Source organism: Amborella trichopoda, chromosome 2 (genome assembly GCF_054954075.1).
Source record: "Amborella trichopoda isolate Santa Cruz 75 chromosome 2, AtrichopodaSantaCruz75HAP2 v2.0, whole genome shotgun sequence".
Taxonomy (NCBI): Eukaryota; Viridiplantae; Streptophyta; class Magnoliopsida; order Amborellales; family Amborellaceae; genus Amborella; species Amborella trichopoda.
In genome coordinates, this window is record NC_142337.1 from 60670828 (window position 1) to 60799115 (window position 128288).

General features: G+C 35.1%; 7 protein-coding genes and 1 long non-coding RNA gene across 25 annotated transcripts; 6 read left to right on the forward strand and 2 right to left on the reverse strand.

Annotated features, from left to right (window-relative positions):
• The first annotated feature begins 14743 nt into the window (after positions 1–14743).
• On the forward strand, positions 14744–22873 carry LOC18445147 (two-component response regulator ARR2). 4 transcript variants are annotated; one of them, XM_020674184.2, is made up of 6 exons: positions 14744–15106; positions 16469–16621; positions 16792–17178; positions 17880–17956; positions 20044–21261; positions 22150–22873. In XM_020674184.2, exons 1-6 carry the CDS (start codon positions 14980–14982, stop codon positions 22210–22212), a joined length of 2025 nt encoding a protein of 674 aa, XP_020529843.1. In that variant the 5' UTR covers positions 14744–14979; the 3' UTR covers positions 22213–22873. The 4 variants fall into 4 exon arrangements, with proteins under 4 accessions (XP_020529843.1, XP_020529844.1, XP_020529845.1 ...); XM_020674185.2 differs by having other exon boundaries at positions 22153–22873; XM_020674186.2 differs by having other exon boundaries at positions 14744–14804.
• Positions 22874–24849: 1976 nt separating this feature from the next.
• DPD1 (Polynucleotidyl transferase, ribonuclease H-like superfamily protein) lies at positions 24850–31257 on the forward strand. 14 transcript variants are annotated; one of them, XM_088859100.1, is made up of 6 exons: positions 25029–25238; positions 25480–25537; positions 25948–26024; positions 27283–27973; positions 29742–29947; positions 30914–31257. In XM_088859100.1, exons 4-6 carry the CDS (start codon positions 27354–27356, stop codon positions 31105–31107), a joined length of 1020 nt encoding a protein of 339 aa, XP_088715226.1. In that variant the 5' UTR covers positions 25029–25238; positions 25480–25537; positions 25948–26024; positions 27283–27353; the 3' UTR covers positions 31108–31257. The 14 variants fall into 14 exon arrangements, with proteins under 14 accessions (XP_006855354.3, XP_088715226.1, XP_020529746.2 ...); XM_088859098.1 differs by having other exon boundaries at positions 25038–25238; positions 25423–25537; XM_020674082.2 differs by lacking the exon at positions 25480–25537 and adding an exon at positions 25423–25479 and having other exon boundaries at positions 25038–25238.
• A 599-nt stretch (positions 31258–31856) lies between these two features.
• Positions 31857–42972, reverse strand: SYP41 (syntaxin of plants 41). The gene is made up of 8 exons (XM_006855293.4): positions 42582–42972; positions 34838–35114; positions 34122–34211; positions 33852–33929; positions 33314–33391; positions 33163–33228; positions 32976–33056; positions 31857–32395 (listed from the first exon to the last, which is right to left on the reverse strand). The coding sequence occupies exons 1-8, from the start codon at positions 42755–42757 to the stop codon at positions 32288–32290; spliced, it is 954 nt and encodes a 317-aa protein (XP_006855355.1). The 5' UTR covers positions 42758–42972; the 3' UTR covers positions 31857–32287.
• Positions 42973–47082: 4110 nt separating this feature from the next.
• LOC148783398 (uncharacterized) lies at positions 47083–51104 on the forward strand. The gene is made up of 2 exons (XR_016049886.1): positions 47083–49124; positions 50871–51104. It is a non-coding gene; the product is annotated as an uncharacterized LOC148783398 (long non-coding RNA).
• A 4835-nt stretch (positions 51105–55939) lies between these two features.
• LOC18445151 (protein DEHYDRATION-INDUCED 19 homolog 3) lies at positions 55940–65628 on the forward strand. Of its 2 annotated transcripts, XM_006855294.4 has the most exons (5): positions 55940–56401; positions 56537–56679; positions 58075–58152; positions 60120–60385; positions 65125–65628. In XM_006855294.4, the coding sequence occupies exons 1-5, from the start codon at positions 56329–56331 to the stop codon at positions 65231–65233; spliced, it is 669 nt and encodes a 222-aa protein (XP_006855356.2). In that variant the 5' UTR covers positions 55940–56328; the 3' UTR covers positions 65234–65628. The 2 variants fall into 2 exon arrangements, with proteins under 2 accessions (XP_006855356.2, XP_020529783.1); XM_020674124.2 differs by lacking the exon at positions 58075–58152 and having other exon boundaries at positions 60126–60385.
• Positions 65629–68189: 2561 nt separating this feature from the next.
• Positions 68190–72014, forward strand: LOC18445152 (COBRA-like protein 7). The gene is made up of 2 exons (XM_006855295.4): positions 68190–69423; positions 70296–72014. The coding sequence occupies exons 1-2, from the start codon at positions 68886–68888 to the stop codon at positions 71699–71701; spliced, it is 1944 nt and encodes a 647-aa protein (XP_006855357.1). The 5' UTR covers positions 68190–68885; the 3' UTR covers positions 71702–72014.
• Positions 72015–84244: 12230 nt separating this feature from the next.
• Positions 84245–86401, forward strand: LOC18445153 (histone H1-II). The gene is made up of 2 exons (XM_006855296.4): positions 84245–84467; positions 85825–86401. The coding sequence occupies exons 1-2, from the start codon at positions 84345–84347 to the stop codon at positions 86272–86274; spliced, it is 573 nt and encodes a 190-aa protein (XP_006855358.2). The 5' UTR covers positions 84245–84344; the 3' UTR covers positions 86275–86401.
• Positions 86402–107847: 21446 nt separating this feature from the next.
• LOC18445154 (uncharacterized) lies at positions 107848–108802 on the reverse strand. Its single transcript, XM_011629080.3, has one exon. The coding sequence runs from the start codon at positions 108522–108524 to the stop codon at positions 108123–108125; it is 402 nt and encodes a 133-aa protein (XP_011627382.1). The 5' UTR covers positions 108525–108802; the 3' UTR covers positions 107848–108122.
• Between the last annotated feature and the right edge of the window lie 19486 nt (positions 108803–128288).

Here is a 128288-nt window from a genome sequence, read left to right on the forward strand (position 1 = left end):
TGGGCGTCATAATATGACGTCGAGTTTTATTCCTACTACTTAATAAAAAAAGAAAAGAAAACGAGTGTCATACTTTTATGTTCAAAAAATAAATCATAGTTTTGGGAAATAATGATTTATTGCATGGTTTGCCATCATATGTAATTGATATATTTTTATTTTATGAAAGTATAGCATACACATGATACTTACGTAAGTACCTCTTTGGATCATGTGTGAGCCGCCAATCTGGCTAGGTGCTAAAAAATTCTATCCTCATTTGGGTGAATAATTATTCGTAGTGCTATTTACTATTGCCAACGGTTGGTGGAATTTCGTTTTATGGAAAATATAGCATATAAATGATATTATGTAAGCACCCCTTCGGATTGGGTGTAAGTCGCCAATCAAGCCAATTGTCCAACTTATGCGCTCGGACCATTCTTTCAAGTGAATACTGATTGGTTGTATTGTTTCCTATTTTAAACGATAAGTATATTTTCGTTTTATGGAAAGTATAGCATGCACACAATATTTACACAAATGCCTCTTTGGATCATGTGTAAGTTACCGATCAAGCCAACTTCTGTGTTCAGACCATTCCGTTTGGCTTTTGGTGCAGAGCCGATAGCTACAACAAATCAATTAGCCTTAACATAAGACAAGGATATTTTGGTTTAAGACCATCCCAAACAAGCACATTGTAACTACAACTCATGTGTTGCATCCAAACTAGCCCAAATTCAATATGAAATTACCACCAATTTCAAAGATGCATGGTGAAGAAGAATTATAGCATATACCTAGAGCCTTTTATCCACCATCCATTTCAAGGATAGCGGTCAGATACGTACCTACACATGGTGCATAGCATATATATTATGTGTTTTTTAGATGTTCTCAACTCAATTAAGTTGACACTTAGAGAGGTGTGCCCGAGGGGCTGGCGCATTAATTAAGATTTAAGAGCCTTAAACCAAAAAGCCAAAGAATCGGAGGTCCATTGTCTTTTCAAATGACAGCATGAGCATATACTAAATTGAGAGATCTCATTAAAGTATTAATTTACCCTAAATAATAAGAGATCTTTCAACCATTAACATTCATCGAATCTATGAAAACATTAATGTACCCCAAAATAATAGAAGATCTTTTAAACACAAACATTCAATGAATCACCTCTAGCGGTTGGGAAAGGAAGGTTCACAATTGATAATGAATAGAGCGATGAGATGTACAACAAAATTTCAAAATTTTCTTCTAGTAGATTTCAATGTGAAGTAAAATCAAATATTAGCATTAGGGATTTGTGTATATGTCATTTTAAAGAAAACTTTGGGGCAGTTTTGTTTGTCACTCGAAAGAAAAAACCATCCAAACGGGATCATAACTTTTAAAACAAAATTTTCCAACCGTGGACCTATGCACGTAGCCCCACTAGTGTATTCATTTGGGATAAAACCCGTACTTTTCTTCATGGGCTTGTATACTATGAGACCATTTATCTTTGGTATAAAGATGTCACAATTGGTACTAATCATTAGATATCATATTGGATAGCTTGGGGTGTGTCACAAAATTCGAGAAATTTATTTTTGAACTTTGAGTTTATTCAATAACATATAACCATTCGATTTGAACTATGATGGACAAAAATGATTATGATCTCATTGTATTAAAAATATATAGTCTCTTCGGATACTTTTCCTCTTCTCATAGAAACTATAATATAACATGAGGTTAATGCTTCAACATAATATCCCACCCTTCGTTCCTACCATTAACCTATCGAAATTATATGATAATACATACTTTCTGACAACTACTAAGAAAAAAAAAAATTCTAGACAATTTTTCCAATATCCAAACGGCCCCTAAAGGAACAGTGAAGCGTAACAACAGTGAAACCTCTACTAGTATTAGTGCACACATGCGTCAACTACGAGACAAGTCCATGAAACTCAGAGCTCTTTAAATGTATTATGACACTAGTTAATTTTTTGTTTTTTTTTCAAAAAAATTCCTATCATCGTCGTTATTATCATTATTTGAGCTTTATTTTAATTATTTGGGATCGGCTATAATGCAATTATAGGTGAAAGTTATTTGTTTTGAGTCCAAAATTTGTATGAACTTTTTGTGTTGTTCAATCTAAAGAAATTTGAATTGGCGCCTAAAAGTAATCCATTTGAACTCTACCTTCATGTCAGTTTGATAGACACAAAGATCAACAATTCCAAGAACTTAGAATCATTTTCTTGTAATGCTTTGGAAAAATCAAGTCGTAGAAAAGCTAGTTGTCTTGGAATTTCAGCTTATACTATAGCTTTATGATTCTTAGCATACAGTATCTTTTTATTTTTAAAAAAATTGCAGCATCTACCATCATGGACGGTGGAAATAGATTGTAGTTTTGATTAAAGCCTGGGCAGTCTGGGTGGGTAGTGGGGTACCACAATGTGATGTCTAGAGTTTCCTTCTTATCACTTAATTATAAAATAAAAAGTCTTTGCATTTCTATGTTAAAAATATAAATCATAGTTTTGGGAGACAAGGGTTTGTTGCACTATTTTCCATTAGAAACGATTTGTTAATTTTCATTCTATTATAAGCATTGCATATAAAAGATATCTATGTAAGTGCCTCTTCGGATTGTGTGTATGTCGCCAATCAAAGTGATTTATACGCTTGGGAAATTCTATTCGGCCTTTGGGTGATAATGGTTTATAGTGACATATATCAGTGCAAGCAGTTGGTGGAATTTCATTTTATGGAAAGTATAACATATACATGATATTTATGTAAAGCACATCTTCAGATCAAGTGTAAGCCGTGAACCAAGCCGATTTATCCACTTAGGTCGTTCTATTAACTTTTTTGGGTGAATGATGATTGCTTGTACCGTTAACTATTTCGAACCATTAGTACATTTACGTTTTATGAAAAGTATATCATGCACACGATATTTACGTAAGTGCCTCTTTGAATCATGTGTAAGTTACCGATCAGGCCAACTTCTACATTTGGGCCATTCTATTCAGCCTTTGGTGCAGAGCCGAAAACCCCAACAAATCAATTAGGCTTAACATAAGACCTGTATATTCAGGCTTAAGAACATATTTTACTTACACACCAAACAGGTTAGGTTGTAATTGCAACTCATGTGATGCATCCAAACTGGCCCTAATCTATAAACAAGTAAGAAAGCGCTACCGGTTTTCAAGATTGAATGGTGGAGGTGAATCATAGTACACACAATAAGACCTTCCATTTCGAGGATCCAAAGGTCAGGTGTCACCTGCACATGGTGCATAGCATTTAGCCATGCACATTATGTGTTTTTTTAGAAGCTCTCAACTCAAGTAAGTTGCCCTTAAACTTTGGGGGCAATAATAATTAAGGTTTAAGAGCCTTAATTCAAAAGACCAAGGAATCAGAGCTCTAATTTTGTCTTAGAAATGACAGCATGCGTATATATTAAATTGAGACATATCTCATTACAGCATTAATTTTTCCCTAATAGAGATCTTTCAAACAGTAACATTCATCGAATCTATTCAAACATTAGTTTACCCCAAAAATAATCGAAGCTCTTTTAAGCATTAACATTCTTCTAATCTCCTCTAGAAGTTGGGAAAGGAAGGCTCACAATTGATAATGAATAGAAAGAGGAGATGTACCACAAAATTTCCAAATTTTCTCCTTTTAGATTTCAATGTGAAGGAAAATTAACAATTAGCATTAGGGATATTTGTTTTTGTCATCTTAAAGAAAATATAAATGGTTAACGAAAGGGTCTCTCTCATCCCTCGTGTATAATTTGACTTTGTTATTTTTCTTGAATTAAATTTAATATAATTTGGATTTTGGATACTAACAGTAAAGTATGATTATTTATCCTAGCAAAACAGCGGTATTGGATTAAAATTTCCATTTTTGTCATTGTTTCCTAATCTCACTTTCTCTCTTCAAACTTTTTTGAAAAAGACTAGAAGTTTGAAATATTTTTTTGAAGATGGAATAAAAATTTTGGAAAGTTTTATCTCGTAACTCTGTAGTCTCTTCTCTAAGTTGCACTCATGAATAGTTTGAAGGGATAGAATTCAAAAAGATATAGGGACTGATAGCTGTACTGATGGTATGGTATGGTCCTCAATAGATTAGAATGACATACTAGGATTTTTGTAGCGACCCCAATTAGTTGGAGAAAGACTTCGACAATGATAATGATAACTCACGAATAGTTTGAAATAATTTTTTGAAAATTAAGATTCACACTCGTGAATAATGCAAGCCCCCCATTCTAGAAGACTAGCACAACACTAGGGCAATTTTATTTTTAATTCGAAAGAAAAGACCATGTGTCTACCCTGGACTGATGCATGTTGACTCAACGTAGCCTACTAGTGTATCAATTTAGGATAAAACCAGGACTTTTTTATCATAGAAACTATAATATAACATGGAGGCTGATGCTTCAACATAATGTCCTCCATTCCTACTGTTAATCTATTGAAATTACAATATAATACATACTAGCTGACAAATACTAAGAAACAAATTTTTTTGGATAATTTTTCTAGGATTCAAACAGCCCCTAAAGGAATAATCATACCAACTGGAGTTAAATTCACTCTAACAACAATGGTGCCTCCACCATTATCAGAAAATGCCGGCGTCAAATAAGAGACATGTCTACAAAAAAAACTCTAAGCTCCTTAAATGTATACCTGCGGCGTCAACTAAGAGATATGTCCATGAAAATACTCTATGCCCCTTAATGTATACCTACAACAGTTAAACTTTGAAATTATATGTGAAAGTTAGTTGTTTGACTCAAAAGTTTGCAGAAAAGCTTTTATCCATTGTTAAATCTAAGGAAATTTGAATTCGCACCCAAAAAGTGATCCATTTGAAGTTTAGAACTCCATCTACATGCCAATTTTAAAGATGCAAAGATCAATATTTCTGAGAACTTAGAATCATTTTTATGTTAAATTGATCACAAGGTGAATCAGACCTGCTTTGGAAAAATTCAAGTTGTAGTTGTTTTCTAAGAATGTAGATTCTACCATAAGCAAGCAAGAGATTCCAAAGATGAACGGTGAAAATAGATCGTAGTTTTGAGTAAGGCCTTCAGACTTACGTGGTCAGGGTGGTGAATGCCATAGCGTGACATCTAGAGTTTCCCTCTTACCACTTCATTGTAAGAGGGAAAAAAAAAACAAACAATTCCTTCACACTTTTATGTTTAAAATACAAATTTCGTAGTTTTGGGAGAGTAATGGTTTGTTGCGCGGTTTACCATTGTAAATGATTGGTAAACTTTCATTTTATGTATAGCATAGTACATACATGATATCTATGTAAGTGCTTCTTTGGATCATGTGTATGATGCCGATCATGCCAATGTATCCAGTTGGGAAATTCTATTTGGCCTTTTGAGTGATAATGGTCGACTGGTGCAAGCGGTTGGTCGAATTTCAAGTATAGCATATACGTGATATTTATGTAAGCACCTCTTCGGATTTGAGTGTAAGCCGTCAACCAAGCTGACTTATCTGCTCGGGTCATTCTATTCACGTTTTGGGTGAATAATGATTGCTTGTGCCGTTAACTATTTCGAACCATTAGTATATTTATGTTTTATGGAAAGTATAGCATGCACATGATGTTTACATAAGTGCCTCTTTGAATCATGTGTAAGTTATCGATCAAGCTGACTTCTACGTTTGGCCCATTCTACTCGGCCTTCGGTGCGGAGCTGAAAGCTACAAAACCACCTGGATATTCGAGCTTAAGAACCTCTTTTACACCCACCCAAAAAATGTTAACTTGTAATTGCAACTCATATGATCCATCCAAACTAGCCTAATTCTCTACACAAAAAGAAAGTGCCACTGGATATCATAGTACATATAATAAGACCTATCCCCCGTCCATTCCAAGGATCAAAAGGTCTGATGTCACCTGAAACTGGTGCATAGCATATAGCTCTGCACACTATGATAGCATACAGACCTTCTCTACAAAGTATTTTGAAAAAAAAATTAGAAGTTCGAAATATTTTTCTCAAGTTGAAACGAAAATTTTGGAAAGTTTTATTGCGTAACCCCTTAAGTCTCTTATCGAAGTTGCACTCATGAATAGTTTGAGATAATTTTTTGAAAATTAAAACTTGCACTCGTGAATAGTGGCATGCCACCCATTCCAGTGCAACTCTAGGCCAATTTTGTTTCTAAGTCGAAAGAAATGACCATCCACATAGTATCATAACTTTTATAAAAATATTTCCCAACGGTCTAGCATGGTCCTATGCAGGTTGACTCAACGTAGCCCCAGTACTATCAATTTAGGATAAAATCCGAACTTTTTTTTCATGGGATTATAGACTATGAGTCTATTTAGCTTTGATATAAGGAAGTCACAGTTGGTACGAGTCATTAGATGTCAAATTGGATACTTGGAGTGCATCAAAAAGTTAGAAAAATTTAAATTTATTTTTTAAACTTTGAGTCTAGTCAACGACACAAGAATAATTGTGACCTCGTTGTATTAGAAGTATATAACCTCTTTGTGTACTTTTCTTCTTCTCATAAAAACTATAATATAACACGAGGCTAATGCTTCAAGATAATGTCACACACTCCATTCCTACCGTTAACCTATCAAAATTATAATATATAGAAAATTATAGATACCCCCCCCCCCCTCCTCAAACTTTCTACAAATCCTACTCCCAATATTTTTTGTATGGTACCTAAACCCCAATATTATTTATTCTTATATATATCTCCCAATCAAATGGTCAAACCATTTTTTTGACCAAATGCCCCTTTTTCCTCTCTCTTCCCTTTTTAACTTATTATTTTATATTCTCTCAAACACACACTCTCTCTCTACTTACCCACAAGCTAAAACAAACTTCTTCTATCTATACTTATCCAAAAGCCAAAGCAAACTCTTTCATCGGTATTCTCTCTCTACTTACCCAACTAAAACAACTCTCTCTCCCTCTCTAGTTTCCCCCAAAACTATCGATCTCTCTATTTTCCTCTCTCCCAAATTTTTTTTGCGGTATAGCACATTTTGTGTCGGACGACCTTTTTTAGCCATAATTCTTTTAGAAAGTTACCGGTCTTGCACACTTTGTGCCGGACCGAAATATTTTTTGCGGTCTCGCACATTTTGGCCAGACTGCATTATTAGCCATAAAACTTCTGAAAGTTACTGGTCCTGAACACATTGTGTCGGATCGAATTTTTTTTTTTTTGTCCAGCACATTTTGTGTTGGACCACATTTTTAGCCATAAAACTTTTGGAAAGTTACCGGCCCTGCACACTTTGTGCCAGATCGAATTTTTTTTTTAGCGGTCTAGCACATTTTGTGTTGGACCACATTTTTTAGCCATAAAACTTTTGGAAAGTTACCACACTTTGTGCCAGACCGAATTTTATTTTTTATAATTTAGCACATTTTGTGCGGGAGGGAAAAAAATTTTGCGGTCCGGTACGTTTTTGCGTCAGACAACAAAAAAAATTTCAATCCAACAACAATTGTCTAGGACCATATTTTTGAACCTTGTATGATTTGGTGTAGAGAGAGATTGGGACTGATAGTGGGTAGAGAGAGAAAGAGAGTTTGGATAGAGAAAATGTGAGAGAGTGGGTGGGTAAAGGAGAGAATGGGAGAGATGGTGGAGAGAGACATAGAGAGAGAAACTGCTTTGAGACAAATTGGTAGCTCGTGATTAAATTTTTCAAAAGGGAAAGAGAGAGAGAACAAAGTGCATTTTGGTCTTAAAACTTATTGACTATTTGACTGGGGGGTAGATGTAAGAAAAAGTAGTATTGGGATTTAAGGTATAATGTAAAAAGTAAAAAAGGTTAGGATGTGTGGAAAGTTGAAATTAGAGGGTATCTATAATTTTCCCTATAATATAATACATTCTATCTGACAAATAGTGAGAAATTTTTTTTTCCGAACAATGTTTCTAAGATCCAAACGGCTCTAAAGGAATATTTATACCAAGCAGAATTCAATTCACCGCAACAACAATGAAGCCTCCACTGCTATTAGAGCACACAGGCTTCAACTAAGAGACATGTGCAGGAAAAAACATTTAAGCTCCTTAAATGTATACCTACACTAGTTAAATTTAAAAAACAAAAAGAAAAAAAAGCCCATGTCATCGTTGTCGTCATCGTCATCCAAGCTTTATTTTAACTATTTGAAGTTGGCTACAAATATCAAGAAAGTCGTCAAATTTTAAAATATGAAATTATAATTCAAAGAAGTCGTCAGTATGTTATGCATTAACTATCTTTTTCTTATCTACTTATCAAGGCCTAAGACTAACAAGTACTTCCGAGTTGACCCAAGTTGTCATTTGTATTGGAAAATGATGATATTGGCCAAGGGCTTGCAGTGCAAGTATAGGTGAAAGTCATTTGTTTGAGTCCAAAATTTGTAGATAACTTTTAATCTATTGTTCAATCTGAAGACATTTGAATTCCCACCTAAAAGTGCTCCATTTGAACTCCACCTACATGTCAGTTTGGTAGATGCAAAGCACACCAATTCCAAGAACTTAGAATCATTTTCATGTTAAATTGATCCTAAAGTGAACTAGACATGCTTTGGAAAAATTCAAGTTGTAGAAAAGCTAGGTGTCTTGGAATTTCAGCCTATACTGTAGCTTTATGATGCTTAGCATACAATATCTTTTTTTTACTTGTTTTTAGGAATGTAGCTTCTACGATGATGGACAGTGGAAATAGATTGTAGTTTTGAGGAAGGCTTTTAGGCTTGGGCAATCTTGGTGGTGGGTTGTCACAATATGATTTCTAGACTTTCCCTAGTACCGTTTAACTATATAAAACAAAAAAAGAAAAAAATCTTTCACACTTCTATATTTAAAATACAAACCATAGTTTCGGGAGAAAAATGGTTTACCAGTGTAAACAATTTGTGAATTTTCATTTTATGTAAAGCATGGCATATTTATGTAAGTGCCTCGTCGGATCATGTGTATGTCATCAATCAGGGAAATTTACACACTCGGGAAATTGTATTCGGTCTTTTGGGTGACAATGGTTTATAATGACATTCACTGGTGCAAGCACCTCTTCGGATCGAGTGTAAGCAGTGAACCAAGCCAACTTATATTTAATTTTTGGGTGACTAATGACTGCTTGTACAATTCACTATTTCGAACCATTAGTAGATTTACGTTTTATAGAAAGTACAACATGCTCACATAAGTGCCTCTTTGAACCATGTGTACGTTACCGATCAGGCCCACTTCTACATTAGAGCCATTTCTATTTGGCCTTTCATGCAGAGCCGGAAAGCGACAACAAATCAATTAGGCTTATCATAGGACCCGGATATTCGGGCTTAGTAACTTGTTTTACCCCCACCCCAAACATGTTAGCTTGTAACTGCAACTCTTGGGTTACATCCAAACTGGCCCTAATCTATAAACAATCAAGAAAGCAACACCCATAATACTAGGACAATTAATTAAGATTTAATTGCTTTAATTCAAAAGACCAAGGAATCAGAGCTCCATTTTTGTCTCTCAAATGAGAGCATGCGCATATACTAAATTGAGATATATCTCATTAAGTCATTAATTTGTCCCTAATATAAATCTTTCAAGCAGTAACTCATCGAACATAATTTTGATTTTGGGCACTAACAATAAAGTATATGATTATTTAGCCTAAGCAAAACAGCAATGTGGGATTAAAATTTCCATTTTTATCATTGTTTCCTAATCTCACTGTTTCTCTTCAAACTCTTTTGAAAAAGATGAGAAGTTTGAAATAAATTTTTGAGGATGAAGTAAAATTTTTGGAAAGTTTTACTACATAACCCCTAAGGCTCTTATCTAAGTTACAGTCGTGAATAGGTTGAAAGTTAAAACTCACACTCATGAATGGTTCCATGCCACCCATTCTAGCAGACTAGCTCAACTCTAGGGAGATTTTATTTTAATTGGAAAGACCAAATAGGATCATAAGATTTATATCAAAATTCCCAAAGGTCTACCCCGGATTGATGCATGTTGACTCATCGTAGCCTACTGGTGTATCAATTTAGGATAAAACCTGGACCTTTTTCTCATAGAAACATAATATAACACGGATGCTGATGCTTCAACTTAATGTCTCACCCTCCATTCCTATTGTTAATCTATCAAAATTATAATATAATACATACTACCAGACAAATACTAAGATTTTTCCAGACAATATTTCTAGGATCAAAATGGCCACCAAACGGAGTTCAATCCTCCACCGGTATTAGAAATGCAGGCATCAACTAAGAGACATGTCCCTAAAAAAACTCTAAGCTCCTTAAATGTATACCTACACTATTTAAACTTCGAAATTATAAGTGAAAGTTAGTTGTTTGACTCCAAAAGTTGCAAAATACTTTTTATCCATTGTTGAATCTAAAGAAATTTGAATTGGCACCCTAAAACTGATTCATTTGAAGTTTTGAACTCTATCTGCATGCCAATTTGAAAGTTGCAAATATCAACAGTTATGAGAACTTGGAATCATTTTCCTTTTAAATTGATCACAAGTTGAATCAGATATTCTTCGGAAAAATTCAAGTTGTAGTTGTTTTTAAGAATGTAGATTCTACCATACGAAAGCAAGAGATTCCAAAGATGGACAGTGGAAATATATCGTAGTTTTGAGGAAGTCCTTAATGCTTGGGTGGTCAAGGTGGTGGGTGCCGTAATGTGACGTCTATAGTTTCCCTCTTACCACTTAACTCTGAGATGAAAAAAAAAACAAAGAAAGAACAAACAATTCTTCCACACTTCTATGTTTAAAATACAAATCATAGTTTTGGAAGAATAATGGTTTGTTGTGCGGTTTACCATTGTAAATGATTTATAATTTTTCATTTTATCTATAGCATAGAGTACGCATGATAGTTATGTAAGTGCCTCTTCGAATCATGTATATATCACCGATCATGCTGATTTATCCAATTGGAAAATTCTATTAGGCCTTTTGGGGGATAATGGTTTATAGTGACATTTATTGGTGCCAGCAGTTGGTTGAAATTTGTTTTATAGAAAGTATAACGTATACGTGATATTCATTTAAGCACGTCTTCGGATCGAGTGTAAGTCGTCAACCAAGCCGACTTATTCGCTCGGGTCATTCTATTAACTTTTTGGGTGAATAATGATTGCTTGTGCCGTTAACTATTTCAAACCATAACTAGATTTGCATTTTATGGAAAGTATAGCATGTACATGATATTTACATAAGTGCCTCTTTGAATCATGTGGTAAGTTACCGAACATGCCAACTTCTACATCGGCCCATTCTGTTCAGCCTTTGGTTCAGAGCCGAAATCTACCACAAGTCAATTAGGCTTAACATAAGACCTGGATATTCAGGGTTAAGAACCTGTTTTACCTTCACCCCAAACATGTTAGCCTGTAACTGTAATTCATGTGATGCATCCAAACTGGCCTAATTCTCTACACAAAACTAGGCACCACCAGTTTTAAAGATGAATGGTGGAGGTGAATCATAGTACACACAATAAGACCTATCTGCCATCCATTCCAAAGATCAAAAGATCTGATGTCACCAAGATGGTGCATAGCATATAGCCTTGCACATTATGTGTTTTTTAGAAGCTCTAAATTTAGTTAAGTTGACACTTAGAGAGGCACCCCTAAACTTTAGGGTTAATAAATTAATATTAAAGAGCGTTAATTCAAAAGCCCAAGGAATCAAAGCTTCATTTCTGTCTTTTGAAATGAGAGCATGCGCATATACTAAATTAATATATATCTCATTAAGTCATTAATTTATCCCTAATAGAAATCATTCAAGCAGTAACATTCATCGAACATAATTTGGATTTTGGACACTAACAAAAAAAGTATGAATATTTAGCTTAAGCAAAACAGCCGAGTGGGATTAAAATTTCCATTTTTTCCATGGTTTCTTAACTCACTTTTTCTTTTCAAACTCTTTTGAAAAAGATTAGAAGTTTGAAATAATTTTTTTAAAATGAAATAAAATTTTTGGAAAGTTTTACTACGTAACCCCTTACGCTCTTATCGAAGTTACAGTCGTGAATAGTTTGAGATAATTTTTTGAAAGCTAAAACTCACACTCACGAGTAGTGCCATGCCATCCATTCTAGCATACCAGTACAACTCTAGGGCGATCTTATTTTTAATCAGAAAGAAAAGGCCAATCAAACGGGATCATAAGATTTATATCAAAATTGCCCAAGGTCTACCCTAGACTGATGCATGTTAACTCACCGTAGCCTACTAGTGTATCAATTTAGGACAAAACCCGAACCTTTTTCTCATAGAAACATAATATAATGCGGAGATTGATGCTTCAACATAATGTCCCACCCTCCATTCCTACTGTTAAACTATCAAAATTATAATATAATACAAATACTAAGAAAAAGATTTTTCCAAACAATTTTTCTAGGATCCAAGTGGCCCTTAAAAGAATAGTCATACCAACCGGAGTTCAATCCTCCACCGATATTCGAAAATACAGGCATCAACTAAGCGACATGTCCATGAAAAAAACTTCAAGCTCCTTAAATGTGTACCTATACTAGTTAAACTTTGAAATTATAAGTGGAAGTTACTTGTTTGATTCTAAAATTTGCAGAGAACTTTTGATCCATTGTTGAATCTAAGGAAATTTGAATGGGCACCCTGACCCATTTGAAGTTTTGACCTCTATCTACATGCCATTTTGAAATATGAAAAGATTAACAATTCTAAGAATTCGGAATTGTTTTCTTTTTAAATTGATCACAAGTTGAGTTATTCAAGTTGTAGTTGTTTTTAAGAATATAGATTTTACCATAAGAAAGCGAGATATTCCAAAGAAGGATGGTGGAAATACTTGTAGTTTTGAGGAAGGCCTTTAGGCTTGGGTGGTCAAGGTGGTGGGTGCCATAGTATGACGTCTAGAGAATAACGGTTTGTTGCGTGGTTTATCATTGTAAATGATTTGTAATATTTCATTTTATGTATAGCATAAAATACACATGATATGTGCCTCTTTGGATCATGTATGTATCTTATGTAAGTGCCTCTTCGGATCACGGATCATGTATGTATTGCCTATCATGCCGATTTATCCGGTTGAGAAATTCTATTTGGCCATTTGGGTGATAATGGTTTATAGTGCCATTTACTGGTGCAAGCGGTTGGTCGAATTTTGTTTATGGAAAGTGTAACGTATACATGATATTCATGTAAGCACCTCTTCGGATTCAGTGTAAGTCATCAACCAAGCCGACTTATTTGCTCGGGTCATTCTATTAACTCTTTGGGTGAATAATGATTGCTTGTGCCATTAACTATTTCGAACCATGATGGAAAGATAGCATGCACACGATATTTACGTGAGTGCCTCCTCGAATCATGTGTAAGTTACCGATCAGGCCGACTTCTACGTCGCCCCATTCTGTTCGACCTTCGATATGGAGCCGAAAGCTACAACAAATCAATTAGACTTAACATAAGACCTGGATGTTCGGGCTTAAGAACCTGGTTTACCCCTACCCCAAACAGGTTAGCTTGTAACTACAACTCATGGGATGCACCCAAACTACCCTAATTCTCTACACAAAACAGTAGGCACCACCGGTTTTCAAGATGAATGGTGGAGATGAATCATAATACACACAGTAAGACCTATCTGCCGTCCATTCCAAAGAAGGACAGATATGATGTCACATGATGTCACCAAGATGATGCATATCATATAGGCCTGCACATTTTGGGTTTTCTAGAAGCTCTAAACTTAGTTGACACTAAGAGAGGCACCCCTAAATTTTGGGTTAATAAATAAGATTTAAGAGCCTTAATTCAAAAGCCCAAGGAATCGTTGTGTCTTTCGAAATGTGAGCATGCGCATATACTAAATTGATACGTCTCATTAAAACATTAATTTACCCCCAAAAATGACAAGGTACCCTTTAAGGCCATAGCATGCATCGAATCATCTTCAACAATTGGAAAAAAAAGCAAGATTCACAATTGACAACTAGGAGAGATAAAGAGATGCACACAAAATCATGAAATTATCCCTCTCTAAATTTCAGCGTGGAGTAAAATTAGAGCCCCCATTTTTTTAAAAGAAAATGGAAATTTGTGTTACGGGTTGTACCTTCGAATAAAGTCTTTTTTTTTTTTTTTTTTCTTTTTAAGGAATTTGTTAATTTTTTCAAAATCATTTAAATATTAAAATTTGAAATAATTTTGAAAAAGCTTTGACCCTAAACTCTCTCTCGTCTTAGGATTCCCCCAAATTTAGATTTGGAGATGATTTAGGAGACCGTTGTCGAAAATTTGGACTCATTTTAGCTTTCAGTTTGGAGGAAAAAAAAACTAATTTCAATAATCCAGAATTAATGGGTCCTTTAGAGAGAGAGAAAGGTGGTAGGTAGAGAGAGAGAGAGAGAGAGAGAGACTCCGGTCTCCCGGGGGGGGGGGGGGGGAGGAGAAGAAGATAGGGACGAACAGTGACTCATTTACTCTTTCTTTGTAGAGAGAGAGAGAGAGAGAGAGAGAGAGAGAGAGAGTAGGGGAATCCGTGGTTTAGAGAGAGAAAGGGGTGTGGGGTTCATGCACTACTTAGCTGGCGTGCTTTGTCAGCGCACGTGTGATTGTACGCGTGTGCTTGCTGCGCTGTATATCCCCTTCTCTTTCGGGGGGTGGCCTTCGAATTCTCCATACTTAGGCACCAGCGCTCACTCTAAAATGGGGCCTCCGGCTACTCCACCACCACCACTGGTAACCCTAACCCTTCATTCTCTCTCCTCCGCTTTCTCGCTCTTCTTCCTCTCCTCTTTTCCATATCCCTAGCTACTGAATTTCTCGCCGGGAAGTGTTTTTCCGGCGACTGGATTCTCGGTTTCTAGTTCTTTCCTGGCTTCTTAGACAGTCCTTTTACTGGTTTTTGGGAATCATGAGTGCTTTGAAAATTGAGGGAGTTCCTCCAAAGTTTCCTATTGGACTTAGAGTTTTGGTTGTGGACGATGATTCCACATGTCTCAAGATTCTTGACAAGATGCTTCAGAAATGTGCCTATGAAGGTGAATTCGTTTGCTGATTCACTTTTGGGGTCTCTTTTTGAGTATTCGTTCTTTCGTTACAGTGAATTATTCTTGGGATTGGGGGTGTTTGAATTTTGCTTGGGTTTTGGTTTTACTTTTGTTTTGGATTATTCTTTCTTTATTTCGTCTTCTACGGTGTTTTGTTTTGATTTTTAGTTTGTTTTTTATTGGAATTTGGATAAATGTGGTACAACTGTTCCTTTTGGAAATTGGGATATTTCTTTATTGAATTTTTATTTATTTTTTTAGTGATTTTCAACTGCTTTTCAATTGGAAATGAGAGATACTCTTGGTGGCATTAAAAAAAAAAAAAAAACTATATTATTACTACTACAGGTGAATCGAATTCATACTTGTAGAGGTTCAAAGTTAAAGTATTTCCAAAGCAAGACTTTTTCTTTTTCCAAATCTTTTCTTAAGTAGTTCTTTCTGACTTTGTTGCGGTCTACATTTATATCTATTTTGGGAAATGCTGTTCGGTCTTGTATGGAGTTAGTTCTTACTTTTGGAAATGGGTCTGGTCTCTATATCAAGTTAGTTAGTTGTTATTTTGGGAGTCTCTATAGTCTTCATCAAGTTAGTGTCTTTATTGTTCAATTATTTAATGGTTTTACATAATACTGATGTTCTTCTGTCGGCAGAGTCTTTCTGATATCTATCCGTAATACATTGATCCTTGAATTTTTTGGATTTTCCGAGACTACATGCTGGACTTCTATTCCTCCCAGTTGCATTCGACAGTTTCTTACCTTTTGATGCTTCTCTCATTGTTTGGTAATTGGAAGTCAGCAGTTTTTAAATGAGGGTCTTTTGATTTTTTCGTTGCTTTTTCTTTTAATATCTGGTGACTGGTCGAAGTCGTATGTTACTATCTTTGGAAAACCATCGGTTAAGGAATCTTTCAGTTCAAACAAATTTGATCAAGAGTGTCGTTATTGATATTTTATTATTATGAGATTCGGCTCCTTTGTATCCGCTGTGTTTTTTATATAGTGAGAATCTGAATTTGAGACCTCTATAAAAAATTTCATGCAATTTTTGATACTTAAGTTTGCTGCTTTCATCTCCCTTTAAGTTCTTCTGTTTCTGAGACTGATGGATCTTCACTAATATTTCTTTGAGAACATGCAAGGTGTGATAGTTTTGGCAAAGTGAGTTCTTTTTGGAACTTGGAGTTGTAGGGTAATGTCTACTTATTGTATGAATTGTATATTGGTTTTCTGTCCTCTCGTTTTTTCTCTTATTTCTTTTTAGTACTATGGCTATTTCTTTTGCTAAGATAATGAAGCTTGCATACTTTTACTTTTCAAAGAAGAAAGACTGATTGCTTTTAACCTGCAGTATGGACGTGCTCGCGGGCTTCAGACGCCTTGAATCTTCTTAGGGAGAGAAAAGGTGGTTTCGATATTGTCCTAAGTGATGTCTACATGCCTGATATGGATGGATTTAAGCTCCTTGAGCACATTGGGTTGGAAATGGATCTTCCGGTTATAAGTAAGCACTTTTTCTTTTCTCAGTAAGAAATTATTTCAGACTCTTCATGCTTTGATTATATGAGTTGGTCATTTCTTTTATGATAGGTGATTATATAATTGGGATTTTGGTTTCATATTCTCTGGTCTATTAATTAAAAGAAAAATAAATAATTTGGTTCTTGAATCCAGTGATGTCTGCTGATGATAATCCGACAGTTGTGATGAATGGGGTGGTACATGGGGCTTGTGATTATCTCATTAAGCCTGTGCGCATGGAAGCTATAAAGAATATATGGCAGCATGTGATAAGAAAGAAGAGAAATGGATTGAAGGAACAGTCAGGGAGCGTAGAAGAAATTGATAAAAATAAGAAGGGGTCTGATGACGTTGATAATGCATCATCTGTGAACGATGGTAATAATTGGAAGAATACAAAGAGGAAGAAGGATTCAAAGGACGAGGAGGATGAGGGTGATGAGCGTGATGATTCCTCCACTTTGAAGAAACCTAGAGTGGTTTGGACCATCGAGTTACATCAACAGTTTGTGACTGCGGTGAAGCAGTTAGGCCTTGAAAGTAAGAATCCTTGCATTCTGATTACTCTTTTTTCATTTGGTTTCTTTCTACCTTGGAATTAAGGCTCAAACCTATTACAATATTTTCCCTATCTTTTCTTGACAATCCATGTCGATTGTGAGGTTTTCCTATATTTATTAGAATACTCATTATTTCTTGAGCTGAGGAAGACAAATATTGGTTTCTATCTTGACTTTAAGTTGGTGCTATTAAAGGTCACTAAATCCCCATGAAAGGCTATCAGCAAATTTACAGTGTTAAAACTGCCTCTTCTTTTACATCTGGCAAAATTTTCGCCATAGTCATTGTGTATAAATTTCGGGTACCTTACTCATCAATCACTAACTTTGGTTTGGATAGTTCCTGTGTTTTGACTGTTTTTCTATATTATATTAAGTATTAATTATATCTCTTCCGTACATTAACCACATGCTAGGAACAGATTTCAACTGGTGACATGAGGATTTTCAGTCCTCGGCTCTACCAGCTGAGTTATCCCGACCATATGATCCATCAAATATTGCAGAGCCCTAGTATTTATTACGGTTCAGAATTGGACCATAACAATGGACCACTGTTTTTGTAATCCCTTTGTAAAACTAATTTATTTTTGTCATTTTGCACAGAGTTCAGCGTAGTCTACCTTTGTGACTTTTATAGAGTACCGTACTGTGCTATCTGACTGTGCTGCATTATTGCAGAGGCTGTTCCCAAGAAAATATTGGAAATAATGAATGTGCCCGGACTCACTAGAGAAAACGTTGCGAGCCACCTACAGGTATAATGTCAATTAGTTTGAAAGTTCTCATCAGTTTTTCTGTATTGATATTTGCTATCTTCTCGAGACACATTTCGGCAAAAATTCATATGGTTACATGGAATTTGACTTGCCTCCAGTCCAGATTTTCTCTGTTGCCAAACAATATTATGTGTTACTTCATCATAACCATGTGGTTCATATTTTCTTATGGAACCTATATTTTCTGGAAATTGCCTTCCCTTTGTTTCTTACTGTAACCAATGCTTATACTTGGATATGCATGTCCAACACTTTGGGTCATTGAGTTTGGTATTTACCGGATGTGTGAGTGACTTTATTTATTATTTCTTGAGTCGAGCATTGTGTATTTCTTGCCATATTTGGGTATGCATGGGGGTTGTGGATCTATTAGGTCTTATTCAATGTAGAGTAGATCTAACTACATAGGCTCCCTTCCCAAACTATTTGCTTTCAAAATCATCATTTCTTCCTGGTGTTTCCGAGAATAATAAACTTAATTTTTTGAAATCAGAGAATAATAAACTTAATTTGACAGCGCCTCTCTCTCTCTCCCTCTCTCTCTCCATGATTGTAAACATGGATTTAAAAGGCTTGATTTCCATGCTAAGTCATGGAGGGCCTTCATAGGCTTAAACCTTCTCATATATGTATATACAAAGAAACCATTTATTATTAATACAAGGAGGTTACAATCATCTTGTCCATCAGATTGCAAATCAGGTGGTTGTGAGTGTGTTATTGACTAGACTCAAAGTTCGAAAAAAAAAATTTCAAACTTTGTGCACAGTCCAAGCCCCCGAATTTTTCATCTAATGGCTTGGAGCAATTGTCAGTATAGTAAAACACAAATTGTTATTGTTAGAAATTAGAATTGTTCAATGTATTGTTTATAGCAAGCATTATTATACCCTCAAACTGACCAAGATTGTGTCACTGTTTGCATATGGCAGCTCAAGGGTTTGAAACTTTGAAATTTGTGTTTCCTATTATAGTATATAGTTACTTTACATCTATAGAACAATTCTTTGGTTAGGTTACACAGTTCGAAAATTATTATTGATGCAAAAAAAAACAGATAAGAAAATGAAAATATTAGTTGATGCATGAATATGGTTTCCAATCTTAACTTAGCAAAGTGACTTTGTCATTAATTGCAGCTTCTATGATGTGATAAAGTGCCACCGTCAAAACCAAATTTTCCTTATATGGATGAAAACTGATTGACTCTTGTACATATATATGTTTTTTATTAGCTGCTTCTTGTATCATTTTAATCTTGCGTCTGTTGTTATGGACTGATATATAAGGGAATTATCTCAGCAATATTTCTAAATGAGTCTTGATTGGGACTTGAGAAGAAGTTTTAATCCTTGGGTATGAGGAGAGCTATCTCTTGGGATCTCGAATCTCCGCAGATAAACTGTCATGCACACACCCGTTATCCAAACATAAGTATGTATTATAAATGAGGGAGGGAGCTAGTGAAGGAGAGAATTATGTACACATGTACTATAAATATGTATTACTAAGGTTGATGGTGCATGAGCTCTTAGATTCTGTTGGATGCTTCTCCTGCTACTGTACGTACATCTGATTCCTTTCTCACCTTTGCTCTAATTCATATCTTCTGTTTAAATTGTTGCATCGAATGTTTGGGTTGTTGAATCAAGAGTTTGTTGTTTAAATTTATGAGGGTTGATATACATCTACTTTTCTTCTCCTTCCATCATTAGGATGCCATTTAAGTTGCTCTATATGTAGATTCAGTTTCTTCTTTTACCTGGGCTGTCGCGATTACAAGGACATATGTGTGGGATCTGTGTGCAAGATCCAATCTTTCTAGACTGATAGATAAGTTCGTGGGTGAGAGATCCTACTCTCATGACTGAAAGATCTTACTCTCATGACTGATCTCCCGAAAAATATTTTTGAATTGCTTCTAGGTTCGCTTTCCCTTTCTCTACTTCACCAAGAATCCCAAAAGTCAATGAATTTAATGGAATTTTACTCATCCAAAGAATTATAAATGAACTTTTATTTGCCATGTTTTTCTGTCTGTCACAATGTGCATATATATTATGCAGAAGTACCGCCTGTACCTTCGTAGGATTTCTGCTGGATCACAACAGGGAAACATCAACCCGTCCATCCTTGCTTCCTCAGATCCGAGTTTTGCAGCAATGGCTTCTCTCGATAGGTATGAGTTCCAAGCTATGGTAACTTCTGGTCGAATTCCTCAGCAAAATTTCATGGCCATGCAAGCTGCTCTCGGCAGATCAAACTCAAACACTACTGTTGCCATGGCCCACGTAGACCCAAGAAATCTTTTCAAAATGGAAATGCAAAATCCAAATTCTTCCAATATGCTAAGGTATGGCCAAACTCAACATCTGAGCAATAGTCAAGCAAACATGCTCCAAGGGTTCCCATCACCCTTGGACTCTAAAAATATCAGTCATTTGCACCAACCATTTCAACAATTTGGAAACATGGATCTCCAAGCCGACAATTTGTCGAAGCTGCAGTCTCATTTGCGACCGATCTCTTCACCCCAAGGAGATCCCAGCTTTAATCCTAGCTCAAGAGCTATGCATTCAGAAAACTTCCCTCTAATGAGGCCGATGAGCCAGCAACCACCACAACAACTCTCGCTTTCTCTTCAGCAATATCAAATGCAGGCCAACTCGTTACACCATCAGCAATCAAAGGGGCAGTTCTTAACTGAAATGGGGCATATGTCGAAGCTTCCGTCTTCTTCCTTCGGGAAGCAAATGGTCTCGAATGACTTGAGTGGTCACATACTGGGAAGAAATGGAGCTAGTGCCATTGCATCATCCCAAAATGACTTCTTGGGGGGTTCCAATTATGGTGTATTTGGCCAGACACCATCTCTTTCTTACCAGGCAAATCACCAGTTGGACATTCTGAATAGTCTGTCTCTGCCTATTACTGGAGGCTTCGATGGGCTTGGTTCTAGGGGTTTTGCTCCGAATTTCAATTCCTTCAATGATGGCAGCTTTGTGCAAAATGGAGGTGACCATTTCGGTTTTGGGAGTCATGGTTTAAGTGTTTGTGACCAGAAAAATGGTCAGCTTCAAGATGCTTCCTCTGTTGGAAAGGGAATATTTTTTGTGGAAGGCGAAGAAGAACACAGGAGACCTGGAATCAACAATATTCAAGTGCATAACAACGTTCTTCCTGGCAATCAACCTAAAGTCAAGGATGAGAGTTCGGATGTTGATAGTGTTCTACTTAACGAGCACTTTGGTCAAGATTATCTCTTGAGTGGGATTTTTAAACAGGTTAGTCTTTTCTTTTCTTTTACTTGCATTTTAAATTTTGAGCAAATAGAAACAAATATATGCAGGGGTTATATCTGCATTTTAAATAGTGTCCCGTTTTGTATTTGTATTTTATTCATTTGCTATGAATATCTCTGGAATAATTGTCCTCTTCTCCTTCATATTCCATTTCTCTTTTTTTGGGATTATTTTTTTTGGGTCAGTCAATTTTTTGGGATTAAAATAGGAATAATAGTATACAAATAGCATATTATATGGTCTTAACTGTCAATTCTCAACTACACATGGTTAAGATGAACTAACCTGTCATTGTCTGCTCAAACGGAGCAGCCATTCATCAAGCAGGCAGTTGAATTTGTATACCCTTTTTGCGAATGTATACTCTCTCTCTCTCTCTCTCTCTCTATATATATATATATATATACATATATATATATATACCATAGCTAAAATATGACACACATTATCTCTACCATGCATACTCAAACAGAAGTAGAAGAATCTCTCATTTCCACATCCCCCTTTTCTATGTGGGGATTGTAGACCATATACATTTGGTATAAGAAGATCACAATCAACCCTAGTCATCAAATGTAAGATCCAACAGCTCAGGTCACAAAAGAGAAATTTTTTGCAAATTTTGAATGTAGTAAAAGGTACACTCCCAGCTGCTCGATTTCATTTCTAACTGTTGAGGATGATTGTGATTTCCTTGTACCAAAAATGAATGGTCTTATTGCATACTTTCTCTTTTGTGTGAATGGTGGACACGAATGGAGCATACTCATTGTGGGATTGCAGTATTTTTCCCTTTGCTGTTTATATTCTTAGGATTCGCTTTGAATTGCTTTTATTGACTCTCTCTCTCTCACCTTTTATATTCTTAAGCAGCCTGAAGACGATAACATTTTTAACATTGATGGTTGCAACATGGGTGACGGTTGTCAGTAATAGATGTCTGTGAGCACATGTTGTTGGTGAAGTTAGATTAGGCTCATTCTCAGGTGAAGTTAGATTAAACTCATTGTAAGTGGGGCAACAATTCCTGGTACTTCCACCAGTGGAGAACCACATAGTTGGGGCTTTCTCTCTCTCTCTCTCTCTCTCTCTCTCTCTCTCACCAAGTTTTTGTTTTTCCTATAACTACTGGAGAGGTGCTGCAATTGGATTCGAGAATCTGGGTTTCATGGGAGGGACAGCATGGATACTGCATGGAAATGGTCATTCCTACATATGAGGAGAAGGCTGGTTTCTCACTCCAAATGATGCAAGAGAACTCTCTTTCTCTAATGGTGTACCATACATAGCGGCCAAAAAGTTCCTGCAAATTTTTTTATTGCATGTTGCTGAGTCTAACCCAGATTCAAAATAGGGATTAAGAAGTCATTGAGGTGAATGGGTAGTTTGGGTTTTACAGAGTTCTTCGGAATTAGAGGTTGGTTGGTTAACCATATTCATTTAACCACAATAATGCCCAGGCTGTTGGCTGATAGCATGTACAGATCTCATTTTGAATACAAGAAATGTGGATCCTATGTTGCTTCATGAATACAAGAAATGGAAATCTTTGTTGCTTCATTCACAATCAATGAATTTTGTTTCTTAATGCAAACAAGGATCAAAATGTGGGTAGGTTTTACTTTGTGTATTTTGGCAGGTTAAGGCTGCAAGTAGCAATATATATATATATATATATATATATATATATATATATATATATACACACCATACTGTGGTATTATACAATATAAATGCAGTGTATATATACTATCCATAAGTGATAGATGGTACGTGGACCACCATGTGGAGCATCGATATACTGTAGTTCCTGAAGAAGGAAATGCCCTTAAATCTTCACCGTTCGTCGTCAGATCCTAGGATGGGTAATAACATGGTATGCGATTTATGATATGCACTGATGTATAGTATGGTTCCTGAATACAATATTAGAGGCACACGCCTCCATGATGCAGATGCACACTTAATACCCTAACAGTTTTTCCCTCTCTCTTATGGAAAAAGGCAGCTTCTAAGTTTATTGTAATGGCGAAATAATTCTTTTCATTCATAAAATTGTGTAAAAGATAAATATCCTAGTTTCATACTATGCAAATTTACACCCATAGTCCCATAATTGATATCCAACCATCCGTCATGTGGATACATATGATGGATATAGTTTTAGAACACCATACACCATAGTTGGGCTTCCCCGTCTCTATCACTCTCTCTCGCTGTCTATCTCCATGCACCACAGTTGGGCTTCCTCTCTCTCTCTCTCTCTCTCTCTCTCTCTCTCTGAAAAGCTGAGGTTTTAGCCACCTTCTCTATTTCTCTTTGAACTTTGGACACAAAAGCTAAAGTTCTAGCACCTTATCTCTCTCTCTCTCTCTCTCTCTGAACTATGGCATATCTGACATAAAAAAAAAAAAAGACTTATCTTCTTGATGGAGGAAGCTAATCAACTATTCAATACCTTTCGTTCCCCTTACGAAAAGTAAAAGAGAGAAACTTTTGATAAAGATATTTAATGAGGTGAGCTAAAATTTTGCCAATTAAACTGTTGTAGTTAAAGGTTATTTCACTCACAATTTTACTAGAGGAAATTGTTGGTTCCATAATTTCGCACACAAAATTGAGTAAATTTTGCTATAATAATCGATGCACTAAATTTAAATCGACTTGTTATGAAATATGGAAAAATCCTGAAATTTCCAAAAATTCAGCACAAAATGGTACACCACTATTTTACCTGTGCAAGATGCCACAGGCATCCACCATCCATTCCTAACAAAGGGTGGCCTTAGTAATCATCCCAGGTGAGCCAACGTATTTTATGGTAAAAGGTTTTATACTCTCACCGGAGTATATAGGAGTAATTTAAGGACTAGGGGATGTAACCTTTTCAACCCATATCCCACAGAGTAACCTCACTAAACAAAACTAAATAATGGGAATTGACATCTCTATGTGTTAGAAAAAATAATGTCTCAAGATTAAACAAAGAGTATCCAATTTTTAAGGGGCAAGATCTAAGTATCAAAAAAACTCAAAATACAAAAATTTGTTTCTTTTAAAAATAATCATCTCTTAATTCTTAGGTGGTTATGAAAAATTTTAGATCCAAAAAAATCCTCCCAGGTAGGTCTTTTGCGTGGAGGAGTAAATGTGCAATACGGTCCCGTGGGAGCATCATATCAGTAAGCCGCAGCATTGGATGGTGTGGTTTGTATAAGGCTTGAGGCCCTAGATAATCGAAGGAAGGCACACCTTCAAATGGTAATCAAAGTAAGGCACACTTTCAAATGGTGGCCAAATATATTGTTTCAGTATCAAAAATCTTTGTGATGGTTTAAAAATTTGTCTTCATCTCTAATTATATAATTTAAATATTAAAAAATCAATATAAATAGAGTAAAACTATAAACAATTAAAAAAATTTTAAAAATTGATGGTTTAGATCACACATTACAAGATCCACAATTTCTAAAACTTGAAATTTGTTTTTCTCATGTCCATGCATCTTGAACGGGAAATAATCGAATTGACAGTTTTTCAGCATCAAAACAAAGTCTTTTAGTGAATTTTTGAGGTGAGGTTGTTTAGGGCGTTACCCTTGTATAAACTTTTTCCTGTGTATAATTTACGGTTATAAGATGTTAGAGTATTTTTAGCCCCACAAAAAAATTAAAACGACTAATTAATATGTGCGATTAATCACGACCGTCCATCCCACTTAACAGCGAAAACGCGCCTACTATTTTTTTTATAGATATTAGAGAGAGACAAGAGTATTTTGCGGTAACTATATAGCTGAGCGGTTCCTTCTCTCATTTCCGGCCCTTTTCTCAGGGATCTGAGACTCTCTCTCTCCTCTTCTCTCTCTCTCTCTCTTATTCATATTTCACCTTTTTCTATTCTCTCTCAGTTTAATCTGGGCGCAAGCCTTATTCTCACTCTAGGCGTTGATCCATCAGGTACCCACCTGGCCTTTACTTCGCATCTATATGCATTTAGCTTGAATTGGGCGATCATGGTTTCTTTTATTCTTTTCTCAAATTTCAGGTTTTTGAGATACTTTGGTTGAATTTTTCTGATACATTTGCACTGTAGGCTAATTGTTTGTAAATTTTCCCATTAGTGGTTATTTTGGTTTTGTAGAAAGTTATATACGATGTACACATTCAAATGGAATCATTTGTAGCTTGGGTTGTGAAGGTATGATGGTTATCAATTTTAAGGGATTTTGATGAGCACCATTCGTTTTTGTTGTGAGGTGAGCAAGTTTCAGAGTCTCTAATGGCGAACTCGCTCCAGTTTGAATATATATAGGCCCATTGACCCACATTGAGGAGATGAATGAGTTTGAACTTGACCATTTTATTTCTTCTTTGATTAGTACATTTATCATTTCAATTTACAGGTTTCCTTTTTTTATTATTAAAAAACAAAAAATCATGGATTTTCCTTTTCTTCTCTTGTCCAGGCTTACAATTTTGGTAAGTTAGCCAGTATAACCCTAGGGGATGTGGCCTTCGAAGGAAAAGGAAGCTTGAAAAGTGTGTGAATTCCAATTTTTCGAAGTCATAACTTGAACTTTGTACCCGCTTTTTTTTTTTTTTTTAGAAATTCTTTGTACCCTCTTTTTTCTTCTTTCTGATGAGTTTGCATCCTCTATTTTGACAGGGTGCATGTGATTCGTAGTGAGAGAAATAATGAATACTTCCAGTTATTGGGGAAATGCTCGTCATGTGTGTGACATGGTGCTTGAACCACCTTTTGTCCAGTTACTTGTTATTGCTTAGCTCTATGACTATTTGAAAGGAATCTCCATCTCATTGCATCAGATGATACTCCTTTTGGATCTATGGATAACACATGTAACAAGAAGGGGAGAAGATACAATGTCTTTGATGGAATTGTTTTTTATCTAGAGGGTAGTGAAGCGTTGAGTATAGTATAGGAGTAGTGTTGGTGTTCTTCTAGGCGAGAAATCTTGAAGATTATTTTAGAATGGTAACTCCGTTATGTGAGTGGTTGGCTCCTACCTCTTATAGTTGGATGGAAAATAGTATTCTCTCTTGTATCATAAGAAAATTAGGTATAACATGATTTCTAGACATTAGTGAAGATGTGCAGACTTTGATAAATTACATCAACAGTCTTTGTACTGAACACACATTTACACAATTTTTAATATGTCGATATCCGGGTTTTTCTGGCCATGACTACAGGACTCAGTAATTATAAAGAAGTTTCGTAAGGTAGGGCAAATATGAAAATCTACCAGCATGTTAGAAAATGCAGGCTAGATCTTAAAGAACTTGGAACTGACTATTCTAGGACTCATATGGATGGTTTGTGTATAGACTTTTTGAGGGGCAGGATGGCTTTAATTATTATTTATCTAATGCCCATCAACCAAGATGACCACTTTTCCAGGTGTTTCAAACTTTTGCATCTCAGATTATCAAGTTGGGTATGCTCCATGTAGTTGATTATACTCTTCTTTTATAATAATAGTTAGGAGAATGACCTTGCATAATAATATATCATACTTGAACAGTTGATAATTGAACAAATTGTTAGTGGAGAATTGCATGAGACAATAGTGAAGTAAAGTCTGTTTACTAGGAACTCAACTGGATCATCTGGATAAAGCAGTAGATCTATTTTAGCAGGCCTATCGGCGAAACTTCAGCAACCTTTTGTTTACAATTTTGTGCATGTCCAATGTGCATGTCCAATCAAACTTGAAATATTTTGTTGATGTCAATTTTTTTTTTCTTCTCTATTTGAATGTTTTGAAATTAAGCAAAAATAACAAATGATTGAAATTGCTGTAGTTGCAAGCTCAGATATTTGAGAGTATAATACTTATTGATCCATGCTTAATATCATTTCTTTTCCTTTTAATCTGGCTTTATGGACAATATTCATCGAGTTCATTTAATGATGCTATTAGGAATGATCAATCTTCATCCATAATTTTGCCTAACCTAGTGGAATCTTTGTGTGCAGATACAATGGCAGACTATTTGTTATTATGTCTATGCATTTGAGGATCCTTTTCTCTTTATATATACATCTAAATGAGGGCTAAATTTTTGCTATTCCAAGATCCTAAGCTCAGTATCCCGTTTGTACAGAAAGCAAAACTTTTGCTGCAAACAATGCCATTAGTAGGTGTTTGGTCAGAAAACCTCCATCACTTAAGGACTTCCCTTGGAATCACTTGCAGCTTTCAACTGTTAAAGTACAGTACCTGTAGTTCAGTGGGGAGAACACTCAGTACAGGGAGATGCAAGCTTCATTCTATAGGAGCAAAAGTAGAAGGAAACCAACCACAATCACAGAGTGAAAAATCTTGCAATATAAGGTTGGAACTCCTCGATGGAAAGTATACAAGAACCACAAACATAGGTGTGACTAAAAAACATGTGGATGAGTTAAAAGCATATCAATATTATGATATTCAAAAGAAACATGTTGAGAAGAAAGATTCACTACGGCTTGCGACAATCTTTGTTTTTGATATTGAAACTACGGGTTTCAGCAAGAATACTCATAGAATAATTGAGTTTGCACTTCAGGATCTTGGCGGGGGCAAAAATAGCACATTTCAGACCCTGGTGAATCCTGAACGCTATGTGCCAAATGCAGAAATTCATGGTATCAGTAATCATATGGTCAATAGGCCAGGAATTCCAAGGTAATATTCTTGTATATTTTACTTGTTGCTTGTAAACTGACGGTTAGCATGTGGTACACAGCTGTTGAAAATGAATCAGGGCAAAAATTGTTCCAATTTTGGGGGGTTGGAGAGCGAGACTTTTGAATAACAAGTGTTAGTTATCTTTATGGATTAATGTTTTTCTCTTGAGCCTTCCAACCTAAGAAGACTTCCCTGCTTTGCCTTAAGAAGACAAGTTGCTTTTCAGCTTTTAAGCAAGAGAAATCTAAAAACAACAAACAGGAAAAATATATGCTAACTTACCTTCCCCTAAAGGGTAACATGATTGTCTATCCTTGTCCCCCATGCCATTTGAGCTATATCCTCCAAAACAGACAATGTTGCAATAGGTATACAATATGAGCTTCCTCCAAAAAACTATAAAACATTGTCCCACATTTATGTATTCATACATACACACATAATATTAGGTATAAACATAGATACACACAAATAATATTAGGTATAAACATAGATACACAAATAATATTAGGTATAAACATAGATACACACAAATAATATTAGGTATAAACATAGATACACACAAAAAGTCAACAAAAGAAATGAGAAGAGGGGAGGAACATATCACATTGAAGCATTCATCATCAGTAGCACTTACTAAGCACTCCAACTCTGCCTTGTCTGCAGTCACATTTCTACAATTTCCATCTTCATGGATACACCTTGAGAGGTTTACTTGTTGCTTGTAAACTGACTGTTTTAGCATGTGGTACACACCTGTTGAAAATGAATCAGGGCAAAAATTGTGCCAATTTTGGGGGGGATTGTGAGAGACTAAGGAGTGTTAGTTATTTTTATGGATTAATGTTTAAATGAGAGACAGAGTAGTTAGAGGAGGGAGGGAGATGTGTGAGAGACTCTGTTAGGAAGGATACATCCTCTCCTGAAATCTCTCCTACATCCCTCTTCTTCTCATTATTCCACCACGTCCTAAAATCTCAACCCATCCCCTCTCTCTCTCATCTCCCCTTTATCCACTCTTCATTTAACTTTCCTATATGCCTCTATGAAGCTCCCCTTTAATTTTTGCTATATGCACATACACCCGCCATAATCAGTATATAGGGTGATAATCAATTAATCATCTATATGATCAAGAAACTCACCAAGTAAATGGGCCGTTTTGTTTATTGCTTTTTTTTTGTTTTTTTGGGTTCAACATTGTATTATTGGATGCATATTTTTCACTTAGAAGACAAGACAAGACAATGAAACTCATAGCAGGCATACCTTGGCAGAATCAACCATTTGTGCGATTGGAGTTCTAACTAACAATCAGGAATTCATTGTGACCTTCCTCTTATGAATCAAAACTTAACGGATCACCTCTACTCTTATTGAATACTTTTATTTTCAGTTTAGTCGTCTCTGAACATTTTCTTAATAAAATTTCTAATTAATTTTTTGGGATGGAGCCAACATAGAATTGCATTTATTTGGTTGGAATGATATTTGTGAGACAAATGCTCGGGTTTAGTTTCAGCATTCCATTACTTATGGATTTGTCATTGAGGAATCATTCTGCAAACTAAAACTTGATAAACTGTTGCTTTAAGACTTAGCTCATACCTTTAATTGGTGAAGGGCACATGTTGCAACTTGCAAGCCATTATAATTCATGTTCTATCATCTCTAGCCAGTGTTCCACACATACTAAGTCATCTAAATCAGGTTCAATATCTTGCTCGAATTAAAAAATCATTCTTTGTGGTTGTGTTTTGTGTAGGTGGAGGGACTTAGTTCCCATGTTGCTCCAATATGTAAGAAGTCGCCAGCAAGATGGAACACCAGTTTTGTGGATTGCTCATAATGGTCGTCGTTTTGATGTGCCCTTTATCATCAAGGAATTCAGCCGCTGTTTCGTGGAGATTCCTTCAGATTGGCTTTTCTTAGACACACTTCCTCTTGCCCGCCAAATAGTGAAGCCAGATGGTTGGTTTTCGTTGGGATATTCAATTGAAATTGTGTTTCTGTACCCTATGCATGGTTTTCTTTCTTGATTTTTTCCACAGGCTTGTCTTAACTTCTATTTTTTTAGTTATCTTTTGAATCTCTCCTTTCATAACAAGCATTGGATATAGAAACTTTTGAACATGTTTATTTAGATTTATTGCACTTTCGCCACGTTACTCAGTGTGCGTGTACCATGTCTTGTAAACTTTTCCAAGAGCCCATGTTTCACATTGACTGCTTACGGAACACTCCAAGCTTCTAAAATTTTGTAAAGAATGGCACCCTTAAGAACTTACTTAGGTATTTTATAATTTATGAGTGCCTTTAGGAATATAATACTTTTTACCTGTCCCTTGCATGGCTACAGATTTTCTATCTTTAAAGATGCTTAGAAAATATTCTGCTCATATCTGGAGAGAGAATAGAAATACTTATGTTTGTTAGGACATATATAAATATAAGTAAAGAATATCCGCAATCATAGGAAATATTTTTGATATATTAGCCATTTATGTCATGTAAAATGACCGGTATCATTATGTTTTACCGTTTCGTTTTTTTTTTTCCAATGACATTGATTAACTTATATCAGCCGTATTTAGCAAGAGTTTGGAGACCATTTACCCTTCTCAACTTAACTTCACCTTATATTTTGCTTATGTTTGAACAACGGTGCGTCATACATTGACAAATACAAGGTTACATTCACCTGGTAAATTAATAAATTATTATATGAAATTAATTATATTTTTCATACTTTTTCATTGAAAGTTTATCATTCCTTTCCCGATTGTACTTAAGTACTTTTAAAACTAAGACTCACTTATTTCGCTTTAGGGTTCATCTCCATCAACTTCAGCTTCTTATCTGGCATGACCGGTATTTCTTTTGTTATGGATTGTGCATGCCAAGAATTGATGAGATTTTTCTGTTCTGTCTCCATAGGATCAAAACTTGCTTCTTCGTCATTGGGGGCACTTAGAGAGTATTATGGAATTCCATTATCAGGTTCAGCTCACAGAGCCATGTCAGATGTGAACACATTGTCTCTGGTTTTGCAGAGAATGACATTTGATCTGAAACTTCCAGTCTCAGGTCTTTTAGAAAGATCTTTCAAAGCTTCAGATATTCCAGAATGATGCCCCCCCCCTAATTTTGATTGAATTATATATATTTGCAAGCCCCATCATGCTTGCTCTTGGACTAATTTATTGTTGTAACTAATGCTTGAAATTCTTTTCAGAGGAATCTCTGCTCGATTTTTGCTAGCAGAGTAGGAGTTTCGAGCAGTGATGTTGACCTCTCTCTCTCTCTCTCTCTCTCTCTCTCACATCAGATCTTAACACTTACCCCGAAGATCAACAATCAAAATGAAGCACTCTGTGTCTCTCACAACACATCTTCACCCCTTTACCCTTCCGATCAACGATTACAAAATGAAGCCCTCTCTCTCTCTGTGCGTCTTGTAAAGGAAAATAAAAAACTAATAGGTGCCATCAAGTGAGATTAACATAATCCGCAGGAATTTAATCCCTGAACCATCAAAGTCCGGGCATTTTTTCAGTTGAACAATGTGCACTCAATTAGGAATGGGCCCAAGGCGTCTGGGTGGTCAGGGTGGCAGAGCCGGAATGCCATGTCGCAGGTTCCAATCCTACTTACTATATATACCCTTCAACTTAAAAATAAAAGAAATGCACTATTTCTCGAACACATGATGCATCTTAGATCAATACCAAATAAAAGCCGTGGGACTAAGCTGAAGGTTATGGTGGTACTACCTCCAAGTGACCCACAAAGAGGTCCTGGACTACATTGCCACCAAGTTCACAAGTCAACATTCAAAAAAAAAAAAAAAAAGACAAAGATAAGTATGACGCAATTGTCGTAAGACAAAACCGACAGGGCATGCATTTTATTCCACAAAAGTTGCAGAAAGAATGGATACAACCGAAACACCTCCTTCCATGGACACCCACCTTCAAAATTGCAAAAGTTTGCTACATAATCATACCTCAAATTCTGTTTCTTCGTTTTTTTTTTCTTTTTCCTCTCTTCAGATTTTTTTTTCTTTTTTCCTTTGATAGATTCCTCACCCCTCAATTGCATCACTAAATCTCCATGGAGTCCCTAGCCAAAAGATCCAAGACATGTTCCCTCGGGGCGGAGATCCTTGCTCAATCATGCTAAATAGCAACGGCAATTCTCCTTCCAAGGCTAAATGGTATGCACACGAAAATGGCCACCAGCTTGAGCAAAAGGCCCTAGGACTTGGTTTGGGATTCCACGTTAAAGTGCTCACACATTTGATACAACGGATCACAAGAATATCTCCTTGATGATTAACAATACCAACATGAACAAGCACATGAAAATGAGCACTGTTGCGCACATCACCATGCCACCTTTTCTCTGAGTTCTCTCAGCCTGCAATTAGAAACCCGAATCCAGTTCTAAGAATCTCGAGAAAGAGCTCAGGAAAAAGCAGAAAATGGCTTGGTAAAGCCATAGTTAAAAAAACCATGTTGAAAATTAGGAACTGCATCCAAATTCTTGTTTTTCAAATATATCACAAGATTATTAGAAACTGATATTTCTGTAATAACATAAGAGGTATCCCTTTTTTTAGTTCAATACAAAATCACAAGGACAACGATTTCTAAACTAGTAAAACATTTTCCCTTTGTTTTTAGTTTAATACAAATTCATAAGGACAACTAGGACAACCATTTCTAAACTATTAAAACTTACCATCACAAAAAGAAGAACAAAAAAAAAACTGCAAATTAAAAAGTTGGAAGAAAAATAAAAATGGGATTACACTTAAAAAAAGAAAAGTATAAAGAAAGGTTTCTCCTTCTTTTTTCACATTTTCTTTCTTATTAAAACTTTTACTTGCTTATAGTTTCACCAAATTGCCCGAGAAATTCACAAGACATAGGAAAATTTTGGAAATCTTCCAACTATGACACCCTAAAATTCACGAAAATGAGATTCATAAGTGAACCTTCTGCAATTGCTTGAAACCCTCTTCGACTGAAGATGCAACATTCTGAATGTTGTAATCAATCCTGTCAATAATGGTCCCCTGCAAAGAGAAACACACTGATATTCCTTTCTTCCAACTTGACTACTAGAACTAATATGAGATTCATAGAGAGCCAAAAAACAAAAAAGCAGAAAAGATCGCTTGCCTGGTCAATCACCAGGACAGAGAGATCCTTCATGATTTGAGCAAGCTCATTCACAGACTCCACAACCTGAAACATGTAAGAGTTTAATATATGTGTCTTAAAACAAGTCTTGAATGATGGAGAGGAAGACCGTTGATATAGAATGTTTTACTTGGGTGATTTCTCTCTCTCTTTCAGCGGTGAATGCCTCACTTTTCTTCAGCTTGGACAGCTGAAATTCATTGAATCCCTGAATAGAAATAACCCATAGCACAAAAGTCAGCTCAGACCAATTCATGAAATAACAAAACAGGATTATCTACTTCTTTTGATAATGCACAGGAGCCAGTGAAACAAGAGATGTGAAATGCAAATAGGGCAGTCATTTGAAAGGGTTATGGATGGTAGTACTTTCAATAATTTCAACCCAAAAACACACATAAGCAAGGAACTCCCCTACGCGACCCAAGGAAGAAATGCATGAAACTAAACTAGGAAATTTCACCATTTTGTGCCTCAAAAGAAGATCCCCTCACCAAAGTAATTATTTTACTTGTAATCCTCGCCTGGCATCTTTTTATTAAGATTCAGACCCATATTTAGTTTTTCATCCAAAATTGGGACCGTGTATAAAAAAAATTAATTAATTTCTCATATTGAGGCTACAGTGAGTTTAAAACATCACCAAGAAATATGAAGAGCATACATACCAAATCACTAAGGTCATCGTCATCCACTCTAGATTTACCACCATTCAAATTCATCTCTAAGTCAACCCCATCTGGACCCTAAACCAGAAATAATGAACCATAAGAAAGAGTAAAAAAGATGAAAATAATAGAAATCCAAGAAGATCAAGCCACAAAGCATTGATTATCTTCATATAAGACGAATTTCTTAACATCTTCTCAGACTTTCATGAGGTAGAATGCCGGTAAGCAACGAGTAGATCAGATTAATATCAGTAAAATAAAACAGACATCTTTTTGCTGCTGTAGGCGCTTTAAGTATGAGGATTGCTTCTTCCGAAACTCCATCGACAGATTTTGTAGGTCAGTTGCAAGAGACCGCTGTAGAGGGGAAAATCACCAAATATCGAAATTACCAAGTCAGAAAGTGATTCTTAACATTAAATTTCAGGTTTAGAGCTAAACACAAGTAATACAAAGCTTATCAGCCAAGTTTTGACCCAGAAATCAGATAAAAACATCGAAGGTGAAAAAGAAAACAAAAATTGGTTTTCCCTTCAATCAGATCAAAGATGCCAAATGCCATTCTATTCCATCATTGTTAACAAAGCTTAAATAGAAAGGCACACAGAGCCCCTTAAATGACAAAGGCTCCTAAATGTGGCATGAAGTCCTATAGCCCCATGCTGTTTCTGGATGGATGCCGTGAAGTATGAAAACTCCCTATTTTCAGGAAAATAGGAAGAAACCCCTCTGTCTAATAGCAAAGGGTAATAATAAGGGGACTGTTGCAAAAAGTAAAAACCCAAGTTTATAAACACCCAACTTTACAGTTTGCCAGTCACCCAGCCCAGTAAACTCAAACATATTGAAGAGGGAGTCAGTTCAGTTTTGACCAGGCACATGACTCGTGAGCTGTAACATTGGGTGCTTTCCAGAGATTTTTGGGGTTTTCACAGCAAATCCCAATAATAAGAATTATAATGAGGAGTTCAGTAGCCACAAACCTGGACATTTTTTCTAACATTTGAATCCTCAGAAGGCCCAGATGCAGAAAGCTTTTGTAATCTCTTCTCAGATCTTTTCAACAAATTTGTTATCTCTTGAGTGAGAGCCTCTATGGTATGATGATCCTCTTTACTGTCTCCAAAAGATGGCATCAAAGCCTTTGCATGAGCCTTGACTAACTCCGCCATTTTTGTCCGTGCCCGCTGCATATTTGCAGCTATTTCTTCTGATATATCCACCCAAGCAGGAGGAAGACCTATGGTAAGTGCACCCCTACTGCAATAAACAATCACATTGTTTTGTTGTTTGAGCAATTTGAGCAAAAGCATTGTCAGGGGTTATGAAGGATAAGATAAACGTAAGATTTGAAAGTTCTTACTCAAAAAACACTAGTAAGCAAGTTAGAAGGTTAATATAAAACAATTAGAGGGATTAAAATACAGAGACTTAGTTATCACAGAAAAAAAGAGGCACTTCACAGAGACTATAGTTGTAAGTTACATGAATCCGTAACAGACAACACTATAAATTTCAATCTCAGTGGCCTACTCAGTCATTGCCAAAACTGAGTCAACTTGCCAAGTCAAACTCAAAAAAGCTCGCCGATTTTTCACATTTTCATGGAGAACCTTTTAAAAAATACATTTAATGAGAAACCTAGCGTGTCACCTAAATCATAGCACAATGATACCATATTAAAAGCGACCACATATCGGGCAAATCAACATAGAAAATTATGCGTAAGGTAAGGCTTGGCTACATCCCATGTTCTTCATTCAAATAACTCGCCCACTGACTGAGTCCAGTTGACTTGGGTAAACTTTTCCAGCTCCAAACGCCTTTTAAATCACTGGACCATAAAACTGAAAAGAATGACCAATAAACTTGGTCCTCGTCAAGTAGTTAATTAAACATCAGAGGCCCACCTGTGATGATCACCCACTCTCTACCAGCATTCTGATGCTCAAGTAAATGTTCAATAAAAATAAGAAGACGGAGGCAAATTACCCAATAGCCCGTATATCCAGCATGATTCAGTGTTATTTTGATAAATGAGAAGCTAAATTGGATCTATCATGAACTCCCACATGTGACTGAGTTAAATCTCCCCACTCCATCACAACCCCAAAGAAAAAAGAGAACTAGGATATATGAAGTGGATACTATATGAAAAGACATTATCAAATTATGTGACACAGAACTATGATTTAGAGCAAAACAGTCCCATAAACAAAAACAGGGGACGAACAACTAACCAAAACATAAGGATAAACTAAACCATGAGCACTAATAGGAAGAAAGGTATCAAACAATCCAAGAGTGGTGATATGCATAACACCAGGGATGGAACAAGAATATGAATAGAATAACATGCTTTTGTTGAAAGTGTAGTAGTACGTTAAGGACATAAATGGAATGTACTATTAATAGGCTTATGTATAATTTTTTGCTTAAACAAGGGCATCTTGAAATTTTTCCATACATCTATATATACATGTGTTGTGTGCGTGGGATTGAACCTCTAAGGGTCACGTCAATCTCTTTCTTCTCGTCATGCATAATGCACCTCTTCCTACCTCTTCTTCCTCAAATCTTCTTTTTCCTCTCTCATATACTCATCTAGTTCTTGCTGATTTGACCTAGGTCTAGGTTATATTTTCAAATTGGTATCATGGCAAGGTTCAGATCCGAAGAAGGGAGAGTCAGGTGGAGAAACTCTGACCATATAACTGCTGGTTTAAGCAAATACAGCCAGACAGAACAAGAATGTATGGCAAGAAGAAACCCAAACAGATCTTGTTTTTGAAGTTCATAGTATGAATATTCATGCATACAGTTTTTTGAAGAGACGTGCCATTTTTCGAGAAATGTTAACTTAAGAGATGTGCCATTTTTCTAGGGTTTATTCCTAATCTGATCAGTTTTTTCGGTAGTGGTGCCAATTCTTTTTAGTGTTTGTTCCTAAAACCCTAATTTAGTGTTTGTTCCCCAAATTTTGTGATCCATCGATGGATGATCTGATGATTAACCAAGTTGCACAAATTTGTTCTTTCTTATGAGAAATATGAAATAGACCTATTCAATTTTATTTTTTGGGGACTAACAAATATTTGGTGTGTATCAAATGGTGAAACTTGGAGCTACTTTACGTCCAAACTTTTTATGCAGTTGTTTGATGTGTATTGAATAGCTTTACAGCCACTTTACATCTGAAACTTGCAGTCACCATAATATCATCGACTGGCTTATGCCCTATGACCTCGATAGAAAAAAGTTTGCTTATGTTGATTGCCTTGTAGTCAAACCAAATGGAAAGGGGCCATCTTGTGTTGTTTGAGAGGCCCATCAAATGATTGTTAAAAACTGGATTTTAACTTCTACTATGCAACCAAACTTGAGTTGCACATTTATGAATTGTGATACTTCAAAGGAGTTATCAAATGCAGTGGATGAAGCCTGCTCACAAAAGAAGAATATTGCAAAATTCTATGAGTTGGTGCAGCAAATCAGCAATTTCAAACAAAAACATTTCTCTATCATGACTATTATGTGGCTCTAGGGGTTTTGGGGATGAACTGAAACACTACAAAAGAGCATAGGAAAAGAGTGGAACAGTAGAAAATCTTTGATATTTTAGGAGGTCTTAATCCTGAATATGAGAATATCAGATCTAATGTTCTGGGTGGCAGGACTTTACCATCACCTAGCACAATATTTTCTCTTCTACAACGTGAAGAAACTCGCCGAAAGTTATGGATGTGTCTATTGGTGAATATGAAAGATCCACACTAGTTTCCAATTCTTTTAACAATCGTGATGGTGACCGTAGTGGTGGCCAAGGGCAGGTCATAGTGGTAGTCGTAGGAGCCTCACACCTAATGAAAAGGATAAGCTGAGATGTACCCATTGTGGAAAATCCTGACACACTAAGAAAACATGTTAGGATCTCAATGGACACCCTAAGCAAAATAAAACTATGGCTTATGCAACTTTGACAAGGAGTCTAGTCTTACCGTGTCTCGAAAACAAGATGCTATTGGTCATCTACTTCGTGACCATATGTCTTCTCAAGGATATTGGTGACTGTTCCAAGCAAGAGCTTCTTAACTTTAAGTAGTGTGCTGGCACTCATGATAAACCCTCTTCTTCATCTAAGTCACATCTCCCTCAATCAGGTATATCTGCATTTACACACCATGTTTCCATGTCTCAAGCTCCTTGGATCATTGATTCAAGAGCCATTGAACATATGCTTGTTAATGTCCGATCTCTTTTCTAGTTACACGATGTATTACAACCAAGAGTCTGTTGAGATTGCCCATGGATCCCTTGTACCAATTAAAGGTTGTTCCAGTAACTTCCTCCATATATTTATTGCCCACTTTGCATGTCCCAAACTGACTGATAATCTTTTATTTGTTAGTAATCTTAAAAAAAAATTGAATTGTTGTGTGAACTTTTACCCATCTTAGTGTGTCGTTCAGAACTTGGTAACGGGGAAGACATTTGGGCACGTTCGTAAGGATGGATCTAGAGACACCGAAACAAGCTCCTACAAAAAATCAAACCACTACCATGTCTTGATTGCTAATAAAGAATAGGTGTAATTGTGGCACACTCATTTTGGTCATGCTTCTCTTTCCATGTTGCATTTTTTTGTTTGCTAAGACTTCTGCATCATTGGGTCAAGTTCAATTACAATGTGAGATTTGTCAATTTATCAAAACACTAGAACTTCATTTCCTATTAGTGATAATAAAAGGAGTAACACTCCCTTCTCTAATATACATTCTAATGTGCAGGGATTAACTACACTTTATCTAACGAAACATAAAATGGTCAAAACACAGGACAATGCAAATATCAAAGTACTTCATACTGACAATGGAGATGAATATGTCTCTAATGATCGTAAAGATTATCTGAAGGATCAAGATATAGAGTTTTAGACATGTCACTCCTAACAATCCACAGTAAAATGCAGTTGATGAGAAGAAAAAAACAACATTTCTTGGAAGATACTCGATCTCTCATTCTTGGAATAAATGTCCAAAAAACCTTACGATCCGAAGTTGTTCTTACTGTGGCATTCTTGATTAATTGTATGCCTTTAAGGGTTCCTGAAGGCAAGTTTCCTATCCAAACACTTTTCCTAATTTCCTTTTATTTCTCATACTTTCCAAAGTTTTCGGTAGAGTGTGTTTTGCCCATGTTCTAGATCATAAAAGAAACAAACTTGATCCCAAAGCCATTGAGTGTGTCTTCTTAAGCATCCTACTCATCAAAGAGGTTTCAATGTTGTGGTCCTATAATAAAGTTTGTTATGCCTTTATGATGTTACCTTCTTTGAATCCATTCAATATTCCTCATCTGTTGGACAACAATGCCCTCTTCATGGGGAGAACAGTAGACAGGAAAAGAGCATTCCAGCACCATCAACTCTATCTTTTCAACTTCTTTCATTTCTGAAATGTCCAGAAGATGAAAATGCCCTAGTTGCACCCAAGGAGAAGCAAATGAAGACAACTGTGAGTAAAGGAACTGGTACTACTTAAAGTCCAGAACGATTATGGTTCAAGTGTCAACTTGGAACCAGGCACTAACCTTAACCTAAGAAAACCCTTCTCATCCAACTATTTCATTAAAACCTCCCAATTCAACCCCAGTGTCAAACTTGACTTACCTATTGTATCATGCAAAGGTAAGCGTTCATGCACTCAAGATCCTATAGGCAACTTTCAGAGAATTGATACCATTAATACAATTATAGTTAACTCTTCTCCAAATAAAATATCCTATAGGCAACTTTGTTTCTTATAATGTTGTATGACCTTCCTATCATGCTTTCCTATCTTTTGTGTCTATTGTTAGCATTCCATCCCATGTAGCAGAAGCTCTATCACAACCTCAATGGAAAGTTGCAATGTGGGAGCTCTTGAAAAAACAATATTTGGGAACTCACCAAACTTCCTGAAGGAGAGAAAGTGGTCGATTGCAAATGGGAGGTTACCGTGAAATATAAGACAGATGGCCCTATTGAAAGAGACAAGGCAAGCTTGGTTGCAAAATGTTTTACGCAAACTCATGGTACAGATTACAAAGAGACTTTTGCCCTTGTAACAAAGTTAAATTCTGTCATAATCATTCTCTCCTTAGCTGCAAATACACCTTGATCCCGACGTCAGCTAGATGTGAAAAATGCCTTTTTACATGGATATCTTCATGAGGAAGTGTACATGGTCATGCAAAAGACTATATATGGACTTAACTAATCACTGAGAGCCTGGTTTGAAATATTCAGTGAAGCCTCACTAAAAGATGGTTTAGAAGGAGTCAAGCTTATAAGAATTTGTTTGTGAAGAAATATTACATCAGGATTACAGAACTTATAGTATATATTGATAATCTGTAGCGATGGGGGATAGCTTAGCAAACATTGAAGATCTTAAATGCTACCTAAGTAAAGATAAAAGATTTGCATCCATTCAAATATTTTCTAAGTATTGAAGAGGCAGGGATAGACATTTCTTAGAGGAAGTATGTGTTGGACCTCTCACAACAATTGGGAGCCAAACCAACGGATACCCCTATGAACCCAATCATAGACTTCATGCACAGGTGGGAGGACTCTTGACAACATCCGAGGTTAGTGGCCAAGTTTATATACCTCACAATTATGCAACCAGATATGTCTTATGTGGTTAGTGTAGTTAGTCAATTCATGCATGCCCCTCAAAAACCTCATTTAGATATTGTCTATTGTATCCTAAAGTATCCCAAATCATCTCCCAGGAGAGGTTTGTTATTTACTAATCATAATCATATCGGTGTTGCAATCCACACTGATGCATATTGGTGTGCTTCTCAGACTAATAGAAGCTCAACTATAGGTTATTGTACCTTTCTTCGAGGTAATTTGGTTTCATGGACGAGTAAAAAACAAAATGCAGTGGCCATATCAAGTGTTGAAGGTGAATACCGGGGCTATGGCACATGGAGTGTGTGAAGTTATGTGGGTTAAAAGTTAAAACTATATTGGCCGATTTAGGAGTTTGTCTTTTTGAGGATGTTTACTTGTTGTATGATTTAGGAGTTAAATTTCAGTTAACTATAATCCTTTATTGTAACAAGGAAACCATCCACATTTTTGAGAACCATGTATTTCATGAGAGAACAAAGAATATTGAGCTGGACTATCATTTTATAAGGAAAAAGTTCACAAGTAGAATTATTTGTAGTCCTCATTTGAATCGAGAGATCAACTAGTAGATATCTTCACCAAAGCAGATGCCCACGATAGACTACAAGATATGGTTATCAAGTTGGGCATGATTAATATCTACGTTCCAGATTGAGGGAAATTGATGAAAGTGCAGTAGTAAATTAGGGACATAAATAGAATATATAATGTAATAGGGTTATGTACGAGTTATCAACTAAAACACGGGTATATCTTGTAATTTTTTCATATCATGTCACTCTTTTTTCTTCTCTCCAGACATTAAGACACCTCTCTCTCTCTCTCTCTCTCTCTCTCTCTCTCTCTCTCTCTCTCCTGTTCCTACATCTTCTTCCTCTACACATTTTCTTTTTTTCTCTCTCTCTCCCTGTTCCAACATCTTCTTCCTCTACACAGCTTCTTTTACTCTCATATAGTCATCTAGTACTTGCTGATAGACCAAGATCTAGGTTATATTTTCAACTCTTTAAAAAGGAAAAGGAGAGGGAATTCCAAATAATTAGATGAGAGTATAAAGGAACTTCTATATTCTACTAACGCATAAGTGGATAACCATACACCTTTTGAGCTAAAATGAGTAGCATCATCATAAGTAGTAATACTCAAGAGGAAAACAATATGACAAAAAAAAGTGGCATATGAAGAAAGTAATGTGCTTGTATCATATCAACTTTATCCCATTCGATGTGTGACATCTCCCAAGGAAATACAGCGTCTTGAGCAGATAAAGAACAAATCACATATGACAGAACATAAAATGGTTACTCGTTAGCCTAACAGATTAGTCAACAACTGATGACTTACACATCAATAAGTGTGGCACCAGATCAAAGTTCACTTCAAAACAACAATGTATAGAGAAGAAAACAACTAATTTGCATAAAGGTATATCCTTTGCTGTGCTGTTACAATTCCACCGACAGATTTTCCAAAAGCAATTGATATATGCACCCCAAATCACAACACCACATTCGTTACATCTTTCACTTGGAGAAACCACTCCACCTCCCATGAAAGAATGCCCTTACAATCAGTAGTACATGAGAACCTCAATTAGATGATGATAGTATTCTTTTCAATTTACATGATGCTAAAATTATGCAAGCCTTGTGTCACAAAACTAGCAATATTTCAGCAGGGATCAAACCGACAGGCGATTCTTCAATGCATATCCAAGATCAGACAATTCAATTGTTTCAGTTTAGGAGAATCATCTCCATTGGCCGTTATTATTTTCAGGAGAAGAAATTTCATGAGTTAATCATTTTCCATGCAGCAAATAAAACTCACCTAGGTTTAATTAATGCCAAGTAAAAAACCACATCCAAAAGCTACAGAGATTATAGACTTCCAAAATCAAACAAAAAAGCATCTCAACATGTTCTGAAGTAGCAGTAAAGAGACAAGCAATGAGATATACTTTCGAATAAATTTTACATTGAATTACACAGGTAAAATTGCAGCTTTTGAGAGAGAGAAAGGAGAGATGGGATAGAACGAACCTGGAATTTCCTGGATCATCAGTGCTGAGAGGAGCATAGGATCGATTTTGATTCCAGAGAGAAGCATTTTCCAATTCGATCACAAGCGCCCCAGAAGAAGTAGGTGATGAAACCCTAATAGGGCGTAGGGCGTCTCTGTGTTTCTTGTATTGGACGGTCCGGTTCCTTGTAGCCATGATTGAACCCAAGTGAAGCTCTGAGACGCGATCCGGTTACAAAGAGAGGTGATGAATCCACAAATTAGGATTGCTCATACTGAAATTCAAATGTGAAAGGGCGAATTCGTGTCCTGAGAGAGACACAGGAAGAGAGAGAGGATACCGAAAATGAGATCTACGCCTAAATGCAGGAGATCTGACCAAACTCCCAACCCCACTGCTCGAATTGAAAAACACAAAGGCAAATATTAACTTTTAATGAATTTGCACGGTCTTCCTCTCTCTCTCTTTCTAGACAGGAAGTAATGAGATTCCTCCATCTTTCTCTCTCTCTCTCTCTCTCTCTCTCTCTCAACTCCCTAACTAAGCTCCTCTCTTTTGTTTGAAACTTAGTTTGATAGGGCAGCCCTATTAAGTAAGGGAATCCTCATTTTACAACTCATCATAAATTTGTAGAGAAATGATCCTACGATACCATTCCATAAGAACTTCAAAGGATTACCATTGAGTCCATATTTTAAAAAAAAATTTATCATAAACTTCGAAAGATTAGATTATCGTTAAAATTAGCATAGATTTTTATAAAAATTATCACATTAATACGATGTTTAATTTTTTAAAAAATTTATACTAAATTTAAAAGTGATCCTTTAAAGTTCTACACACATAGATGTGAGAAGTTTCGTACGATCATTATCCTAATTTATAATTCAAAGTAATAGAAAATCTTTACATGGATCACTTGACTTGCATGTTATGCCTTTAAAAAAATTAAAAATATTAATATTTAAAATTTTAAAAAATAATGTATATTGAAACAAATTATCTAGAGTGTCTTTTTCATCTTAAACCGATAAATTTTTTATTATTATTTTAATTTAAATTTGACTGTAAACGATTGGAAATTGATTTTAAAGCTATCCTAAAACTTCAATTTGTTTTCGTAAAGCCTAATCCTTATAATGCTAGCTTGGGGGCGTTGGATTTCAATCTTCTAATATTTGTTACACGGGTCGTTACATAATTGCCCTAAAAATTTACAAAAATACCCCTATTACTTCATTGAGAAGGAGGTGACTTTGTCAAGAATTTCAAAATAGCGGAGATGCCGTCGAGCAATTTGTGTGACTAAATTGCCCCCGTCCCTATCTCAACCCTCAACTCTATGGAATGCTAGTTTTGATTGAAAAAGGCCGAAGATATCAAAGGTGAAAATGGGCTTCGGGGCGGCCGATGTCTCGCCAAGTTTTGTTCCCTTTTATAGGGCTTGTTGGGCCTCGCCGAACTTTAATTTAAGGCTCGTTAGCTTAGCAGCGCGCTTTGAACTAATCTTCCAAAGGCTGTTATTATATGAAGGTTTAGTTTAGAGAGAGGTTTTGTATAAGGTGTCAACATTAAATAATTTAAGTGCCTATCTGAATTTTTTTGCTCAAAGACGCAATTTCAATGCAGGAGAGCCTTACAATAGCTTAATTATCCATTTTCACTTAGGAAATTTAGCTCAACAAATTATGTACATCAAACAAATCTATAAAAATTTAAAAATTAAGAAAATTAACGGTCTAGATAATGTGATGCAAGATATATTCTTTGTAAGACTTTAAAATTCTTTTTTTTTTTTATATCCATACACCCAAAGTCGAGATGATCAATTGGAAAGTTTTTTAACACCCCTTACTTCTATAAACAAGGTTCACGCCTTATATAGACTCTTTCCTTAGGTTTAACATGGTGAAAATGGGTTGAGCTTGTCTAAAGGGCTTTGAAGGCCAGACCTAACATGAGTTGTGGCCATGCCCTTCATAGTGCCCCATGCCCTTCATAGCGCCCATCTTGTCGTGTGCTGGGCTCGGGTCAACCCAGCCAACTAACACCCCTAAAATATCCTGGGTTGTAGTGAGAAATTGATGGCTTATCTTGTTCTGTCGTGCACCATGCTAAAAGTTTTATAAAACTTTTTCAAGCAGTCTGTGTGGTTCTCAGGCCATCGAAATTCACATCTGATGGTCTTGGATGTCATTACCTTTTGGTGCAAAAGGTGGCAGTCTCATTCTAGTTAATCCTGTAATCAACACGCACTCTCATTGTTGACCCCTTTTATCTTAGCCATGAGGATCATATCTTAAAATAGTTAGGTAGTTGAGAAAGGTTTATAATTATGGGAAAAGAATGCATGCTTCTCAAGAGCCGAAACTACATCACCCTTTGGAACCAGGGTAGCATATATACCTGCTTAAAAAAGTTGCGCCGTAAAACTGAAATAGTGTCTATATTTTTAGACGGTCCTATCTATATGTTTAAGTAATCAATAATGTTTTTGTCTCTACATTGTCTGTATATTCTTTTAACATTATAATTTGCCTATTGATTCGAAGGCAATTTCTCAATTTTGAGGTCAAATAAATCTTCATCTGCACAAAAGAATAAGTGTACAAATTGCTCTCACAAGCGCTGCACGCACCCATTCAGACAATTTCTATAAATACTCAAAACCTAACTCATGCTTAATTCAATACTTCATTCATGCTTAAATCTCATACTTTCATGCTTAAGAAACATGCTCCATACTATGGACATATAATAGTATAATCTACTTACCTTGTGTGCTCTAATGGTGATCCCAAATCCTTCACACAACTCACTTTTCTCCAAGCTTCTCAAGCTTTCACACATCTCACTAAGTTCTCCCAAAAGCTCAAAGGGTCTGAAATAGCTTCTCAATGTTGGAAAACATGGCTAAGAGGGAGCAACCTCTTGAGAGAGATGTGAAGGGGTGAATAAATAATAAAACAAAAGGGGCAGCATGCATGCATCAACAAGTGACATCAAGGGCCTCCACATGGCACATTCTTGGAAGGCAATCTCACGGCACACTAAAGAACAAGCAAGGGACAAGTAGTGTATAACATAAGACAAAAGAAGAGGAAGTCCCTTGGACTACCCTATACAGCTCCACCCGACGGCCCACATCACACACGGTAGCCCACCCATTGCACGGTGGCATCCTCAAGCACGCACGACGCTAATTCTTGTCACTCGCGGCGATGGTCCTTTGCACGCATGGCGTTGCCTCTTTGACATGCGCAACGCTAATTTCTCTTCATGCACGGTGCTACCCCCTTACTTCACAGCCGGCGTTAGTCCATTTTATGCACGGCGTTCCTCCCTTGACAGACGTGGCGTTACCTCTTTCCTCTATTCACACACGGATCTGCCTCACTCTCCCCTCTTCAAATGGTATTGCCTCATACTCCCTGTCGTGCGTGTCCTTTTCTTTTCTCCTACTCAAAAATTTTTTGGGTAGTTACATGTGCAAAGCCCTCTTGCCAATATTTAGGAGACAAACAATAGTATGTCACTTAATACTTTATAAGTCATGTAATTTTTCTACTACATATGTGTTACGTACATATACAATGTTGCATATAATATCAACGACTTGTGCTCAATATTAGATGATTGAGATTGGGGATGGAAATGGGTCAGCTTGACCCGTGGACCCAGTGGTCGCCCTGATTGGGTCTGGGTCTAGCCCTAGAGAATGGACCCAATGGGTCGGATCTTGGTCCACTTGACCTTGACTTGACCCAAGTCGGCTCCGCATCCATCTTGGACTCTATAGGGTTGGGTCATATTCGGGTTGAGATCAGCCCAACCCCAACCTGACCTGTTATACATAAGATACGTATAGATATATGTTAATTAGATGTTAATTGAGATGAACCGACTTGACCCATTTCCAGCCCTAATTGAGATGAATTTTTGCTTTGCTCGAGTTTTCCACCGTTTACTCAAGCGAAAAACATCTCCAAAATGGTCCATTATTAAGTATAGTTGGTATGGTAGTTAGCAAATCATGGAATAGAAGTATATTAACAAATCCAAAAGTTCGTTTTAGTTTAAAAATACAGGCAAAAAAATCATATTAAAAATATGCATCAGAAAAACTAGGTAAGTTAAAGAAATTGTGAATATTTTAGATTTGGCTCAAAAACATAGAGGAGGAAATTCATATATGTGAAAAGAACACAAAATAAAGTTCAATTCAATTATTACAATGAAAAAACAATAACAACGCGAAAATAAAATAGGGCAATGATTTCATGCAACGAGGAATGAGAACAAAACCCAAGGTAACTTAGTCTAGGATTGCAGTTAGGGCACAGTTAGGGCTAATAGCAATGGGCCAAGTGCCCCGGATCAGACATGTCAGCTCAACCATGAAAAAGTAGGGCAAGGCCAGTGCTGGCCCGTCCCCTCCTGGCCGGCCATCTTTTTTTCTTGTTTTTGCTTTTACTTTTCTTCATTTATTTTTGATGCAGCCCTACCAAGGCCACGGTCGACCTTCGGTTGACCCTGTGGCGATAAGGGCAAGGCTAGGGCTAAGGCTAGCCCGGCCAATTGCGACCCTTAATTGGAGTTAATAGAACCCCAAAAGACCAATATGAAACAATGGTCTCTTCAAATTGTTTTTGTTGTGTTTATCAATGGAATAACAAATAGCCCATAAATGGAAAAAACCAAAATTATGTAGAGAGAAAGTCACAAAAACTCTTTATTTGTACCAAGCATAAAGTGTTAGCAAGCCAGAATATTTGATTTTCGCTCTTAGTCTTAATCGCCTAAATCTTTAGCTATGAGTCTATGACTGAATCACACTTTTTTCATATCTGCAATGGTGCTTTGGCTAGAGAAAAAAATGATTTCATAAGGTGAATAGTCCTATTTCTCTACTATTTCTCGGGGAATAGAATTTCTCATGACAATATCATTTTCTAGAATATGATATGCAAGTGGCTTTTTTCTTTTTCCTTTATTTATTTTTATTTGGGACTACTGATTTTTAGGGGAATACAATATTTTTTCTAAATGTTGTTTATATTTTTATAAACATTTTTGGCTAAATCAGGATCCTTGATTTAATCCCACTTCTAGAAATCTTATCTCAAAACTAAAATTCAACTTTTCAAATCAATAAAAGTAAAGAAAATTTTCAACAAAATTTGAGAAATGAAGGATATGTAAGCAGGAAAGAAGTCATTGTAAAAGTGTTTTTCTGAAAACAAATATAAAACTTGTGTTTGTATCGATTCTATAAGAAAAAATGACTTTGAAGATCTTCTGAAAAAATAAAAAAGTTTCGACAAATTTCACAAAATCTTATATTCTTTTTAAAATAATTGTGCTTTAATCAGAGACTTGTTGTGATCAAGATTACATGAAACGTGTTTTTGTACACTATACATTAGTTATTTGTATATCGTGCATCATGAAGCACACCTCACTCCATTGTAAATGGCAATGAGACTAAACCGTCTGCTCCATTATAGATCATTATAAGTTGATCATCGTTCACTCCAAAAGAACCAATTCTATACTGTCAAAGTTTTAGTAATATTCAAGATTAAATTGTAACGACCAAAGATTTTTTTAAGTCACCTGCACAGCGGGGAGAGTAAAGCATCGCCGGCTGTGTAGTGAGGAGGGGTAATGCCGTTGGAGGGGTGAGAGAAGGCAGTGCCATGCGTGAATGAAGAGAAAGGCCTAACGTCGCTCGCGTAAGGGATAAACGCCACGCACGTGGAGGAGTAACACCGCACGCATGGAAGAGTAATACTGTGTGCGTGGAGGACGAATGCTGCTTGCAAAGTGCCCAACGACGTCTATGACTAGAGAACAACGTTGCGTGAGAGTGAAATGAAGAGCATCGCTGTGCGCGTATCATCAGCTGCATAGCGTGCATGGGCAACGAACGCCACTTGTTGTGTGCATGCTACCATACGCGCCACCTGGCTAGCTGCACGCTACTTGTTCCCCAGTGGGCTGCCACCTGCTGCTTGAGGAGCATATAAGCCCTCTCCCTCCCCCTCACACCATTTTCCACCCACTCTCTCTCTCTCATTCTTTCCTTCTCTCTCCCTCTGTAATGCAAGTGAAGCGTGTGGAGAAAGCTCCCTTAGCTCACTGTTGGAGCAGCAAGTGTGAAAGTGAAAGGAGACTGTGGGAGGAGGATTTGGGGGGTTTTGTGCAACTAAGTTCAGTGGATTTGGAAGTGTGTATCATAGATGTTTTATGCATGATGTATGGGTGTGTAAGAATAAGCTTAGAGCCTTGAATCTTGTGTGTATGAATCCATGATTGTATAACCTCTATGAACAGTAATATTGCTTGCCAAACATTCCTTTAATTTTAGTTTAGATGGAGTGGATGGTGATTGTTTATCGACTGTGGGTTGAAGGACACTGCTGTGAATGGTTTATGCTTATGCATGTATGAAGAGTTTAAGAAAAAAAAAAAGAGTTTCTAAGAACTATAAGTGTTTTTGTATCCAATGGTTCAATGATAAACGGGGTCCAAATGAGCTCAAACCACTATTGAATGAAAGGTATGTGTGTCTACTACAACTTTTATTCTTGTGAAATCGTGATATTTTGCACATGTTAAGATTTATACTTCAATAAGTAAGACTATGTCACAGTTAACAGACAGCAGAATTCCAGCCACTGTCATCTACTTTGCACAAAACTTTTGAACGACCAACAAGTGTCCAAATTCGTTCAAATCACTGCCATTTGAATGATGTGTGTGTCAACTATAATGTTCATGTGAAAACCATGTTCAAATTCTTCATGGATGAGAAGCTATACTCTCAATTATGTAAATAAGTCATTGTGGATAGTTTTAATCAATTGCAAAATTGATGTTTCTGTTATTATGCATTTTAACTAAATGATGCCCGTTTTCTTCCAAACCACAATCATTTAAAGACCTACGAGTAAGCTTGAAATCACATGTTGAGCACTTTTCGAAATTCTTCCTTATTTGAGAGTTACATGATTAAATGCGAAGACATGTCATTGTGGGTAGCTATTATGGAAACTCATAACTGATGTCACTGTTGCCACCAATTTTGATTAACCAAAAGAGACCCCCTAGTCCTTGAAACCACCACCAATTGGAAGGTTTATGGAACACTTAAAATTTGCATGAAAAAATTTTCTTAAAAAACCTCCAAGATTGAAAGTTATGCCCATTTTACGGGGACTACGTCACTATTGCAGAACTTCATAATATGTGCGTGCTAAGGTGTGAAAGCTATGTAGTGAGTGCCATGTGATATTCAAGTAATAAGTGCAAATGCTATTTAATGAGCGTTATGTAATATTCAAGTAATAAATGAGAATGCTATTTAGTGAGTGTTATGTGATATTCAATTAATGAGTGATAATGTTGTTCAGTGAGTGTGATGTGATATTCAGGTGATGAATGAGAATGCTATTAAATGAGTGTCATGAATTATTCATGTGTTAAGTGTGAATGCCATATAATGACTGCCATGTGATATTCATGTGCTAAATGTGAATGCCATCTAATGAGTGCTAAATAATGAAATTCTATGTGTTGGCAATGTGAGAGGCATTAAGTGCCAAAGTAATGAAAGTTAAGTGAAGAGTGATCTGATAGCATGCTCCAAGCATGACCCTCTATTGTGTTTGATAACAGTAAAGTGATTCAATGACGCCACGCACAGGTTACCCATGGTGGTATAATGTGACTTGGTAAGAGAGTAAGGATGGCAATGTTCCCTAACTCCCTGTATGATAAGAGGGGAGTTAGGTGGAAAGTGTAATGGGTGGGTCACGCCCCTCGAAATTCAGTGTATTATAAGAAGTAAATAGTGAACCGTGCCTTACAAGGCAAGTGTCTATCAAAAGCCCCAAAGCGCATTGGGGACTGTGTTTGTGAGTGTGAAGGCATTACCGAATGAGACACTCATTATCATTGCCCTCTCTCCTGAGTAATGGTAGAAGTCCTAAACAATGGGATTGGCTTGGCCTGATGAATAAGGCTTCTACTCTGGGAGTAAGTGAATCTAAGGAGTGAGTGGTTAACAATTGAATGTGTGACTGTGAATGTTGGTAGTGATACTGGTTTTATGATAATCATGTTATGCGATATGCCATCTATGATGAATGTATTGGAAAGATTGCTAACATAATACTTTTTCCATTATGATTGCTTATAGATAAAAGAATTCTTTATAATAGCATAATAGATATATTATAGATGCATAACTTCTAGATCCTCTTACTGGGCTTTATAGCTCATTCCTCTTTTTCCATCCCTGTAGAGTAGAAGTTACAGGTTAAAGGACTGTCGGTTGGGAGAGATCGATTTGGTCGACGAAGGCTTATACTTATGAAAAAGACCTTTTGCTTGTATGTATTTATCGGCAGTGGGCCATGTTCTTGGTTGTCTTTTTTGAACTATGTATTTTTGTAATTTAGGCCTTCTGTGCCTTGAACAGATGTATTACTTCAAGATGTTTATGTAATGACATAAATCTTAGTTCTCGTTTTACCTAGTTCTTGTGCTTATGTTAGAGTTTCTTTACTTTATTGGTTTGCTTGAGTTACCGCTTTAACAAAGCAACGCGCCACTCTGTCTTGAGTAGTGTTTGCTACATTTGGATCACGAACCTGTACCCTGCTACCCTCTATAGTGAACGGTAGGGGTTAGAGGGGCGGGGTTGTGACATAAATTTAGTATGTCATGCATTCAACATGTCGAGTATTGCAATTTGTGCATGGTACTGTATGCCAAAAAACCTCATGTCAATGCAATATGCAATGGTTTTATGATTCTTATTTTAATCACTAAGAAATATAATGGATATCACCGTCATTATCATCCGAGCTTTATCCCAACTATTTGGGGTCGGCTAGCAAGATTCATGATAGAGATGTGGCAAAAGTGTTACATTGGTTGCCAACGTAAGACAATCCTCCTCTTTTCTCAACTGGGCTTGGGACCGGCAATGATAGAGTTATTGAGAAATACAATAGACACTTTTTTAAAAACTTGAAAAGATTGTATGCTTGGTCACTTTAACCTATTACAAGAAAGTAAAATACGAGTAAAATAAGTAAAAAGGTTCCAAGTTCAAGGTGGAAAAAGGAAAGGGGAATTAATCAAAACCACATATGAGATGAACTATTTGGAATTTGCAAAAGGTTTATACAAGACGTAGATATTTACTGTAAACATAAGGTGTACCTAAAAAACCATTAGAAATGTTATTTTGATGTTGGAAAACTGTTTGATTGTATCGATCTCAAGATGTATGAATATAAAAAAGGAAATTAAATTCCTAAAACTGGTGCATCTTGAAACATATTATACCGTCTATTTTTTAGATTTTCAAATGTTTATATATTTACTCGATATATATCATTTTTTGAACTTTAAATTTGATAGTTATAGGTAAATATAGAATTTTTATAGGGGTTTCCAACATCGAAGTCTCATCTTTCAGTTGAAGTTGAACGTGCACTTTCTTGTAATTGTAATTGGTTGATGATGCTATTTCAAAAGCCCATAAAAACTACATATGATTTAATTTGAATAGTTTACAACATGTAAAATGTTAAAGGGAGTGGTTTGTATAAGGTTGAGACACTAAACAATCAAAGTAAATAGCACTTTCAAATAGTGTTGAAAGATGTTGTTCCAATACTATAAATCTTGGTGACATCCTCAAAAATCATTTCTATTTTTATTATAAAAAATTAAAGCTTCAAAATTAGTGTAGATCGAGCATATCTATGTGCACTTAAAAGTCTTGAAAATTGATAGTCCAGAAAATAAATTACAATATGCATTATTTCCAATATTTGAAATGTATTTTTTCTCATCTCCATTAATTTAAGGATTTTTGAGCATTGAAACAATCTCTTCCTGTGAAATTTTGAGATGTGCCTTGATTTAATTGATTAGGGCTTCACCCCTATACATAAACTTTTTCCAATATGAAATAGCCGATAAATCGAGTGTACTTTGATAAATCTTAAAAAAAATAAGTAAAAAAAGGTATACACGTTCAAGCACACGATGGGATCGTGTAAATAATAAAGTATTCAAATCTTCCAAATGGAACAATTTACCCCTGGTCAAACCCTAAAAGGTTAAACACTGTTCAAACCTCCAACCTTGTGTGTTTCATAAAGTAAACGAACAACGACAAATTGTCGCAAGAAAAAGTGGCAGTCAAAAAACAAGCATAACTTTCTAGGGCACGCTTTGAAGTAGGGAAGACTATGCATTTTAATAATAGGAAAATTTTATATAAATTTAACGATAAAAAATAAAAATTTATGTAAGGTACAACCTAAAAAAATCCTCTCCTGGATAGTGTTTTGACCTTGAAGAGCCCTCTAATTGATCATCTCAACCTTCAGCCTAAAAAATCCTCCAATAGAGAGCGTTTTGACATTGAATAACCTTTTAATTGATCATCTTGACTTTCGTATACGTGGATATAAAGTAAAACAAAAAATTGAAGGATAAAAAATAGTGTAGAAAAAAAAAATTGAAGGATAAAAAATAGTGTAGCTTGTAACAAGTTATTTGGACCTTCTATTATTAAGACTTTTGAGTGTTTTTAGATTTACTCGATCTGTACTGTCTTTGAAAAATTAAATTTCATATCGAGAGATAAACATATATTTTCAAGCCATGATAAGGTTTCCAACACCAATAACTACTATCCGAGAAAATTTTAGGGGTGTGTCTTACTTCTATAACATAATGAGGGCATCTTACACAAACCTCACCCTTTAAAAATTGAACAATTTATCACTTTTTAACTATTTAACTCATGATCATGTGTATTTTGATGACTATTTTTAAATTAAATTAAAAAATATAAGTAAATTATTAAATAGTTGATTTCTCATGTTCATTTTCATAAATTTACCTTCAAAGTATAAATTAGAGACATCGAAAATTTTCTCGCAAATTTTGCTATGAGATCGCCACCACATATGGTATCAAATAGCTATGTTTTTTTCACTTATGTGATATCATAGACAGCTTTTCACGAAACTCTGATTCCTTGAAAAATCATGTGAGATATGCATGGATTTATTGCAAGTTTTAAGTGGAATTTTCAGGATGTTATGATATTTTTTATTTTTAAATGTCTCCTTGGGTCGAAACTTGCGATGTTTTCCATCTTCCCCCGTACCCTCCTAAAGTTTAGAGAATTGGAAAAAATAATTCATGGCAAGAAATTATCGAGAAGAAGGGGTGTAAATGGGTCGGGTTGGACCTGACTTGGATCTGATCCAAACAATTCAAACAGTCCACATGGACTTGATATGGACCTGGTTGGGTCCAGGTCGTTCGGATACCCAACGCACTCAATTGGGTCTCGCTAGGGTTAAAATATAACAAATAAAAGGAGTATAATAATAATATATAAAAAGTAGTATAGTTTTTTGATAGTATATATAATTAATATGTAATAGGAAATTTATCAAATTACCTATAAGAGGTTAACAATTGAATACTTTACTCATATATTTTGATTTATGTCAAAATACCCATAAAAAAACACATGATATTGGGTTGGAATGATTGCAAATAAATAAAATGTTAAATAATTCATCTTTTCTGGGTATTTTGGATGAGGTTTGTATGAGGTTGATGCTTGAAACAACCACAGTAAGACGCACTCCGAATGATGTTGAAAGATGTTTTGCTGCCAAAAATCCTTGTGATGATCTAAAAATCTATTTTTATCTCTAATTATAAAATTTAAAGCATAAAAAATCCCTGTGATGATCTTCAGTAAGTTTTTGAGGTACGTATTATTTCTAGAGCATAAGGTTGATAATTTTTATTTTTATTTTTATTTTTTATAAATTTCCCATATTATTATCCATATTCCCTTTTCACCATGTTATGTTACCGAGAAATTTAAGGGAAAAACAAATCATTTTATCTTGAAATTTAAAATAGGCTCCTATAATTCTATATTTTACATTCAAGTCCTACTTATGAGAAAACATGGTGTATTTTGGAACTTTTATTTTTTTTTTGTATACAAATCGAATTATGCTTTAGATGTACGAGTATTTGGTAAATTTATTTATTTTTAAATTACTTTTTAAATTTTTAAATGTGCATGATGGGGAAAAATACGCACACCCCATTTTTTTTAGCTTAATTTGATATATAGGAAATAAAATAAAACAAAAATACATTATTTACTCTCAACAAGTTGGACTTATTCTAAAATTTCAAAAATAAAATGAGATTTTTTTGTAACTCTCTCTCATACACATACACACCCCATATATAAAAAATTTTTAAATAGGGAGGGATTTCATGTTATTGTCAACCCATACACACCCAATATTTTTATATAGGGAGGGATTTCATGTTATTGTCAACCCGATCTAGTTAAGTCCGAGCTGAACCAGGAGCCATATATACAGGGACTGATTTCACGTCATTATCACCCCAACCCAGATAGGTTCGAGCTGGACCAAGAGCCAACCCAACTAGACAACGTACTTTTGGACCCAAACACGCTTCGATAGTTTAGAAAATGGTCTCGGAGCCAACCCAATCCGACAACCTACTTTGGACTTGGACTTAACCTGACAATCCACATATTGGACCCAAACCCGGACTTGAGCTGGTTCAACAAGCCAAGGGCCGATTCAACTCAACCGACTACCAAGCCCACGAAAGAGATTGTGAGGTTGTTGTTTCTCCATTATTGGACCAAAAAATTGTCAAAAATTTGGCACAATCTGTTAAAAATTGTCCACTAATATTCTACTAAAAGGGACATAACAAAGAAAAACAAAAAAAACAAAAATTGCCAGCAAAAAGCTAAATAAATGTGGACCAATTTCATCACAAGAATCTCCAAAAACAATTTGATTTTAGGAAGAAAATCCTTAACACAATGCCTAAAGTAGAAAAAAAATATTATACACATCGCATATGCTGTATGGGATACACATGCATGCAATCCACCGTTAATGCTCATCAACTGACGGTGTAGATGAATATATCATACACAGAAAATACTATACATCACGTATGCAGTACGGGAATACATGAATGCAATTCACCGTTAATGCTCATCAACTGACGGTATGGATGAATAAACCATCCACACAACGTGCATGATATTCGATTCCCTGGACAAATAGACTTGTATATATTATAGTCTCTAGTATTAGGGGTATTTTAGTAATTTACAGGATTGAGTACAAACTCGATATTGATTGACAGTACGAGGGCGGTTCGAAATGAGGGAAATGGCGTATAAATAATACCCAGAAATGAAAGAAAATGAGATGAAAAAATAAATAACACGTGATTATTGTCAGAATTTCTGGTGAAGAGAGAGAGAGAGAGAGGAGAGAAAGGCCTTACTTTCTCGCTCTTGCCCTCAATTTTGTGCCCTATTTCCCAAAAAATAGGTGTTTTTTTGGCTCTTCCAGTCTCCAAAATTTGGGATTCTTGGGCTATAAACGGCGGAGAAGGTGATTGCGCAGCCACAGTTTCAGAGATTAGGGTTTTAGGGCATTTGGTGAAATTGCAGGCGCTGATCGTTCTTGAATTGAGGGAATAAGTCTTCTGTGATTTCCTGGTTTGAAAGGCGGTGATCACAGTGAAATTGCAGAGAATCCAGGGAATTAGGGCTTTCTCTGTTGTATAATAAGGCGGTGTTGATCGCCTTGCATTTGTAAAAAGGGTTTTGGCTTTGGAGTCAATTTGGGGGATAAATGGAGGCAGATTCATGGACTGGTCGATTCTCAGCATCCAAACGCCATCAAACCTCCATCCAAACTCGTTCTGGCAAGTGACATCTGCTCTATGTTTTTCCCTCTCTATCTCTATATTTTTCTCTATTTCTCTTTTTATAGATATTTTCAGAGTCTAGGGTTTGACGTATTCTCATTTTGATGCGGAAAAATGCTTGCTTTTTGATAGATCTGCATCTAAGCTTTGACGACACGGATGGTGAAGATGAGGTTAGAGCAGAATTCCCATGCCCTTTTTGCTCTGAGGTTTTTGACATAGTGAGCTTGTGTTGTCATATTGATGATAAGCACTCTATGGAGGCCAGAAATGCGGTACCTTTTCCCAACTCTATCTCTCTCTCTCCACCTTGCTCTCATTCTCATCTCTCTCTGTCTTCATCACCTCCCTCTCTCTATCCTTCTCTGCCTCGCTGCTGTCTCTCTCTCTATCCCTTTTTCGCTCTCTCCCCTTTTCTCTCTATGATGTGTTATTTTATTTCTGCCTTTCATAAAGCTGTCATCTTTACCTTGCATTACTGCTTTTGTTTCCATTGCATTATTTATTTTTTTCATACTTGTGTGAAAACTAAACTTATTCAATTAAGAAAGCGTACAAAGCTGAGGAAAAGGAGCTAAAGAGCGACTAAGTATAGCACCTATTAACTAAAGCAATCTCCTTTTTTCTCCATCAATACTTGGATTATGGCTGGCTCTTTTCCTTCTTTTTTTTTTTTTTTTCTTTTTTGCATGCTTTTGTTTGTCTAGTGGGTAAACCTCCGAGTCATCCGAGGGCACCATCTTTTAGCGGGAGATTTTGCATAGAAAGCGAGGAGAACTCATTCCATCTACGTTGAATTTCACGGTTTTATTTATTACTAGGATTGAAGTCGTCGTTTCCTGGAGTAGTATGTTTGTGCTTATTACCGTTATTGATCGTGGAAACTAAGATTCAAGGGAGACGTGGTCAATGCTCTTCATGAGCATCACTCTGAAGTGTGAATGACCTAGCTTGTTTAGTTACTGTGCAGATTATATGTTGTGGGTTTTATGTTTTCGTATTCATTTCAGATGTGGTTTTATGGTCTGTATCTGTTCCCATCTATTTTTTTTAATGTTGGGCTAGGAAATTACTTCTGGCCATAGAATAGTGGAAGATGGGAATAATGTTCTTGGATGGTAGAAATTTTGCTTTATTTTCCAAGGGAAACATTATCCCAGAAGATTGATTAAGTTATACTCTGAAGTCATTGAATCCTTGGGGAGTTATCTTCTTTTAGGCATTTGTGGTTCTATTTTTATCTTTGTGTCCATAATAATTAGTTTTATTGAACACCACAGTGAAATTAGTCGTGTGGGTTGTTTCTCAAAAAAAAAGAGCAAAAAGTCGTGGGTGCAATGAACATGTTCTAGTCTTATAAAAAAGAAAAAAAAGCGATATTTTCAAAAAATGGAAAAGAAAAAAAGCGAGCTTGGAATTTCCAGGTTATGTTTGAGCATGTGCTACATAGGTCTTACGTTCTTTTTTTGTTGTTTTTGTAGTCCAATAATTAGGGCCAACAACAATCTATAAGTGAGAAGTGCTAGGCAATGCAGACCATCGTGACCTATTTATAAACATTTCCATTAGGCATGATATGATTTATGCAGTAGCTCTGTTGGTCTACACTGCTAGAGAAAATATATTTGGTAAACCATATTCTGATTTTTTGTTCATATTTTGTCACACAGGTTTGCCCTGTTTGTGCGACAAGGGTAGGAATGGAAATGGTTGGACACATAACTATGCACCATGGAAATTTCTTCAAGATATCCTTTTAATAACTTTGAATTTTGTTCTAGTATTTATTCTTGATATTGCATGTTCTGCTCCTGATGATAGGAACTTGTGATTGCAAAGAGTAGAATCTCACCTTCATTTTTGCAAAGATTAGTTTTGAAGTTTTAATGCATTCTAAGATAGTAGGATATGTTATAAAAAAAATGCATTTTGAGATTTTTTCCCCCTGTAATTCTCTATTGGAATATATTTTTAACACCCTATATTGTTCAAAAAATTATCTTAATATTGTTCGAAAAAAAGCACATTCCATTGCATTATTCATTTATTTACTTATTGATGGACATCTGGGGCTACTGTTAGTCAGAGATTGATGGATTTGGATTCAACCTTCTCTTATGTCTCATGAGGTTGTTTTTATCTTGGTTCTAAGAAGTAAATAACTCATCCAGATTCATCATACTTTGGGATATATTTCAATTTTTCAACACATCTAGGTTCATACCATTGTAAAACCATACTGTCTCGCAGCCTTGACACATTAGAATTGAGAACTTCCTTTCATGCCTGTGCATGCTCTACAATCATCTCATAGAATCAGGATTTAAAACATCAAAACCTACTGTATTCAGCCTAGCTTGAAGACAATAATTCTTCTCATAAAACTTATTATGGCAACCAAGTATAAATTTGGAGTCATTTTTCACTTGGTAATGATGGGATCTCTTTGATTAAAGTATTTTTATCTTCCTACTTCATCAAAAAAAAAAAAAAAGTGTTTTATCTTCCTTCTTAGTGACGATAATATTTGTCACTCATAGTGGAAACTACAGTTCTTTTTATAGGTATTAAAAGATTTTGAGTGGGTTCAACTCATATTCTTAAAATTCAAGGAGTTGAGTTGGCTTAACTCATTTATCTTCTCTACACCCTTGCTCTTACCCAGGCTGTCCTGTTATTGTGGCTAGCTATGGAGAGTTCTCACTCCAGACTTCCCTCGTCTCTCTCCTCCTTTTTGCACTTCTAGTCAGCCGCTCGCAGACCCCACTTTGTGACTTTATATCCAAATTCATGTCTTCCACCCACTTGAAGTATATTGGTACTTATTTGCTGTCTCATTAAAGCCTACTAGGATCTAATCTTCCTAATATTTCTTCACAGTTTCTACAGCATCTTGGAGAGAATCAATCTCCAATCCCCCAACTCCGGTACTGCTCCAAGCACTTCTCCTCTATATATATACATTCTCATCTTCTGGTGTTTTGGATGAAAGTTTTGTCTTTTTGGAATTTCCATACGACCTCTCGAAAGAATCTAAATAAGAAGAAACTATCTATTTCCAGTGATTTCTGTCAAAGCCTTACACCCTCCAAACTGAATGTTTCCCTACAGTGTCATCTCTTGTGCATGTCTTTGGATATAAAAATAATGGGCTAAGGAAATATCAGATTCCCTCCCCCCCCCCCCGCCCCCCCACCATATCCATACCTGCAACCACCAATAAATCCAGTCCCCAAGTTTACAGTTTCTTGCTGCTGGGACATGGCCAATTGCATCTGCCACTCTGGTCTAACTAAAAATAGCATCTACCCTTCTTCTATTTGCCATCACCTGAATTTTTCAAGCTCTACCTGGCAAACATAGACTTCCTCTGTGCCATTCTTGAACTACTTCAGATTACGAGCTCTGGCAATTGTAGACGGTGTGTTTCCTAGAGTTCTCAAGGTAAAAAGTTATTGATTTTGTATACACACACACGCATTGTCCCTGTGTACACCCTCTTCTCCCCCTCCTTGGAACATGCCATTGGCCTTACAATATTTCCCTGCAGGTGAGGTACAATATTGCTGGGTAACCTCCTGCGCTGGATTTTTTGTTTTTTATGAAGATGAGAAAATGTATTTATTTCTGCGGGAAATACAGTATAAGGCCTGAACTGGGTCAAGAGTGAACTCTGGACTTGTGCAAACCTTGATTGTCCTTAATTTGAAATTACATGCAGCGTAGGAGAAGATTCCGTAGAGGATCAATGCAATCACATTCAACACTTTCCTTTCTAAGCAAAGAACTGCATGAGGGGCACCTACAATCACTTCTTGGGGGATCAACCTGCACGATTGCTCCTTCAAATACAGCTGCTGATCCTTTGTTGTCATCTTTTATCTACAATTTCCCAATGTCATGCACTACAACAAAATCGGAGCCTCAGGTGCAGGTTGAAGGAAGTTCATCCAATACCAGTGCTGAGGAAAATGTGGAAAGGTATTTTTTTGTACTATGCATTTATTTCGCGATGATCTCAGTCGTTGATTGGTTTTTACGTCTTTTTTATTCTTTTATTCTTTAAATTAATGGATGGGTTCTGTACTAGCCCCTAAATTTAGGATAGCTGAAACTGAAAACTGCATTAGTAACATGATACCAAGATGCCCCATACATTGAGCCTTTGATTTTTGGGTTAGATTAGATGTTCATCTTTTGATGAAACTTGGGAAGTAAGTTATGGCCGGAAGCTCTCATAATAATTGCTGAAATGGGTGTCTTGAGTCTACGCGCTAGAGTCTTCAGATTCACACATTCAAGTGAACACACTCCAAATATTTTCAGTGGCGATAACAAAGGTCTACGAATGGCATGATTTCAACTTATCTTAAAAATTATAATATTATGAACTCGGTAAACATTGTGGGTTTTGAAATAAACCCATAGCCAAAAAAATACATGCATAGTCAAGAAATGAAATCATGAAAAAAAAAGATATGAAATCATGAGTCGAGTATAGAATGTCAACTATCAAATTTCCTCATTGTTTTGGATATTTGAGTCCTGCATCAGTTGTTAATAGTAGAATCCTATCCGAGACACTTTCTTCCATTGCCTTGAAATATGTACATAGTCAAGGTATGAATTCATGATTTGTATTCTTGCTGGGTATAAAATATCAAGTGTCCTTATTTTTTGAAAAGTCGAGACCTCATAAAATTCATCAGTTATTGATAGGAGAATCCCATGCTACACACTTTCTTCGATTGCCTTTACTACTAGGCCGTTTATTCTATGATAGATGAAAATATGACATTTTTGTTGGAGCATGGCATACTTACTGTCCTAGTTTCATAAAAATCAATTTTTGTGGTGTCATTCTTTAAAATGGCCCTCATTGTCATTTTCTTGGTCAGTGCATATAATTGTTGTTTGATAGGAAAACCTTACATGCATCTTATTGCAACATTTCGTAGTTCTGAAGTTCCTATTACACTATTCAGTAGAATATAGAGTTCCTTCTGGCCCACCTCATGAGTATACCAGTTCGAATTTGTCCTAAACAGCTGTCCGTACCATAGTATTTGCTGATTCCCACATTGGATATGCAAAAGGTTGATTTATTTTTTTGGAAATTATTTATTGTGTGCAGCATTGGATTTTAATAGAGTTTTGCATTTTTTTTTTTGGGACAAGGTAACATAGAAATAGAACTTGAGATGTTGGGCTATGAAAACCCAGCCTCTACCGTCTTAACTCAAGCCTGTTTCCTTACTAGAGTTTTGTATGTTGAAATATGATATTTCTGCATTTTAATCATCTTATGAAATATATAGAAATCCTCCATAAGCTTACGTAGGCTAGTGTGGTGTTAAATGATAAATATATATTTTTTGAATTATTTAGATGTTCGTCCATAACCAAGATACCATGTATTTACACATGCTTAAGATTGCTACCTTTTTTGGATCAGTAATTTTTTGTAGTGTTTATCTTGAGATTGTGATGCGGAGGAGATCATAGGGAATTGGATAAGGAAAATTGTTTCATGCGGGCTGGACAGCATGACTACTAATGCGATCCAAAATGTGTAAAGCATCCATCTTAAAGATGGATGCAAGTAGGTGTTCCATCTAAAAACAATGGAAACTAACGGTCCAAATGTTTTCTTACTAGAATTATTATTTCTAGTTTTTAAAATTTATTTATTTTTTCATATTCATGATCTCCATGTTAGAGGTTACATGTCCTTAAAAATTAAGTCCAAAAATCCATCAAAAAAATAGATTTATTAATGAGCCCGCATTTCTACATATGTGGGCTTGGTCTCATAGAAACCGGCTCCATTGAATCAGAGCGATGTTTTCTGCTCTGATTGACATGTGCCTCTGTTTCCTGTCGATATTCGTTGTGAAACAAAGATTGGTCAGTGATGATTGGTCTGTTTCCTGTAGATATTTCTAGGAAATCCATCCTAAATAAAATAAAAATCCCTTTTTAACCCCTATATGAATATCCCTAAAATTCAGTCCCAACAATAAATAAATAAATAAATATCTTGGATGCAATTTGCATCATTGTCATTTCTCAATGGTGTTATCAAGCTTAGTATTGATGGTTGTAGAGCTCCTATAGCTGCTTTTGGGGTCACTTGGGGTTAATTTGTGACATTTTTATGATTTTGCTTTTGAGTGACTGAAAAATTCTTGAATTATTATTTTTCTTATGATGATTACAAATGAAAATAAAACTTGACCTTGTCCATTTGTCGATAATTAAATATGGCGTTTTCCATGGAGAAGTGATTGAGCTTATACAACCTGAATACTACTATCCTAGATGGCCAGTTTAGAATCTTACTTTTGTATGCTTTGGATCTTTTGGAAGTCTGTATTTGCTTTACTCATCTCTACATGTCCTTATCGACTATTTGGCATGTCAAAACGGTAACATTCTTAGGCTGGAACTTGGGTGCAAAACATTGCGTTATGAGCCTTCAATTGTAGTCCTTTGCCTTTGGTGGCATCGCAAGATATGTATTGCTTGGATTGTAGCAAATGTGTTTTCCCTATGGTGACAACCATTGTATGAATTATTTGATGATATTCACACATGCTTATTTGTATTTTTATGCACCTATAATAATGTGCTTTATGTCTGGATTGGTAGCATATGCCTGTTTTAGTGTATGACTAGCTCAGTTGTTGTTGCCACTTAAGAATTTTTCTTTTTCTTTTTGGAAAATTACAAATAACCCCCCAGACTAGACACTTTATGTAAGTTACCCCAAACCAAAGTTTTTTTCTCACATTTTCCCCCAAAATACACTTTTCTAGAAAATACCCTCCCTTTCTTTTACCCAAGCCTCTCTCTCCTCTTTCCCACAAAAAGGTGGTCCGGTGTATTCTTAGGAGCAGGGCAGTCCGGTAGTGTACTGTCAGTTCGGTAAATAATAGTGGCGGTCTGGTAGTACAAGTCAATGGAACAAAAAGGTGTCCGGCGATTAGAGAGGCGCTCCGGCATTTGCAACAAGGGGTCCAACAATTTAAAGTTCGGTCCGACATAAATGCAGGGGTCCGGCAATTCGATGGTGCGGTCTAGCAATTGCTACTTAGGTCTGACAGTCCACGTCAAATCCAGCCAAACTATTTCGTGTACGGGAAGGGCATTTTCGTCTAAAAAAAATAAACTTTTTGACTGGGGGGTATTTGCTAGAAAAGTGTATTTTTTGAGAAAAGAGTGTGAAACAAAGTTTGGCTGGGGGTAACTTGCATAGAAAGTTTAGTCTTGGGGGGTTATTTGTAATTTTCCCTTTCATTTTTTAGTAATGGGTATGGGCTAGTTTTCTATAGGTGTTCTCTTTGGAAGATTTTATAGTAGTTTTCCGCTATTCCTGGCATATTTGACTTGCAATTTTTGCATATTGAAAAGTTAGGCAGTGTAGATTCTTGGATTTCTTCTCTCTTTTATAATGCATAGATATCTTGTAGAAGCTAGAAATTCTTCCAGTTGGGTTTAGTTGGAGCCTATAGATCAGCCTGATCAGTATCGGTAGTTCCAAACTGGATCACCCATTTCCGGGTGATCTGGTTGAAAAATCAAAGAGAAAAATAAGAAGAAACAGATATAAACTGAAAATCGTTGTTGATTCAGTCATTTTTTTTTCAAGTCAAGAAATACCGATGTAAATCTATTTAAATATAGTAAACAGAGTGTAAATCATTTAAAGACTGACAAATATGTTTTTACAATCATTTTTAAAGTTTAAAGTTGAAATGATATGCGATCGTTTTATCTGATCTTGTAATTAGGGGTTTTGATCCTGAAATTTTTAATGGGGATCATGTAGATGAGAGATGATCGTATTCATCCACTTTCGAGAAAAAATAGATGAAAAATGAGGGTCATAAGTTTTGCTGGATCAGAACTGAAAATGGGGAAACCTGGAAATTTTTAATGGGGATAATGTTGAGAGATGTTCATATTCATCCAATTTCGAGAAAAAATAGATGAAAAATGAGGGTTATAAATTTTGCTGGATCAGAACTGAAAAGGGGGAAAAACTTCCCATATTTTGAGCTTTTGATTATTGTAGTGATGGGTTTTGATCTTGAAAGTTTTGATAAGGATCTTCTAGAGCAATGATAAGATAAAAAATGGTGGATCAGGTAATGGAAAAAGGGAAAATCCCCAATTTTCGAGCCTTTTGACTTCTGAGATTTTGGGGTTTGATCTGAAAATTTTTGTTAGGATATTGTGGATCAATGAGAGAAATACAGAATGGACAATTTTTGGAGAAATCAAATGAAAAACTAGAGGATATTTGAAGAATGGCTGATTGGGTCTCAAATTGGCGGAAAACTTCCAGTTTTTTATTTTGGTATATAAAGAGGTACAACAGAGTTGTATATAAGTCGATCAACCCAAGTTCGATCCAGTAATTCCGATCTGACGTAGATATTTTTAAATGCTGGTTTTAATGGAAACCTTCCATTGTAAACTTGAATTTTGAGGCAATATAGCTCATACACTCGGCTGTGCATCATTAAGATGTTCACTTAGATGATGTTCACTTGTCTGAGTACTGGATTTCTTTGTTCATTTTTGTTGTATTTTGGACTTACAATTTGGGTTTACTCTTTCCTTTGCTTTTTGTCCCGGTATTCAAAGTGTTCCTTTTACAGTTTGGGAATCTTATCATATTTATTCATAGTTTCTTCATTGGTGGCATGTGTTAGTGTGGAGGCTGCTCTGCCAGACGAGGAGCAACAAGAGAAGGCTCGCAGATGTGAGTTTGTGCGTGAGCTGCTGCTCTCTACCATTCTTGACGACGACGATGCTTTATGAGAGAGCAAGAGAGAGACCGACGCACCATGATGCCCCTTGGGTACGTTACGTGATGAGATAGAAACATCCATGCCCTCCCTCTCTCATGACCTAAAGTAAGTGTTCATATGATGAATAGATGGCTCTTGGTAATTGGTGTCATAAAATATCCATATACAGTTGAGAGATGAGGGGGCATGGCATGCATTTTTATTATTATGTATTAAGATATATAAATAGGTAGATAGATGTTAGGGATGGAACTCATTGCTTTCTTGTGCTACTGGGGAGGAGCATACGGAAGAGAACCACTTTCTATATATTTGATTTGTGGCTCAGGCTTGGATGGCCAATGTCTCCCTTATGTTTAGTATTTTTATATATAAATATCATCTTAGTTGGAAGACAAAAAGAAAGAAGAATCTGTACTTTGAAATTTTAAACTGTGATAGATAAGCAGTTACGATAACAAGGGTGACGAGTTGGTGGGAGGGAGTTTGCATCATTGAACTCTATATTTGTATTAAGAGGAGAGGGTAACAAAAGTAGGAAGAATGTTGAGTAAGTTGAAGGGATCCTCCATGAAACTGAGTTGGTTTAAGTAAGGGGTACAAAAAATGTCGAGCAAGTTGAAGGGATGAAACTGAGTGGGTTTAACTAAAGGGGTATACCTTGTGGCGATATTAGGTAATGCCATCATTCTTCATACTAGTTGATAAATATTTTTATTCCTACCGTAAATTTTTACTTAGAATACCTTCGTGTAAAACGTTATCATATTGATGAGCAAGGTAACAAGTATTTAAAAATCTAAAGTTTTGAGTGAATTAAAGGAATAAACAATGGAGGAGTAGCCTAACATAGCTCTTTTTAAATAATTTTAAGAAGTCCATGAAAAACTATCCCATATCGCAATAATTATTGGAGGAACACTTTCCTCTATAGCCTTCACGAAAAATGAGCTCTCTCTCTCTCTCTAAACACTGTACACAAGGGTTAACTTGATCCGAGCTCTCTCTAACACTTGTATTATTGGTGTAATGCTATAACTTCAACCTTTTTTTCTCCCTAGAATCGATTTGCAGCACCTGGAATTTTTGTCTCTTCAAAGAATTTAATTGCTCAAACCTAGATGGTCCTTTACAAGTTTTTAGGCTTCATCCGACAAAAAATGAAAGCTTTCTGTAAATTTATAGTAGAATGAAATGCAAAAGCTTTGCTCTTAAGTCTCAAGGGAGTAAGAAGGATAACCGTCTGGTATTAGCAAGGTTTTAAAAATCTACGAAGACTAGAACTTGGTTTCGATTGGGAATCGCTGGAGTTGGTCTTGTTCTGCCTAAATATCGAAAATCTGTGATGGTTCCATGTTCATTTTGGGATTGGCCGGTTATGTGGTTCCACATTAGTTTTTTTATTTTTTTTTCCAATTTTTTTGTTTGTTGATTCACTAGGCTGAGTCACCGATCTAGACTGGGTTTTTTGGAGGGGCGATCTGAGTTTTTTTAAACGTTGGTTATCATGTGAAGAGAGGCTCGGATCAAAATAACAGGTGTTCTCAGTATTGAAAAGAGAGGGGGCCTTTAGAGAGAGAGAGAGAGAGAGAGAGAGGAGATAAGAGAGGCTCGAAATTCGAAATTCGAATTTCTTATTATTGTCATTTGACGAAGTCTTTGCAATCAAATACAAGTGGTTTGAAAATTAATTAAAAAAAATAAATGAGATATTAAATGCTTCATCACTTGGCTACTTCTCCATAAATTTCCCGAAGCAAAAATTCAGATGTACTAGAAGCTCACATTCATCAAATCCCCTTAGACATGTGCTGTTGACCGTGCTAATATTCAATAATTTTTTGTTTTTGATACTTGTAAATTGTAATACACAGCTACGACCTTATTTACTTACCCACTACAAGTGATGGTGATTTTTTTGTATACAAAATGGTCTCACAACAAATTTTTGAATTTCTTTCATTTATGTCAGGTTGAATCTCAAAATTGTTGTCCACGGATCAAATGCAATCCTGTATTTTTAGCATAATAACAGACACCAGTTAATCTTCTCGTTATCATGTACATATATGAGTTGATACCTTATACTCGATGTTTTAAAACCCTTTGATTTCCCATTGGGTTCGTGTATCCAAATGATGGAATCAATTGGGACTGAATTAATTCCAGATGATATGTACTTGATTTAGATCCCCTCTAGTCTTTATTTCTAATTTAAATTAATTTTATTTATCGTTTAATATTTAGATCGATCTAGATCACTAATCGAACAATTTGACACGGATATGTGGGTAAATATTCTACCCCACGAGTTTTAACTTTAAACTGAACACATGAAAATCTTAAAAATAAACCGTGGAAAATCTCTAGATAGTATGTTGCAAGATACACTATTTTGTGATTCAAAATTTTTATTTTATTTTTTGTTCATATCCATACATGTCGAAGATGTCGAGATGATCAATTACATGGTTTTCCAATATCAAAACAACATTTTATAATAGATTTTTAAGGTTACAACTTTATGTAAATATTTTTATATTTAGTAGACCGTACCGTTTACGGTGATGGACATGTGATTTGGGGGAAAAATGAAAGGGTCATTTCTCAGAAATTTCAATTTCAAATAAATCAATTATTGTTGTGATTTTTTAATAAATAAAAGTTCTTCCTCCGTAATTGGGGGCAAACGAATGGGGAGAGATCAATGGTGGGTCCCACCAGACATTGCCAAAGTGTTCTCCTTAATGTTCTTAACCCTGATTAATGAGAGTTAATTAAGAGAAAACATGAGAAAGGACCTTAATCTCTTTCCTCTTTCGCTGTTTTGTCGACGCACTTCCACCAACAATTTGTTTGGTGTGTAGAGAGAGAGAGAGAGAGAGAGAAAGAAAAGTGTGGCTCGTGCGACTCTATGACCTCGTCTTTGTATGTATGTTCGTTCTCACCAACGACTCTCTCTCTCTGTTTTCTATTTTAATTATTATTATTTTTGGGTAAGTTATTTTAATTATTTATTTGACGCTCCTCAAACGACTCTCTCTACTCTCTACATTTATTTATTTATTTTTATTTCGTAGCTCCGCCGGCTGACAGCTTCTAGTAGGCTGTGTGTGCTGTACGCGGAGACGCAGACGCACACGCTCCTTTTGCTTTGTGCATTTGTGTTTTATCTACTTGGGACAAAGCCTTTTACCCCCCTACTCTCTCACTACTACTGCCTACGTATTACTCTCTCTCTCTCTCTCTCTCAAGACGTCCTCTTCCCATTACTCTCTCCCCTCTCTCTAGACTCCCACTTTCTCTCTCTAAAGACGACGCCCTTTTACTACGTCCCCGGTTCCCCCCCCCTCTCACTCTCTTATCTTTCTTACTGCGTCTCTCTTTCTCTATCTGCCCCTGCTGAATTTTTAATTTTGAATCAGTCACTTTTTCCTTTTTTTATTTGGGTTCTCAAGTTTGAGACCCCGATAAATCATTTTCTCAATTCTGGTTTTCGAGTTTGTGTCTCAAAGCTTTCGCCTTTTTGGTGCATCCCGGTTTCTCTCTTCCTTTTCTTTTTCTGGTTTCTAGGGTTCTTACTTATTAGGGTTTTCATTGTTTGTTTCTGAACCCAGAGCTCGCAAAAACTCAGAAACCAGAAACCCCACAAACTTTAAGATATGGGGTTTCATGTCCACCTTCTTCTTCTCGCTTCTGTAACCCTAATCTTGCAGTTTCAGAGCTCAATTTCACAGACTGTCTCAGCCCCATCTCCCTCCATTAACCAGTGCAATGGGATCTTCCTCTCTTATTCAGTAGACTCCATTACAAGGATCTATCCCTTCCTCTCTGACCCTTCTGCTCAACCCTATGCCTTCTCTGCAACTGCAACATTGATCAACACAGGTGAAGATGACCTAAAATCATGGCAAATGTTTATAGGGTTTAAGCACAAGGAAATCCTCGTCTCTGCTTCTCAAGCTGTGTTATCAGATGGGGCAGATTTTCCAGCAGAAGTTGGGAATGGAACTTTCATTAATGGATTTCCCCAAACTGATTTGAAAAACGCCATTGATACGGCTGGTGATGTGAACCAGATTGAGGTGAAGGTTACCTTGACGGGAACTGAGTTTGGGGTTGCTCCTCCTGCTTTTCCCATGCCCTCCAATATTAGCCTTGCTAATGAAGGTTACAATTGCCAAAAACCCACTGTTCAAAGTAAGTTCTTTTACAGTTTCTCTCTCTCTCCAAATTTTCTCTTGCTTCATTTTTTAAGCGGAGTCTAATTGTTTTGGGAGTTTTGCGATTTTTCTTGGTTGGTTGGATTGGATTGGTTGAAATTGGTTTTAAAGGAATCAAGTTTCCTTTTTGTGGTTTGGGTTTTGAAGGGTTGCACTAGCAATCTCTCTCTCTCTCTAGATTATGCTTCTGTGGTGGTTTAGGTTTTGTCAGATTTATGATAAAATCTGTTTAGTTATTGTCAGATTTATGATAAAATTTGGATCTAGGTGCTACCTGTAATCCCTAAAACTGTGATTTCTAGATGATATGTCTAACAAATGGTTCCTTTTGCTGAAAATGAAGGAAAGGAATGCTTTTGAAGATCTCTCTTTCTGTTTATTGTCATTCTTATTTGAAGACAAAATTTTATGCTCTTTTAGCACTGCTCGCTTTGACTTCAAATCAGTAGGATCAGACTCAATTTTACTATTAATTGGAGTCGATTCATTTCATTAATTCTGGCGCTTCCATTGCATTTAATTATTAAGAATTAATTTCCTCAAATATAACAGTTCTCATCTCTCCATAGATGCTGATGTATTGTAAAAGCATGACTCTTTCGCTGATGTTTTACCCCACTTCTTACATATTCTGTGTTGCATCCCACTTCTTACAGTTTCAGTGTTTCTGTTTCACATTTGACAACTAATTTTCTCCTCTCTTCTTACAGTTGCTTATAGTTTCTTCCACTTCTTACTTTTTTATAGTTCTCTTCCCCTGTGTTGTTCTCTTAATAGGAAGGCAGAATTGGATCAATTGATCGAATTCCTTCTCATACTAAGTAACCCGCTTCTTGCTTTCCTCTGCAGATAACTTGATGTACATCTGTTGCGCCAAGGACCAGAATGCCAAACCCAACATCACCCAGGCCACCAAGTTCTCACCTCGCCAAGATGGCGATCTCACCATTGATTTTGACGTCCTTCAATCCTACCAATCAAATTACTTGGCCCAAGTAGTGATCTCTAATGAAAACCCTCTTGGTCGCCTCGACCATTGGAACCTCACTTGGGATTGGATGAGAGGTGAATTCATCCAAACCATGCGAGGGGCCTACACATTAATTGAAGACTCATCAGATTGCATTTTTGGAGAACAAGGAGCTTTCTTCCAAGGCTTAGATTTCACAAAAGTTATGAACTGCCAAAGAACCCCGACTATAGTGGACCTCCCATTAGATAAAACGAACGATACCAACATTGGTTTGATACCCTTTTGTTGTAGAAATGGGACTCTCTTGCCGCCGCACATGGACCCAAGCAAATCAAAGGCTGCTTTCCAACTCCAAGTCTATAAAATGCCCCCTGATCTCAACAGAACCATGCTTTATCCCCCTCAAAACTGGAAAATCAGTGGAATTCTGAACCCTGACTACAAATGTGGGCATCCAGTTAGAGTGGACCCTACCCTTTTCCCTGACACAAGTGGGCTTCGCTCTTTTACTTCAGCCATTGCTAGTTGGAGAGTAGTGTGCAACATAACTAACTCGAAAGCTACACCTCCTCGTTGTTGTGTTTCTTTTTCTTCCTTTTATAACGAATCGGTTATTCCTTGCAAAACTTGTGCTTGTGGTTGTCCTTCTCCGGCAGGCCAGGCTTGTAATGCATCGGCTCCTGCTCTGTTTCTACCTTCTGAGGCTCTTCTTGTGCCCTTTGAAAACAGGACCCGTTCTGCCTTAGCTTGGGCTGATCTCAAGCATTTCCATGTACCGAACCCACTTCCTTGTGGTGATAATTGTGGGGTTAGCATCAATTGGCATGTCCTTTCAGATTATAACAAGGGTTGGAGCGCTAGAATAACCCTTTTCAATTGGGATGCAACTAGTTTTGAGGACTGGTTTGTAGCTGTTGAGCTTGATAAGGCTGTTAATGGTTTTGAAGGTGTTTATTCGTTTAACGGGTCGGCTGGTGTAACGGGCCTCAACAACACTATATTCATGCAAGGCAAGCCTGGTTTAAATTATTTGATAGCCGAGGATTCGAATACCAATCCACCAAATCCAGGGAAGCAACAAACTGTAATTTCTTTTACGAAGAAGAACACTCCAGGGATCAATGTGGTTAGAGGTGATGGTTTTCCGACCAAGTTTTTCTTTAATGGTGAAGAGTGCTCGCTTCCAACTGTGATTCCATCCAGTGGGTCGGTTATGAAGGGAAGCCTCTTGGTGGCGGTTTTGGCTGCAGCACTGACCTTTTTGTTGATGGATCAGTTGTGAGGAGGAGAAAGCAATTTTATTGACCATATTATTTGGCAGGTGATCTGATTCTTTAGATAACTTGGCAGGTAATATGAATTGGAGGTGAAGGTTTTGGAATTCCTTTGGTGGGTTTGTATGTGCATATGGTTTTATTGCTTTTTTCTATGCCACCATCTTCACTGATTTTACAACACAATTCATTCTTGAATTGCACAGTTGAGTTACTGCACTTGGGTAGTTGTTGGGTTTTGGGTTTGTGGTGGTTGGGTGGTCTCCTACTTCATGTATCATGTATTGTGTATGAAATTGGTTATTGTTTTATATTGATAAATACAATTCTTTGAGAGAGAGAGAGAGAGAGAGAGGTTACCCTCTAATTTTTAGATAATTGGTGATGTGGGTTAAGTTCTAAATATGGTTGCCTCAACCTTGGTTCAGCTCTTCAGGTTTGATGTAAGGTGAAACAATCTATTTACACGGTTTCTATGTGATTAGGAGGTTTACATACAAATGCAGAGTCAAATCATGTATAGGCAAAAGAGAGCATGAGAAGCACATGTAGAGGCAAAAGAGGTGTGAGTTTTACTTGCTGGATAAGTTTTGGCGCATCTGTCTTTCAAATTTCATCATCTTAAGAGTAGATTCTGGATTTTGGATTTTGAATTTAAGATTCTATAGAGGCTAATCTCGACCACCTTGATTGAAATAAAAGAAGAAAAAAAATGATATTTAAACTTTAAAGCCAAAAGATTTCCTAATCTTGCGGAAGTATGCTATCTATTTATTCCCTTGGGTATAACACATGTTAGGAACACCTTTAGGTCTCAATTTTGGGGATGTAATATCTACAACTTATAAACTAATCAGTTAAAAAAAAAAAAAAAAAAAACTGAAATACACTTTCTTTGTATTAAAAAGAAAAAATGCTTCAAAATTGAATCAAGACCATACAATTTTTGAAGAGCTAGATCTCAGTGTCACACAACTTAAAATTGAAATTTTAATAATCATCTAGTAGTTCTTATGTGGATCCCAAAATTTTAGACTAAAAAAATCCTCTAAATAGGTATTTTGCAGGAGGTAGTAGATGCATGGTATGCTATTGTGGAAGTATAGTAAAATTGTTCGACTTTAAAATAGTTAAATGTAAAATTTTTATGGGATTATTCATTTTAGGGCATGTATGGTATTGGCCCTTGGGAGCATGGTTTATTTCTACTCTTTGGTTGGAAGACCTACCTCAGAGGATTATTTCAATATTAACTAGTTGATTATTCTAAAAGAAAAGATTGAAATTTGAATTTTCTAATGTTTAGATCTCACCATATAAAAATTGGATGGTCTCTATCCAACCTGGAGGCATTATTATTTTTAAGTGCAAAGAAGGTGGAATTATTTTTAATGAGATTAATATATGTGTTGAAGGGGTTATATCCCCAACAGTTGCACATTCTTCTTCTAAGGGAGTAGAATTTCTTTTGGCTTCATTTTAATTCTTGAAAATTCATTAAAGATCACCAGAACTGTACTACTTCTCGAGCTAATAAGGAAATATATTTGCAGTGATTTAGTATTAATTTTAAATCGAAAATTCATGGTGGACTGGGGGAACGCCCGATAAACTTTTCCTTACTTTCATACTTGGAAGGAAAATAGTTTTTAAGGAAAAATGTCTATACCAATTCTGAGTACTGAGACAAAAGGATAGACGTGTATCGGGATGTTTTTAACTAAATATTTTCAAACATCCAACAAAAAAGTTAATTTAGAGGATTACTGTTGGGATTTTCTATGATTTTTAGTCTAAGTTAAAATTGATTTTGGGAAAATTACACAATCCCCCTATATTGTGCCGAATACCCTTTTACTGTTCACCTTTGCGTCCAACACCAGTGCGAAGGCGAGTTTTTTTGGGCTTCTTTCGATGAAAAATGCCCCTCACAATCATATGCGTGAAAATAAGTTTAAAGCCTTTTGTTTTGTTTTATGTTTTTATGAATTGGCTTGGTACTCCACGTTGGGAAAAAAATATAAAAGAGTAATTTATGCGCATATTCTCTGAAGTAATTTATGTATATATTCTCCTAAATTACCGTTATTTAAAAAACGCTAAAAGTTTTCATATTATTATGTCTGAACCTAATATGTTTGCAATTTTTCGAAAATGATGATATTACCCCTACTTCAGGTTTTGAGAATCTAAAATTTGACATTTATAAACATGTAATGAGTGAACCAGTAAGAGGGCTAGGAACACCTCAACTTTGAAAATCCAATGTATTTTAGTGGAGCAAATAATTCAGAACTTGAAATCTCAATTTTTTTTTTTTTTTTGTCAGACTTAAAAAATTCCAAAGTCACTTATTATATTTTTAAAAGATTACAAACTGGTACAAATATAATAACATAATTTTCTTTTGACGATCTTTCCAATAACTGGACTTTAGAAAGATGTACACGTAAATTACTCAAACATAACAACAAAGATATTGACTACTGGGAGTTAATAACAAAGGAAAGCGGCTAATAATGTAATAAGTGTACTAAATAAAGAAAAATGGAAGGTCCTAAGAATAAAAATTTTATTGGAGGGATTACACAAATTTCCCTCGATTTTTTCTAAATTGATTAAAACGAATTCTTGGGAGCCTTTATTGAGCATGAAGGCTAGGGATCTAAAACTGATGGTTTCCTCTATTCCTTTCATTGCAAACTAGTAATTTAAAATTCTACGAACTAGTTAGGGAATCGCCGATTCGGATCACAATTGATTGGGTAGCCATTTTGTTCTTTAACGGAACCAGGAATAGGTCTGGTTCAGTGTGACTTCATTATATAAGAGAACAAGGTGAGTCTAATGAGAACCAGGTGACCCAAATCAGCCAAATTGCAAGGTTCTCATTGAATTTAATTTTTGAATTTTTTATTAAAAATATTTTAATATTCTCTAGCTTGGCCCAATGAATTATCAATCTGGATTGGAAATCGGTCCACTCGGCCAACTAGGTTTATACGCATATAGGCCAATTTTACTGTTATTTAATAATTAGCCAAAAAATTTATGTTGTTGCATTTAGTCCCCCTTTTTTAGCAATTCTTTTTTAAGAAAATGATTACATTACCCGTACTTCTAATCTTCAAACTCCATTATTTAGTCAGGTGGAAGTTTCTAAAAATTTGGATTTCCCTGATCCGTATTTCTGAAATTCCAGAATTTAGCGTGCCTAGAAGAAGTTTCGGATTTTCAAAATTAAAAAATTCTATAAATTTACCACGGTAAACTAGAGCTAGAAGAAATTCTTGCTGGGCACAATAGATTCATTGCAGGTGTGCTGTGGGAGCAAATGGAATTTTAGATTTTCAAAGTTAGAGATTCAGGAAATTTCAGATTTTTCAAATCCAAGGAAGAAAACTTTGGATTTTGAAATTTTGAAACTTCAAATATTGTATTTCAAAAGCAAAATTTCCAGAAATTTCTGATTTTGAAAATTCAAACTCCTTCTCAACACACTAAACTTACACTAAACTTACGAAATTTGGATATGAAGAATTTGGTCGATTTTAGAGATTTGCAAAAAACAAAAAAATAAAAAAATGAACTTAATAACATATTATTTTTGGATAATTAATATTAAAATTAGAAGATAAGCACGTAAATTTGTCCACAAAAAAAGAAAAAACAGAAAAAAGAAAAAAAAAAAAAAGGTAATGAAGAATAAGGCGGAGCGGTGTGTTAGTTGCCCAAAAATTGAAAGCATGATCTGTGTGCTTTGCCTAAAGGCTATAACCGTTGCCTCATCCAAAGCAAGAATAACATTTGAACTTTGAATTGGAATGTGTGTAAAGTCCTTTCTTGCTGCCCAAAAAAGGTTAATGTTAAAAAAAATAATAACAATAAAAAATAAAATAAAAAAACTACCCAAATAAAGGCCTGGTTAAAGGTCCCATCTAACCGTAAATCATGCTGAAAAGTTGGTTGGATATATTTGAAAGTGGTAATGCCCATTCTAACGGCCACATTCTTCAATCTCATATGTCTGCGTAATAAATGATGCAAATAATATGAGGATTATTTTAATTTTTATTATTCTTTAGCTTATAAATTATGCAAATAATATGAGGATTATTTTGATTTTTATTATTCTTTAGCTTATCTCTTCGCAAATAATATGAGGATTATTTTAATTTTTATTATTCTTTAGTTTATCTCTTCAGGATAAGAGAGGAGGTACGTAGGGATATTTGTGAGTATTGAGTTTGTGTGTGAGTTGATATTTATGGATTTGAGTTAATTAATTATCAATTGGATTGAGTTAGTTTAAGAGTATAAATAGATATGGATTGAGTTAGTTTAGGAGTATAAAAAGATAAGGTTAAATAAAAAGTAGTTTTTAGGCTTCGGATAAAAGGGACGTGAGGTTAAGGGAAGAGAGAGAAAATAGGGAAGAAAAGATAAAACAAGAAAAGTGTAAAGAGAGTTTTTCTTGTTAATGTTTATTTTATTTTTTAGTCTATTTAAAGGGAAGTTTGCTTCATAATAAAAGAGGTGGATGAGTTAATAAAATTTCGTCTTGTGAAGAGATTTTTGGGGTGGATTCCCTCTCAGACCTTGAGAGAAGGTATATTCTTTCAACCTTGAGGTGAATTCACTTGCAGACCTTGAAAAAGGGTATATTCTTTCTACCTTTTATTTTTATTTTTTTAAAATCAATTGGTATCAGAGCTGTCAGATTTTGAGAGTAAGTTAGATCAGAGCAAGTTAGATCTAGATAAGTTAAATTTAGAGAGACCAAGTTATATCAAAGCAAGTTAGATCGGCTATGGATGATAAGTTAAATCTAGAGAGACCAAGTTATATCAAAGCAAGTTAGATCTGCTATGGATGATCGTTGGAAACAAGCTTGGGATCGTTGGGAACGAGCTATAGAAAAGTTTTCTAAAGTTCTAGAGGATGTTCCAACTGAAATATGTGAGAAGAAATATGAGATGTAGTGGTTGGAGAACAATCTTCCTCGTGAACAAGAAATTTACAAGCTAGATTCGCCGTGTTCTATAGAGAAGCCAAATCCACCACGTCCTATAGAACGATCACGAGATTTTGACATTAAAATCGATCTCCCAAAATTTTATGGTCAAATGTGTTCATTGGTTCAACTTGGAGTTTTTTTGGAGCTACAAGCATCCGTCTTTTTGAGCTCATGGTGGGACTTCATCATATCAACTTTTGAGAGCTCGAGGTCAAGCTTCTCCCAACTCGAGGAGAATGATGCAACTAATATTATGGTTATTTTAATTTTTAATTATTGTCCTAAGCTCATATTCAACAATTACTGTTGAATACTCTTAGAACACAGTTGCAGGCATCAGTCTTGAAGAAAAAATATCGAGGCTCATGGTGGGACTTCATCATTTTGAGCTCGAGGTCGAGCTTCTCCCAACCTAGGGAGAATGATGCAAATAATATTAGGGTTATTTGCATCATTCTCCCTGGGTTGGGAGAAACTCGACCTCGAGCTCAAAAGTTGATGATGAAGTCCCACCATGAGCTCAAAAAGACTGATGCCCAAGAGTAATTCTTGGGCTGATTATTTTTTATTATTCCTAACCAATAATGGGTCCAACTCCAAAAAAACACTAAGTTGAATCGATGAACACGTTGGACCATGAAATTTTGGGAGATCAATTTTTAATGTCAAAATCTCGTAGTTGTTCTATAGGACGTGGTCGATCTGGCTTCTCTATAGAACACAGCGGTTCTAGCTTGCAAATTTATTCTTCACAAGGAAGATTGTTCTTCAACCACTGCATCTCATATTTCATCTCACATTTCTTCTCACGTATTTCAGTTCGAACATTCTCCAGGACTTTAGAAAACTTTTCTATTGCTTGTTCCCAACGATCATCCATAGCAGATCTAAGATCTAACTTGGTCTCTGTAGATTTAACTTATCTGGATCTAACTTGCTCTCAGGATCTGACTTGCTTTGATACCAATTGATGTAAAAAAATAAAACCAGAAAAAAAAATAAAAATAAAAGGTTGAGAGAATATACCCTCAACTTGGTCTCTGTAGATTTAACTTATCTGGATCTAACTTGCTCTGATCTAACTTGATCTCAGGATCTGACTTGCTCTGATCTAACTTGATCTCAGGATCTGACTTGCTCTGATACCAATTAATATAAAAAAATAAAACCAGAAAAAAATAAAAATAAAAGGTTGAAAGAATATACCATCTCTCAAGGTTTATATGGGGATACCAATTAATATAACAAAATAAAACCAGAAAAAAAAATAAAGATAAAAATAAAAGGTTGAGAGAATATACCCTCTCTCAAAGTCTACATAAGAATTCACCAGGTCTACATGGGAATTCACCCCATGGTTGAGAGAATATACCCCGGGTGAGAGAATATACCCCCTTTGAGAGGGAATCTACCCTAAAACTCTCTTGACGAGACCAAATTTTATTAACTCATCCATGTCTTTTACAATGAAGGGAAACCTCACTTTAAATAAACTAAAAAATAAGATAAATATTAATAAGAAAAACTCTCTATACATTTTTCCTATTTTATCTCTTTTTTTCTATTTTCTCTCTCTTCCCTTAACCTCACGTACTATCCCTTTTTATCCAAGGCCTAAAAACTACTTTAAAAACTACTTTTTATTTAACCTTATATTTTTACATTCCTAAACTAGCTCCCTAATTTAACCTTATCTATTTATACTCCTAAACTAACTTAATCAAATTGATAACTAATTAACCCAAATCCATAAATATCAACTCACCCACAAACTCAATGCCCACAAATATTGGTGCGCACCTCCTCTCTTATTCCTGAAGAGATAAACACAAACTTAATGCCCACAAATAATTCCTGAAGAGATAAACACAAACTCAATGCCCACAAATAATTCCTGAAGAGATAAACACAAACTCAATGCCCACAATTCCTGAAGAGATAAACACAAACTCAATGCCCACAAATAATTCTTGAAGAGATAAACACAAACTCAATGCCCACAAATATTCGTACGCACCTCCTCTCTTATTCCTGAAGAGATAAACTAAAGAATAATAAAAAATTAAGATAACCCTAATATTATTTGCATCAATAAATCAATAAATCCCTCTCTCTTCTCTCCAAATTTAGCTATTGTGAGATCAAATTTTATTTTTTGGGACTCACTTTGGGGTAGGGATGGCAATGACCATAGTGACCCGGCCCTAAAAAAAATAGGGCTTGGGACACAAAACGTCGTCTAAGGGAAGGGCCAGGGCCAGGGCCGTTATGGCCCCCGTGTAGGGAGGGCTGAGCCTAAGGGCAGGGCCAGGGGCAGGGCCGTATGGCCCGCATGTAGGGAGGGCTGAGCCTGGGGTTGAGGCCAAACGTTGTCTAAGGGAAGGGCCAGGGCCAGGGCTGTTATGGCCCGCGTGTAGGGAGGGCTGAGCCTAAGGGCAGGGCCAAGGGCAGGGCCGTATGGCCCGCATGTAGGGAGTGCTGAGCCTGGGGTTGAGGCCAAACGTTGTCTAAGGGAAGGGCCAAGGCCAGAGCTGTTATGGCCCGCGTGTAGGGAGGGCTGAGCCTAAGGGCAGGGCCAGGGCCAGGGCCGTATGGCCCGCATGTAGGGAGGGCTGAGCCTGGGGTTGAGGCCATGATAGGGCTGTAGCCCTATCCAACTATTTTTCTTTTGAAATCCATAAAAAATTTCACCAAAAAAATCTATTGAAAATTATGAAATATTGCAAGATCTTTAAAATACGGATTATATATAATGAGACTAGTTATCTTTATTATTAAGGTGAGGTTTGTACAAGGTGTAAACCTTAATCTATTGAAGTAAGGTGTACCTCAAAACTATGTCAAATGAGCAGTTTCGGTGTTGCAAAGCCTTATAATGATATAAAAATTCATTGTTTCCCCCCATTTATGAAATTTAAAGTTTCACAAATGGTGAAGATCAAGCGGATCTATAAAAACTTGAAAATCTTGAAAATGAACAGTCCAAATAATGTGTCAGAAGATGAACTATTTTTAGGATTAGAAATCCGTTTTTTATGTCTATGAATCTTGAGGTCGAGTTCATTGATTTGAGGGTTTTCCAGTTTAGGAAGATCCTTTTGTAGTGGGTTTTTTTAGGTACATCTTATTTGTACGGTATAATGTTGATATATTAAATAACTTTTTCTTTATTATTAAGGGATGATTCATAAAAACACCATTTATCTTTTGTACATGGAGGTAACAATCGTTCCCCACTTATAATAATCCTATACCATAGGTTATTTTTCTTGCTTTTTTAGTGGTTAGGTTGTTTCAATTTATGCTTCCAATAAATCATTGCATATTTTGTGCCCATGATGGTAGAGGAAAGACATTTGAAAAATCATGATTTTTAACCTACATAATTTTTGGTAATCCGCATTTTTGCCATTATTTTTTGGCTTCAACTTTTTGAACCAAAATAGATTTAGCATTGTCTTCTTGGTTTGATATTTCCCAGTTTTCTAACTACCATGGTATCATAAATATTTCCCCAGGACTGTAAGAGATTTCCTCCCCAATGCATGTACCAATGTATCCAATCTAACTACGGGCCTATTTTTAATCTTAAAAGTATGGTCGTCTCTGTGCAATATCTATGGGCAATAGAAGACTACACTCACCAATTTTTGTGAGATACAATAACATGGAATTTGTATCGAAGTTTTAACCTTTGAATTTCTAGCCCGGTCAATGGGACATTATAGTTGCCCGATTTCCTATCCAATGGCCAATGTTAATTGTGTCTTTGCTCCAAAGGTTAATAGTCTTTGTGAAAAGAAAGTATATATTGTCTATCAGGTTAATATGGAAGGTATATATTATAATCAATATACATGAGAAAGGTAGGTACAATATCCTGTATTTTATGGTAAGTTTGGGTATAGTTTAGGTGCTTGTGATCTAGTTCTATTTTTTCTCATTTGTAATTTATCTAGAGAAGTCTTTACATTCATACGATCAATAGATATTGAATCTATTCATAAAAACCCGTGACTCTTCACATTGTATTAGAGCCAGTTCGTCCTGTCCATTTATCGTTCGGAACTATAGCATTGTCGCCGATCTTCTCAAGCAAGATGCAAGACGAGTTTCTTCTTTACTCAAATGGTGCATCTTCTTTCTGAGTCTCCATCTACTGTTCTTGTTCTTTTTGGGTCGCTCTATGCCGTTTTATCTTTGTGTGTCTTTTTATTCCATTTGTATTGGAGTTTGAACAACAAAGTAAATCGCACAGTGGGGGGTAAAAAAAAATTTTAAAAAAATCATATACATCTAAACTATATCTAGACTTACTATAAAATGCAGGATATTGTACCTACTCTTTTTATGTATATAGATTGCAATATATACTTTCCATATTAACCTGGTAGACAATATATATTTTATTTTTAAAGTCTTATATATTCTTTTTAAAACTGCAACTACATAATTACTGTGCTCGGTCAAACGAGGGACCAAAATCCTTGCTTCTAAACTTCCTCTTCTTTATTTCATGTATATCTTGCCTCCCGTATCTCTTTTTTGATTTAATGGAAAGGTTGTGTTAGCGTTCAAAAAATAATAATAATTCCATAGTAAGGCCATTCACTATTGGGACCCAAGACCACCCCACTTCAACAATTTACAGCCTCAAAACTAACTACCTTCTCACTGGCAGTCCAATGACGCAACCACGCATAGGAAGTAAAATAAAATAAACTCAAGAGAAGATAACATCCGAAGTCCAATGACACAACCACGCATCACAAACCATACTCCAAACAACGTCTAATACAAGTATATATGGTTCACCTAAAATAAGGCTACAGTTATAAGTAATATGTAAAAAAATTATTCACTATCAATAGAAAAGTTACAAGTTTTGGGGTAGGTAGAGATTATTCTACAATGGTAGATAAAAAACTTAAAATGAACTTTCCATGCTGTAGAAAAACCAGCAGTCAACTTCCTTCTTCATCACTGTCGACTGACACCATTGCTGCGAAGAAAGGTTAATGAAATCTTATTCAATATTAGACATAAAGAAGCCAGAGTTTGCCAAAAACTTTCAATCTCTATTTTCCCCGAAACTTCCACATTCTACGAGAACTTTTCTTCACACCTTTCAAAAACCCCAAACCTTATGCCCTCTCTCTCACTCTCTCTTATCCCTACAATTAACTTTTAAATACCCCATAAAATTGACTTTTTTATTTGGCCAAAATTACCCTTGGACAGTGAGAGTACCATGGGATCACCGTGCCACCGCTTACGAGGCTATCTGTTAGCAGGAATATCTGGCATGGGTTCGAGGTGTGTCTTTTTCAAATATCATATCGCATTGTATAGCCCAACAAATTAATCTCGACTATTGGATGTGAAATTAAGTGGCTGTATTTATTTCATTGATCAAGCTCAAACTAAAAATTTTTTTTTTTCAAATTTTGTGACACACCCAAACTATCAAATTTCACATTGGATGGTTGTAAGTAATCGTGACAATCTTGTCAGGAATATCTAGCATGGGTGCGAGGTGTGTCTTTTCCAAATATCATATCACATTGTACATCCCAACAAATTAATCTCGACTATTCGATGTGAAATTGAGTGGTTGTATTTATTTCATCGACCAAGCTCAAACTTCAAAACAAATATCTCAAATTTTGTGACACGTCCAAACTATCAAATTTCACATTGGATGGTTGTAAGTAATCCTGACCATCTTGTCAAGAATATCTAGCATGGATGCGAAGTGTCTTTTTTAAATATCATATCACATTGCACAACTCAACAAATTAATCTCGACTATTGGATGTGAAATTGAGTGGCTGAATTTATTTCATTGACCAAGCTCAAACTAAAAAATAAATTTCTCAAATTTTGTAATACACCTAAACTATCAAATTTCACATAGGATGGTTGTAAGTAATTGTGACCATCTTGTAACTATCAAATTTCACATAGGATGGTTGTAAGTAATTGTGACAATCTTGTAACTATCAAATTTCACATTGGATGGTTGTAAGTAATTGTGACCATCTTGTAACAAAGGCAATTTGGTTTCATTACCATCCCTTTCTTCATTTTGTATCTAAGGTAACTTGGTCTCATTGTATACAATACCTTTCTTCATTTCTTTTTCTGACTAAGTACCTTATTTTGTATTTTTTTTTGACAAATTTATATAGGAGTGGAACTTGGGACATAGTGTTATGAAACTCAACTACAACCGCCTTAAACCAAGCCCAATTCTTACCTTATTTTGTGTTTTCTCATGACAAAAGCAAAATTTCTCCTAAATTTCATACCTACCCTTATCAAGAGAAACCCGTCCCTTACTATTATTCTTTAACATTATCATCATAAACTCTTCCAAACTAAAATCCATTTGGAGTAAACATAGTCAATCAATATATGGAAATTGACAAGCTCTCCATAAATCCATGAACTTATTAGGGGTGGCAATGGGTCGGTTGGCTAGCCTGGCCATAGAAAATTAGGGCAATGTAGCTTGATGGTTGGGCTTGGGTCATGCCAAGATAGGCTGACCCAAACCCAGCCCCGCCTAATGTTTATTTTTTATTTTTATTTAATTTTACTAGGCTCGGCCCTCAAGGGAATAGGACCGGAGTTTCGGCCCATTGCCTTCCCTAATACTTATTAATAAAATGGGTCAAGGTAGAATTTGTGCCATCTTATATGAGTTACCATGTGTGTTTAACTACCTATCAATTTTAATCATTGTTCACAAAATCGCCCAATCTAACCGCTAACCGCCCAGTTAGATCGGAACCGGTTAGTGGCCAGTTCTGGTTTTGGGCAGTTAGGGTGATCAGCTGGTAATTTTTAAAAAATAAATTTCAAAACAATGTATATAAATTCTAAAAAATAAGGAAGTTGATGTGTAACGCATTTTTAAATATTCTTGACATTATGGTAAAGATTAAAAAAATTTGTGGTCATTAATTCTCACTTTTATGTATTTTTATTTTTAATTTTTTTTTTAAATAGTTATTGGAAAATATAAAATGAGTTAAAATCTATTTTTTTCATTAATTTTCAACTTCATTTGAATATGTTTTGTTTTAATCATTCTTTATATGTTTTATATATTTTACTAGATTTTTTTTGTATTTTTTTTAAAAAAATTTTTAATACCTTTTTGATCGCTTAGGACTTGTTCGATTAGAAAGGTTGAATCTGCCGGTTTACTGGTTAAGCCGGTTAAACTGCGTCCAAACCCATATCCAGTTAACCATTCCAATTCAATTTTGCGAACACTTATTTCAATTATAAAGTGTGCTTTTCTTCTATCTTTACTTGGAAGAGAAAAACCACTCTAGCATACAAAGAAGAAGGCTAAGGAAAATAAAGGCAGACCGTCGGATCTCCATCAAATCAAGGGTCACAAGACCCTTGAAAATTTAAATCCATGAATTCAAGAAATTTCCAATCAGAATTGGCCACGTATCAATAACCGTTTCTCATTTTGACGCCCACTACTTCTCATAAACATATAAATTAGACTTCCAAGTTCGAGGTTGCAAAAGCATTTGTGCGCTTCTTAGTTTTTTTGGTCTTTTTGTTTGGCTTCCTATTTTGGTGTTTAGTGTTGCTGTGGTCCTCAACAAATGGCGAAACCCCAGCGGTTGGGCACCGTTGCCAAGCCCAAGCCCAAGCCCAAGGTCGCTGCGGAGAAGGAACGCAAGGCTCCTGCAAAAACCTCTCCTCCTTCTCATCCTCCTTATTTACAGGTTTTTTCTTTCTCTACTTTTCTGGGTCTACGTCCCTTTTTATCTCTCTCTCCTGCCGGTTCAACTTGGAATTCGCTGGTCAAATTGGAACCGGGCCACTGCTCGATATGGTTTTGTCCTGTTTTAGTGATAGTATTTGAAAAAATATATATAGAATTTCAAAAAAATAAAGGATTTGTGTGTAATATATTTTTGAATGTTTTTTTAATATTTTGACAAATATTACGAAGCGTTTTGGCTTTAAATACTTATTTTTTATATTTTTCCATCTTTAATGAAAGTTTTTGGAAATCCCTATAGGTACAAATTGATTTTTTGAAATCTATCATTATTATTATTTTATTTTTTATTATTTTTTAACATTATTGGGATGTGCTTTATTTAGTCATACGCTTTAAATATATATATATATTTGATATGGGGATGGTTTTTATACTTCTTCTACAGTATAGAAAATCTATACTTTCCCCATCATCCAGCCATTCAATTTTGATCAAGATGGCCACTCATTGTTTGATCTTAGATATGATGTTTCAAAGTATTTTATTTTTAATTTTTTATACACGTTGTATGAATATGTAATTTGGTATGTGCCTGCTCAATAGGATGCACCCATAAAAAAAAAAATGTTTAAAATAAATTTTCGATAAAATATAATGACCAAAATACCTTTTGAATCTTTCAAAGGTATTATGGTCATCTTATTTTATTAAAAATATTACTTTTTTATTTTTTCACTTGTGCTAGTCTAACATAGGATCGGTAGTTTATAAGAAAAAAAAATCAAAAATAAAATAATGTAGAGACGTGAGATTGTGATTGGGATAATCTTAACCTTCCCTTCAGAACGGATGGTTGGATAAAAAGAAATATATAATGAGTTTTATGCTCTATGGAAGCATAGAAAGCTTGTTTTTTTTATGTTCTTTTTAATTTTTTTTTTATACTTTTTGAACCGGCTGGGACCTACACGGTTTGGACGTTGGAATCAGCCGGCTTGAAGATTAGAGACCCGGCCCTTGACCAGTTTTTAATGCCAGTTCTATTTTCGAAAGACTGCTCCCACCCCTCTCTCCCCTCTCTCATGTCCATTTCTCTTACTTATTTGAGCTTGTCTCCCTCTCTTTCCTCCCCTCTTTTTACCCCCCACTCTCTCTCTACAAACACACACTCACACACACCTCTCTCTCTCTCTCTCTGTTTTCCTCTGCTACTTCTCTGCATCTCTCTATCTCTATCTCTCACTTCTCTTTGCCTCTCTTGCTTGCTCACTTCTGTCTGTCTCTCTATTGCTCTCGTACTTCTATCTCAACTGTCAAGTGATCAGAGCTCTTGTAATAAGTTGGTTTTGCTTTAGATGGTGATGGAGGCCATTGTTGCATTGAAAGAGCGAACTGGATCAAGCTCGCAAGCCATCGCGAACTTCATCCAAGCCGAATATGGTGGGGGTTTGCCCCCAAACTTCAAGAAGATGCTCTCTCTTCAGTTGAAGAAGCTGCAGAAGTCTGAGAAATTAACAAGGGTCAAAAACTCATACAAGTTAGCCCCTTCTGCTAAGGCCGTGGTGAAAGCAAAGAATCTCAAGATAACTGAAGCTTCCAAATCTAGAGCTTCCCCAAATTTAGCAAAGGATGAAGAGTGGGGGTTGGAGAAGGAGGAAGAGTGGGGGTTGGAGAAGAAGAAGGGCGCTAAGTCGAAGCGTTTGAGCCAGGTGAAGTCCCCAAATTCTTTAAAGGTTTTGACACCAAAAAAGTCCCCCAAGTCTATCAGAGCAAGGAGGCCAGTCACTAAGAAAGTAAAAACCTGATGCTTTAATAGGGATTTTAATTCTATCAATGTATATGGTCTTTTCTTTAGTGTTTTGTTCTCTCTGCCTTTTAATTGGATTTTCAATTTCTATCAATGAACATGGTGCTGCTTTAGCTTTGCCTGTCTCTGATGTTTTGGATATTCCCCACTGAAAATGTTGTTTGTTTGTAATTGAAGAAAATGGGAGTTTTCTCAACTGAAAATAAAATAGAAATATTTATGAAGTGGTAAAATGCGGTCATGGGATCTTTATTTCCAATTTTTTTAAAATTATCTTTACATCAAATTGAGCCATGTCCACTTTACTACTCGTTTAGTTTGTGAAGCACTCAACAAAACTAAACAAATATTTTTAATGAATTAAAATCACAAAAATATTTTTACAAGTTATATAGGTATATTGGTCATTTTTTTTTAACAAAAATGTTTTTTTGCTTTTTGGTTTTGTTAGTTGTTCAGTAAGAGATGACAAGCCCCAAATCTCATCTCATTATCAATTATGAAAAATTAAATATAAAATGTTTAAGCCATTCTTGACCTTTTGGTCAAGAGGAAGAAACCTGTAATATTGTTGCTCCTCATGGTTATTTTGGCTGATTGATCTTCGATTATGTTAGTTTCAACAATTCTCGATCTTTACATTTCTTCCTAGCTTCCCCAATTTCAGAATAAAAAATATTGATAAAAATGAATTTACAGTGTTTTGGTTATTTTTATTTAACATGTTTTTTAATAATTTTTATTTAGCTATCTTTATAAAAATAAATCTGCACCCCAAAATTTAGATAAATGAAAATAAAAATTGAGATTAAGTTTTTGGCCATTAGACATGCGTTGTGATTTCTCAACCATAAAACAAGGAAAAATCAAATATGAGCAATAAAAGATTTTATAAATAAATTAAAATTTAGAAAAAAATTATTTATTAACTACTTATTTTGAATCTATATTTTTTAAAGGGTACGGTTTGAATGGAGCTGAGGCTCTAAACAATCAAGTTAGAGCCCACCTTCAAAATAGTGTCGAGAAATGTGGTTTCAATACTGAAATTTTTTGTGATAGCCTTAAAATATATTTTCATATTTAATTATAAAATTTAAAATTTCAAAAATAGTGTAAATTAAACGTATCTATAAAAACTTGAAAATCTTGAAAATTGATAGTCTTACTTGAAATCCATTTTTTTCTCATGTCCGTATGTCTTGATGTCGAGATGGTCAATTTGAGAATATTTGAGCAGCAAAACAACCTCTTCTAATCAAATTTTTGAGGTGAGCTCGAATTTGATTGTTTAGAGCCTCTGCTCTATATAAACTTTTTCCTTTTTAAAAGGTTAGGTTTGTCTAATTTCTTAGTAAGAGCATCATGTATGTTCTTGGCTTTAGGGTCTTTAAAACCTTAAATGCAATATTTAACCATGGCAAATATGCCTTGTAACTGTAGTGAGCATGTGCATCCACTGGTTTAACTACAGCAAAACTTTGCTTTTCTAAGACAACCGCAGTAGATCATCTAAGCTCTTCACAAATTTGGAGGTAGCAGACTGAGAATTTCACTGGCAATCAAGGATATTCTAGCCAAGTGCAAAGTAAGCGCTACAATGGTCAAAACAAGAGTTTTAAGAAAATACTTGGTTGGATCAGAATCGTCCAATTCTTTCTAGGAACAAGTGGGACTAGTCCTGTTTCTTTGATATAGCGGGAGCCAAATTGTTCTTGTTAGAAATTGACCAGTTCTGTCGAGGAAGTGGCTGATCCAGCCCCACCTTTTATATTTTATTATTTTTAACATTTTATTATTAATTTTTTATTGGCCAATTCTCTCAGCCAGATTGCTGATTTGGATCATCGATGTAGACCTACTTTCTGGACAGCCGATCTGTTTTTTCAAACACAGATCAAAACTATGAAAGCTCGATTATCCATGAAATAGAAAAAATATCCCTTTACCGTTCAAACACTTTGTAATAGCTGCAAATCCTTTAGAAAGGTGCTCAAGGTTGTCCTAGGAAAATGACCAACCAATTGGCAATATATTGTTTTTGACTGAAATCTAAACAGAGGTCAAACTAGAGGCTTTGAGCCTTAGCAAGTACTCAACTGAGAGGCATATTAATGGAGTCTCAATCAAGTGGCAGGTGATATCCACTCATAGACAAAGTCACTGAACAAGTAACAGCAGAAGCTGGACGAGGATCTACTATGAAAAGTAGAAACCTACATAAAAGTAAAATTGAAATTCGAGGATGGACCATGAAAAGTCGTAACCTACATGGAAGCAAAATTGAGCTTTGATATTCTCTTGATTGTGCTTAACTGTATGCAAATTCTGCCATTATAGACTCACATACTGTTCATGCAAAGTCATGAGATGTCCTCATTATCTTTAAAGTATTACATTATTAAGTCAGCGTTATATATACTACAATATTAAGCTAGATTTAAGGGCTAGATACATGTCGCGAAAATAAAAAGGGATACTAACTTTATAGAGGTTGTAGTATACATTCTCACCTTTAAGGGGGGAGAGAGACCTTTTGAAGAGGGAGACATCTTTTCTCCTAAAATTAGTTTTGGAATGTTGTTAAATATTTTATTTTCTATAACTTTAATCTTAGTTGATATTCAACTTGTGTTTATTGCCACCATGGCTAAGCTCTATTTTTCTATCACGTGTAAGAAACCGTAAAAACCGTTTCTCCTCTTTGCTTTCCTTATTCCCTTTTGTTGATTTTTAGTCTTATCGCTCTTTTTGCTTTAAGATCTTGAAGATTTGAAATAAATGATCTAAACTAAATAAAAATATTGGATCCTCGGTAGGGGAGATAGTAGTGGGTTTTTTTTTTCCTCATAAAAATTTGTAGATTTTCAATATTCGAATTTGACAAAAATACACGTTCCTTTCGCAGAAAAGTATTTGGGAAAGAATATGATGATGATGAGACGATCCTTGGCAGAAAAATGCAATGTTTGGGTTTGAAAATCTAAAAATTTATTTGTAAAGCAAATTTCGGATTCTTGAAATTTAAAAATGTTGAGGACCAATTTTAAATAAAATTTGGATTTTAAAATCTGAAATTTTGTGTCACTAAAATGTAACTTTCAGATTTTGAAAATTTGAAAGCTTAAAAACGGATTTTAAAAAATCCAAAAGGCAAATTTAGCGATTAAAAATTGAGAGGTATAATTGTAATAATAGGCAGAAAACCGGTATGTTCTACTACCAAAAAATTAGCTTTCACTAAGGTGCAATGTTTTTACAGTAGGATTATGTGATCATTTATTCCATACCAAGGTAGTTTTTACGTTGTATATTTATGCGATTAATTATTTTTTTACATTGCATATTAGTGTGATTAATTACGTAAATTCTTAGTGCATTACTATGTATTTTCTTTTGCATATTTACGCAAAATGTTTTTACAATAGGATCATGTGATCATTTACATGATGGGTTATTCCATACCCATGTATTTTTACGTGGCATGTTTTTGTGATTAATTATGATTGCATTACTATGTATTCTCCATTGCATATTTGTGCAATTATTTATGCAATTGCATATTGCGCTCCTATGTGCAAGGCATGTAATCTCCAACTGATATTATATATAGCGTACTTCTTTTGCATTTGAGACAATGGCAAGCTAGTATTTAGTTCATTCCTTGGTCGAATCCCCAGCGCGTGAGGTACTTTTCTCTTCATTTGATAGTATTTAGTTCATTCCTTTGGTCGGTTTATGAAGAGTATTATACATTTTTAATGAGAAAAGCTTGATAAAAATTTAATTGACGACCAGGAATCGAACAATTCTCCCTATCTACATTAAACATCAACTCTACCACTGGACCCTTGAGTTCAAGACCTGCTTTGGTTGGTTTATGAAGAACATTATATTTTTTAAGGAGAAAAAATTTTTTTAAAAAAATGATAAAAAATAATAACTCTACCACTTGGACCCTTGGGTTCTTGGTTGGTTTATGAAAAGTATTATATTTTTTATGGATAAAAACTTTAAAAGAACGATTATATTTTTTAGGAGGAAAACTTAAAAAAAAAAAAAAGATTATATTTTTTAAGGAGAAAAACTTCAAAAAAAAGTTGGTTTATGAAGAGTATTATATTTTTTAAGGGGAAACACTTAAAAAAAAAAAGATTATTTTTTTTATGGAGAAAAACTTATAAAAGAAAAGATAAAATATAATGCATTTCTAGGAATCAATACGATCTCCTTATCTATGTTAATTGTTTCGCTTTAATTGTTTTAATTCATAACCACCCGGAACCTCGTGTATGTTATGAAATAACCAGTCATTTTAATTTAAAGTGTAGATATGTACGAAAAAATTGATGACTTTATCAAACACGTATAGTCAAGTGTCGGTGGAATGTCGGACAAACACTTACGGCCGATTTAATGTTGTAGGACACTATAAATATAAATATATTGTTTAAAACATACAATTGATTACATAAACTGTAGTACGAAAACACTACTAAATACCGGATCTGCATATTTTGTTCCCTTCACGCTTGGCAATGTCTTTTTGTTCCCTTATGGGACTCCATTTTGATGCGGAGTGCTCTTTGCATCAAACTCTTTTCGCCAGGGGTTAGAAAAACGGTGTGACTCGACCCGGAATTTGCACGGGTCGACATGGGGACCGGCCTCGGGCGGTGACTGTGACTTGCCCCCAACCAGTATAACATGGGAATCGCTTCGGGCGTCAAGATTCGCAGAAACAGGGGTTGACATGGGAGTCGCTTCGGGCGTCAAGATTCAATGTTCACGGGGTCGACATGGGAATCGCTTCAGGCGTCAAGATTCGCAATCGACATTGGAATCGCTTTGGGCGTCAAGATTCGCAGAAACGGCGAGTAAAACAGTACAAATGCGCACATGGGCTAGCTTCAGTGCACACACCGCCCAACTCCCTTCCACGTGGCCTTGCTAGTATCACGCACTTCAAACATATTTTGCTTTGCTGGTTTTATTGAGACTACACATCCCACATCTCTTCGATGTGGGATTATTGACAGGTTATCATAATGAAGTCTCATTGTCGCACTCGAGCGACATTGATATTAAAATGAAAAGCACGTATACTATGATCCGGCGAGAGCAAACAATGCGTGTACTCTCTCGCACAAAATACTGCTTTAAAGAGATTATTTTGGATTAAAATTTTGGGAACAACATAAGAATTATTGGAATATTATTTTAAAAAAAGAAAATTTCAATTTCAATTTTTTTGAGATTTAGATATAGCTCTTAAAAAAATTAGATGTCTCTATTCAATCTTGACTTTTTTTTTTTCTCTAGTACATAAAAATTTTATTTTTGGAATTTTTTTTTGGAAATTCATTTTGGGGTTATAGATGTTACGTCCTCAAAAGATGAGATCTAAAAGATACTCCAAACGTGTGTTAGACCTATAGGAGTACATAAATAGCACACTCCTGCGGAAGTAGCAAATCTTTTGGCTAAATTGAAAAATATATGTATTTTACTGACTTTACTACACCCCATGAGGTTTACTACACCCCATGAGGTTTTAATTGTTTCGCTTTAATCCCACATCTCTTTTGTTTTAACATATTAGTTTGGCTTGGTGTACGCCCAACGGTGTACTCGTGACGATGTATGCCCGTAATGAATAAAAAAGGGTTTACGTTCGATGGTGGTAATAAAATTATATGATAAAATAATTATTATTAAAGCTAATAATTAGGTGCTCACCACCCCCATCTTTCACCAAAAAAAATTTAAATTTATCTACCCAAATAAAACATAAAAACTTTATTAGGCTATTATCTCATGAGATAATTTCATTATATAATTAATTAAGTAGTTAATTGAGACTAAAAATTAATACTAACTCATAGGATATTAAAAAAACAAAAAATAATACTACTTTTAATTTATTGAATATTAAAAAAATTAATTTAGAGGATATTTTAAGATAGAAAAATAACACTAATTCATACCAATTTAAAATTTATTTCTACATTGACAACCAAATCTTTTATTTTATTTATTTTAATTTATTTACATTATAAATTATGTAATGTACTATTTTTTCTTATAATTGTCATTAATACATTTTAAATTAGATGATATTATAAGATATTTTAGATTTGTTATTATTTATATAATAAAATAACTATAATAAAACCAACAATTTCAATTTCAGTATATAAAATTACAGTTAGTTAAGTTGTAATAATTTTGGATTATAGTTAGTCATGAAAAAAACATATCAATATTTACATATTGATGAAAAAAATGAAAGTTAATAATGTAGCACCCTTATTTATTTTTGGATTTCTAAAAAATAATATTTATAATGAATTTTAATAATTTTTTTGAATTTTTTTAAAACTTAATCCGATCGATTTTCAATCCGAATCACCGATTCCGGATAAATTTTTAGGGTACTCGATCCACTGCTTTCAACATATACACGCTGCCACCGGCACTAAATCTTGCGACCAATTTGTCCCTTGAATTATTTGCGAGACTCCTTTACTTTTGTGAATACCTCGGACTTTGCCTTCAAAAGGAACAACGACGTGCATAGTGAATAATCATCAACAAAAAGGAAATGGTGGTTACTCCAGCTGATTAGCGCTCCATCAACCGGCAAACATCAAGGTGGACCAACTCCAGTGGAACCTTCAAATAGGAGTTTGTCGGAGCAACGGTTGCGGATGCGCTTGTTTTGTACAGACATCCTACACATTCCATTTGATGACAGTCTTACAGCTACGAAACAACCCTCATGAACTATTTCTTTGCCATGATCTACAACTTATCTTGTGACTTGAGCCAGAGCGCATGCCATACATAAATCAGGCCTATTAGACCTGTGGGTTTCATCGACATATGCAGTTCCTGCAGACTAAACATACACCTTCTCTATTTGATGCCCGCGCATCTCCCTCAATCTTCACCTTCTTGAACACTTTAACATCGTCTGGTTTAAAACTGTTGGTGTATACATATGTATCAAGTATATCAATACACATCATTATGTATATGTATGGGTATAGGTGTCTAGTTAGTAATTATCATTAACGGTTGGTGTCTATCCATAAATGTTATTGGTATCTATCCCCAACTGTTATTAGCCGTATATTTATACGGGTCTTGTACATTCTTAATCTAGTTTTCATTCAATACAGATAAATATCTTCTCTCATATGGTATCAGAACAAGGTTTCTGCAAAGTCGATGCCATATTGCTGATTGTAACATTTTGCCACTAGGCGGACTTTGTATTGTTCTAAACTGCCATCGGTGTTATTTTTAATTTTATATACCCATCGACAACCGATAACAGTTTTTCCTTTTGGGTGAGTTTCAAGGTCCCAAGCATGCATAAGCTCGAGAGCATTTAATTCATCAGTTATTGCTTGTTGCCACTCAGGTTGACTTGTAGCTTCTTGGTAAGTCTGAGGTTTAGAAAAATAATGAATAGAGGCAAGGAATGCTTGGTGATGAGGTAAGAAGGTGTCATAGTCTGCAAGTCAAGGAGGTGGAATAGAGATCCGGGTACTTCGTTTAAGAGTATGAAGCAGCAGGTGCAGGGTTCTAATAAGGACTGTCAATATGATCATATGACTACAATTCTTGTCGCTCATATGGCTACAGTTCGTACATTAATCTCAGTAGCCTCTATTCAGCAATGGCCTCTCTATCAATTAGATGTCAAAAATGCTTTTCTCAAGGGTGATCTTGATACGGAAGTATATATGAAGGTACCTCATGGTGTTGTGGATTCTAAACACCGCATGTGTAAACTTCGATGGGCCTTACATGGACTCAAACAAGCACCTCTTGATTGGTTTGAGAAGTTTCGTAATGAAGTTCTTTCGGTTGGATTTCGACAAAGTCATCATGACCCAGTACTCTTTGTTTCTAAAACTTCTGCTGGATGAGTTCTCTTGTTACTATACATGGATGATATGATTATCTATGGTAATGATATGAGTACTTTTAAAACTGCTCGAGAAGGAAATTTATAATCAGACTAACTCAGCACAAAAGTACCAGTTAGTGCAGGAACTTCGCTCCCTCAGACACGAAGAGTAGTCAATTCAGGATGTTTAGTCTTTCATGAAAACACATTGGGATGCTCTAGCACTAATGGAACCTGCGATTGAAGATGGTTCTAGTGCAGAAATAATTGCCAAACCTCGAAAAGAATTTCAAGTTATTGAATTTTTAATGGCACTCCGTCCAGAGTTTGAGTGTATTAGAAATAGCCTGATCCATAGAAGTACTCTCCCCACTCTAAATCAAGCTCTTTCTGAATTTATTGCAGAAGAAACAAAGAATACATCTCTTAATTCACTATTTAAAGGAGACATTGTTTTTATGGTAGCCCAACCTTAGAAATCAAATATGCCTAAACAAAATCAGCGCAATTCGTACTATGTCTCTCCCAAGAACATGTCATCTGTCAGATGTCACTATTGTAAAGAATTGAGACACTTCAAGTACAACTGCCCAAATATGAAGAAACTCATATTCGCCGTTGTTGCTGACATACGTCCACCATTGATTAAGTACCCACCAATTCAAACTAAATCCCACAGTGCTACTCCTGCTTCACTACCTGCGGCATTTACACTGTAACAAGTGCGGTCTATGATTTCTCAGTCACACCTCGCCTTTGAGCCTACTCCCTCTTTTTCAGGCAACTCTGTTTCTACTTCTTGGCTGCTTGACTCGGGTGTTTCTCATTATATGACCTTCAATGAGTCAATTCTAGTTGATTGTAAGTTTTTTTCTGATACTATCCATGCTACTGATGGAGCCACTTTGAAAATGTAAAAAATAGGCTCTATATCTCTTAGCTCTGACCCTTCTGGTAAATTAAGTGTTTTTAATGTTTATTATGTTCCTTTCTTTGCCATGAATTTATTGTCTGTCGGCAAGATTACCTGTTCCAATTGTAATATTGTTTTTTTCTCCACCTTCTTGCTATATACAGGATTTGCAGTCAGGGCAATTGATTGGGACTGGGCGTGGCAATTTATACTACCTAGACTATCTGCATATGCCAACCTCTTCGGTCTGTGTTGTTTCTTCGGTTAATGGCATCAACGTTTTGGTCACATCTTTAGTTCTCGTTCACCGTCTTTATTTTCTCGCAATGTGCTTGGTATTGTTAGAAATAAAAGTTTTACTGATGTCCAACATTGAGCAACTTGCAAATTCACTAAATCTCATGCTTTACCTTTTTCTCGAAGTACTTATGTTTCACCTTTCATGTTCGATCTTGTTCATATTGATGTGTGGGGTCTTGCACCTATTCATTCTAAAAGAGGGTCACGCTATTTTGCAACCTTTATTGATGATCATACTCGTTATACATGGGTTTTCTTTATGCATAATCGCACTGAATTTTTAAAATCTTCACTCAGTTCTATTCGTATGTAGAAACCCAATTTTCCTCTAAAATCAAAGCTCCACATTCAGATTCTGACGGAGAATATATCCGTGGGTTGCTTCAACAATTTTTAGCTAACCACAACATTCAACACCAGAAAACTTATCCTTATACACCAGAACAAAATGGTGTTGTCGAACGTAAAAATTGTCATATATTGAAACCACCAGATCTCTTCTTTTTTCTACATCTGTCCCAGAAGACTTTTGGGCAAAAGTTATTCGTACATCAATTTTTCTCATCAACATCATGCCATCTTCCTTTTTATCTGGTGACACACCTTTCGAAAAATTGTTTAAACGATCACTCGATTATTCCCTTCTACGTGTATTTGGTTGCTCTTGCTTTGTATTGTTACCTACAACTGCGAGAGATAAGTTATCTCTAAAGACGGTCAAATGTTGCTTTAAAAAGGATAATGATGTTATGATACTGTGACTAAAAGACTTTAGGTATCCCGACAAGTGGTGTTTTCTGAACACATCCCACTATTTCAAAATACCATAAATACTCTGTTACGCTCTCACCCTTCTTTTTTGATTCCCTTCTCTGATTCGGTTTCGCATTCCTCTGGTCATTCCACCAATGCTCCTCTTGTTGAAGTCCAAGAAAGAACTTCACCAACACATGCTGACAGTACTGATCAGAACCCGGCACCTGCTGATCCTCTACCGCTTTCTACTCTTTGACGAAGCACCCGGGTCTCTATTCCACCTCCACGACTTACTAGCTAGACACCTATACCCATACATGTCCATAGTGATGTGTATTGATATACACATACATATGTATACACTAACAAAAGCCATACATAGTATCCTGCAATATTAAATTGTGGAACTGATGCCAAATTCTTTACCATACTGGGAACGTGATACATTTCTTATGGGATAGTCCGTCCTTGGTTACTCTGTTGAGTTGCACGCTCGTTACCTACATTTGCAATTGGATGCACTGAATTCTCTGCTACCACCACAACTGTGTGATTGCCCTCGAACGTTTGTAGCCATATGAACTTCTTGTTGTCACCTATCATGTGGTGCGAACAACCCGTCCATCACTTAATCTAAGGAGTAGGTTATGACCTCTTTCATAAAAGGCGTGGCTGCATCCATCTCTGTTGCGGTGAGAGCGAAGGCTCCCCGTCATGGTGAACTCCAATCAAGGCTTTGTCCACGACCTTCACAAACCCCGCTTGCGCATCCTAGACATCATCATCGTACTGTGACTTTAGCTTGCATCATATGTCACAGCATTCCCATTCTATGTTTTCCTCGGCATCCTGCACTCTTTCACGAGGTGGCCTGATTTTCCACAACAATAGCCATTCTTTTTATGTTGTTTATATCCACCACTATTTGCCTCCTTCTTGTGTAAGTATGATTTCAAGGGGCTGATTTTTGCTTTTCCTCCTGTGTTACCCATGGGTCACCATTGATCCCTCTTCTCCCTATTTCATGAAGAGCCCCACCAACCGTCTTGCCCAAGCTTCTTGGTTCATTAGGAAGTTCCCTAACCTAACTAATGTGGGTTGTGTGGGCTAACCTTGAATCGCTGTAAAAAACCCCATTAAACTCGGGGTCTTAGCCCACAGATGACTAACCTCTGCATCTAGCTTCCTCCGATCCATGACTCCTCATCAAGTGGGGAGATCTCGTTGTATACTAATATAAAATATTGAGAAATTGAATGCGAGCCTTGTGCCAATGAACCGAGCTCATCCTCCAACAACGGTAACCGGTCTGTGATTTGATTCCATATCGGTATTGGGTTGGGTTTCCCTCCATGTGGAGGATGGCCCAAAGTCCATCCTTTTTTTTTGGGTGAACCCCTTATGGAGTAAATCCCATATGAGTTATTTTGTCCATTATATGTTAAATGAGGGTTTTTTTAATTCGTTTTTCAACAAGTGACATTAGAAGAGAGAGAAGAGGGGAGAGGAGAAAATTCTGGGTTTTTTGAGGTATTGTGCAGTCATCATCAAGAGCTCGAACGGATGGTCATTCGTGATCCGAACAGCCTGAAGTTTTGACAGCAGGTTCGCAACATATGGTTCTTCATTCTAAACGGTATGACTGATGTTTGGAGTCCTCTAACTCAGTTTTGCATAGTTGTCTTTGTTGCCTCTATTTTGGTGAGATCTCTTCAATTTTCTCTCTTTTGTAGTTCATCTTGTTCATGATATTTGTCAGTAATCTATTGTTCTTAATTGGTATTGTTGCATGCCTCTACTTTTAACTAGAGAAGATTCTTATCTTTTCCCATTATTTGGTGATAGTGGAAGGTTTGGGTGGACTACAGTCCCATTGTTTTTAATCATCACTTTGGGGAGGTTTTCCATGTAAAAATTGATGGTGTTTATGTGTGTTTGTAGTGCATTTGGTTGTTGATTTGAAAACTTAAAAATTGATGATATTTATGTGTTTAATATATTGCTCTCTATTTAATTACTTCCAATTAGGTTCATTCAAGAGGAGAATAATTGTTTTGTTCTGCTGTGATCAATATTGATCAGGTTTCACCGGGTTTATATTTCTGCCCAACAATCGATTGTGTTTCTTTCAAATTAAAACAACTCGCTCTTATACCCTGCGGAATTATTGCACACAAACAGATCCCGAGCACTTCACCCCGAGATAAAGCACCGAACCACCACTTTGCTACATGCAAATACGAGAGCATGGAAACGAAGAATACAAAGAATAGAACGATAGCCACCAAGATTAACAAGAGAGAAAACGTCCGCTATTTTTCATCCATTCATTGCTCCTTGTACATCTATAACAATAAAACTTTCTAATATTCACTTTCTAATGTACGTAGAAAAAGTCGCTCAAGCATGAGAATAAATATTCACTTTCTAATATTACAAACCTCATATACAATCTAATTAAAAACCTTCCTACCCATTTTACATTCCAAGCTTTCTATGCTTCTCCTACACCATAAAATTTATATACTTCCTTTTATTCAAACGTCCATATTGAATGGAGGGCTAAGATTGCTCCAATCACAATGTCACGTCTCTATACTATTTTATTTTTAAAATTTTTTTATAAATTATTTTGAAACCAAATTTTGGACATCCAATCCTCTATTAAACTTTTACTAGCAAAAATAAAAAAAAATAAAAAAATTATTTTCAATAAAATAAAATGACCAAAATAACCCTGAAAGATTCAAGGGGTATTTTGGTCATTATATTTTATCTAAAAATATTTTAAAATTTTTTTTATAGGTGCGCTCCAATGAGAAGATGGCACGTACTAAATTTCATATTCATACAATTTGTATAAAAAGATTAAAAATAAAATACTTTGAGACATCGAATCTAAGATCAAACAGTGAGCGGCTCTCTTGATCAAAATTGGACGGCTAGATGGTTGGGGAAACATAGATCTTCTATACTGTAGGGGAAGTATAGAAACCTTTTCCTTTTCTTACTTTCACTTTTGTCAAAGATTTTAGCGTAGAGAAAGGTTTCTATACTTCCCCTACAACATAGAAGATCTATGCTTCCCCAACAATCCTGTCGTCCAATTTTGATCAAGAGAGCCACTCACGGTTTGATCTTAGATCCGATGTCTCAAATTATTTTATTTTTAGTTTTTTTTTATACAGATTTTACTGATATGAAATTTGGTACGTGTCATCTTATCGTTGGGGCGCACCTATATGAAATATTAAAAATAATTTTTCGATAAAATATAATAACCAAAATATCCCTTGAAATTTTCAAGAGCATTTGGGTCATTTTATTTTATTGAAAATATTTTTTTTTTTTATTTTTTGCTAGTGCAAGTTTAATAGAGGATTGGACATCCAAAATTTGGTGTCAAAATAGTTTATACAAAAAAACTTAAAAATAAAATAGTGTAGAGACGTGACATTGTGATTGGGGCAATCTTTGCCCTCTATTCAGATTGGACGGTTGGATATGGGGAAGTATATAAGTTTTATACTGTAGGGGAAGCTTGCCCTTAAAAGAATATCAATTTAGCTTGCGACTTTTTAACACTTAGATGTGACGATTTCACGCGTACTATAAGTTTTTATTTTTTATTGAGGTTCGTTGCTATATTGAAGAAGTTGGGTCCCCAAAATTTAAGAACCTAATGACACTCTTAGGTGATGTCACATGTCGTGAGCTCCGACTCATATTCTTCTAGGGTGTGGTTTGTACAAGGCTGAAGGCCTAAACAATCACAGTAAAGATTTTTTACAACGGAAAATCGTTGTGATGGTCTGAAAATTTGTTTTCACCTCTAATTATAAATTTTAAAGGTTTAAAAATAGTGTAGATCGAACAGATCTATTCGCACTTGAAAATCTAAAAAATTGAAATATTGACGGTCCAAAAAATGCATTGCAGATGTACTATTTTCGAGACTTGAAATTTGTTTTTTCTCATGTACATACATCTTGAGGTCGGGATGATCGACTTGAACAATGCTTGGGCATCAAAACAACTTCGTTTTTAGTAGATCTTTAAAGTGAACCTTAATTCAATTAAACTTTTCCATTCGATGTAGATTTGGCATTTAGGCAAAAAGGCAAGGGTGTGCATCATGCGTATTAGGGTTGATAGGGCCCCGCATATTGGAGGAAACTGCTCGTGAACTCAAGTTTTTCTGTTTCTTTAAGAGAGATATAGAGAGAGAGAGAGAGAGAGAGAGAGGTCAAAGAGAGAAGGTGTCAAAGTAAGAGAGGGAAATGAGACTTTAATATGGCAGGCGTGCTGTAGACTTTGTTTTTGTGGATGCTTCATGTTGTAGACTTTGTTAAAGGTGGTTGTTTCATGTCTAGGACAAAAGAATACCACTTTAATGTGAGGGAGATTCGTTGTTTTCCTTTCAGTTGCAGGTATCTTTCAGCGTAGGTGGGTTGAAATTTGTTAAAACTTTCTTTAGTTGGAAGGTAGAGGACATATATTAATCACAAATCTGTTTCAGGTTAGGGGTTGAAATTTGGTAAATTTGTTTCGCTGGGAGGTAGAGGACATGTATTATTTCCGAGTACAAACGCAAACCTCTCTTTCTTTCGTTGACAAATAAAATTCATATTTACGAGTAATGTATTAAATTGTACATCTCTTCTCATTAATTTTATAAATTTCTTTCTTGGTGCGGTTTGTATTGAACGGAGGCTCTAAACAATCAAATTGAAGCCCACCTTTAAATAGTATCGAGAAATGTGGTTTCAATACTAGAAATCTTTGTGATAACCCTAAAATATATTTTCATTTTTAATTATAAAATTTAAAGCTTAAAAAATAGTCTAGATCAAGCAGATCTATGAAAACTTAAAAATCTTGAAAATTGATGGTCTCAAAATGCGTTATAAAGATGCACTATTTTAAATACTTGAATTCAGTTCTGTTTTAAGTCCATGCATCTTGATGTCAAGATGATCAATTTGAGGATATTTGGACATCAAAACAATATTTTCTAGTGAAAATTTTGAGGTGAGCTCTAATTTGATTGTTTAGAGCCTTGGCTTTGTATAAACTTTTTCTATTTTTTAATCGGTCAAAACAGTTTATAATATCAATAAATGAGTCAAAATACTGACATTCTTGGGGTTACTTTTTGCCTTTTTTTTTTTTTTTGGACAAGAATACTAAGTATTACTAAATCAACCAACCAATTACAATGGCATAGTTAAAATAAAAGAGAAGATACAACCAACGAGTCTAAAACAGTTCTTTTCTTAGCCAATTCATTCGCTAAAGTATTCACTTCTCAGTAAAAATGGTTGAAACCAAAATTATTGTCAGAAGCTAGGTCCAAAATTTTCAACCATACACATTGCAGCTGCCCTGGAGGTCTAGATTCACAGTTGCACCAATTGTTCACATTGTTGAATTTGTTTTGGGGAAATACCCATCATTGTTCTGATAAATGAGATCATATGGACCCCTTAACGATTTTCTAAGGAGTTTTGAGTTTTGACCCTTTAAATGTTATTTTCTCATATATCGTTCTAGATGGCAACTACAATTAGTATCCCAATATCTCTGACATTCCCTTTGAAAAAAGAACCCTCTTTTTTCTCTAAAAGTGGCAATCCCGCATTTTCCGTTGAACTATTCATATTTTGAAGGTGCTTGTAAATTGTTTTTTTTTTTTTGGGGTGAGTAAGTGGGGAAGATAACCCCTCTTTAATTTTTTAAATAGATTAGGAGTGGGCCTTTTTAAAGTATTTATAGGATGGTGTTAGTGGTGGAAATGAAAGCACAATGTAGTGACCAGGGTGTGAGGTGTTACCACCACAATCCTAGCTTCTTTCCTGCTTGCAAATTGGTTGAAACCCAAATGGCATTGTACATAATTAGTTTTGGGGTGATCTTTCCTTAGAAATGTTATATTCTTGTACACGAATAAAATGTACATTTTCTCCCTCGATGCTATGTAATCAACAAAAAAAACAAAAGAATTTGTACGAAATGAGATTGAGATCGTTTTCTATCATGGACAAAAATTGCAATCACCTCAAGCCATAGGATGTAGAATAAGATGGCAAATGTGTCTCATAATTCATGGAAATTTTCTTGAACTTGGGGAGCAAACAATGGTTTGCCCCTATCTCGATTTCAAATGTAGCAGTTATGGATGGTGGTGGTGTCCTCTTTGCATGGAAAGTATATGGTGTTATTGTATGCAAACTCCTCCGAAATGTGAACAATATACAAAAAATCAAATCTTAAAGATTGACCTTGAAATGTTCAATTTTCGAACGATTAGATATAGGCAATTGGTACCAAAAATCCACCTTCCGTTTAGAAATACTTAGCGTGTCTTAAAAGGAAAAAGTTTTTCTTAAGGGTTGCCACATTATACAGGTGCACTTCAAAAATCTAGTAAAAAATGAGTGTTTCGAAGTTGAAAAGCTTTCCAATTGATTATTTCGACCTCAACATATATATATATATATATATATATATATATATATATATATATAAAACTTTGAGTCTAAAAAACAATACATCTTGTTATTGAACTATCTATTTTCAAGTGTTTATACATCTACTTGACCTATTTCAAGTGTTTATAGATCTGCTTGATTTATATCGCTTTTGAAATTTTAAAATTTATAATAGGATTTTAACATGTTTTTTCAAATCATTAGAAAGTTTGCAACACCATAACTACATTTTCGGACCAACTTTATAGTAAAAGTTGGCTCCTTATTCAAACATCATCATATTCGGTCCCTGAAATGGAATTTTTACTTCCGTACACGCATAGTACACGCGGTCTTCTTTTGTAGTCCCGGGTCCAAGGCAATTTTCCGTTGGTTCGAAGCAAAGGGAAGTCCAAACAAGTAGTTGGTGTTTGGTAGTACTTCACTGTTACGTGCTTTTTTTATATCTTGGCATTTTCCCACAAAAATTAGTAGTCTCTAACTGCTGCATCTCTTTCATTTGCTTATTTTTTAAAAAAAAAAATTTATATAGAGTCAATGCTTAGAACAAATAAATTAGAATTCATCTCAAAAATTTCACTAGAAGAGGTTATTTTGATGCCTAAAAATTCTCAAATTGATCATCTCAACATCAAGAAGCATGGACATGAAAAAAAAAATGGATTTCAAGTTTTGAAAAAAGGGCATTTTGTAACATATTTTTGTACAGTCAATTTTCAAGATTTTTAAATTTTCATAGATCAGCTCGATCTACACTATTTTTGAAAATTTAAATTTTATAATTAGAGATGAAAATATATTTTAAGGCTATCAGAGAGATTTCTAATATTGAAACCACATTTCTTGATACTATGTGAAGGTGCGCTCTACTTTAATTGTTTAGAGCATCGGCTCTACAAGATCCATTAGTATCGGGATTTGGATCTAAAAAGTAGATATGGGATCCACATCCATGATTAACTTAAAGGGTTTTGGTAGTCTTTCACTGCCGCATCTCTTTTTTTTTTTTTTTTGGTAGCACTTCGGGAAGATCCAGAGCAAATTGTTCAAAAAATTGCGACAACTCTTTCGATTTGAAAAACCTCCCAAATGGTTGACAATGGCTCAGATCCCGTCCAGATTCATGGAGATCCAGATTTGGATCCAAAAGGTATAAATGGGATCCACATCCATGATTAACCTAAGGGTTTTATAGCGTCAAAAACAACCTTTTCAATCAATTTTTAGATTTTTTAGGTGTGCCTTGCATAAACATTTTTGCTTTTTTTTATGAAGATGCACGTGTCTAGTTTTTTTTGGGTAACTGCACGTGTCTAGTTCGAGGCCAAAAGAGCAATTTTTTGACCTTTTAGATTTCACCTTTTTTAACAATAAGAAATATTTTCACCTCCAATGGATGACACGTGCGAACTTAAAGACAAAAAAAATGCATATTATGCGTTCGCACATCATAGTGGAATCTGCTTTTGGTTGGTAAGATAGGATGTTAACGTTGGTAAAGAGGGTCCACAAAACACCATTATCAAACTTCATAGTCACTATTATAAAATTCGGTGTGTTACTATCTAGTATATTAATTAATATTAATGCTTTAATAATGTAGAAACAGGGGCATCATTGCAAGTATATCACGAGCCCACCACCTTGTGTAATAGTACAATAGATAGGTACCCATGCGTTCATTGAATCTAACTTTGAATAAATTATAATTAATATTAATGTTTTTATTACATCAATCAGTATTTCAAAGCCCAGATTATAGGTTGGATTGTCCACCCGTTGATGCATGTCAGATCTTCGATTAAGATCGGCACAAATCAATGATTCAAAAAATATTACAAATATATAATGTAAAAAATTAAGGTAGTACAATATCTTAGGGCTTGAAATCTCCTTTCAAATTCATAATTGCCAAGGTCAAAATGATTAAATTGAGAGCTTTTTTGATAAAGAAGTTACATTTTGGAGGTTTTGAGGTGTGATTTTATTTTTTATCGCAAGCCTTAAATATATAAGGTAAAGGTTTTTAAACTTCGTTAACCTGCTATAAAAGTGAGGTACTATAGAAAAAGGTTGTTTCCACATTGAGAAGCCCCCTAATTGATCATCTCTACCTTCAAATATATGGAGATGAAAAAAAAAAAAAGATGTTAAGTTTTAAAAATATTGCATCTTATAGCACATTATAGAAACAACCCATAATAGGAAAAGTACATAATGAGATCATTTACTTTTGGTATAAGGTGGTCACAATTAATCTTAACTATTAGATGTGAAATTAAGTGGCTGTATTTATTTTATTGACCAAGCTCAAAGTTCAGAAGAAATTTTTTCAAACTTTGTGACATACCCAAGATATCAGATTTCACTTCGGATGGTTGTAGTAGTTGTAACCTCCATATACCAAAAGTAAATGGTCTCATTATATACACAGTCCCTTTATAATATTTTCAAGTGTTTATAAATCTGTTTGATCCACATTATTTTTGGAGCTTTAAATTTTGTACATAATCTCAAAAACATATTTTCAAACCAACTTAAAAGCTTCGGGCACCAGAGTTGCAACAAACTTCAAAATTTCCCTTTCTTTTATTTTTTGAACTAGGCGTTTTATACAAACTGCACCCTTTATATAAACTTATATTTTGTTTTTATATTTCCGTGAATATACGTGGAGTCTATTTGTGCGGGTATATAGTGGATGAATGGGATAAAACACCTACTTGTGTTTTACGTGTGACCTAAAATCATCTAAAAGATCTTAGATGATCCACGAATCAATGTCAAAAAAGAAAAAGTTGATTGCATGTGGTTTATTGGTTTATATAAAATGTGTTAAATTTTAATATTATACTAAAAGACCTATCAAAACTACATCGATCAATCAAAATATACTATCAATTTGTTATATTATAAACCTCTTTTTAGTTTAGATTGAGAAGGAGGATTTCTCGGCGTCTAACATCCATCAAAATGGATAGTCTGGAATCAATCTTCATGATCATTTGGTTTTGAATACCTTTTGAGCTACAAATCAATTATTTGTTTTATTAAATTGAAGCTGAGATAAGAAACCATTGGAGATGTTTGGGATCCCATCAAATCCCATAAACTCGCAGGACCAATTGAACTAATTAGACCTGTAAGACCACCAAGCATTTCCCTGCATTCCTATTCAATTCTCACCAACCATATAAAGAAAATGATTTGATGGGGCTGCAGCCCTATCAAAATAAGTAAAGCCCCACTCTATAACTCATCAAACGTTACAATTCAAGCATTAGAAAACTTTACATGGATCATCTTGGCTTGAACATTATCATTGTGAAAAAAAAAAAAGAATTTCAATTTTTAAAAATATGGTTATTATAACAAATTATCTAGACCGTCTATTTTGTCCTAAAAATAAGTGTTTATATATCAATTAGATATGCACCATTTTTTGAATTTTGAATTTTTAATTTCATTGTAGATATTGAAAATTGATTTTAAAATCATCATGAAGATTTTCGTGAATGAGGATTCAAGGTGAAGCTTTATTTTGTTTCCATAAAGACTAGGCGAAGCCCCTTCCCCTGGACCACCTACTTTTTCAAAGGAGAAAAGCCATCACGAGTTGGAACATCCTTAAATGGGTGGGTGGTGGAGATGAACTATTCTCTCTGATATCGTACGATGAAATGATGAACGGATGGGAGAGCAGGCTGAACCACTAATCTCGAATCACAATCATTTCCATCCCATACACAACCTGTGTTGGTTAACATTCAAAATATGTGCATAGTTGTACCCTTCCCATGTATACATGATTTCGAAAAAAATAAAAACTTAATAATTCAGGAGGAAAAAACGGACCCTTACCTTAATTTATATATATAAATAAAGGAGCTAGCTTTATCGGAAAGTGCCAAGTGGGGAGTCTCAGAATGTGATAACTAGGCATGGGGTGCGGTGCTGCCGCTTAAAATAAAATCCCAAAACGTCCACCGCTTTGGTTCTAATGTCATTCCACCTCCCCTACCACAAAGGCACAAATATATATATATATATATATATATATGACGGAAACAAACAAAAAGCCCTTAAAAAGATGATGACCTATTGACTCCCCTTTGCACTTCTTTTGACTACCTGGTTTCCCCCCCCTACGCATAAGATTCCCCCCCCCCCCCGCCTCCTTTTCGATGTTATCTCTCTCTTAGCTTATTATATGCAATTTATTGTATAAAAACTTGTTTAAACATTTAATATACTCTGTATAAAATCTTGTTTAAGCATAAACTATAGAGAGAATCCGGAAAATAAGGGACATGTCTTTATCCTGTGCAACATTTCTCAAATGCCAAATACACAATGATAAAAACACAGAGGCCATTGACCATTTTGCCCCTGACCTACTTGGAAGATTCCAAACTTCCCCTCCACTCTATGAAACAATGGTTTGATTGAGGAAGAGTAAACAAATACGAAACGATCACCTTTAGGGCTTTAGATTAGGAAGCCGTCTCAATACACATGTGACTGCCTTAAGTGACTCTGACCAAAGATAAACTCACATGTGACTGCCTGCCTTAAGTGACTCTGACCAAAGATAAACACGAACGTGAGAATGCTTCGTCGAAGCTTGGCACAAAATCAAAGATATCATGCACCCTAAATACATATGGCCCTCAATAAGATATCATGCTGATGACACCACCTAAACCTAAGAAAAGCCAACTCCCTAATCCATCATCACACCACCTAAAAAAAAAGCCAACCCCCTAATCCACGTCAAAACGGACGGGTAGGGGCCTGTCTTCCACTCGATTCCCCCCAAAATTAAAAAGGGTGTCGTTTCTATAAGATTAGAACAACCTTAAACAATCCAATTAAGGCGCACCTTCAAATCTTTTTTTTTTTTTTTCCTTTCAAATTCATAACCTCCAAATTTTTTTTTTTTTTCCTTTCAAATTCATGCATCTCAATGTCGAGATGATCAGTTTTCTTCAACCGACTGGATTTTTTAAGTACATCTGTAATTCTATCTACATTTTAAGGTTGCAACCTTAGGGTATTTTTGTATCTGTCCTTCCTTGTGCCCGATCTATGGCAATGCATGAAATTGCACAAAACCAAAGTTACAGAATAGGAACTAAATTTTAGGAAATTAAAGAAGATTTTAGTAAAAGAAAACTTATAAATGTAACATTTTGCAAGCTTAATCTATCGATGCCATCCTTATCTGTGAATCAACAATCATTGGATGTTCATTATTTCTAAACATGAACATGAAACACTACTCATGAATATTATTAACAAACAAAAAGGGCACCCAATCCACCATTTCCCCTAGGGGAAATTCCGTCCTTCCAAAATAGAGGGACCCATTGGTCAATCACAATAATCTCAGGCCAATCTGGGGAATTATCCGAAGTGGTCATGGGCTTTACAGTAACTTCTCCTACCTCTCGACGGAAAACTCTTTAACGGCGACCGTTAATTTCATTGCCCACTCCACCAACGGCCACGATCTGCCCTTGCGCCATCAACGAACGGTAGATCTCCACCAACATCTTCTCATCGTACTCCTTCACCGGAGGCCTGGCAAACGGCTGGCCGTAACTCATGCCGGAAAAATTTCCGCCGCCGGTAAATGCCCTGGAATTGGCCAGGCTAAGCATAGCCTTGACATAAGCGTCCCTTAATCGAATCAAGAGCTTTTTAGGGTTTGGGATCTTGAATTTGATCTTAGGAGTGATCTTTATTCTCCAAAATCGCCTCCTTTTCGAGCCCAATCTCGCCACTTCCACTCTGCTCCTCCTCGAACCAGAGCGATTCAGGCGCTGATAGCTCTTCCTACCCCAATAGCTCCTTATGCTCTCCATTTTTCGGAAATGAGAAGTGAAGATCTGGTGCTAGAGAGAGGTTATTGGGTCGTGAGCTTTAGAGATCTAGAGAGAGAAACGGAGAGGCGAATGCATGGATGATTTGTGGCTTTTGTGATCTGCTGCCCCTTGCTGTAAAAGAAGTAACGAAAGAGAGCGGGAAATACATAAAAATGATAAGTTTAGAGAGAGATGTAATGGTGACGCAGGGTTTCTCCTACGCTCCACCACCGCGCTCTGAGACTTTAGAGAGAGAGTGGACAACTAGGGTTTGATGAGGGGCACATTTTAACGAGGTTACTGGTATAAATATTTACAGAGATAGAGAGAGAGGGCGCAAAGGAGACTTGGCGCTCGGTGTCGCACCAACCTATTTCACGGGTTCCAGGCTCGTATTCATTGACATGCGGGACCAATTATTGACGGCCACATGTCGGGCAACCCTTTCTAGCATGCAGATAAATTTTTCACACGTGTGAGGTAAATTCATTTGAATAAGTGGGTAGTCTTTGCTAAATAAAAAAAGGTTTCCATAAGGAGGAGGCTGTAAAGAATCAAATTAAGGCACACCTTAAAAAAATTGATAAAAAAGGCTATTTTGATGTCCAAAGATGTATATACATAAAAAAAAAAAAGATTTTAAGTTTTAAAAATAGTGTATCTTATCTTGTATTGCGTTTTTTAGATCATCAATTTTCATGTTTTTCACATGTTAAGCGATGCACTTGATCCACATTATCTTTTAAATTTTAAATTTTATAATTTTTCAAAATAAATTGTTAAGCCATTACGAGATTTTTAGTACTGAAATAATATATTCCGGTACTAATTGAAGTTGTATTTTACTTTGATTGTTTAGAGCAGTGTTTAAAAAAACGCCGAGTCGAACCGAACTCGCCCGATTCGACTCGGGAATCAACCATAGACGGCTCGAACCGCTAAAAAAATCGGGAATCGTCTGATTCTTGAGAGAACCGGACGAATCTGCACAGTGACTCGCCGATTCACTGTACGAAATCGGCGAGTCCCGTGAAGAACACGGGCTGCACAGTGTTCTTCACGGGATTCTTCGAAATTTGTCATTTTTTTAATCATTTTTCTTGTTTTTTTTTTTTATGTGATCTAACTTGCAGGCTTTAAACAACTTTATTCAGATTTTAAACGGATTAAATGGTTGAGAAATTTTGTGTTTTTGGATCACGAAACTTGCATTTATAGGGTTTTCGCCTTTCCTTGTGTTTCATGCCAAATAAGGCATGAATCTTTCAAAATTTGTAGGCATTTTGATCGTAAAGTTGTTCATCAAAACCTTCTGTTACTAATTTGTGATAATCGTTGAGAAAAACAGAGTTATTTGGAGATTGAAGGCTTCGGTTCACAAAACCAGGAAAGAAGTTTGGGTTTTTTTTTTTTTTTGTCATATGATTAATTTCACTGCATATTTTGAAGATAAGGAGTTCAATTTGTAGGGTTTTTAATCTTTATTGTGTCTATTATGATTTAACATATTCAATTTTATGTAATTTGGTCAATTACAGCATGAATTTTTAGATGAACACAGAGATGTCTGTGGAACCAAAATGCTGCTGTTTTTTTTTTTTTTTCCGCCTTTTGATTTTTTGTTCATGATAAATTAGGAATAATGTATTAGATTTCTAGTGTTTTTAATCGTTATAGTGTTGTTTATAATTAGATGTATTCAATTTGATCTGATTTATTCAATTCGAGTTTCATTTTTTAGATTCAATGACTGTTTGGGAAGAAAAGAACTGCGTTTTTTTTTTTTTTTGCAATTTAATCGATTTGATTTGACTTATTGATGATAATGTGTTCAAAATTTAGGGTTTTGATTCCTTATATTGTTGTTTATCAGAAAATGTACTCAATTGGATGTAATTTATTCGCTTAGAGGTGGATTTTTGAGTTAAAATGGCTTATGTAAGATAGTTATGTGAAGAATAGAATCTTTTTTTTTTTTTTTTTTTTTTTTTGTAATCCATGATCAAATTTTTTGTAATACTTGATCGATTTTTTTGTAGTCCATGATCGAACTGTTTTTTTTTTTTTTTTTTTTTGTAATCCATGGCCGAATTTTTTTTTTTTTTTTTTTGTAACCCGTGATAGAATTTTTTGTAATCCATGATCAAATTTTTTGTAATCCATGATCGAAATGTTTGTTTTTTTTTTTTGTAATCCATGATCGAATTTTTTGTTTTTTTTTTGTAATCCATGATCGAAATGTTTGTTTTTTTTTTTGTAATCCATGATCGAAATGTTTGTTTTTTTTTTTTGTAATCCATGATCGAATTTTTTGTTTTTTGTTTTTTTTGTAACCCATGATAGAGTTTTTTGTAATCCATGATTGAATTTTTTGTAATCCATGATCGAATTGTTTTTTTCTTTTTTTGTAATCCACGAACGAATTTTTTGTTTTTTTTTTTTTTTGTTTTTTTTTGTAATCCATGATCGAATTTTTTGAAAATTTGTGATTTGTTTTTTTTAATCCATAATCGAATTTTTTGAAAATTTGTTAATTTTGTTTTTTAATCCATGATCAATTTTTTTTTTGTAATCCATGATCGAATTTTTTGAAAATTTGCTGAACTTTTTTTTTTATTTCTTTTTATCCATGATCAAATTTTTGAAAAAATGATGATTTTTCGAAAAGATGTGAAAATTGTGATAAGGTTCTGATTATCATGATGTATTAAACCCAATTTTTAATTTTTATTGTTAGAGTTTGCTGTACTTTTTTTTTTTTTTTCCATGATCGAATTTTTTGAAAAATGGTGATTTTTCGAAAAGATGTGAAAATCCTGACAAGGTTTTAATTATCATCAGGTATTAAACCATATTTAAAATTTTTATTGTTAAAGTTTTTGTTGAAAAAATTGTATGTTGATAGATTATTTATGCAAAAAAATACGTGTTATTATATTTTTAATGCAAAACTGTATTTTTTTTATCTGTTGTTAATGCATTTTTTTAGTTGGAATGACTGATGTTAGCTGGCTCTGTGAAGAATTGTTTTTATTATTAATTTTTTAATGTAAAAAATGTATGTTCTTGATAATTGAGTTGTAGCCATGTTTGGAGCTTGCATTTTGTATTATATTATCCTGAATGTTTGTAATTGATATGTACGAAAATATTATTGTCAATAGAGGTATTTTGCAATAACAAATAACAACAAATATGACTACATGAACTACCCCAACATATTATCACTACACATGGTGATTATTTTTCTTGTTGAACTGTCAGGTTAATTTTATACTTTTTACATCTTAAAACAGTTGAATCACGTCAAGATCTGCAGAAGACCCTGCATGGCAACATGGGGTCAGACTTGAACCCAACAAAAAAGACAAAATTATTTGTAATTACTGTCAAAGAGTGATAAGTATTGGGGTACATAGGTTCAAGCAACACTTGGCAAGGGTTAAGGGAGAAGTTTCTGCACGCACTAGTATCCCTAGTAATGTAAAAAAATAGATGGCGGCAATTCTTAATGCTAACAAAGGTAAAAAAATTGCCAAACATAGGATGAATGAAGAATAGCTAGTTTATACACGCCATCAAGTAAGAATGATACAGAAGAACAATATAATAATGACCTAGAAGAGCAATATAATAATGAGCTGGACATGGCCACAAGAATGAGTTTACATGAACAATATCAGAGGGAACGTGGGTTTAGAATGCCAGATGGGTCTAGCTTAGACATGCATGGTGGGCCTAGCTCAGACATGCATGGCGGGCCCAGCTCGAGCATGTATGGCGGGCCCAGCTCGAATATGTATAGAGGGGTTGGTGGCAATATGTATCAAGGAGAATCAGATGTTGAAGAAATTGTTTCTAGGTTACCTAGGAGTGCCAGTATTGTAGGTCATGATCGTAAAGACCCATTTCTCTCAAAGCTTAAGTCACAACAGATGACCCTAAAAGGCATGGTTAAAGGTACAAGAAACATGTTGGGAAGATACGTTGGTAAATAGTTCTATGATAAAGGGATTCCCTTTGATGTAGCCAATAGCCTATATTTTCCACCTATGGTCAGTGTAATCTAGAGAGTCGGGCCCGGGGTAAAACCCCCGGCGGCATATGAGCTCAGTGGGCCAATATTAGATGAAGAGGTGGAGGAAGTTAAAAAGTGGATTGAAGAATATAAACAGAGTTGGCCAAGGACAAGCATCACTCTCATGAGTAATGGTTGGTTGAATAAAGTTAGCAAAAAGGAGTTTTTAAACTTCTTGGCCTATTCCTCAAAAGGTACAGCTTTTTTGTCTAGCAAAGACGTATCAGGGACGAAGAATGATGCAAACTTCTACGTACGACTATATGATCTGATAGTGGAGGAGGTAGGAGATAAGCATGTAGTCCAGTTTATTACGGACAATGAGCGTGCATGTGTTCTGCGGGCAGTAAATTGATGGATAAGAGGAAGCATCTAGTATGGACCCCGTGTGCTGCACACAGCATCAATCTTATGTTAAAGGAGATCGGTGAGATCAAAATTGTGAAGGAGACTCTAGAGGAAGCAAGGTTGGTGTCGAGATTTATATACAAGCACTTTAAAATTTTATTTCTATTTGGAGAACACTCTAAGAAAAAAGAGATAATCAGGCCTGCCATAACCCGTTTTGCGACCGATTACTTAGCTGTGGACTCCATTCGAGAATCTGAAGGTGCATTAAAGAGATTGTTTAACTGTGAAGAGTGGTTAAATGACCGCCTCTTGAAGTCCAGTACCGGTATAAAAGTAGACAACATAGTCTCAAATAGGCGGTTCTGGTCTCGATGTTCCAGTGTTGTAGAGGCCACTGCCCCTTTGGTCACGGTGTTAAGAATGGTGGATGCTGACAAGAAAGCTACCATGGGTATCCGTTATGAAGGTATTGAGAGGGCGAAATCAGCTATTGGGGATAAGTGTAATTTTGCTAGCAAAGTGATCGAGATTATAGAAAGGAGGTGGAACACCAAATTTGGACGTCCAATTCATTATGCTGGTAAATATATATTTATATCATTACAATGTTTCATTTTAAATCATTTTTTTATGAAATTGTAAATGTCATTTTTCTACCTATATATTTTGTAGGTTACTACTTCAACCCAAAATTTTTCTATTTGACACCTGAACATCCCCACAAGATTATGTAAGGGGTCAGATACATTATTGCAAGGTTGGAGAGAAGCCATCGAAACCAAGTAGCAGCAATACACGATGTATTATTTAATGTTTGGGTAAGAACTTCATTGAGTTGTTATATTTGTGAGGAATAATGCACTAAAACGTAATATATTTGTTTTAGCTTGCTTTGTATAGGGATGCTATAGGATCCTTTGGAACTAGACTTGCCAAGAATTCTCGAATTATGATGGATCCAGGTTATCCCCTCGCTAATATTTTGTTCATTCATATATTTAATCTTATGAATTGTTCTTGTCCTTATAGTGCTTTTTGCATTTTAATCCAGCTGAATGGTGGGAGATATATGGTACTGATGCACCTCACCTAAAGAGGATAGCAATCAAGGTGCTCTCCCAGACATGTTCTGCTACTGGTTGTGAGTGCAACTGGAGTACGTTCCAATGGTTGCATACTACTAGGAGGAATCGACTCGCTTCTGAGAAGCTTCATAAACTAGTCTACGTTCATTATAATTTAAACCTCCGAGAGAGACAAATAAGAAGGAAGCTTGAAGACTATGGGCCGATAGACTTAGACACAATATTTGTCACAGACACAACAGACCAATGGGTAGTAGAAGAGGAGGAGCCAATGTTGCACAAGAGAGCGTTCCTTGAGGCTATCGGTGATGAAGATCTTGAAGAAAGTGATGAGCATCATGAAAGAGGAAGCAGCCAGCCAACGTATCCACAATTCGTCGGAGATGTCGGTGATATTGCACCGAATGAGGGAGAGTGGGAAGGGGGTCTAAGAGAAAATGAGAGAGATGATGATTCTGAGGCCACCCTATCCCAGCCATATTATTCACATATCGAGTCCCAACAGCAACAGTGTAGGGATGAGCACGACAGTGCAGGTGAGCATGAAGGATGGACAAGCTTCGGGGGTTTTGGATTGGAAACACATCAAAACACTAACACTCAGGGATTTGGGAATAGTCAGACGCCTTGTAACAATCCTAAAATTTCAAAAAAAAAAAAAAAAAAAAAAAAGGAAGAGAAAAGATACTTTTAAATAGGTGATGGTTAGTATGAGCATGACGGTCCTTAGGGACCATCGTTATTTTCAAAAGTTTTTACCTGGTTTAAGTTGTTGCTTGCTGCTTTGCCACGTCCTTTAGTGGACGTGGTTTTCATATGTTAAAACCAGACTTTTAACGCGACACCTCAGGTATGAGGTGGAGCCTAATAAAATAATATGTTATAAGAATTTAAATAGGGTAGGTGAAGACTCCCACCCTAGAAAATTTTGAGATCTCTCTCTCTGGTCGAAACACAGCGAACTCCTCTATTGAGCCGAATTTTTATCGCAAGCTCCCTCTCAAATATTTGTGTGTAAGTGACAACATCTTCCTGAAAAATAGTCTGTTTATAATAAATAGTGATATTTCCATCCAGGATCTTTATTTTATAAGCTTTGTGTGTAAGTGACCTCATTGTCTCGAAAAATAATACATTTTTTTTAAAATAAAATGAAATAATTATTTCTACTTATTATCATGAATTTTAGGCACGATAAATTTTATGCGCACGCGACCTCATTATCTTGAAAAATAATCTTTTTAATAAAAATTGTGATATTTTATCTATGTTAGAAATTTTAAATGCTGAAAATTCTTAGAAAACTAAATTTATTTATTTTTCTGGTCTATTGTTAGAAAATTTTAGATACTGTAAAATTATTAAAAATAAATGTGATATTTCTGCTGTTAGTAAAATTGTGAGAATTCTTTCTACTATTTTTTAATATTTAGACATTGTAATTTTCATGTGCAAATGACTGCCTTATTAGTTGAAAACTGATATTTTTGCATTTGATTATAGCATTGTCTGTGAAATGTTCATTTGTCAATTGATATCCCATAAATTGTGATAATTCCGTATTCTTGAATTTCTATAAGAGTTTTTCTATACATATTAAATTGGCAATTATGCTAGAATGTCTTTACGAACTGCTACCTTTCTAAATTTGAGCCCAAAATATTTGATTGGTTATTTTTGAAATGTTATTGAAAGTGAATGTTATTAATGGTTTCAGTGAGATTCATATTAGTGATTTCAGTGATATGTTGAGTACATGATATTGCTGCTTTCGAATGTTTAAAGAGATTTAGAAATACTTTAAGTATGCAAGTGGACTCATCCGGTTCGCCGATGAGGTATAAGTGGACCTATCCGGGACGTCGGTAGGGATTAAGTGGACTCATCCGGTACGCCGGTGAGGTATAAGTGGACCTGCAGGGATTAAGTGGACCTATCTGGGACGTCAATAGGGATTAAGTTGACCCATCAGAACACTGATGGGGTATATAGGTGACCTACTTGAGACGCCAGTAGGGTATTTTGTGAAATCTCTTTAATTATGCATTGATGTTAAAATGTGATATGTATTTCAATTATTCGGATTATACTTAATTATGCATTTTTGAAAGTGAAATTGTTAATGCATTCCTGTTAATAGATCTCCTTTTTGAAAATATTGATATCCTTCAATCATGGTTATTTTTAGGATTATGATGATCACTTACTAAGTAGCCAAACTCATCAAATTATGGTAAACATTTTTTTCAGGATAAATGCGGATTTATTTTGAGTGCTAGTCAAGATCAACCTTGGAAGATATTGTTGTTGTACTAACTTTCTTTTATTACCTTGTAAGAATTCGCCACTGTAAATTTGTCCTATCAAGAAATATATATATGTTTTGACTGTCACATCTCAAGAATATCAGTATTGTAAATTCTTGGGGTGTGACACGCCTGCTAATATCGATGATTCGTTTTTAGATCGAATCAATGAATTGTCAAACGAATTCAATCAATGGCACCAGTGTGACCAAGAAAAACAACAACGTCGTCTATCATTTTATTTTTAGATCGTATGTTACTAATTTTATGCTTTATTGTAGTCCATGTATGTTGATATACTTATTTTATGATAATTCTATGTTTATCCTTTTGTATGATGTAAATTAAATGCTGAATAGTAGTTCATGCAAGGAAAGAACATATCAATATTCGCATATTCACGCAAAAACATGAAAATTCTTAATAGAATACTCTCATTTCTTATTGAATTCCTAAAAAATAATATTTATAATGAATTTTAATAATTTTTTCGGATTTTTTTGAAGCTTTATTCTGACCGATTCACCCAATTCCCGATCCGAATGGCCGATTCGCCGATCCAGATCGGTTTCTTAGGTGTCCGATCCGAATCACCAATCCGCTTTTAAACCATTGGTTTAGAGCCTTATATAAACCACCCTTGCTGACAAAGGAGAATCGTTTTCCTTTTGGACTTTTTAAGGAGGAGGCGGGAAGGTTCAAGGGACTTTTTGTTGGAGTCCTCCAAGTCAATGTGTGCTTTCTCACAAGGCAATGTTGGAAATTTTAACTTCTGGTTTCCAGTTTAGGCTGATTCTTCCTTTTCAATTAAATAAAGAAATAATATAAGTTTATTAGGTGTCATTTTTGTAAGGTAAAAGTAAGGCACACCTCGAAAATCTACTGATTAAGATTGTTCTGGGGACAACCTTCCGATTAATCCTCTCGGTCTCAAGATTGATTGATTGATGGGTATGAGGAGAAAGAGGGTTTGAAGTTTGAAAGATAGTTCATCTAATAACACCGATCTTAAGATGGATGATTTGAAGTCCCAAAATTGGTATATATTATAACAAATCATTTAGACAGTTAATTTTCAAGATTTTCAAGTGTTTATAAATGTGTTTGATCTGTACCATTTTTTGAAGCTTTAAATTTCACAATAAGGATAAAAGTAAATTTTTAGGTCATTGTAGAGATTTCAAGCCATTGTTTGTAAAACCGACCGGTTAGATCGGAGCCGTCATGGTTTCCACTACGATTATGGCCGGTTTAGGGGTACTAGTAGCCTAGGGTATACTCCCAAAACCTTTCCGGCCCAAAACCCGCCGGTTAGAGGTCGAATCGGCAATGTTTAAGTGAAACCGGCCGGTTTTATGCTGACCATACCGGTTAGATGATATAACAATCGTTTTTTACGAAAATAACGGTAATGTACTCGTTACAGCTGTTACTTCGAAATCAAGACCGCTATTTGTTGCAGGCATTCTTGAATCCAAATTTTCACCTTTTTTTTTATCTGTTTTCGTGCTTCTTCTTTTTTTGCCCTTTTTTGTGATAAAAAAGTTTATATAAGGATGTAACCTTATAATGAAGAACTACGAATGCCCCTCAAAAATCCATCGGAAAAGGTAGTTTTAATGCTGAAAAACCCTTTGATTGATCATCTCGACATCGAAACGTATGACTATGAAAAATAAAAAGATTTTAAGTCTTAGAAATAGCGCATTTTACAACATATTATCTACACCATCCATTTTCAAGATTTTCATATGTTTATAGATCTATATGATTTTAACCATTTTTAAAATTTTATAATTAGATATAAAAATGGATTTTGAGATAGTCCTAATAACATTTTACATCAAAATTATATACCACGATAAAATTTAAAGGGCACCTTACCTCTACACCTATGGAGGCATCCGTATGCAAACTGCACCCTTTCGTGATTTATTGCTGTAAATCACTACCTTTAATCTATAAAACAAGAAATTTGGATTGAAACATCGAAAAAAAAGAGTTTCTTGGATCGAAATGGCGGACATTTTAGGTTTTTGAAAATTTCTGCCATTCTTTCAATAATTTCTTTAATACCTACTAGTTACTGAAGAAATTTGGTGGTTTTGATAGATAATTGAATTATTCATCATATTTATGTTTCAATTTGTTCAGAAAACCAAATATTATGGATTGATTTTGGCTCGAAATGCTGCTACTCAAAGAATCTGTATTCAATAAAAAAACATAGATTTTGGATCTATTTATTGGTCGTTTTTTATTAAATTGAGTTGTGGATTTTTATGATCAATGCTTGATCTCTCAAATGAAATAGGTATGTCTATTTACAATTTGATTAAATGTTTTTATATGAAATTTTTTGTTGTACCATATCATGAAATTTCATAGATCTGAAATTTCTGCCTTTTCTTCAATTAAATTAAAAATACCAAATATTTTTTGATGAGATTTGGTACGTTTGAAAGATGATTGAAGCCTTTACATGCATGTAAGTTTATTCATTCAATTATCCAAACATTTAGGGTTGTTCTTGCTTGAAATGTTGCTTGATTTTGGGGTTTTTGAAAAATCGATTTTTCTAAAAAAAATATTTTGTTTAATAAAATTATGGTTTTTGATGAATATGGGAGTGTTTTTCTAATTTTCTTGATAAAATTATTTTTAATAGAATTATGATTTTTTAATAAATCTACGCTTTTTTGAAAAATATGGGAAGTGTTTTTTTATTTTGTTTAATAAAATTATTTTTATTGATAAATTATTTTCTTGATGAAATTGATTCTCCTTTTAGATAAGTGCATGATACTGTCGTTTGATTTTTTTTTAACTATGTTTTTTAAGTGCATGATATAGTTATATTTGTAATGATGGAAATGAGATATTTTGTTTTTTCAAGTACATGTAAAAATTTTGGTTGCCTTATGTTCAATAAAACACTACAACATCGTCTTGTATGTACTTGGTTCTTCTCTTCTTTTTTTTTCTTTTTTTTTTTTTTCCATTTTCTATCAAAGTTTTTGGAATGTTATGGAAAGAGTCTTTAAAAGATCAATCGATTTTTTAAAAATCAGCAGACTAACTTGGGATCAGTCACTGGCCGATTCCAATCTGGCCCGATTCCAGAGAGATAGAGAGAGAGAGAGAGAGTTTTATAAAGGTGATCTTAATTTCAAATCATCCCTTACATTTTGAGAAATTGATTTTTCTAAAAAAAAATTCATTTTGCTTAGTAAAATTATGTTTTTTATCAATATAGGAAGCCTTTTTTCTATATTGCTTAATAAAATTATCTTTTAAAGAAAATTATGTTTGTTAATAAAAAATTATGTTTTTGGATGAATATGGGAATTGTTTTTCTATTTTTCTTAAAAAAATTATTATTATTTATAAAATTATGGTTTTTTAATAAAATTATGTTTTGTGATGAATATGGGAAGTGGTTTTCCATTTTGCTTAGTAAAATTACTTTTTGATAAAATTATGGTTTTTTAATAAAATTATGTTTTATGATAAATATGGGAAGCGTTTTTCTATTTTGCTCAATAAAATTATTTTTTGATCAAATTATTTTTTCTACTGTTCTTATTTTTTGATTAAATAAATGCACAACACACTGATATTGATACGGTAGATACATATAAGAACATATAAGAATAGTTGTTCATTGCTTTTTCCTTTTGTTGCATAACATGATATGTACTTTTTGTCAAGGATGCCTTATTTAACTTCATCGAAAAAGTATTGTATGAGTTATGCTTTATCTAACTATATGGAAGAGGTCCTTTCTATTTCTTGTCTTAATTAGTTGGAGTTTTTATTTGATTTAATAGCATTAAGATACTTTTGTTATTTTAAAAAAAGTGCATAAACTTTCATTCTTAATAAGATATTTTCATGTACAAGACTATAGTATTCAAATATTAATTTATAAAAAGTTGTTTCAAATTTTTTTTTATAAGATAAATATATGTCATAAGATATTATACACTTAATCATAGTATTTCTATTTTTTTTTACTGTTTTTGACCCTTTTTAAAAAAAAAAAAAAAAAATCTACTTGACCAATTAATCCGGTTAGTCCGGATCGGTTCAAACGGCTCCTAGCCCCATATCCGGTTAACCATTTCGGTTCGATTTTTCTAGCATTGTTTCAAGCACTCCAACTATATTTTAAGGCAGGTTTAAAAGTGCACCTTACTTTGATTGTTTAAAATTGACACCTTATATGAACCGCACCGTGTGTGTGTTCAATTTTTTGTAAGTTGGCTAGGATTCGTTGTGGTTCTCAAATTTCTAAATATTGAGACGAGAGCATGAACCCCCAAAATTTGCTTATTGCCTATCTACTTCTAGAAGGTTGGTAGGAGATGGCTTTAGTTGTGTCCATAGCTTTTGCATTTTGATTTTTTGGAAAAAAAAAGAAGAAAAGCGACAGCTTGGCCTTCATAGATCCAGTTCTGGTTTGAGCATTTTAGAGGAAAACTCCTGCTTTCCTCGTCTTAAATAAAGTAAAGTTTGCTTTTGGAATCATTGGGTATCATAGTAATTTTTTTATTGTGTGAGGACAGGTTATTTTCTTCTTTTTTTTTCGTTTTTGGGTAATTTAGCGGGGAAGAGATGTATCTATTTGTTTTTTCAAATAGTTTAGAACTTGGCTTTTTGAAAGTATTAGTGGGGTGATGTCCCCGAAAATAAAAATTACGACTTGATAAGTAAGATGTAGGAGTACTACCACCACGACCCCATTCCCTTTTTCAATATCTCTCTCCCTTCTTATTTTTGGATCTCAAGGAGAATAGCCCTTTTAGAAGTTCTTAAGTTTCATGCTCCTAGGGGAGTGTTACTGTACACCTACTCCCTCTACAAAGGATCTTGACTTCTAAAATTTTGGGAACCACCTAACAATTACTAAATGATTTTTCAAAAGAAAAATCATGTTTCTAATTTTTGGATCTTAAGGAGAAGAGGCCTTTTAGAAGTTTTTTTTTAATTTTTCATGCTCCCAGGGGGAGCATTTCTGTACACCCACTCCCTCTACAAAGGACCTAGTTGGTGGATCTATTTTTCCTTCTAAAATTTTGGAAACTACTTAAGAATTACTAGATGATTTTTTTTAGAAACCACCTAAGAATTACTATATGATTTTTCTTTTAAAAATCACTTGAATTTTGAGGTCCTTACCACTTGGACTTCACCTCCAAAAATTGGATGGCCTGGGACTATTTTTTTTCAACTACAGTGTGATTTGGAGAATTTTTTTTTTATTGAGGCTAGTGTATGGCTTGAAGACGTTACACCTCCAAATTTTTATGCAGTCTTGACCCAAGCGAATAAATAAAGAGTTTGCTCCTACACGAGTGCAAAAAGTTTTGGCATATTTGCATATCCTCATTCAATGTACATGTTCTCGTACCTGGCTTCTCGATTAATATTTAAAATAGCTTATTCGGATTTGCAAATGCTTTTAAAAGTTTATTAAAAAAATTTGAGAAAATATCTTCTTATCAGTTATTTTTAAGTTTTATTTTTCAATAAATTTAAAGCTTCAAAATATATTTTAGAGCATATAAATCTTAAGTTTTATATCTTCTAACTTTCTAAAATAATTTTTATCCACTTTAAACTTATTTTTTTTAATCCAAACAAATTTAATAAAAACATATCTTTCATAAAACCCATCATTTTTTTTTTTTCCCAAACTTCTCCATCTTTTTCTCTCCCGTGAGTCTCCCCAAAGATACCCATCCTTTTTTCTCTTTTCCCCGGACTTCTCTCTCTCGTGACTGCCTCCAAAGATACCAAGAGGCGCGCACTCATTTCCCCCAAACCAGAGTGCTCCATAATTCGAAGCCAAAAACTGATACTCTGCAACTGTGTGGTTGCTTATAACATGTGTAATTAACCAAAGTAAACGGGGTGAGGGTTTGAAGTAAATGGGGCGAGGCTTTGAGGTAAAGCGTAGCCATGAAAACGATGGATGAGAGAGGAACGCAGTATTTGCATAAAGTCTAAGTGGAAAGACTCCCAAAGGCGAAGGATCTCCATGCATTCGTAAAATCTCGACAGCAGCTGCTGCTATTATAGGGACCAAGAGAAAGGTTACGAGGTTATTAACATGGTACTGGTAACCAAGTTTCACGTATTTGAGCGTAACTGAGCTTTGGAAATTAGGCATATTTATAGAGGCTGCGAAGGTTGTTTCCCTTTGTATTGGTGGAAAACATAGGGGGAGAGAGAGGGGTTGAGAAAATACTGAGAGAGGAAGACTACATAGGGGGAGAGAGAGGGGTTGAGAAAATACTGAGAGAGGAAGACTGGTTTAGGGAATATGTGAAGAGAGAGAAAGAGTAGGATTTAGAAAGTGTGTTATTCTTATGTTTGTTTGGGCTAAAAGATAGGTTAAAAGTGAGTAAAGTGAATATAAAGGGTTAGAATATATGTTTTGAAACTTTAAATCTATAAAGAAATGACACCTAAAAAACAAAGTATGGTGATATTTTCCCAAAAAGCTATATCGACTTTAATACCCACTTATTGTTCTTAAAATGTATTACCTAAAAAAGGATGATTAGTTGTTGAAATTATGAACATAATTAAATCAAGGAAAATATTTTGATATGGCTATAACCCTATCAAAATAAGCGAAACCTCACCTAATAATTATTATAGGTAAGTAAGTCTTACCTTATAACTCAACCAAAATTGCAATTCAAGCATTAGAAACTATTTCATCGATCGATCATCTTGGCTTGAACATTGTGGTTGTGAAAAAAATTTAGTAATTCAAACTTTACAAATAGTGTTTATTGTAACAAGATATCTAGACCGTTCATTTCGCTCTACAAGATCTTTTGTTATTTGAGTTTCAAATTTCACTGAAATTGATTTTAATGCCATTACGGAGATTTTCATTGCCGAAAGTGCTTTCCGAACAAGGATTTGAGGAGCGATTTTAATTTGCTTTCGTAAAGCCTGGGCCTTATGGAAACTTCATTGTTAAATAAAAAAGGATGGGTCCAATATAAAATGGCAACTAACATGGAGAGGCAAGGTCGTAATGTTCAACGTAGTCTATTTTAGTTAAACGATGCATATGTATCTTAAGATAGCATTTAAAAATGACACATATTTTAAGATAATGTGCAATCTACACTAATCACGATGCAGATTTGATACGTATCTTAAGATAGCATTTAAAAATAGCTTATATTTTAAGATATTATGCAATCTACACTAATCAAATAAAATTAATGATAGCGATTTTTTAACATTATTTCGATAAATAGGGTTGTAATATTAGGTAAAATTTTTCCAATAAGAAAAGCTCAGAGATTCATCAATATAAACGATATAAGTGCACCAAATAAATTTGCCTTAGGAAAAGGTTGGCATAGTGATAGGGTTTTTAAGAGCAACAACTCAATCTCATTGGATGTTGCAATTTCGATTCCAGAAATCCATGGTCAAATCAATCAAATTGAGCTCATTATGAATATGAAAAAAAAAAAGAAGATTTCACGCATTACAATAGTGTATCCTTGAACACATTATCTTGGTAATCCATTTTTTATTGTTCTCTGATCTACAATATCTACATTATTTTAGAGCTTCAAATTTTATGTCAAGGGCACAAATATATTTTTAAATTATCATATCTATTTTCAACAACATAACTATATTTTCCCATCATATTTTACAATGTGATTTTTTTTTTGTTTTTTTTTTGTAGATCAGTGGAGAATACAAGTCGCTATCTTTATTGGAAAGAGTAAAAAAAGAATTTATAGTGTTAGTAAGAATGGAGGTCCTGACCTATAACTTGAGCTTAGGTGGCATTACCATCACGACCTATAAAAACCTTCTTCTCATATTAATTGCACTATCCCTTTAACTTTATGAAAAGTATACAAAGTGACTTTTTATTTTTTAGTACAGAGAAGTCACAACACTCTTGTCCATCAAATTTTAAATTGTGTGGTTGTAAATGTGCCATTGGCTAAACTCAAAGTTCAAAACAAATTGACTAAACTCAAAGTTCAAAACAAATTTTCTTGACCTTAATAATACATTCCAAGCCTTTTAATTCCACATCTAACGGCTTGACATGATTGTAACTACCACGCATCAATGTTAAATGGTCTCATACTATACAATCCCTTAACTTGATTTGTAAAGTAAACCAAACTAAAGTCGTTGGGCAGTTGGGGGACGGACAGTCAACCAATAAAAACACTTTCTAGCGAGGGGGATACCCATTTGGATGTCGTATTCTAGTAGCTTGACATGACACATAACAAACCATGGCATCTAATAAAATGCTATTGGACAAATGTCTAGGACCATCGAAAATTGTTAACATCAAAAACTCATTTGAGAAGATACGTTTTATGATTTTCTTCTTAAAGGATTTTTTCTTTTTTTTGACAATATTCTTCTTGAAGGATATTGTAGATCTTTATATGAATATATCTTTTCTTTTCTTCTTTTCTCTATTTATTTTATTTATTTATTTATTTTTGATACATCTATCTTCTACTATTTTACCTTTTTTCTTTTTTTTTTGATACATTAACCGTGGGAACGAAAGGTTGGAGTATCGGAGTATATATACGTCTGGCATCATAAATTTCGACGATAAGTACCAAGAGCAAGGCCACCAAGGTCATGCGCAAAATGCAGTATTTGTGCACCTAGAACCACATGTGGTTGCTAGCACGAGAGGCTCGTATTAGGTCTAGAGGCCTCCTGGACCGGAATTTTCGCTTTGGGTTGGGCACGGGCGTCTCACAAAGTCAATGGTTGAGGCCCGAGTTGGTGCAATCCAAAAAAAAATTGGTTTTCGTTGTGGTTTTGAGTTGGCACGTCACAATTACTCCTAGTCATCAGATCCTCAATTGGATGGCTTGGGATGAGTCACCAATTTTGATATTTTTCTTATCTATTGAACTTTAAGTCTAGTCAATAATACAATTACAACTACCCAATTTAAATTCTGATTGAGGGGAGTGATTGTAGCCTTCTTATACTAAAAATAAATAGTATCTTTTATAATGGGTTTTGTTAGGCTATACCACTTGTGGTGTATACCCTTAAAGTCTTCAACATTTTTTGACACTTAGATACTCTTGCATTGTAATAAAACAAATTTTAAGCAAGGAAAGTTTTTGTCATTTAAAGAGGTAGAATAGATATTTTTATAAAAAAGTAGTGGCATTCTATAATAGTTAAAAAATAATTAATGCACCATGTGGGTAATGTTACATACCATGTTGGTGATATTATTATCCATTATTGTTCGTAAATGGTTTTGTTTCTATTAAAAATTTCTACTTTACCCTTGACTAATTACTTAAAATACCCCTAAACAAAAAGTTAATATACTATAGGATAAGGGTATCTAAGTATCCAAAAATGTTGAGGATTTTAAGGGTATACACCACAAGTGGTGTAGCCTAACAAAACCCTTATATAATAAGAAGATATTTATCTAAGGTTGCAACTTTGTACTATTGAAGTAAGGTGCACCTCAAAAATATTTTAGAAGAGAAAGCTCCAACATGAGCGAGCCCTCCAATCAATCATCTCAACCCCAAGATGTATAGATATGAGAAAAAAAAAAATTCAAGACATAAAGATAGTGCATATTACAACAAATATTCTGGACCCCCTATTTTCAAGATTTTCAAATATTTATAAATAATTTAATTTTTTAACTGAGAGTATGGTTTGCATAAGGCTGAGGCCCTAAACAATCACATGTCCAACTTCAAAAAGTGTCGAAATATGTTGTTTCCGTATTGAAATTTTGTTTTCATTTCTAATTATAAAATTTAAAGCTGAAAAAAATGGTGTAGATCGAGCAGATCTTGAAACATTTAAAAACATAAAAATTAACAGTCCAGAAATGCATTATAAGATATACAATTTCCAAGACGCGAAATCCTTTTTTTTCTCATGTTCATACATATTGAGATCGAGATGACTGATTTGAGGAGTTTTAGACATTTAAACAACCTCTTCTAGTGAGTTTTTAATGTGCACCTTATATCGATTGTTTAGAGCCTCACCCTTGTCTAAACTTTTCCTTTAACTAATGATAAAAATAGTTGTATATATTATTATAAAGCTTTGGACACCAAAACTATATCTTGAAGCATATTTTAGAGGTGCGCATTACTTCTACATAATATGGAAGGTACCATATACAAACCTCACTCATATATATATATATATATATATATATATATATATATATATATATATATTACATATGGGGAGTGATTTGATGCGATGGTTTTATAAAAAAAGAATAAAATAATCTTCAAAGACCATGTTAGAACTATTTGTTTGATCTCAATTTTCAGATATATACTCTTTTTATTCTATTGAATAATTACAAAAAGAAAAATTTGAAAATACATCCTAGAAAGTGTTTTTACTTACCCAAAAAAAAATCCTAGAAAGTGATTTTTAGCTTAATTGATTTAGGTGGTTTATTTTAGTGAGATGTTTAGATCTAGATCTTAGAATGCTTTTTTTTCTTTTCAAATTTTTTACATAGCTTTATTATCATTAGATTAACTATGTTAAAAAATAAAAAATAATTTTGAATTCCTAAAGATCAAGATTTTGAAATTCACTTAATGGATGGTCTAGATTCATTATTGTATAATACTCATTTTGACCATATCTAAAGTGCAAATTGAATTTAATTTTTTTACGATTGATTATAAGGATGAAAAAAATGTGTATGTAAAATTTGAAACCATACAAATGACACAAATATGATTCTCTACAAGTGCAGTTTCATTATATTACAATAACATGATGATATAAAATCATTCCCTCATACGTATCTACTGTATTTTCAGGCTAGGCTCATGCATGCCTAGGGTTGGCTAGGCCCACGCTTGCAAAGTCATCTTCCTGCAGGCTTTCTTCTGTGACATGCACCCAGTGCAAAAGCGCACACCCATCCCGCACCCATTATCGGCCCTAGACCCAAAGATGTGGCACGCGGATAGGATTAATACAAAGAGTAACCAGCTACTTGGGTTTCCTTCTTTTTCTTTTAGTTAATGCCAATAACTTTCAAAGGAGATATTAAAAGGAGTCTCAGGCCTGATAATATACAATTTTTATCAAGGAAAAGTGTTTGGTAAGTCGGCTCACACTATTTTTGTTCAGTCTCCCAACAAAGTGTATCTTAAAGATGTATTTTTTATCCAAAATTTTAGAATTCTATAATCTCAACCATTTCAATGATTTAAATTTGGACTTTTATTTTAATTTTAAATTTTTTTTCTTCACCCTCCAATTTAACTTTTAAGGGATGCAACAGTTTTTAACATTCATGTAAGCGATGGACGTTCGATAGACAAGAGACCGCGCACGGTAATAGAGGACTCCAATGACGCACCAAAACGACAATAGTACCACAGTGTACATAAATGATGTCTAATCAAAATGAGGAAATGAATTGATGGGGAATATATATGGTGAGAATTGTAAAGGCCACAGTTTCACAGGGATCAGTAATTCTAATTTCAAGAAAAAAAAGGGGCTTTTACCGGTTAAGTGACTCCCCAAGCAGGTAACCGGCGATCCACAAGAACTCCGTCCCATACAATTAAAACGCTCACTCTCTACACGAGCAGTTCTCTCTCATAAATGGCTGGCTAGAGTTCTCTCTCTATCAGGTAGCAAAAGTCAAGGCCAAATCTCTCTCTCCCCCCCTCCTCCTCCTCCTCCTCCTCCAACACAAGCATCTCTCTCTCTCTCTAAAACCTAGGGTAAAAGAGAAAAGAAATATCTTTTTGGTAAGATCCATGATAGTCAAGTTGGAGGTCCTTTATTTGCTCATTTTCTAATGCAAAAAGTAACATTTTCTGGCGAGATTTGTCGATATAACGTTGCGACTTTATGAAGCATTCACAGATATTTA

Bases quoted from the DNA above. Each gene is read 5' to 3' on its own strand.
- LOC18445147 (XM_020674184.2), top strand. From the start codon at position 14,980: ATGAGTGCTTTGAAAATTGAGGGAGTTCCTCCAAAGTTTCCTATTGGA. The intron at 16,622-16,791 runs GTAAGCACTTTT...TCTTGAATCCAG, and splicing joins AATGGATCTTCCGGTTATAA to TGATGTCTGCTGATGATAAT. The intron at 17,179-17,879 runs GTAAGAATCCTT...GCATTATTGCAG, and splicing joins GAAGCAGTTAGGCCTTGAAA to AGGCTGTTCCCAAGAAAATA.
- DPD1 (XM_006855292.4), top strand. From the start codon at position 27,354: ATGAGGGCTAAATTTTTGCTATTCCAAGATCCTAAGCTCAGTATCCCG. The intron at 27,974-29,741 runs GTAATATTCTTG...TGTTTTGTGTAG, and splicing joins AATAGGCCAGGAATTCCAAG to GTGGAGGGACTTAGTTCCCA. The intron at 29,948-30,913 runs GTTGGTTTTCGT...CTGTCTCCATAG, and splicing joins CCAAATAGTGAAGCCAGATG to GATCAAAACTTGCTTCTTCG.
- SYP41 (XM_006855293.4), bottom strand. From the start codon at position 42,757: ATGGCTACAAGGAACCGGACCGTCCAATACAAGAAACACAGAGACGCC. The intron at 33,930-34,121 runs GTCTGTTTTATT...TTTCTGGTTTAG, and splicing joins GCCTACAGCAGCAAAAAGAT to GGTCCAGATGGGGTTGACTT. The intron at 33,057-33,162 runs GCAAGCGATCTT...TTCTCTTTGCAG, and splicing joins CTGTCCTGGTGATTGACCAG to GGGACCATTATTGACAGGAT.
- LOC18445151 (XM_006855294.4), top strand. From the start codon at position 56,329: ATGGAGGCAGATTCATGGACTGGTCGATTCTCAGCATCCAAACGCCAT. The intron at 56,680-58,074 runs GTACCTTTTCCC...TTTGTCACACAG, and splicing joins CTATGGAGGCCAGAAATGCG to GTTTGCCCTGTTTGTGCGAC. The intron at 60,386-65,124 runs GTATTTTTTTGT...GGCATGTGTTAG, and splicing joins GCTGAGGAAAATGTGGAAAG to TGTGGAGGCTGCTCTGCCAG.
- LOC18445152 (XM_006855295.4), top strand. From the start codon at position 68,886: ATGGGGTTTCATGTCCACCTTCTTCTTCTCGCTTCTGTAACCCTAATC. The intron at 69,424-70,295 runs GTAAGTTCTTTT...TTTCCTCTGCAG, and splicing joins CCAAAAACCCACTGTTCAAA to ATAACTTGATGTACATCTGT.
- LOC18445153 (XM_006855296.4), top strand. From the start codon at position 84,345: ATGGCGAAACCCCAGCGGTTGGGCACCGTTGCCAAGCCCAAGCCCAAG. The intron at 84,468-85,824 runs GTTTTTTCTTTC...GTTTTGCTTTAG, and splicing joins CTCATCCTCCTTATTTACAG to ATGGTGATGGAGGCCATTGT.
- LOC18445154 (XM_011629080.3), bottom strand. From the start codon at position 108,524: ATGGAGAGCATAAGGAGCTATTGGGGTAGGAAGAGCTATCAGCGCCTG.